The sequence below is a fragment of the Rhododendron vialii genome, chromosome 10a, assembly GCF_030253575.1.
Source record: "Rhododendron vialii isolate Sample 1 chromosome 10a, ASM3025357v1".
NCBI lineage: Eukaryota > Viridiplantae > Streptophyta > Magnoliopsida > Ericales > Ericaceae > Rhododendron > Rhododendron vialii.
In genome coordinates this window covers 4473909-4615275 of record NC_080566.1, presented here as the reverse complement: position 1 = coordinate 4615275, position 141367 = coordinate 4473909, and the positions used below count along the sequence as shown (strand labels likewise).

The 141367-nt window shown below is 37.9% G+C and overlaps 13 protein-coding genes, 3 long non-coding RNA genes and 1 other non-coding gene across 26 annotated transcripts; 8 read left to right on the top strand and 9 right to left on the bottom strand.

Moving 5' to 3' along the window:
• Positions 1-5969: 5969 nt before the first annotated feature.
• LOC131302312 (early nodulin-like protein 20) lies at positions 5970-8852 on the top strand. The gene is made up of 2 exons (XM_058328874.1): positions 5970-6254; positions 8337-8852. Exons 1-2 carry the CDS (start codon positions 6071-6073, stop codon positions 8666-8668), a joined length of 516 nt encoding a protein of 171 aa, XP_058184857.1. The 5' UTR covers positions 5970-6070; the 3' UTR covers positions 8669-8852.
• Positions 8853-9670: 818 nt separating this feature from the next.
• On the bottom strand, positions 9671-11633 carry LOC131302300 (uncharacterized). The gene is made up of 2 exons (XM_058328858.1): positions 10939-11633; positions 9671-10204 (listed from the first exon to the last, which is right to left on the bottom strand). Exons 1-2 carry the CDS (start codon positions 11531-11533, stop codon positions 9783-9785), a joined length of 1017 nt encoding a protein of 338 aa, XP_058184841.1. The 5' UTR covers positions 11534-11633; the 3' UTR covers positions 9671-9782.
• Positions 11634-13061: 1428 nt separating this feature from the next.
• Positions 13062-19557, top strand: LOC131302292 (uncharacterized). Its single transcript, XM_058328846.1, has 8 exons — positions 13062-13111; positions 13510-13874; positions 14479-14573; positions 15699-15819; positions 15939-16057; positions 17501-17687; positions 18213-18356; positions 19080-19557. The coding sequence occupies exons 2-8, from the start codon at positions 13578-13580 to the stop codon at positions 19371-19373; spliced, it is 1257 nt and encodes a 418-aa protein (XP_058184829.1). The 5' UTR covers positions 13062-13111; positions 13510-13577; the 3' UTR covers positions 19374-19557.
• A 2503-nt stretch (positions 19558-22060) lies between these two features.
• LOC131302265 (protein IMPAIRED IN BABA-INDUCED STERILITY 1-like) lies at positions 22061-28150 on the top strand. 5 transcript variants are annotated; one of them, XM_058328811.1, is made up of 9 exons: positions 22061-22853; positions 23572-23856; positions 24020-24337; positions 25201-25428; positions 25657-25751; positions 25877-25970; positions 26416-26841; positions 27493-27697; positions 27919-28150. In XM_058328811.1, exons 1-9 carry the CDS (start codon positions 22434-22436, stop codon positions 27921-27923), a joined length of 2076 nt encoding a protein of 691 aa, XP_058184794.1. In that variant the 5' UTR covers positions 22061-22433; the 3' UTR covers positions 27924-28150. The 5 variants fall into 5 exon arrangements, with proteins under 5 accessions (XP_058184794.1, XP_058184793.1, XP_058184791.1 ...); XM_058328810.1 differs by having other exon boundaries at positions 26413-26841; XM_058328808.1 differs by having other exon boundaries at positions 25874-25970.
• Positions 28151-32760: 4610 nt separating this feature from the next.
• On the bottom strand, positions 32761-33750 carry LOC131302763 (uncharacterized). The gene has a single exon (XM_058329566.1). The coding sequence runs from the start codon at positions 33748-33750 to the stop codon at positions 32761-32763; it is 990 nt and encodes a 329-aa protein (XP_058185549.1).
• A 5391-nt stretch (positions 33751-39141) lies between these two features.
• On the top strand, positions 39142-47042 carry LOC131302315 (uncharacterized). Of its 4 annotated transcripts, none has more exons than XM_058328882.1 (3): positions 39142-39654; positions 41546-41891; positions 46789-47042. In XM_058328882.1, the coding sequence occupies exons 2-3, from the start codon at positions 41618-41620 to the stop codon at positions 46866-46868; spliced, it is 354 nt and encodes a 117-aa protein (XP_058184865.1). In that variant the 5' UTR covers positions 39142-39654; positions 41546-41617; the 3' UTR covers positions 46869-47042. The 4 variants fall into 4 exon arrangements, with proteins under 4 accessions (XP_058184865.1, XP_058184863.1, XP_058184864.1 ...); XM_058328880.1 differs by having other exon boundaries at positions 39277-39654; positions 41566-41891; XM_058328881.1 differs by having other exon boundaries at positions 39277-39654; positions 41543-41891.
• A 2850-nt stretch (positions 47043-49892) lies between these two features.
• On the top strand, positions 49893-49965 carry TRNAA-UGC (transfer RNA alanine (anticodon UGC)). The gene has a single exon. It is a non-coding gene; the product is annotated as a tRNA-Ala (tRNA).
• A 763-nt stretch (positions 49966-50728) lies between these two features.
• Positions 50729-58046, top strand: LOC131304133 (uncharacterized). The gene is made up of 2 exons (XR_009192314.1): positions 50729-50854; positions 57979-58046. It is a non-coding gene; the product is annotated as an uncharacterized LOC131304133 (long non-coding RNA).
• On the bottom strand, positions 50779-53017 carry LOC131304132 (uncharacterized). Its single transcript, XM_058331256.1, has 5 exons — positions 52685-53017; positions 51902-51988; positions 51630-51779; positions 51326-51523; positions 50779-51086 (listed from the first exon to the last, which is right to left on the bottom strand). Exons 1-5 carry the CDS (start codon positions 52946-52948, stop codon positions 50985-50987), a joined length of 801 nt encoding a protein of 266 aa, XP_058187239.1. The 5' UTR covers positions 52949-53017; the 3' UTR covers positions 50779-50984.
• On the bottom strand, positions 58032-61317 carry LOC131304131 (uncharacterized). Its single transcript, XM_058331255.1, has 5 exons — positions 61004-61317; positions 60215-60301; positions 58747-58896; positions 58446-58643; positions 58032-58208 (listed from the first exon to the last, which is right to left on the bottom strand). Exons 1-5 carry the CDS (start codon positions 61253-61255, stop codon positions 58062-58064), a joined length of 834 nt encoding a protein of 277 aa, XP_058187238.1. The 5' UTR covers positions 61256-61317; the 3' UTR covers positions 58032-58061.
• An 11029-nt stretch (positions 61318-72346) lies between these two features.
• On the bottom strand, positions 72347-75353 carry LOC131304013 (uncharacterized). The gene is made up of 4 exons (XR_009192283.1): positions 74874-75353; positions 74058-74350; positions 72706-72838; positions 72347-72455 (listed from the first exon to the last, which is right to left on the bottom strand). It is a non-coding gene; the product is annotated as an uncharacterized LOC131304013 (long non-coding RNA).
• Positions 75354-86027: 10674 nt separating this feature from the next.
• On the bottom strand, positions 86028-88549 carry LOC131304266 (transcription factor MYB16-like). The gene is made up of 3 exons (XM_058331445.1): positions 88215-88549; positions 87992-88121; positions 86028-87225 (listed from the first exon to the last, which is right to left on the bottom strand). The coding sequence occupies exons 1-3, from the start codon at positions 88345-88347 to the stop codon at positions 86277-86279; spliced, it is 1212 nt and encodes a 403-aa protein (XP_058187428.1). The 5' UTR covers positions 88348-88549; the 3' UTR covers positions 86028-86276.
• Positions 88550-108046: 19497 nt separating this feature from the next.
• On the bottom strand, positions 108047-111173 carry LOC131304320 (NAC domain-containing protein 92-like). Its single transcript, XM_058331525.1, has 3 exons — positions 110573-111173; positions 109525-109802; positions 108047-108826 (listed from the first exon to the last, which is right to left on the bottom strand). Exons 1-3 carry the CDS (start codon positions 110736-110738, stop codon positions 108290-108292), a joined length of 981 nt encoding a protein of 326 aa, XP_058187508.1. The 5' UTR covers positions 110739-111173; the 3' UTR covers positions 108047-108289.
• An 11554-nt stretch (positions 111174-122727) lies between these two features.
• LOC131304433 (pentatricopeptide repeat-containing protein At5g15300) lies at positions 122728-124957 on the top strand. The gene is given in 2 exon segments (XM_058331666.1): positions 122728-122923; positions 122926-124957. Coding segments are annotated over 2 exon segments (1569 nt in total). The 5' UTR covers positions 122728-122883; the 3' UTR covers positions 124455-124957.
• Positions 124958-125890: 933 nt separating this feature from the next.
• LOC131303856 (pentatricopeptide repeat-containing protein At5g15280, mitochondrial) lies at positions 125891-131741 on the bottom strand. Of its 3 annotated transcripts, none has more exons than XM_058330913.1 (3): positions 127801-131741; positions 126896-127000; positions 125891-126307 (listed from the first exon to the last, which is right to left on the bottom strand). In XM_058330913.1, the coding sequence occupies exon 1, from the start codon at positions 131684-131686 to the stop codon at positions 127865-127867; it is 3822 nt and encodes a 1273-aa protein (XP_058186896.1). In that variant the 5' UTR covers positions 131687-131741; the 3' UTR covers positions 125891-126307; positions 126896-127000; positions 127801-127864. The 3 variants fall into 3 exon arrangements, with proteins under 3 accessions (XP_058186896.1, XP_058186897.1, XP_058186894.1); XM_058330914.1 differs by having other exon boundaries at positions 125891-126291; positions 126884-127000; positions 127811-131731; XM_058330911.1 differs by having other exon boundaries at positions 127811-131731.
• Positions 131742-135586: 3845 nt separating this feature from the next.
• Positions 135587-136273, top strand: LOC131303867 (uncharacterized). Its single transcript, XM_058330928.1, has one exon. It carries the CDS (start codon positions 135722-135724, stop codon positions 135884-135886), a length of 165 nt encoding a protein of 54 aa, XP_058186911.1. The 5' UTR covers positions 135587-135721; the 3' UTR covers positions 135887-136273.
• A 2444-nt stretch (positions 136274-138717) lies between these two features.
• LOC131304035 (uncharacterized) lies at positions 138718-141322 on the bottom strand. The gene is made up of 2 exons (XR_009192290.1): positions 140785-141322; positions 138718-140682 (listed from the first exon to the last, which is right to left on the bottom strand). It is a non-coding gene; the product is annotated as an uncharacterized LOC131304035 (long non-coding RNA).
• Positions 141323-141367: the final 45 nt, after the last annotated feature.

Genomic DNA, 141367 nt, shown 5'->3' with positions numbered 1-141367 from the left:
TTCTCTATCTACTCTCTAGTTAGTCTTGTTATGATTTTCTTTCACCAATCACTTGGTCAGTTGGCCTTTAAATCCAATAGATTGCTTGTTCAAATTTAATCTATTATCGGATATACCCCAGGATTTTTTGCTGAAAATACTTGGTTCTGTATCGGGATTCAGGATAACGAGATGGCGGTAATTAGTGTCTCTCCATCGTGTGTTCCTCATAACTCCGCTATCAACTCCCACCACCTTTGGCCAGTGCTTTCAATTCGACGATTAGATCTGGAGCTCTATTGTCCATCGCTTTGTCATGATCCGGACTTGGACCGTATTACTTCCAAGATCCTAAGCTCTATGATCCCAGATTTGAACCGTTGTGCTTCCATGATCCAGATTAGGACTATAGAACGTAGTTATTCGTTTCTTCATTGGTGTCACCCAGTTTATCTCCCCCCTGCAACTTCTTACCGCTCCCTCTCTATGATATGAATAATTTCTTATATTCCAGTTTTCCTCTGTTGCATCCAGACTAAATATCTTTGTTCAACACCAAGGATTTCTTAGTTTTACAAAATTGAGAATTTCTCTACTTTTCTTCAGTTCCCCAAACTAGCGACAAGCGACGACATCCAATGACTGATTGACAACCAGAAACCAGCCAAAGATATGCGACCGGTAGAGGCTGCCAATGATAGCCTAAGGGCTGTTAATTGGTAAGCGGCATGCGTGTACATGTATATGTGCATATGATTATGCAATCTTTGGTGATATATATGACTAGGGCTATAACAAGGCTGTGTATAGGTGGAGGCAGAGTAGTTAAAAGTTCATACTACACTATAAGCTCAAAAGAAGACGTGCATTTGATCACATAGTGGTGGCCAGGGGCGGACCCATGATTTATAATCACCGGGGTCAAGTTATCTATAGCATGTACTCCATAATTTTGTATTAACGCATGATAAAGGATAAACAAATTCAGTATTAATACTACACAAAAAAATACCTATTTATATACTCCCTCCGTCCCTATTTAAATTTTCAGTATTTCATTTTGGGCTGTCCCAAAATAAGTGTTCACTTTGAAAAATTAATGGGTAAAGTGGAGGATAATTTTGGAAAGTGAAGGTAAAAAGTTGATGTGAAAAGTATAAAGTGGAGGATAAGTGAAGGTAAAAAATTGATGTGAAAAGTATAAAGTGGAGGATAATTTTGGAAAGTGAAGATAAAAGTTGATGTAGAAAGCGTAAAGGGGAGAGAAAATTTGATGAGAAAAGTGTAAAGTGCATGTGAAAGTTGACTCCTACAACTGCTTGTTTTTCAAGCATGGACATTTAAAAAGGGACGGAGAGAGTAATACATGAACAAAAAGCGATTTGTCAATCCATTACACATCATTTCACTTCCAATTGACCCCAAAGATTTTTCATATTTGGTGAGCAAAACAATGAACATAGCACATAGAATAACTTGACCTAAATTTATTCTAATTTTTAATTAACAAAACAAGGTCACAATATAAGTTTGCTGAGGTAGTTAAGTTGGATTAATGATAGGGCTTAACTTAATACACAAAATTCAAAATCCTAAATTAGAATTGACCAACGTAACGTGGATAGCAAACATTAAATAATACTTCCTCCCTCCCATTTTGTTTGTCCATTTTTAACACAGACTAGTATTATTGTTGGCGAAATTACCCAAGAAAAGAGATCTGAATGGTTAAAAAAGACCTGGGGCGAGTATAATACTTTTCGGACAAGAACCAAAGTGTAAAATATATATGGGGCAATTATATTTCCTTTGGGGCAAGAACCAAAGGATCTAAATCTATGGGGCAAAAACAACCGAAATTTCCAAAATTTAATGTATATCCCCGGATAATTTCCACCTTTAGTGGGGTCAATAGACCACCCTTGCCCAAGGGTAGGTCCGCCCATGGTGGTGGCTCGATACGATGGACGTCTAGCTAAGGAGTTCAGGATTTAAAAATTCCAGAGACTGTTAAGATACTGTCCTTGGATTGCAGTTGGCAGGTCTGCCAAGGCGTTGGCAGATCTACACATGCTAGTTATCTATAGCATGTACTCCATAATTTTGTGTAGTATTAATACTGAATTTGTTTATCCTTTATCATGTGTTAATTCAAAATTGTGGAGTACATGCTATAGATAACTTGACCCCAGTGATTATAAATCCTGGGTCCGCCCCTGGAAGCGATTGCTCGTGTAGACTTAGCTGGTTCAAGTGATGCTAACCAATGCGTTTCAGATGTACCTTTGGAGGAATCTAGTTACTTGGCCAAGTAGGAAGTGTGGCTAAATCAAGTACAGAAGCTAAACACAAAACAATCTCATGAACTAGCACAACTGAGATTGTTTAAGGACAATCTAGTTACTTGGCCAAGTAGGAAGTGTGGCTAAGTGATTCCAAGGGTTACTAAAAGGCCAGGGGATTCAAGTCTATGGACAAATGAGATTGTTTTATCATAACAAGGTTCCTATCAAGTATCAACGATTCAACATAGCTCACCTTAAAGTTGCCTTTTCAGATATAGACTTCAGAACTGGCAAAACTGTCGGGAGTTAGGATTCACCTTCACAATCTGAAGTGTTGAAACAGGAAAACACGGAGGCACCACAATTGAAAATGAAACCATATATCAAGATCTTGGAACGTGGATATGTTCAAATAGAAGGGATAATGAAGGGTGAAAATTCCGGTTATAAACTTAACGGTGTGGAGGATAGACTAAAAGTAGAAGTCTTGGAGCAAGTAGTTGAAGAATTGAAGGGACTCACAAGGCCAAATATAGAAGAGTTGGTGAGAGAAAGACGCAAGATTGGGAGAACAGTTCGCAGGTTAACATTGCTTGCGTGGATTTGTAAGTCCACCGAAGAAAGAGCTAGAATTGTTCCTTATCTTCAATCTGAAAAGATAAGAGCTCTACTTAGTGGATTTACTTGTGGCAATGCCGATATGATAATCAATTTCCCAACCTTCATGTCTCGATAAAGAATCTCAAGCGAACAAATGTTTAATAGAGAAACTTAAGAAGTCTAGTCTTTTCATTGATCGTCCCCCAGTTCCTCTTGTGGAATTATTATCAACCTAAGCATGGGTGAGACGAAGCTAAGACTCTCAACCTATGGTTGCAAAAGAACAAAGATAGAATCGTAACATTCATTTACGTACGTGAAGGGCAGCGAGGGCATCATGTATCGCGTATTTTTGGAGAATGGTTTTTGAAACTATTTCGTCAGGGGGATTCTCATAGTGCTGGGTCGTTTGGATGCCGGAGAAGGAAAGGGGATAAGTTATAACCCCTCCCTTAGACCTGGGCCCATCTCTAAGACCTGGTTTGGGAAGCCAAATTGAGAGGTCTTCGTTTATCCCCTTTCTTGTGGAAGACCGGAGAAGAGGGCAACGAGGGGTATTATTTTCGGATAGGGTTTGAGGCGTCCATAAATTATCCCCCAATCCCCCTCCTTCTTGGACAATTTTGCCCCTCCTAATCCCCTCCCCCAACCCCCAACCCTCTTGGGTTTTCGTCTGCTCAATAGACAGCGAAATAGGAAGAAAAAGAGGAAGAACAAGAGGAACACCAGCAGATTGGAGATCGAACCTGTGACGTTCAGCCGGGATTGGAGAAAGGGAGTGTTGTAGTTCTTATTCTGCCTCTTCGTCTTCTCCTCCTGTTCTTTAACCAGAAGATAAGAATGAGGGTTAAAAGAAAAGAAAAGAAAAATTATCATGTGCATGTGTGCCATGTGCTCTCACTAAAAAAAGGGTATTAAAATTTCCCCACTAAAAAAACGAAATTAAAAAAATGCTTTAAAAATGCTTTTTAATTTTTATATGTATTAAATTAATTAGTTAATTAGTGAACTGAATTATTATTGTTTAATTATGAAAAAGTAATTAAATTTATTAAATTTTGCAATTTTATATTTAATTTAATGACTAATCTAATTTAATACCATACAAGGGCAAAAGGGTCATTTGACAGCTTTTTATATCATCCACCCTTCCTTATACCCCTTATTAATCCTCCATCCAAACCAAATATTATTTAATCCCCCTTCTCTAATACCTCATCCAAACAACCTACTATTTAATTCCCCCTTCATAAACATCACATCAATGTGGGTCATCCATTATTAACTAATACTCCCTACTATCTTATCCCCCTTATTAACTAATACCCCCAATTCTTTCCCCGCATCCAAACGGGCCGAAGTCTTGCATGAGCTTGTTCATGGGAACTTAAACATTGAATGGTTTCTGGTGAACAAAAAGCTAGAATTCCGACTAGACAATGTTGCATACAAAAAGGGAATCCTCGAGATGACTTTTAAGCATTGAAAAATTAGGGTTCAATTGTTGGCTGTGGAGGGATCTATTGTTGTTAACTGTACAATTACGGAGTAATATTTAGGAAATTTTTTTCAAAAATACCTTCCAATTTTTGACATCAGTGTCTAATAGACTTATACCCCGTTCTGCTTTCTCTAAAAACCTTCTTTTTTAAAAAGAAGGTAATTTCAAACTGAAATATAACGAAAATGAAAAATAATTTTTTAATTTTTTTTGCACCGTTTAAAAGATCTCAATAAGATCTATCAAACAAGATCCATATTAGTAGAAAAATTATTTGCGTAAATACATAATTTTTAACCTTAAAATTTACCTTCCTTTTCAAAAAGCAACTTTTTAAAAAAGTGGAACAACCTCTTAGAAACTTCATAAAACTTTAACTTTACACCTAAAATTTTCTTCCATTATTCAAATAGACACCTACTGTTTAAATCCGTCCAATTGATAACATAAATACTAACAATAGACACCTACTGTTTAATTCTACGATAATGTTAATTAATGGTACCTCCACCGAAATAAAATCCTGCTTACACCACTGCACCACCCCAATTCAATCCTTTTTGTTCAACCAAGAAATTTAACCACTGCTATGCTAATGCTCACCCATTTGGAAGCCCACCTGGCACCTGCATAATCGGATCGGCAAATCTCATAATTAAACAGAGGTCTTATTGAAAACAACATATAGCACCACTAACAAAATAGTACCAGTAAATGGGTCAAGTCATATCTAATCAAAGTACATTTTTATATCAACATTATTAACAAGGTAAACAGTATTAATTTCTCTGTTTTCAACCGCGTTTCATGGGGATCCAAGACCCTTTTTGCGTCCGTCATCCTCTGGACGACCCAAAGAAACTGAGACAAACAATAGCGAAAGTAAACATTGTTCTAGCTTTATGCTTGTCTTCAATTTGAAGACAAGCATAAAGCTAGAATAACGAATACAAGTGATAGTCAAGGGAATGGCACATTTATTTATCTTCTAAGAATCACATTTTACTTTGAAAACATCCTCAATTAATTATGAAAGATTAGAAGCGGAAAAATCTAAAGCAAGATTTCTACATTGAACTAATCTAAGTCCAAAGTTTATGTTAATAGAAAGAGATACCCATTACTCAAAGTCTCAAATCATTAGATAGAGCCGAGCTAGCTAGGTTCATTTATTTAATGAGCCTGTTTGAATGAGCCGAGTTTTTTTCGAATTGAGCCAAACTTTTGAGTATTGAGCTCAACTTGTTCACTAAACGAGTCTAAAATTCGAGTTCAAGCTCGGCTTCATTATTAAACGAATCGAGTCACCCATCTTTAATGAGCCGAGCCAAGAATTGTTCGCGAGTAGTTCGGTGTGTTTGCAGTTCCATGAGCATGGATAATTGATGCTAGTACAAATGGGGCCACAGAGGATACAGATGGAATATTTTGCCACGTGTGCTATGGTAAGGTTAAGCGAGATCCCCGTACAGTAAACGTGAATTCGGCGCCAGAGAGGCCGTTACTGCTAAAATGCACCGGTTTGTTAAACGGCGCCATTTCTAGCTTACCAATTATGGCCATTTTGACATGGACACGGTTATGGCTGCGCTGGGTGGGGCCTATCTGGCGCCCTTACAACGAAGTTGATATTCCACTATAAATGCATGTGAATTCCACGGAGAGAGAGAGAGAGACAGAGAGAGAGAGAGAGTAGTTGAGAGTGATGGAGTATGGTTTGAGGAACGGCGGCGTTCTATGGTGGACGATGGTGGTGGTGGTGCTAACGTGCGCAGTGTGCCAACAGCCGCCGCAGCTATTCCAGGTGGGAGGAAAGAAGGGTTGGACGACAGGCGTGAACTACACCGAGTGGGCGGCGCAGCAGCGTCTTTTCGTCGGCGATTGGCTCCGTAAATCTCTCTCTCTCTCTCTCTCTCTCTCTCTCTCTCCCCGGCTAATCAATCCTCTTGTCGTAATTTGGCCTTGCTATTGGTTTAATGATTTGTATTCTCTCGGAAATTTTGTAGTACCTTTTTTTTTTCGGCGATTGGCAATTATGGTGCAGAGATACTGAAATTCATCTCTTCGATATAGAATTTATATGTTTTTGTGATGAGACTTCTTTACGAGCAAATCCGTAAATAAAACCAATTGCGTGCATTCAAAAGTATTTTGAATGGTTTAGATTAAAATCAATTTTGACCAGTATATTAAAATTAATTGTTATCGGTCAAAATTGAAAATAGATCTTAATTATTGATTGTCAAAATGAACAGTCGAGATTGTGCGGAGTCGTGAATAAGTTTTTTTCTTTTGTGATACGTGAAGAGAGTGATTGTACTAGCCTAGTTTTTTTTTTTTTTTAAATTTTGCGTTCCCTCTTTTTTTGGAGATTGCCCAAACGGGGAACACTCTTAACGTTTTTCCTTTTCAAAAAGTATAGGAACACATCGTTAGAATGTAGACCATTGCCAACATAATTATATTTGGAGTTATTCGATACCTGTGTGCCTGCATACATCCAACGACTACGAACGTAATTGTATCCGAAATTGTACTTTAGAATTACATTCCTTCTTTCCCTTTTTTCCCAAACACTTTTGGAGGCTAGGAAACAAAAACCACCCCTGCCCCTTCCCCTTTCTAAACCTAACACAACCTTTCGATAGGAGTTTCAACTTAATTTCTATCATAGGTTTCTAAGAGTTGAACTCATAGTCAGTCTGTACATTGATATAACTACGCAATTGTTGAGCTCATTATCGCGGTTCTCTCTTGTGCCCTACTACTTTTCTCTCTTTTCATCGACTCCGTTGGTGCTCGTAGTGAATGCTGTGAGTCTGTGACAAACTACGTGCAATTTCAGGATCAGTCGAACTCTGGTTATAGTTTTGATAGTTCACTTACATTGTTTATTAGTACATTGTAAAAAGTTAATTTATGAAATTGTTACAGCTCGAAGCTCAAAATTACATGAATTCGCAATGTCAAAGTTGAAATGGTGAATACTTATCCTAATTGATGGGATTTTCTTCTTCTTCCTGCATCAATGAATTTTCCCTTTTCTTGGACGAATTTTATTGCTCATTGTTCTTCAATAAATTTCTTACTTTTCTCAATCTGATTTTATTCTTCTAGCTCTTCCCTTACCCCCTTGATTTCTTAAGGTAAGTATTAATTGCTATAATTAAACCCTTATAGTAGTAGTTTACCATCTTTGCAAAACCTGCTTCAGCCAATGTGGTCTCGAGGCCTTACTCATAGGAAAATTAGGTCAGTGTTTTCTCTTCGGGTAGGAAAAGCCCCTTCAAACCACAGCTTTGTAAATATATTTGCGTAGCGGAAAACGTGATTATAGAGCAATTCTCTGTTTTGGGAAATCCTGTTTCTCAAGAACTTTCTTCACAAAATATTCTGCATAAAGAACAAACACACCATGGTAAATGCATTTCCTGATTGTGTAGCACAACGCAAAATTGTTGAAGTAGGTTTGTCATACTAGGGAAATATTGTATTCCATCCTAAGAAGTATAGACAAGGATACGAACACATGGAATTCATAAATTGGGACATAGACACCACATGGGCCTCTCAAAAATGTGCCTTCAATTTCGGATGGATGGAATGTTCATACCCAATGAACATTCCATCCCTCCAAAAAAAATTCAATAATGGTCTCAATGTTATAAATTGATCCCTTTGTGTTTTCATCCATCTCCAAGTTGAGACACGGGCCGGTATCCCCGGTGTATCACATGTTCCTAGAGTGTACAATACAACAAGCAATTAGGAGTGTTGGTGGTTTCTAGTGTCCAACTTATGTTTGAAGAAGTCAAAGTTAAGATGGTAGTGTGATATAATTATCTCCTTCCCTAATCTCAATTTAGTGTTCATTGTCAAAATATATACTCTTCCGCCTTCGATTTATTGTCATCCCTTTTGGAATGTTACATATTGTTCTGACCTGCAATGTTCTGTCCTTCATTTTCAAGTGTTCAGGTTTGACAAACACTACTACAACGTGTTGGAGGTGAACGAGACAAGCTACCAGCTATGCAATGACCAAAACTTCATCACCAACATCACAAGGGGCGGGAGGGACGTGTTCAATCTCACACAGGCAAGGCCTTATTACTTTCTCAGCGGTGGCGGTTACTGTTTCCAGGGGATGAAACTGGCCGTCAATGTCGAAGTATACGTGCCTGCTCCGGTTGCCCCTCCTCCGTCCAAAAATGGGGTTTACATAAGTGCTGGCATCCAAGATACCATAACAGTTGTGGTTGGGATTGCTCTGGCGTTGGACTTTCTTTTGAAGTTGTATTAGCTGGAAAAAGAGTTGTCGTTGTTGTTGTTTCTGTTCTTGTAGTTGATGGGTTATTCACAGGCCGTGTGACGAATTCAAATGGAGTCATGGTTGGTGTGAAAATTAATGGATGCATTGCTGTGTTAGGAGTACTATATATATATGTTGAAAGGGGATGTTAGTTAATACATTCTCTACTGATAGATCAAGGGATCAAATTTTACCGAATGCATGACTTGAGTGATTCTCCCGTATAGAAGTATTCGGCTTTGTTTGGAAGTTGTGAAAAGGAAGAGAAAATAAATTTAGCTTTGTGAATAGTAACATTTTCCTCGTAAATTTTTTATCTCATTTTCCTTAATTTCTCTTCTTTTCCCCCACTTTCCTCATCCAAAGAAAGTCTTCATGTGAGGATCTGAAAATTAATTTAGTAACATCTTTATTTTAGAAATTTCATTTTGCCTAACTGTACATTTTGTGTAAATGTCATTTTCGTAAAACTAGTATTTTTGTACTAAAGTGTATGTACATGTGTGGGGGTGGTGTACATTATATACTAATTATTTATATGTGTATGTGTATACATATACGCGTAATGCATGTGTAGTTGTTATTACTAGTAGGGCTGAAACGAATCGAGCAGCTAGCGAGCTTGGCTCGGCTTGGTTCATTTAGTAAACGAGCCGAGCTCGAACTCGAGTTTTCGACTCGTTTAGCAAATGAGACGAGTGGAGCTCAGCTCGACAAAAGCTCGGCTCGTTAAGGGAGGTTCGGCTCGATCAAAGAGGCTCGTTTAGTAAATGACTAAGCTCGGCTGGCTCAGCTCGTTAAGGCTCAAGCTCAAATTTTTGTCTCGTTTAGCAAACGAGCCGAGCTTGAGCTTGACAATGCTCGGCTCATCTCGGCTTGTTTACAGCCCCAGTTATTCCGAGTAGTTTAAATCCTAAAGGAGCATAATTAACCTAAAGAAACATAACCAAAGCCGTAACTTATCCTAACATAAACCAAAATTCCAAACCATAACCATCCTAACATAATCACTTACCCAAGCCAAAATTCAAACAACACTATTCGTGTTAAGTTAACCCATTGCCCATATAAAAATATCACTTACCTAAAAAATTAATCCACCCTTCTATTTTTTTTCCGAAACCTTATTGTAAACAGTTGCCACTTGAGCGACTAAGCCAGCAGCATCACCAGCAGAGTTGTTAGGAACCAACATTGTATCACTGCTCTTGAAAATCTTTTCGAATGCCCCAATGTACTGCTCGGCAATGCTCAAGCTGGTGGCCTCGGCCCCTCCACTTTCCTCGATGGCCCGGGACACTTCCCGGATCCCTTTCGCCGTGGCCTGGGCCTTGGTTAAGATGGCCTCCGCCTCCCCTATTCCCCTGTTCGCTTGCGCGACCTTGGATGCCTCCGACTGTAGGATCACCGCCCTTTTGTTCCCGTCGGCCGTGTTGTACTTGGCGTCTCGGATCCCTTCTGACTTGAGGATCTGCACTCTCTTCTTCCTTTCCGCCTCTGCCTCCAACTCCATTGCCATTTTCATACCTGTTGGAGAAAATAATCCAAAATCATCCAAAATCAAGATGGTTATTTATTTTTCTACGTATCGGCCGTTTTTTGCGAAATTCAACAATGACATACAAAAGGAGAGAAGTCATTCAAAATTGTTATACAGAATGATAAGCTGAATATGAGCCTCTCGAAATTATGAAACTGACACTCGTGAAGAGATTGCAGTTTTCATCCTTTAAAAAAAAAAAAAAGGGTGAAATTTTCAAGAAAATGCCATTGCCAAGTGCCGAAAACTCCTATATTATTTTCCTCATTAATTTTCTAATAGGGTAAAAGTGTGAGTGAAAATTTAACTTCTTTAACATTATTCCTCCTTTAATTTGAGTGATTTTTAGCACAAATCATCAAATAGCACAACGTATACCAATTATTTTCGGGCTCTGATCAATAGTGTTATACTAGACACCCATTCTTGACATGTATGATTTATACTCCTACATGATACATTACCCAAATTACCATTGCCACGACCTATTCAAATCCTCTAAAGTTTAACTCTTTCCCGAACACATAGTTAGATTGTCAATAAATTGTAAGTTCTACAACTACTTAACGACCTCTCATCTAATTCTGTTACACTAATCATCACGATTGCATGTTCTAATCCCGCAGCTATGTAAAAATCAGACAATCAGGATGAAATCCAACAAAAAAATAGGACAAATCTACTTTGTAATTGTGATATATGAGCAAAAAGAACATGTCACCTTTTGGTGGAGAAACATCCTTGATTTCATAACGGAGACACTCCAACCCCCATTCCGTGCGGAGTGGCCAATCATTAATAGCATCAAGTATGCTCTTGTTCACCGACTCTCTCTCTCTAAACGTCTTGTCGAGCGTAATCTTTCCCAAGACACTGCGCATGGTGGTCTGGGCCAGTTGTACGACGGCATTTATCGGGTTGTGGATGCCATACGAGGCCAATAAAGGATCTACTATCTTTATATAAAGCACGCCGTCGATTTTTATAGGGACATTGTCCTTTGTTGTGGCGGCTTGGTCTGTTAAGGGAATGGCCTCTTCCTTTAGAGAGTGCACATAGGGGATCCGGTACACGATCGGGAGCAGGAAGTGGATCTTGCCCGGTTCGAGGATTTTGAAGAACTTGCCGAAGCGTTCGACCACGTAGGCTTTTTTCTCTGGGGCAATTCGGATCCCCCAGTTTATGGCCGAGTTTGTTCTGTATCCGTCATAGTGGAAGTTACGGGCAAAGTGGTGATGACGGTGGTGGCGGCCGGAGGCTTTTAGAGATTGGGTCAGGAGTAGGGAGGATGATTGTCTGAATAACAAGGAACTCATATTGGTTGCGTTGTGAAGGAAATTTGGACGGAGAAGGGATGAGGGAGTAGTAGCACCGGGGGAGGAATTAGGGAAGGTTTTAAGGTTTTAGAGACGTGGTTAAACGCTAATGCAAGTTTCTAGCTTGTTGGACAAGTAGTCATGTAGCAACCCTGAGAGCTTGGTCAAGTGGTCTTAGCCTAGTGAAATCATACAATATTCCGGAATTACCGTCACGTGGTACTCCATACCACTTTACAACCACACATTCCTATGGAGTCTATCACTAAATGTGTGGACACAATGTGTGATTGTAAAGTGGCTCAGAGTACCACGTGGCAGTACTATCGAACTATTGAATAATTACACCTTAACCAGGGACTTATAGGTGTTTGCTCCATCTTAAAGTCTCAGATTTGACTTATAGGTGTTTGCTCCATCATAAAGTCTCTTATTTGATTTTCTTTGTCAATAATTCTCAGTGCCATCTCACCTCACGTAAGGGCAATAGGGATTAGGTGCGCGTGCACGTAAGCTGGCCCGGGACACTGTATTACCCAAAAAAGAGAGAAGTCATGTTACTTCTACGCCTATGAGCAAATCACTCTTCAATACTAATAAGGAGTTAGGGGTGTTTTGGATAAATAATCCATTTGGATTTTTTTTTTTGTCTTTATTGAATTTTTTCGCATTTTCTAGTTTTACGTCAATTTTTTTTTTTTTAAGATTATTACTTCGTTATAATAAGAGAAATCTAAAAAGTAAAAAAGTAAGATCAAAATTTATAAACAATTATCTAAAGACAAAAATAATCTAAAATAGGTAGACTTTTTGGATTACTTTTGTTTTTATACAAAAAGTTTAAAGTTTGATTCACAATTCTTTATTTTTTAGATTCCTCTTGTCAATACGAATAATAATTCACGCAAAATCCCCAACGACAATCCGAGCATTTTCAAACCCAAAAATATATATTTCTACGTATTATTTTTTTTATTTTCTTAAAGTACTCAATGATCACTTTAATTTGTTGTAAGAAATTTTGAAAAAATAATATATAGAAATACATATTTTTGGATGAAATTGTACGAATTTTCGTATGAAACATTTAAAATGATAGGGAGCGAGTAAATACAAAAATAAATAAATAAATACAGTAATGGCTAGGGGTGTGCACTGTTCGGACGGGTCGGGTTCGGCCCCGACCCCCACCCCGACCCGATTGGTCGATTATCGAATTTTTGGGACCCAAACCCGAACCGAAGGAGGGGGGATAACCGTCCACGTAACCGATTTTTTTGGTGGGTCGGGTCCGACCAAAACCGAAGTAAACTATATGAATTAGTTGCCTTTTGGTCGGGTTTGGTCGGGTCGGGTAAGAAAAAACAACATCCCGAGCCCAGAACCGAAAACTGATTTTTTTGAAAAAATGTACCCGTACCCAACCGAACCACATGTTCGGCCCCCGCCCGAAACCCTTCGGGTAGGATCGGTCGGGCTCGGGTTTTTTGCACGCCCAATGGCTTATTTAGCCAAAGAATCCCAACTCCTCGCCCATGAGCTAGCCTTTGGGTTTAGTTGAGTTGGGTTGGATAGGATGAGTCTGGTTTTCCACCACAACTCGTTACGGCCCCATCAAGCATTTTTTGTTATAATTTAAACCGTTCATTTTGTAGAGCCCGCAACATAATTTATGCACGCAAAAAATGAGCTTGGTCAGATATCAATAAGTATAATAAAAATTGAATTTCGAAAATGGACAGTCATAAACAGTTTAACTTCAAAAATATGTGATCCTCCATTCTGTAAAACAAAATTCAAATTTTGATATATTTATTGATATTCAATCAAGCATATTTTTATATGGTTATACTACTCTATAGGCTCTACAAAATGAACGATTCGGATTGTAAAAAAAAAAATCTTGTAGGGTCCACATGTAGTGGTAGAACCCATGGGGTTTCCACGCGGATAGAATTTACTCTCGGATATGGGATAAGATTCTAGCCCGTCTGTTTCCCTCACTGCAACACGCGCTCGCGCCACCGTCACTTTCCCTCCATCCATGGCGGCCCTCTGTTCAATCTCAATCTCTCCTCCTCCTCTCATCCCCAAACCCCTCCTCCCAATCCCATCATCATCATCATCTCCACATTCCCCTCCATTTCTCACCAACTTAAAAAAAAACCTTTTCTCCCGACCCCTCAAAACTGGACCCATCAATTCAGCATCGCCGTCGTCCTCCACCGCCACCGCCACCGCTGCTTCTGCCGCCGAAGACGACGACGATGAGTCGATGAGCATCGACGCCCTCCACCGCTTCATCCACCTCAACCTCGGCAAATGGACCGGTTCTTTCCACGTCAGTATCATACGCTCTTATCTACTGGAAACTGATTTTTGCACTCCACGTTTATAATTGCACTCAAAAATTTGTTTTTAGGGATTGCGTTACGCGTAGTTTAAGCACTAAATGGTGAAATTTGGAGTGAGTTTACAAGATGGTGGAGTGCAAAAATTATTACTTTATCTATTACTCCCCGTTCCAAAATTAGGAGAATGATTTTTGCACTCCTCGTAATTATATATGCACTCAAAAAGTTGTCTTTACTTGCGAGCATAATTATTTGAATTTCGTCACATCAATTTAAAGATCTATATTATGAATTGGAGTACTTTGTTTTTTATCAAAAGAATTGAGTGATTGATTTTGGCACTCCACCTTTCGATAACCGCACCCCAATATTTGTCATTGAGTGTTCGAAATAAAAATGGCAAGAACACAAAAAAACAAATATAGGAGTATGGTTGTCAAAAAGTGGAGTGTCAAAATCATTGCCCAAAGAATTGCTCTTTTCTGTAATGGACGATTTGTTTGGGACAAAGGGAGTACTCAATTAATAGGTAGTATATAGCTTAGCATTTGAAGTGTTTGAATGTTTTTTGCTTTCTGAATTGATTCTCAGCAATTCGATCCAGCAGGGACTTTGATGCATAGCGTGAGCACGAAGCTCGCTGTAAGCTCCTACGGTGAAGATGAGCTCATCAGTTTAATTCAAACGTATGCTTCACTTATAGACAAACATGTTCACATCTGGGTTTTGTGCCTATTTATCGTGTATGTTTATGTGGATGCGAAGGGAGATTCATGCGCTCGTTCATAGGACGAATAGTGGGTGATTTATTGTGTTTATTTAGCAATTTGATTATGATTCTCAGGACTGTTGACTATAGATTTTGTTGAGAAATTGGCAAAACCAACAATCATTCAACGTGTGAAGAACAATCAAGAAAAGAAAATAAGAATGCAAGACAGAGAGATTTTATGTGGTTCCGCAACTGCGTAGTTGAGGACGTTCACTACTCACACCAACTTTCACTATGTATTGAATGAAGAGGGTACAAGAGTCAGGTCAGAAAAGCGCGAATCAAATCAAATTAGGCTCATCTTAATTTGTGATAACTAATGGAATACATAGCTTAATTAAATCGGGGATTGGAAATTCTGTATTGCCCACTTGGTAAGTCTATTGAAGCTGTACATATGTGCCCCCAGTTGAATTAAAAGGACTGTATAAATAACTTATGCAAATAATTGTACTCCATTAAGGCTGTTAAAGGAAATGAGATCTTCTTAATCACCAAGGTTCTTTATATACTTAGATGGAATGTTTGTGGCATTTGGGGTGATATTGCACAGCTTGTGACAATGGATTCTTTTAGGTCATTAAGTATGTGGGCAAGCTGCATGTTGTAGGTAGAGGATGAATGCACTCCAAGAAAGCCTCGGGGACTCCACCCATTTGAGAGGGAGGGCCGAGCGTGAGGGGCTTATTTTGAGGCTCCATTGCCATCTTCCTACTAAACTCAGACTAGAAAGATTTATGTTTTGTTTGACCTGTATTCTATTCTATCTGCATGTGATATCTTTTTTCTTTTCTTTTTTTCCAACTTAACTGTATGTAATTTCTGAATAACTTGGTTTTTTCATATCTAGCAATTTTTTTCCCTTTTCTTTAGTGGTTGGCTGACTTTTTCATATTGACCAAGTAATGGAAGGATGGTGGGGTGGGTTAGTAGATATACCTTTTTCCAAAGTGTCAAGAGCATTGCATAGATCTCTTTGTAAGAACTTGTGCTAGTGACCTTTTCAAGTAGCTTAATGCTTGATGGCTCTACTCTCTAGGTTATACATCAAACAACCCCCATTGTCAACCACTTCAATAGCCGGAGATGCATATGAGCCGGAATGGTATGAGTACAAAATTAAGGAAACCAACATGTTTACTGTAGACAAATATCAACAGGTGAGTTCCTTCAATTCTTTGAAGTCCTGTCGTTTGCCCTTTTGCAACTCTTCCTGGAAAACGCTTTTGCATGGGTTCTTTGTTTATTTTCTAAATATACGAATATGATTAGCTTGCAGATTGGATTCTTTCCCAAAGAAAAGGCATTTTCACTGCGGTACCAGACAGCAGGCATGTTGGAAACTTTGTTGAGACAAGGCGTGCTAGGTGAAGATGACAATGAAGAAGAATCACCCAAGTGAGTGCTCTCTCTAATAGTTTGTTGATGCATGACTCGTAGTTTGTTAAAGTAAAATAGTTTCTCTCCACTGACAAATCCAGATTGAAGCTGCATTGATGTTTTCTGAAGTGTTTCTTCTTTTATATTTTGCTGCTACAATACATGGAAAAATATGAATCAAATGTCATTAATGAGGGGCCTTGAGGCATCTTCAGCTCCGAGATCTCTTAGATCATTGGATTGTTTATCTTGTCCATCTGTAATATTTGACTATTCAGAAGCTTCTCCGTGTTAGGAACCTTTCTGAGATTGAGGTTCCTTGTAGTACCTAGTACTATAGTCGCAAGCTATGGGGGAAATGGGTAACCGTCACATCAAATACATTTCAGCTGGCAATGAGTTTGATGTATGGGCAGTGGCTGAGTAATGCAACTGTTGTTTTTGCTTTCCCTTCTCTCTCTCTCTCTCTCTCTCTCTCTCTCTCTCTCTCTCTCTCTCTTCAGCTTGGAAATAATGATTATCGGTACATCACAAAAATGACACTGTTGCATCTTTTATTCTATGGCCTGAAGCAGTACTCCATTCGTAGGAATATTTGTCTTTGAATTAAGTGGAAAGCATGATGGTCCTTCTTCTTATGTGGAATTCGATATGGATCCTGAATTTATTTCCTTGTTAGAACTTGTGGTACTCCATTCGTAGGAATATTTTTGTCTTTGAATTAAGTGGAAAGCATGATGGTCCTTATGTGGAATTCGATATGGATCCTGAGTTTATTTCCTTGTTAGAACTTGTGGGGATGAAATAGTACAACTGGTTGATGCAGCATTTGTATAAAAGGTATATGATATGATTACCAGTTTGCCACTTCATCTAGACTCCTTCAATGATTTTATTCCATCTAGCAGTGGGTATAGGTTGGCTCCTGGATTTATGTTAAAAAAAATTTACGTCATATTTCTCCCATTTTGTAAATTCTAACAGAAGAAAAAGAAGATGAAAAGGCTTGAACATGCAGTGAATACCATTATGATGTTAATGACTGTGATCATCAAATCTTTTTCCTTCCTAATCCGTAAGTGCTAGTTGTCTGTTTGGAGTCTGGATCCAGCATCGATTATATTCCAACCAGCTTAAAAAACGTGCACTTTTTCAGCTGGACATGGATGGTTTCGAGTTTTTTAATGAACTTCAAATCCTTAAATTTGCACAGGTATGCATATGGTTGTAGAGTTCGAGTTATTAGGAATTTTGATTGGAAGGATATGGGATGAGTTGATTTTTTGATTGTTTCACACTAAAATGGTGGGTGAAATACCAATCAAAGATTGATGCACTGACCATTGCAGCTTTTATAATGAACTTAATTGAAGTACCTTTAAGCCTCTTAGGCCTAAGCTGCCATTTTTCTAACCCTATTTTCTTTGGTTTAACTTTTTTTGTTTCGCCTTGACCTTGAAGAAACCTGAAGATTCCCTCTCGTCGTCCTTCTATAGTATGTGAGAATTGCCTTTATTCCTTGGAGAAAGATATGCGGGCAAGAGCATTCCATATATTGGATCCGAAAGGAATTGTAGAAATGTTTCTTATTTTCGTTGAAGAAAGAGGCGGTGCGGAACTTATTCCTCCTTCTTTTGACAATTCTGAGGTAAATATTTCTCGACTGATAGTTTGGGACACTTTTCCTCTGCAATCGTCATTCTGTTTAGACAATCCCTATTGGTGCAGGCAATATTTTAATTATGCTAGAAATATAAGAATTTTAGTTTATTATTTTGCAATTAGTATTTTATTAGGAATCTTTTTGTTTTAGCATAAATTTCCTTGAATATTAGGTTTTCTTAATTAGGTTGATTCTGTTTTCCTTTTTTTCTTGTTCTCCAAGACATAGATTTAATTTTTCATTATTTTAGTTTCCTTTTTAGTATTTCTAGGTTATTAGAAATTGAGTTGTAAGCCTTAAGGCAAGGTGTGGTGGTTATTGAATTAAAGAAATACGAGATTTATCTCATATTGTGAGTGCGAAGAGGGAGTATCTCTAGTTCATACTTGTTCGTGTTCTTTCATTGCAAATAATTTCGTTTGTTATACGCTTCCCTGCATCACCTATCCTATGGTACATTAACCTCATAAGTGTGATTTGTGAAGTACCATATTTCATGGTTGGTTGTAGGACAACATGAGCAGGTTAATGCCATATCTTGGTAAATGGGAAGGCCATTCTGTAACAAAGCGAAGTGGTGTTTATGGAGCAACAATTGCTGAAGCTGATACAATTTCTGTGCTAGAAATTGACGATGAGGGTCAGCTAATTCAGGTTTGTAGCAGCTTTTGCTATTAATCATTTATAAGATCAAAAGACGATAAGCTTGGTTGATTGACTTTTCTTGAATTGGAGACTACAAGAGAACTCCAAGGTTATGAGGCATGTGCCAGTACCATTAGCTCATTGGGACAATCCTTTGGCTGATTGGCCATTTTGGTCTTTTCTTTGTGACTTTCTGCCCTTTCTTTTTACGTCTTATTGAGTGTCTGATTGTAGTTCATCCAAAACCTTGGACCGTTTTGGTTTCTATTTCCTTGATTGATATACGGCTCTTCTAGTTTATATGAGTTAGACCCATGATTGAGGAAAATTGTCTGTGAAGCATTAAGGAAAATGGTCCCTATCCAGTTGTTTTTCTTAACTATCTGTTAGTTATGATTTCTCCTTCTCAACAAATAGATGGGACATGGCCTAGTTTAAGTTGGTTGCGTATCATCGTGCAATTAAATACAGATATACATAAGATTCTGTGTCATGTTATTCAAGTGTTCAATGACAAGTGACAACACTTTTAAGTGTCTTTGCAAACATTTACCTCCGTCTCTTCCCTTTAGTTTGGGATAAATTGATATATTTGCCCTAATCAAATTGATTAAATGGGATTGAGATTGACTTAATCGGCTTATCGCTATGCCTGAGTTCATAAACTATGGTAAATTTGACTCGTTCCATGTGTTCTAATTTCCTCTTCTTCCATTCTATTTTCTGGAACAGAATAATATTTCCACATCCATTGGAGGAGATGTCACAAATAATATACTGTGGAAGGGTACCATGTCCAACAACTTGATCAAATTCGATGATGGCGATTTCCAGGTGGCCTTATTGCCTGGGGGAATGTACATGGGATGCCCTTCTGATGTGGCAAAGAGCATAGCCGAATACTATTCATTCCATTTGGAGTTCTGTTGGCTCCAGTCTCCTGGAAAGAGACAGAGACTAGTTCGCACATACGACAAGGAGGGCATGGTAGTCTCTTCGACTTATTTTTCTGAAACCAAATTGTGAGTTACCTTCACCTAACTGTAAATTTCTTTTTGCCAATGTATGGAGGATTCTTTTTAAAATGTATCATGAATTAGCTCTACTGATGTACTGTTCTTGTTGAACTGTATCATTGTAATTGAATGATCAGACTGAAACATTGATTTATTGTCTATGAAATCAACAAAAAGGGTATCTATAATTTTTGGATGATTTGGTATATCAAGATAGCTCTGGATACCATTTAATTAAAATCTTCGCTTAATGCTCTGGGTGATGCAGTTGTTGGTGTTAATGATGTTTAGCTGCCATTGAATCGACTTGCCGAAATTACCCTGTTGTCCTCCTCCATATTTTCTCAATGGTGTACACACATCTAGTGTGAGAGAAGAGAGATTGAGGAAGAAGGAAACATAATGAGGTGTGATGACTGATGGTGATGGTGGACCTGGGGGTAAAAAGGACGAAGTTTAAGGCACAGCTAAAATTTGGAAAAGACTCTTTCCAAAAACCATTGAGGGAGTTGGACTTTACACTATAGTTCAAACCTCATGAGAGTTGGTGTTGCCTTTAGTCCAGAACTCATGAATGAGAGAGAGAGAGAGAGAGAGAGAGTCTTTCCAAAAACCATTGAGGGAGTTGAACTTTGCACTATAGTCCAAACCTCATGAGAGTTGGTGTTGCATTTAGTCCAGAACGCATGGAGAGAGAGAGAGAGAGAGAGAGAGAGAGAGAGAGAGTGTGTGTGTGTGTGTGTGTGTGTGAAGGACTCTGTTTATATTGGTTTTCTCTCTGGTGGATGAAAGATACTTGGTGTTCCAGTTCCTCTCCTTTCAATTGCATTAAGAAACAAGTATCTTGAGGTTACTTGGTGATGGTGGACCTGGGGGTAAAAAGGACGAAGTTTAAGGCACAGCTAAAATTTGGAAAAGACTCTTTCCAAAAACCATTGAGGGAGTTGGACTGTACACTATAGTTCAAACCTCATGAGAGTTGGTGTTGCCTTTAGTCCAGAACTCATGAGAGAGAGAGAGAGAGAGAGAGAGAGAGAGAGAGAGAGAGAGAGAGAGAGTCTTTCCAAAAACCATTGAGGGAGTTGAACTTTGCACTATAGTCCAAACCTCGTGAGAGTTGGTGTTGCATTTAGTCCAGAACGCATGGAGAGAGAGAGAGAGAGAGAGAGAGAGAGAGAGAGAGTGTGTGTGTGTGTGTGAGAGAAGGACTGTGTTTATATTGGTTTTCTCTCTGGTGGATGAAAGATACTTGGTGTTCCAGTTCCTCTCCTCTCAATTGCATTAAGAAACAAGTATCTTGAGGTTAATTGTTTGTTGCTCTAGAGGTGGCAACTCCAATCCGACTCGTTTATCTGTTCATGTTCGTCCACTTACTCACGTACAACCAATCTGAACTTGTCCAAATTTGTCTCGTAAAACGGAAAATAAGTACTTAAAAATTAAAAACTTTCACGGAACGGGACCTAAGAAATCTTTCTTTGTCTTCACCACAATGGAACCATCTTGGTTTGTCTTTTTTATTTTTGTTAATTGTTGCGAAATACTAATTTGAAGAACAATGTGCTTGAAAAATCATAATGGAATAATCAAGGAGGCAACCTCAGTCCGTTATGATGCGCACATTTATTATGCCAAATATTTGGCTACTAGACTTTTTCCTCACATAATTTATTCTATTGTTTCTTTGTTTTACGAGTAGCAGTTTTCATGATTTTTTTTTTTTTCATGATGTAAAGATAATTATCCAACTTACCAAGAAAATGATTATCTGCTAAATAACTAAACAAAAAAAATAAACTGTCCCAAACTATAAAAAAAAAAAAACTAATTGTCCCAAACTAAACAAAAAATGATTATCTGCTAATTTTTGGTGGATTACGACATATCTTAACCCTTAATCTAAGCTGAAGTTTTCTTTTAAGTGTTGAACACTCAGACTGCATCTACCGCAAGGGGTTGGCTGGTGCTCAGGATCTGAGATTTAGGGATTTGTTCCCTCTTAAAGTTTCAAATTCAAAACTTCTCATGGTGCTATCCGCTATTTTAGGGTCAATCCATATAAAGTTTGCTCCGAATTTAGTTAGATTTTTTGCAAATGGACAATGAGATTGTGCCCTTAGAATTAATTAAGATGCGCGGAAGTTACCCGAACACCTGACTTAAAATGAGCAGACCCCCTCTCTCTCTCCCTCTAAATCCACCCACCAAAGCAACTGACGGAAGTTAGAACTCCTCCCGGATGACCCATTGCACCAATTTGAACTCGTCCCGCTGCAAACTGGAGGAAGAAGCCGCAGCAGATGCCGTCTTCGTCGCCAGTACACTAATTCCAAGAAAATCAGGTCTGGAACCCTAGACCTACTATGTGTTCATACCCGGCCTCTCAACTTCGGCCTCTCCAATCCCTCTTTACGAGTGTGTTCAACGGGTCTGACTCCGGCGTTGTGGTTCCATGCGGGTTTTTTTTTGCTTGTTGTATTTTCTTTTCTTTTGTTAGTTTCTGTATTTTTTAGATCGGTAGTGTCCCTCTTACTGTATTTTGTTTATATATAAATTGAGTTGGTAAAAAAAAAAAACACTTCCAAACGGTTATTCCACCCTTTTCCTTCCCAAATCTCTCTCTCTCTCTCTCTCTCTCTCTCTCTCTCTCTCTCTCTCTGTGTGTTACTGTATATCCTACCTTCTTTTGCGAACAAAAGCACAAAACATGATGATACAATTCAGACACGCGAATATCTCCTCCTTTGCTTTCGACCAATTGTCACAAACAGCAACCAAAAAAAACAACCAACCTTTCCTCAAAATCCTACATCCTCCGCAGATCTCGCAACTCCCAGATGACAACACAGAGAGAGAGAGAGAGAGAGAGAGAGAGAGAGAGAGAGAGAGAGAGAGAGAATTAATGACACCCCAACAACATTTTAGCCTCCCGAATTAATCTCCCATTTTTGATGGGTTTCTGCCATTTTTGTCAAAAACTGCTAATATGCCAACCCTTTGGAGCTAAATGTAGGGGGAGTCAATCCCCTATCAGCTAACCCATTTGCCCCCCAACCGGGGTTTGGGTTTAATGGGTTGCGTTAGCTCCAAACGGGCAAGGCAGTCACCGTCCTCGCCTGTTTCCGATCCCACCACCAGCAGATCCAGCACCAATGGCTCTGTGAATACCCATTTTGATCCTTCGTTGCTTAAGCGGGGCGGGTGTGGTGGGGAATTGTTGGAGAAGATAAAGGAGGAGCCTGAGAAGGAGAATGAGGAGGAATCCGTGGGTAAGAGTACACGCGAATTGAAGAAGTCCAAATCCAACAAGTCTAATAATAATAAGAAGGGAAACTCTGAGAAAAAGGCTGTTTTTAGCTTGAGATTTGGAAGGTATACGGAAGCAGAACAAATCGCCGCCGGCTGGCCACCTTGGCTCACCGCTGTTGCCGGGGAGGCCGTTGATGGGTGGATGCCTATGAGGGCAGACTTGTTTGAAAAATTGGATAAGGTGGTGAATACCCTTTAACAATTTCGTACCTTGAATATGTTAGCATAATATTAGAAAATATTTTAGAGTCCTAATATTATGCTACCATAGTTTGTAGGTTCTTGACAATTTACTTTTCTAACAAGGCATCAGAGTTTCTAACGAAATAGTTTGCAGTTGTTTATGATTTGTGATGAATAGATTTTTCGTATTTCTGAGACAACCTGTGGTTCTTCATATATTGTGGCCCTGATGAAGACGTAACATACTAACATGGTATTGGTAGAATGCAAATGATGAATTTTGCCGCCGAGGAACCTGTGAAATCGTTTTTGGTAGAATGTGCAATGATATGAAAAAACAAAGGAATTGAGTTGATTTCAAGACTCTCGAATGAATTGCCTGTTGATTACCTAATATTTGAGAACTTTTTCATCGGTTTGATCAAAGGACGGTAACCCATTTATTTCCTTGGCAGAACAACATCTAAATTAAGGACTTAAAATCTGAAAAATGGAGTACAGAAATGAGTTTTACATGGTCGGTTTCAAGAAAATATTAACGCAATCTTACAGATGATATCGTTTCGGATGTCTACTTATTGGTACAATGTGATTCTTGCATTTGGAAGTGCCTTGAGACATCAAAAATTTCCAATAGTCTTGAGCTAGATGCTTCCACTAAGTTATTAGTATTTCTGATCCGAGTTGTTTGAAATTCTATTATATTGTATGTGTAGGTTGGACAAGGAACATACAGCAGTGTGTACCGTGCACGTGATGTTGAAACTGGTAGGATTGTTGCTCTGAAGAAGGTCAGATTTGACACTTTTCAACCAGAGAGTGTCAGGTTTATGGCACGAGAAATTACAATCCTCCGCAGGCTTGACCATCCCAACGTCATGAAATTAGAGGGGCTAATCACTAATCGGTTATCATGCAGCATATACCTTGTATTTGAATACATGGAACATGATCTTTCTGGACTATTGTCGTGTTATGATATCAAATTTAGTGATGCACAGGTTTGTTCATCAGGTTTCTGAGAAATAAGCAACTTTAGTTCTCATTACAACATTTCTTCTGCATTTCCAGAAAATAAGAATACTAGAAAATGGTTCTGCGACATTGTTTGGTCTTCTGCCTTGAAAGAATGATTAACTATTAATTTTTTTCCTTTCCTGATAGATAAAGTGCTATATGCGGCAGCTATTATCTGGACTTGAGCACTGTCACGCACGAGGAGTAATGCATCGAGACATCAAAGCAGCCAATATTTTGGTAAATAATGAAGGAATTTTGAAGATTGCAGATTTTGGATTGGCAAATTATATTAGTCCAAGGCACCGGCAGACATTAACCAGTCGTGTAGTGACTTTATGGTATCGTCCTCCTGAACTTCTGTTGGGATCAACAAATTATGGGGCTTCTGTGGATCTTTGGAGTGTGGGCTGTGTATTTGCTGAACTTTTTATCGGCAAGCCTATCCTAAAGGGGAGAACTGAGGTGAACTTTAAACTCGTGTTCTAATATTGGAGTTTAGTGTGTATGCAGCCTTCTAGAGGTTAAGCAAAGGAAACACAGTTACTCCTCCTCTTGAGAGAGCAACGAATGGTTCTTGTAAAATGTTAAGGAAAGGCAAATGAGGAAGGAATTAATTTCCTACCATACATACCCATATGCCTTATTGTAAACAACAGGAAACAGTGGGAAAAGAAAATAAAAACAAAGGAAGAAGAATAGGAATCAAACATCGTAAATGTAAACCATCGCTGTCCATCTTTTGTTGCCTTCCTATTTCTTCTCCAAGGGATGAGTTGGGGGAAGAAGGACAGAGTGCCCGCATTGGTTGGGGCCTGGGGGATGTTTTGTTTCCAATATTTTCTGCAGTCTTTGCATTTCCTAAGCATTGCACTTTAAAAATGTGTCTAGTCATGGAAGAAGCTGTAAGTTTTATTAACTAGATTTTTAAGAAACATCTCGTTTCTGAAGTTATTTCTTGAGTAAACATAATTTTCCTTGCAGAAACTTTGACATCCTTGTAATTTTGTAATAGATTGTATTTTGGAGTAAACTTATGTCTGTGGCATTTATTTCCTTTCCTTTTCTCGGTGTGGGTCATGGAAGGGTTTTTTTTTTCCATCTAATCAAGATTTTCAAAATGTGAAGAAAGCTCACTTTGTTTGGAGATAAGAAATTCTGGTGTATAACTATTTATGATCACTCTATAGAGACTAAGAAGCAGGAGCCCAGGCAAATTCCGGCACATCAGGGCCTTCGTTGACGTGTATATTGATACCTTTACTTTATTGCATTAGTGTAACTGTAGCCTTAAAGTTTCCAAGTGTTTGGTTTCCTTCCACATCCAGGTAGAACAACTGCACAAAATATTCAAGCTTTGTGGTTCTCCATCCGACGATTACTGGAAAAAATCGAAACTTCCTCTTGCAACTATGTTCAAACCCCAGCATCCCTATGTAAGTTCTCTGAGGGAAAGGTGCAAGGAATTCCCAAAAAGTGCTGTGAGCCTTCTGGAAACCTTTCTTTCCATGGATCCTCACAAGCGTGGGACTGCTTCATCTGCCCTTGATTCTGAGGTAACATTCGACGACAAAGTTGGTCATGTGTAAATATTAGATATTAAAGCTATCTTGGATCCATCAGAAGCATGCAATTTTGTTTGGTGGAAGTTTTCTTCAATCAGTAAACGTCTTTTTTATTTCTTTTGGGAAGGCAGTTTTAGTCCCCATGGCTCACAGTTGCAAACTTGCAAATACAGTGAGCGTTACTCTTTACCAAGCTTTCCATTCTCTACTTGTTTGCAGTATTTCACCATAAAGCCTTATGCATGTGACCCGTCATGCTTGCCAAAGTATCCACCTAGCAAAGAGATCGATGCAAAAGTTCGTGACGAGAAAAGGTGAATTACTTTATTCTATTTACTCCAATGACTATCTAAGTGAATATTCCTTTCTTATCTGTACGTCAACCCCATTTGTGTAATTTGGTAGTCAACTAATCTGAAGTACCATTTGTTTTCAGAAGAAAGGCGAGTGGGAAAACACGACCATCTGGAACTTCAAGATATCCAAGAAGAACCCGTAAAGCTTCGCAGGAAACAAGCTCTATCTCAGAAGTGGTACCAACCTATGTTCCTCTTAATTTCCTCTTTTATCTCCCTTTTTTCCCGTTTTCTTTTCTCTTCCTCTACAGTTACACAATAAAAGCATCTCCAACGTACTCTTCAAGAGTCCAATGTCAAAAAATTGAAGGTTCTCTCTTCAAATTTGACTTATGGGTAGCATAATTCAAGTACAAATTCATACTACAAATAGTGGTTTGGTTTTTTGAAGAGTGTGTCCAAGAACACTATTAACGTTAGCACGTGATGGAGACCATTGTTAAGGTTAGCAAAAGACAGAAAAACAGTAATAGAACACCCAAGTTTGAAGAGTGCGCATAAAATCTAACTCTTCAAACTGCAAAAGATGGTTGCAAAACTACACTTTTTATGATGCTCCAAGTTGGTTGGAGATGCTCTAAGTTGGTTGCAGCTAACGTGTTCATTGTTTTATGCCAAGGAGGGGGAAAGCGCTGCTAGATTTGCTCGTAGAAACAACGGTGGAAGTGCATATGGTCTCAAGGCGAAAGGAGCCACTCAGTCTCGCGAGTCTCTGAAGTCATCATATGATACAATGTCTGAGGCTTCCCAAGCAACAGAGATATCTCAAGCAGACAGTATTCGCTCGGTTCCGGTAGTCGCTGCATCAAGTAATTTTTCTTGGGCGAAGAAACGAAGAGGGAATGTAGGCTCCTCAAGATTACACAGTCAGGCCATTTCAAGATGTCAAAATTCGAGTGCTTTGGACTCTGAGGAGCAAGAGAATGAAGAGTTTTCAAGCAAGGAATCGTATGACGCTTCCAAGCATGTGACGTGGAGGCAACAAAGCCCACATTATAGGGAAGATTCTTCTCATACATCTGATCACCAATCTCAGAAATTTTCGGCGGTAAGTCTATCTGAATTGAACTGATTGTTTCAACAATAAACTGGTAGGAATCCGACTCGAACCATTTTTACTAGTGGGGAAAATGACAAAATGTGGTCAACAGGTGCCAAACGTTTGATGTAAAGTAAAATGTTCCGAACGACTGGTGCATGATTTCGTATACTTAGTTGGGAACTCGGACTATGTAGGAGAAAATATGGAGGAAAAGAAGTGAAAAGGAAACCCTTTCCCCCGTGTCGAGTTGGGGAAACATAGTGGCCGGAAACCAAATTTCTGAAACTTTGAATGATGAAAACAGAAAACTAGTATTTAGAACTGAATTTTCCTAAGATTATGGCAATAGTTCTTTTTGCCCATCATTTTCCCCGGACCATGGTAACCAAACAGGGACATTTGGTCGCATTATGTTTCCTTTTTTTCCTCACCAATCCAAACATGCCATTGAAGTCAGTGATCTGGTCGTGTTTTTTTTCTTGTACTTGAGAATAGCAAGGACTTGAGTAAAACTATGGAGGTTAGGCTCCATATTGATAAAAGCACGAGGCTGATATTGGGGTTTATTTTCGATTTGTCATCCATATTGTTTTTGTTGTGCCTTTTGTTTTCTATCATTGACTGCAATAATCCACCTGTAGAAGTTCCACCTTTCAGGGTCAAAACCATCATAAGGGCGTTCAGTTCTCAGGACCGTTGTTATCTCAGTCAAACAGCCTTCTTGAAGGGCAAGAAAATCGTAACGCGTTTGATAAGAAAGAAAGAGTTCAATTGTCGGGACCCTTGTCGTCTCAACCTCGACTTGATGAAGGTCATGAAAACGATATCCGGCAAGCTGTTCGTAGATCACGGTTTTACAGAGGTAGGAGAAATTCATCTCTGAATATACTGTTGTTATTATGTACTCAACTGTCAAGCTGAGTTCCATAGACTGTTTTCTGCTGTTGAATTCATATGATGGTAAAAAGACAAGAATGCCAATCTAGATAAGTGCGGAAATGATGAATATGCATAACGGAAGATGTTGTGATCATCTGGGGATAAATGATTGTGTTTTTTTTCTTTTTCTTTTTCTTTTTGCAGGCTAGTAATTCAAAGGACTGGAAGTGCAGAACAGACTGGACATTATTGAGCAGATTGAGCTACTGCTTGCTGAGATCAGAGATTGTACCCAGAAAGAAAACACAGAAAAATGCAAGAAGAAAAGAAAACAAAAGGCAGTTCTATTTCCTGTCCATAATTGAATGCAAAGAAAGGTGTAATTGTAAATGAGTTGAGCCCTAAGTTTAATAATGAAATTGTTCTTACGGCCAAACAGGGTGGTTTCAGCTGCTTCAAAAGCATGAGAACTCCTTTGGAGAAAGATGGAAGAGTTTCAGGTTTTGGTGTGTGTGTTTTTTTGGTTCAGACGGTCGAGTCAGTTTACGCGCACCTCGACTAATCTCTTCTCCAATCTAGTCAAAGGCAAGTCATCAATGCCGGAATTAGGAAATTCACAAGAAATTTCGTTCTTGCGGCCTAACCCAAAAAATCTCAATTGTGCAAGAGAAAAAATCCACCAAACAACCGGACTAATTTTCAATTGTGCGAAAAACAAACCCACCAACCAACCGGACTAACCCCGGTGGTATCCACCTGGAATCCTGACTTCTTCTTTTTTCCTCCTCTTTTTGTAACCTTATTTTCTTGACGGTTTTTTCATTTTGACGTAGGTTTCTATTCTGTTTCAGCCTTTTCCCCCCATTTTATTTGAGTCTTCAACTTATCCTAGAAACAAGTAGTCAGTCAATTATTAGTATGCTTATTAATTTTTCTTGTATACTCTCTAAACCATTTTTCTAAAACAACATTATATGGTTCCATCGACTTCCAGCCAACAGCAGCGTTAGCCCACGAATGCAGTCGCGGGGATACAATCTTAGTCACATATAATCTTTGGATAGAACCTTCGCTTGGGCTCTCAATTTTTGGTCCAAGCTCGTGCTATCAATTCTCATTCTCATTCAATTAAGTGATTTGGAATGTTTTCAAAATGCTCTTCTAGTGCTCGCGTGCCACCCCGCAAATGCTAGAATAGGAGCTAATTTGTTTTGTGTTTTCATTATTCTGAGTTACTCTTAGGAATTTCATACTCTTAGGAATTTCCGAACTTCAAATTTGATATCGTAAGAAGTAGAGAAACAAAATACTCCCTCCGTCCCTTATTTATAGTCCGGTATTCCATTTTGGACTGTCCCTTAATAAGTGTCCATTTTGTAAAGTTAGTGGGTAAAAATTGGTGAATTGTCTATTTTGTCTCTAAAAGTAGATTCCATTTTAAAAAGTAAGTGAGTAAAAGTGTAATGATGATGGGTAAGTAGAGAAAGTGGAGGAAAAAATTGATGTGAAAGGTATAATGATGATGTCTTTTTAATAAGTTGAAATTACGAAGCAGGACACTTAAAAGGAGACGAAGGGAGTACTTAACAAAGACCATACCTATATGCAACCAAATTAAAATGACTTTGGCCGAATTAATGGGATTCCTTTTATTACACGTGCAGACTAATCTCAGCAGATTTGGCATTCCTAATCTCTTGACTTTGGCATGTTCCTTTATACGTAAATTCATGTACAATTTTGACTTTAGATTGTTAGTACAGGTATGAGATGGCCAGTGGATACTCACAAGGCAAGTTTCCATTTCAACACAAGCCTAACTTCAAGGGGTAACTATGGTACAGATACTACCTCAGGGTCAAAGAGAAGCTTGCCACCATCTTGAAGAAAGTATGGAAGAGGAAAAATCCTACGAGTGGTTAGAATGCAGTGCAAGTAGGCAGCAAGGTTGACAATTTTTCCAGTAGCCCTTAAAACTTAAAAATGAGAGCCAATCAAGCAGGGCTTAACATAACCTCAATATTTAGTGCTATGTCTGTATTCATGCTACATAAGTATTGATTTAATAGTTTATCGCTAGTGAGGAATTTGAAAAAATTTCACTACATGATAATCTTCCTCCTGTGTTAGGAGGATTCTAAATGCACCTATGTTTTCAAAAATTCAATTTTGATGTTTTCTTAAGACCCTATAGAAACAATGTGACAATCGCACTTGAATTGTTTGGCCTTTACCCATCTAAATTACACTAATGCTATTCCATTGGTTCATTTCTTTTCAAATAAAAAGATAAACTAATATATGAACAATGATAATAATAGAAGCCTTTCATGAGAGAAAGAGATTGCAATAACTCATCAATCTCTCTCAAGAACTCATGATCGAAAAAATAAAAATCTTTCCTAAGAAACTTAGCCCTAACAGGCAAAAACCATACCTTCCATATACACATACGCAAATATACATATGCATACACAGGATTTACAAGGGAAATAAGAAAGAAAGAAAGAAAGAAAAAAGCGTAAAAGTGGTAAGTGTAGGGGGAAAAACCCATCACTTTGGCTGCAGAAAGCTGAAGCAGCAAAGCGGCCATGGAAATCCCCTTGATTTTTGCTGTTAAGAGACGCCCATCGCACACAGTATTGCGTACGCCACGAATTAAAACCTCTCCCGTGGAATACCACGCCACCCCTGCCACTCACGGGGGAAGCGCTCGGCCTCGGGCGCCTTGACTTCTTTCCGGCCTCTCCTCCGTTTTTATACTGCACCAAGTTTGCGGGCATTGTAGCCCTAGTTTTTACACCGGTGTTTTTCCTCTCTTGTCCCTCCTCTTTCCAAAAATTGACTCATACATCCCCTTTCTTCTGCTTAGTTGGGTGCCAAGTCAAGCTTTTGAGTGTTCCAGCTCGACTTGTTTTTAAACAAGCCAAGCTCTTAACTATCCGAGCTCAGTTTATTTACACAACGGAGTCTATATAACCGAGCCAAGCTTAATATTGTTTGATCTCAGCTCAAGCTAACTCGGTTCGTTTACTAAACCAGTTGAGTCGAGTCGAGACTCGAATTGCTCGATTCGTTCGCAGCCCTCGAACCAATTTTAAATGGTTTGGGACTAATGGTGCTGTAAATATAGTTAAAATAATTTGTGGATGTTTATTTATAAGTTGCCTTTTAACTATCCGAGCTCAATTTATTTACTAAGAATTTTTCTAAATTATCTTATTCATGGCCAAGTTAGGTATTCAGTAATTTTTCCCTAACCGTAATTTTCTCCATGTAAATTACATTTGTTAGGATCCATCATTTCGATTCGGGTCACGTTGTTAGGTGAACTCTAATATATAGTGTTAAGGGCGGACGAAGGTGTAGGGATGACAATGGGGAGGGTCAGGGGTGGATACCACTATCCCCGTCTCCGATCCCCAAACCCAAATCCCTCCCCATCCCCGCCCCAATCCCCACCGGGGATTTATTTTTGCCCTCCATCCCCGCCCCAAAGGGGGAGCGGGGATCCCCACGGGGAATCGGAGATCCAAAGATTCAAAACTTTAAAAAAAAAAAGTCATCTGCCATAAAATACGAACCATGAAACTAAATTAAAAAAAAAAAAAAACAATCTACGTTGCCATTACAAACCAAATACCAAGGAAAACAGCCACAGTTGCTATCATAGTGCTATTACAAACCAAATCAAAATTAAAACAGTCACATTTGCTGCCGTAGTGCCATTACAAACCAAATTTAAATTAAAACAGTCACATAGTTGCTGTCATAGTGCATTACAAACCAAATTAAAATAAAAATAGTTTCAAACAAACAAGACCAATAGGCTAGTGGGGCTTGGGATCGGAAACGCAAGTCTCTAGAGTGACGACTGGGAAATGGAAAAATCCTAACTTATCTATATATATAGTAGGCTAGTGGGGCGGGGATCGGGCAGGTACTACCTCATATCCACCCCCTATCCGTTCCCCACTTTTTTTTGAAAATTATCCTCATACCCTACTCGATTCCCAAATAATCCCCGAATCCCCTACCCATTTGGGACGGGGGACGGGGGACGGGGAACGGGGCGGGGCGGGTCGGCCGGAATTGCCATCCCTACGAAGGGGTCACCTCCAAATTCTACCATAAGGTTAATTCTTTTCATATATGGTTGATATTGAAATACAAAATTTCACAACCATGGAGATAGGAGAGAGGATCTCTCTCTCTCTCTCTCTCTCTCTCTCTCTCTCTCTCTCTCTCTCTCTATATATATATATATAGATATATATATATATATATATATATATATATATATATATATATATATATATATATATATCAGTCCGTCCCCCGTAAGGACCACCTCATTTTAATAAAATGCGGACCTCCCTTTTCCGATTGAATTTCGATGATCCGAGCCGCTCAATGTGTTCAGAACGTGATTTTAAGGGTATTCGCGAGAAATCAACAAAAAAAATGACCGGAATGGGTGGTGATTTTGGAGAAATTTGTTCTTAGAGCCGAAAACTAATCGAACGAGCCCAACAATTGATTGCTTGAGTTCAATTTGAAACGAGCTTTAAAAATGTTTTCAAGTTTGACTTTTTTTTAGAAGGAGAGCCCATATTACATGAGTTTTAATCGAGCCGATCAAAAAATGATTTCGAGTAGCTTGAATCTTTTAAACATCATAGGTCGAACAAGCCGCAGTAGCTTTTTCAAGCAAGCTTGGTTCGAAAAGCTTAACGAATTTCACAAATATGTTCAAACAACAAATCTCGAACGAGCTTTTCACGAGCCAATTGTCAATTGACATATCGCCGAAGACACAGATGAACAAAACATGGCCTATTCTCTATTTACACATTCCTCGCAACAGGGAGGAGTAATAGTTCTCTTTACCGACATGAGCAGCACAACAAGCCAGAAGCGTCCAGTTGGGATTAATTTCGAACAGAAATGACTGATAAAATCAAATAATGCATTTTCATTAGGTTTACCATTTGCACAACTTCTGTTTGTCATAATGCCTAAATGGAATGATGCACAAAACCTTCATCAACTTGGAACATTATCTGCTTGGTCTTCTTTCTTGACAATCTTGATCTGGAAATAATACCTCCCTTCAGCATAATCTATCTGTGTATCTTCTTTGGTGCTCTTGAAAAAGAGGCAGCTTGCAATTGTGTCGAGAACAATTAGGAGGGAATACAAGTAAGCGATAAACACCCCTTCCATAGCCAGCGAAAAGCCAGACTGTTCGATTATATGATCAGCTCTTACGACCCGGTGCCGGAACAACCCCTCCACAGCAAGCATACCCAGATTGATAGGAAGAATCATGGAAAATATTATTGAGCTCCTTTTCCAACTCAACAAACAACAAGCCTTGTTTATAGCCGCGAAACCGGAACAATTTCCCCACCCTGCCACCACCAAAGCAAGGTTACATATGACACTCAGATTGGCAAGAATTGTGTACAAAATCGCTTTGGAAACGATAAGGGGAAGAGGGTTGTTTGTTGTGTAGCCGAATGAATCGAGGGTATTGAAGGCCGCGAAGAGGAGAGAAAAGGCGTTTATGTTGATAAAAATGATGAGGCCTGAATTGCAGAGTTGAGTTAGGAATAGGGGCTTATAGAGTGATGTGAATGAGGAAAAGGGTATTTGAAAAAAAGGTTTCTGGTGGATAAGAGCTTGAATTATGAGCAATTTTCCTAGGAGAAGTGATGTGAGGGCAAAAAATAGAGTAAAAACAGAGGTGAAAAGGGTTTGAGAAAGATTGATGATGTTGAGGAGGGAGAGAAACTGGGAAGAGGGAGAAAATCCAATGGTATTGAAGAGTGATCTGAGCAAAGCATGGGTGTTAAGAAGTGGTGCGAAAAATGAAGCAGAAAGAGATTGTGAGAGGAGAATTGAGGCTGAGAAGGGCAGGATAAGGAGAACTGGAGTGGTGGTGAAGTACTCATAGTATTGAAGAAAGGTGAAGACTGATCTCCTCATGATTTTCCCTGCACTCCCCACATGAACATACGTGAATTCTTCCATTTAGATGTCAATATAGAATTTGGCTTTGATATAAGTTGCATATGATGAATGCATATATGAGAGAGAGAGAGAGAGAGAGAGAGAGAGAGAGAGAGAGAGATTTAATTAGGAGTATGATGTTTTCTATAATAAAGTTAGGTTTCTAAGAGAGAGAGAGAGAGAGAGAGAGAGAGAGAGAGATTTAATTAGGAGTATGAAGTTTTTTCTATAATAAAGTTAGGTTTCTAATTTCCTTCCTATCTTCAACTACTGCCAGAAAGTAGAAACTAACGCATAACTCCCATGGTGGATTTGGTTAGATTTCTTAGATTTAATCATAGTTTAAGAGACTTTTGTTTTCTCCCCAAAGAAGCATTATTGTGTTTTGTGAAAGTTTAGTGAACTTAGCTGATGCGAAAACAAAACTGCTTTTGGTAGGCATGACCTTCGGATATGTCGACAAGTTTTTTTCTTTTCTTTTTTTTTTTTGGTTACAAGAAGTCCTACGGTGTGCCAATGCTTGACGGAGTGTAGTACACATCGGTTAGCTCTACAGAGATCTCATCATCATCGCTTTGTTATGAACCATTAAACTTATAGGGTTCGTGGAGTATATGATCCAAATAAATAATTAAATTGGTTTCGTATCATTAGTCGCCGCTTCATCGAATCATGTTTAGTATAAAAATAAAGAAAAGATGATCACTATATATAGTATATAAATTGTAGGACAAATTTATCTCATTCGTACAATTATTAATTCTTAGTTAACTTAATTTAAGATATAGTCGTAGTGTTCAACGGGCTCTAACCATTCAGATCACAATGAGGAGATCTCGATGGAATTCATTGAAATGCAATACACAAATGTAGTGCGTTGACGCACTCTAGAACCATGTTTTTTCTTTCTTTCTTCTACACCAATTAGAGTCTTGTGTAGTGGTTCATAAGTAGCTTGCACGATGATTAAGAACAATTATTATGCGGTGATTATCATTTTCCCCTTGAAGCAAAACTATGGTTCTAAATTATTCACTCAACATTTAAAAAAGGCAAAACTGGTAATAAATTTCACGTCTTGTTTTGGTCAATTTGGTGGTGAAAATGCATTTAAGAAATCAGATATTTTGAATTATTAAAGAAGGAATACCCTCTTGACCAAAATCCAATTAGATTGCACGAAAATAATGAACAGTTAAGGGTAGTTGCCAAATAATACTTAAAATTAAAGTCTTATTTATAATATTCTCCATAATCAAATCAACCAAATTTACGAGATATTTGTGTAAGCCTCTCAAGATTTTTCTCTTCTGCTACATATATTCATAGCTACCCAAGCAAATTTTCTAAGCCAATCAACTGATTTACTAATGTCACGTAATTATTTGTTTTGTTTTGTTACTAAACAACTGTGTAAATAACCGGATTCAAACCAGTTTGGAACATTGCTTTAGATAAGTTTTTTCTAATTTGTTTTGTTACTAAAATTCAATTTATCTTTTTCCCGTGACAGTATTCGTGTAGTTGATTGATTCTGACAAGATAATGCTCAATTTCATTAATATCCCTTCAAACTTAATTTTCATCTTCAGTTTTAGGAATGAATTTTGAGATGACATAAGTTGTTGCATTTATACTGTGGTGTTCCTTCTCTGAATTAATTTTGCTCTGGGGATTGGACGGTGACGAAATTAAACTCTAATGGGCTTAACAAATCATCCACAAGTTAAATGTTAGCCCAGAAGTTGACCCAATTGAGCCAGGACCAAAAGTATAAGTTAGCCCATTGTTCCAGCCTAAGAAATTTAGCAGAACAAACCAAACGAAACGTGAAGTCCATTTCGGCGTCTAGCCATCTCCGTCGACTAGTTTTGGGGAGGTTTTTATTAGAGAAAATGTCGGCTTCGGACGTGTTTTCATAATTAACTAGTAGATGTCCGTGTTTGAAGACACGGCTTGAACGATTCAAACAAATACTGGACATTCAATCAAATACATCAACCCCTACCCAATGAATTCAACTTTGCGGAAAATAATAACCCAAATAAATTTATTGACTTGTTTAACTTAAATTAGCAAGTGAAGAGCAAATAATTTTTCAATTTCTAACTTCTATATGCACAAACTCAAATGCATAAAATTTTGATAAAATAAAAAACACCATCCAAACATCAATGCAAACAAAAAATCTATATTGATTTTGGGTAGGTAAAATAATCAATAATAATAAAATGACAAAAATATATGGTTGTATACCATTTTTCTTGCCTACGATGTGTCTCCAGAAAGCGATTATGATTAGGGCAATCCAAACATTGATATCTGTCAATAGATAATAGAGAAAGCCCGTTCCTAGTAAACAAAAGCTTGTACCAAATTAAGATTAGGCAAAAATCAAATTAAGATTGGGGAAAAATCACACATCGCATGAGCAAACATTACAATAGATTAAATTCATGCCATTACCTTGGTTGATGTTTGGTGTGCTCAGAAGAACCTCAGCAAATCTGTAAACGACGTCTAAAATCACATAAATCCATGAATTTTTTTTGGATACGTAAGAAAGTAAAATCATAGAAAAGTTATGTAAATCACACTCACTTTGGTTGCACATGATCTCCCCGTTGAATGCCTCTAAGAACAAACTAACCATCTCTTTATTAGAAATTTCATAAATTAAGAATGAAATGATTAACTGTAAATCTTCTTTTTTTAAAAGCTTCTTATAAGTGAGCCTATCTGTTAAACAATTTTTTGATCAGTGGATATATATATATATATATATATATATATATATATATATATATATAGAGTCTGGTTCCCTTAAGGGATCCCGCACGGGCTTACTGTGCGGGACTCTCATTTTCCGATCGAATTGGGACGATCCGAGCCGCTCAAAGTGATCAGAATGTGATTTAAAGGATACCCCCGAGAAATCAGCAAAAAAAATGATCGGGAAGGGCTTGATCCGAGCAATTTTTTATTGAACGGTTCAGTAAAAAACTGCTCGGATCATACCCTTCCCGATCATTTTTTTTTGCTGATTTCTCACATGTACTCTTAAAATCACGTTTTGAACACATTGAGCGGCTCGGATCGTTGCAATTCGATCGGAAAAGGGGAGGTCCGCACGGTAGACTGGTAAGCGATCCCTCACTGGACCCGTGGTGTGTGTGTGTATATATGTGTGTGTGTGTGTGTGTGTGTGTGGAGATTATGAGATCAATCACAAAATTACCTTGCTTGAAAGAAACCAACTAAGACGCATAGAACAAACTCGAACGCATAAATCTTGATCAAATCAAAAAACACTGATGTACCAATAGTTTGAGTAATGTATGAATAGACATTTTTGTTCAATTGTGTTACTAATTATCCCATTTGAGAATCTCATAAGACCCGTGCTATGCACGATTTTGATGATAGCAAATAACTTGAAAGTCGTAGAATTTCATAACCAAATAGATAGAAAAAAAGTAAAATCATTATGTGAGGGCAATCATGATTAAACTTTTACCAAATCTTGATTTATTATGAGGGTAAAAAAAAAAAAACTTCTTCATTCAATCCTATAGAATGAACTTTTTCATTACCATTGCACTTTTGAATTGTTCGAATTGAAACTCTCTCTCTCTTTGTATGTTCTCAAAAAAAAAAGATTCAAATATTATACTCAGTACAGCCGTCACTCTAATTTGAACCGAGCGTAATCGAATTTTTTTGGAGTTGAACTTAACAAATTGAACTGGGAAAAAAAAATGAAGAACTGGAAAAAAAATGAACTAAAGAGCCATACTTGTGGTGAGAGAATTGGAGATAATGCGATAGTCAGGGAGATGGAAAAGAGAACTGGAAAGAAAACGTTTAAGGAGAGAGAGAGAAAGAGAAACGATTAGGGAGAGAGAGGGAGATAAATTTGTTTCACCCAATTTGTATTGTTCAATCAATGGCAAATTTGCTTACCCGATTTGTATTTCCAATATAGCACTTACCCAATCAACAGCAAATTCATAAATCACCCATTTATACTCACCCAATTAACGGCAAGTCTTTACAATCAAGTCTTTAATTACACCCAAATCAACTACAATCGGCAATTTCGGAAATCATTACAATCGGCAATATGTAAATTGGATAGAAAAAAAGTAAGTCATTACAACAGGCAATCGGATCTTTAAGTCAATCAACGACAATCAGATCTTTAAGTCAATCAACGGCAAGTCTTAATTTAACCGAGGGATAAATTAAGTTTTTTTTTTTTGACCCTCACAATAAATCAGGATATCAGGATTTGGTAGAAAACTTTCTTGTCATATTATATAAATTTCATTATTTTTATTTCAAATTTTGGCTGATTATAGCATTAGGATTAGTCACTAATTTTCGAAGTATTATTAGTCAATAAAAAAGAGAGTTGAGATTAGGATTAGGATTAGTCAATAAAAGAAAGGCATGATTGAATTAATTTCCGGAATATAGCATTAGGATTAGGATTATACAATATTGGCTGATTAAACAATCATGCCTCTCCTGAAAATTGGCTGATTATACAATTAGCATTAGGATTATGCAATCATGCCTTTCCGGAATATATAATTTTGGCGGATTATAGCAGTGTGCATAATTTGGAAGTTTGGAAAACATTTACATTATTGTAGATTTATACATTAGGAAACATTCATTCGATCTAACGGCTACAAAGTTAATAGGAAGTATGATCGAACGGTTGTAGAGGGTGCTCTGTTTGTATGAATAGACACTGTAGATTTATACATTAGGAAATATTCATTCGATCCGACGGCTACAAAGTTAATAGGAAGTAAGATCGAACGGTTGTAGAGGGTGCTCTATTTGTATGAATAGACATTTTAATAGAAAACCGTCATGTTTTATAATATAGATACTTGTAAAAATAAGTTAAGAATATTTGTTAATACTGAACCTGTCATTGTCGAGCATTAATTATCAAATCACGTTCTTGGCCGTCATTTCCCCTTTTATTAGTTGGTCCTTCTCCTCCCGCTTTGCCCGCTAGTCCTCAGTGGGGCGGTAGTTGATATGGTTTTTTGGTCTCTCTTGGGATTCGTTGACGGTCTGGAGTCCTTGTGGTCACGCCCAGAAGAGAGTTGCTATACCCGATCGCCCTCCCCTCCACCTTTTTAGCTTAGCAAAAAAACAAACGCGTGGGGAGGGATAGATAAAAGAGTATTTTCTCTATTCCATAAAATTTGTTCGACCTGTAAAATGAGGACAGGGGAAGTAGTAAATTAGAGGGTGCATTTCCATTACATTGTTTGTTAAATGACATTTTAGTTGATGTATGCGAGGAGTATGACATTCTTACAATTCGGAAAAAATAATGATTTGAATCCATTTAGTAGGGCTGTTACGAACCCAACAGAATCGAAAAAGATTGAAAAAATCGAGTGATCGGTTCGGTCGGTCCAGGGGCGGTTTTTCGGGATGGATTGAACTGAACCAACCTAGGTTTTGTTCGGTCTCGATTTTTTGAAAATCTATACGGACCAAACTGAACCGAATCGAACCGAATGCTGGCCCAACCTATCTCTAACTCTCCAGTCTTCGCTCCAGACCGCAGACACCCTCGTCCCTCCCCTTCTCTTCCCCCAGTTCTCTCCCTTCTCTCTCACCTCCACGATCTCCGCCGCCTTCCTCCACCAGCGCCGCCCTCGCCTCCGCCGCCCCCACCACGCACGCCGCCTTGTCCGCCATCCCCCATTTCTCTCACTTCTCTCTCACCCGATTCCTCAACCACAAACACCAAAGGAACCTTTGGAGTTCTTGTCCAGATCGTGGAGCCTCTCTGCTTCCGAGATTTCGAAAGCTCTGGCTCAAAAACAAAAACACTTTCCGGTTGATAAGGAACCGAACGGAATACCAGAGACAACACTTCCACCTATACATGTAAGTTATTGTTTCATCAATTCCTGATTGTCATACTTCTTTGTCTGGATCATGGTCATGGATTTGCATAGGAATCTATGCAGAAAAGAGAAAGATATTAGGATCAGGGTGGACCAAATTCCCCGAACTCACCCCGAACCGAACTGAAACTAATACCGGTCGGGATTGGTCCTGGAAATATATACCCTGAACCCGATCGGTTTCTGGCAAATCCACCCCGGACCGAACCGACCGAAAACTCACAACTCAATGAACATTGCGAGTCAATCAATAATAATTTGCACCTTTTCAAGTTAACTTTAACAAATTCAGCTTTTTTGCTTGAACCTAAATTTAGTTAACTCGTGAAAATAGAAATAGCAGATGAATTAGTAAAGCATGATCCACGAACTTGAGGACCGTACCCTGGGTAGAAAGCCTAGAAAGCAACTATTTTAGAAGGTGCCCCGATACACATCTGGTTCACGAAGATTACGAAGAAAGCCCTGAATTTGATAACTGTTACGAATTACTCCGTTAATTGGAAGTTTAAAATTTTAAATTTCACAGTCACAGGATTCAGGACAGATTATTAGGATTGGATGAATGAACTCACTGGTGTGAGCGGGCGGCGATAGAGTGAGGGAAGTGGGATGACGACGTAGAAGATGGGAGAATGGAATGGAGTGAGAAGGGTTTGTTTGGCAACTTGGGATTGGGACGGATACTTTTCGGGTCGCGTGTTTTGAACGGGGTTCTCTTCGGGTCTCTAGACTCAACATTTTCTCTGTGAACAATACGACTCGTATTGTTCACCTAGAGAAGGTTGAGTCTAGAGACCCGAAAAGTATCCGTCCCAATTCCAAGTTGCCAAACAACCCCTTCTCACACCATTTTCCCATCTTCTACGTCGTCGTCCCACTTCCCTCCATCGCCGCCGCTGACGCCGGTGAGTTCATCCGATCCTAATAATCTCTCCTGAATATGAAGTCCTGTGACTGTGACTTGTAAACTTCCAATTAACGGGAGTAATTCGTAACTGTTATCAAATTCAGAGCTTTCTTTGTAATCTTCGTGAACCAGATGTGTATCGGGCACTGTCTGAAATAGTTGCTTTCTAGGCTTCTGTACGGTCCTCGAGTTCGTGGATCATGCTTTCCTAATTCATCTGCTTTTTTCACAAGTTAACCAAATTTAGGTTCAGGCAAAGAAGCTGAATTTGTTAAAGTTAGCTTCAAAAGGTGCAAATTATTATTGATTGACTTGCAATGTTCATTGAGTTGTGAGTTTTATTTATCATTAGTAAATGGGTGAGTAACAAAGTTAGAGAGATGGAAACAAGATCACAGATATAGTCTCAACTTTAGCATTCTAGTTTTGCTTCTTACATTCTTAATCATTGCAATAAGATCCTACTAGTCGTGAGATTCTACTTTGATTTTTATGGTAAGTTAAATCGATATTGGATTGTATCATGTTTGTCTGATGTGATCTTTATCACTATGTTAAGAACTACATCGAGAATGTAACGACAAATAGGATGAATTATGAGGACTAGACAATTCCAAAAATGCACCGAATTTTTCTTAGGTCGTCACTTTTGTTGGATATTGTGGAGGTGTTATTGAAATGGGAAGAAGACATTGAAGGCTGAGTTGGTGTTTTACATATTAAAAAGTCATGCACTTCTTCTCAAGGACAGAATCAATTTCCCCTGTGGTCTCTGTCTACTGAGTTGCCTTGCCTTCCAGCTTTTTTTTTTATTTTACTTGTCCGGTTATCTGTGTTTATCTCCTCGGTTCTCTTTAACCCGTGCAAGGGCCGGGAAAAAATCTAACTTTTTGGCTCACATTTTGTTGCTCTCATGGCATTTTGTTTATCTGTTCTTTTTATTCCTTTGTTTCTGAAGCAGCTTAGGTCATTGCTCTGTAGAGCTCAAGGTATTCACAGGCACGTCTTTATCAACAACTAGAAAAGTTGCAATATGACTAGTATGGCAACTAAGCGTAACGTTCGTTATACTCGTCTTGCTGCTGATGAAGATGACTATATTGTTGGTGGATATGATCCTCGATATGACTATGCACCGAAGTCCTTTGACAAAGTACCTTGGAAATCCATTGCCCTTGCACTTTTCTTGCTCTCTCTTGGATGCATGCTTCTCTTTCTCTCCTACTTCATCTTCACAGGCCACATGGGAGGAGATCGGTCTCAAGGTTATGGCCTTTTAGGACTTGGAATTCTCACCTTCCTCCCAGGTATGTTAAAAAAATAGTATGTATGTCTCAAATTGGATCACTTTTTATTTGCTCCTTGATGAACCATGTGTTGAATCAAAACTATTTATCTTGACAAATTGAATCGAGCCTTTGTTTCTCCTTAAATGATATTGGCATGCAAAGCCTTAGGAAACCTGTGTTCCTGGGTCCTTCTGTTGTGCAAACTTTGTGTTTTGAAATACCATAAACATAATATACGAGCCAATTATTACATGACATTAAAACATTTCCTTAGTTGCTCAAGTAAAACTAATGGGCTGTTGTATTCATTTGCTCGGGGCTAGTGTGTGCTGAAGTAATCAGAACGTGGAGAGAGAACAGGCTCAGGAACAGTGGATGCACATTCACTTCAGGGGGGTCGTGCCCCCAAAATTGCCAATTCTTGTGCTTGTACCCTTCAAGTTTGCAATATGTTCCATATTTTCCCTCAAAGATTATTATTAGTTCCCCCAAGTATTTAGTAGTTATCATATTAATCACTCTTTTGAGTAGAGATGGCAATATATACTGAACCGATGGGTACCAGAACCGAAACGAACCGAAATAACCGAACCATAACCGAATTTTTCCCTGTGGGTATGGGTATGGTTGAGGCATTGGATAACCGAACGGGTATCTGTTCGGTTATGGTTTAATTGTTACCTGAACCGATACCCGAACCAAACCAAAATTACAAAATTACAAAAGTACCCTTCATATATAAGTATAGCAGTAGGTGTGAGGGGTGTATAGGGTTCACAGATCTGCCTAAGTCAGCTGCACATCCATCCTATTTCTCTCTCTCTCTCTCTCTCTCTCTCTCTCTCTCTCTCCCCTGGTTTTGATCTCACACCCCTCCCTCTCTCACTCTTCTCCAGTCTCCACTGCACAAACCCACTTCTTCCTCTCCAGCAAACCCACTTCCTCCACTCAACTGTGAAGAGAAGAAAGTGGCGCCTCCACTTCACTGTGACTAAAGTTGTCGCTGTCGAATTGTTGATCCAATATGCCAACTGCCGTCGTTCACACCCAGAGAACGACGATCTTCCTCCATCTTCTCCATGAGTCTCTCTCTGTGTTTCGAAATGGGTTCGTTTTGAAATGTTGTTTCAGACTTCTCATCAACAGATCTGAGAGTGGTCTATGAAGTTTGCTTCCTAAATCTCATCATTCAAATGACCAACCTGATACATTTCTATATATATGTGTGGTAATCATTCATTTAATTTTACAGAGTGTAGATTATTATTATTTTTTTATCGGAACAGAGTGTAGATGAAATGTTTTTGCTGCTTGGTTCTCTCTTCTGGTTTTGCTGCTTCTGTTTTCTGCTTTCGGTTACCCATTCAGTTAGGAGAATACCCAAACCCCGTTTGGTTCGGTTATGGGTAAAATCTTCTCTCCCCGTTTGGGTATCAGGTACGGAAATCCCGATATCTGCCCCGATTGCCATCCTTGCTTTTGAGTCTTAAATTTACAAAAGTAACCTATTAAGTGTAATTGAAATCTTCTTATGATCTTGAAATCTAGGACTTCTGATTCTTTTTTAATACTGTTAATTGCACGTGAAAATAAGTGCTTTTTAGTTTGGTTAGGAAATCCATTCTACAACCTATGAAACTTGGGACTGGAAAATAATGTTGTGCTTGATTGTGAAAAAATATTTCCAAGGTTTCAATAATGAGTTCCCCTCCTGTGTTGATTTTATGGATCTGCCACTGCTCAGGAAGTACCCATAATTCGAAAGTAGCAGTGGCGGACGCAGGATTTGTACTCAATGGGGGCCGAATAACATGTATATTTACATTAATAACAAAAAAAATCATCAATAATACAAGTATTGCTACTTACTAGTTCAATCCGAGGGAAAAGGCTGTCAACAAAGTGAAGCAAAGAGTGGTTTTCCTTCTCTTATTGACATTTTGCATAATGTACCCTGGTTCCCATTTCTATCTTCTCGGCAGGAGAGTTGTTTGGCTGTTTACCGGCTCTGTGGTTGCTGTGGCTTTCTGAAAAGAAGACGAGATTGTGTACGTATATAACCATGTCTGAAAAATGGCTGATAACTTGAAACTTTAGGGGGGTTTACCACATATATAGGAAATTTATGATTTTTTTTTTTCTTCACTCAAGAGACTTGCAGGGGCCAATCCTATAGAATTTTTCCAAATTGACTTGAAAATATAGTATAATTGGTGGGATAATTGGGAGGTGTGCGGGGTCCAGGCCTCCACTTGCACCTCCCTACGTCCGCCCCTGCAAAGTAGTAATGTGAATTGACTTAAAACATGAGTAGGTTAAGCATGTTGCACATCTTGAGAACAAACCCAAAATGCCATTTCAAAACTGGTACTCCATAAGTTTTACAGCAAGTCCATCAGATATCATTGAGAAATCGGGTTGCCTGTACATTCGATCAAGGTTGTCACTGTGACAGAATCTGTTCTTATGATGAATGGATAACGTACGAGGACCTCACTTATGAAGTTTCATTTATACTAGCTAGTTACCTCTATTCTACTTATCTTGATGACGACTCACACCTACCTTAGAGGAATTATCCCGACATTTCGTAGGGATTTGAGTCTGAAAGGCCCAACCAAAAAAGTGTTGAATGTTCGAGAGAGTAAAAAAGCCGTTAATTTAGAAAGTGTTTTTGGCTGAATATTCTTGTCATTATTTTTCACTGGAAGGTGAAGGAACCAAAGCCAGGGGAGCCTTCATCTTACTGCGGCCCTTGAAAAACAATCGAAATTGTTTTGTTTATCCAGTCAAATAAAAGGGGGAAAAACTGGTGCTTGTTGAGCTCATTTTTTTGTTCAGCTCTTCTGTACCAATCTAAAAACTTCGCACAAACACACAATTTTTGCATCCTGAAGAGAATAGGAGAATTGACTCCGGCCTCTCAGGTATTGCATGCATAGTGATTTAAAAGAAAATCTGGAAGGGTGTAGTAAGCGACGAAATGCTTCGGGGAGTTGAAAATAAGCACAGTGATTTGCTTTTTAACAATGGCATAATACGTAGACTCTGATGATCGCTAGTCTTTTCTTATCTTATTACTTGAGCGACTTTCCATACCGCTGGCAAAATTCCACCATTTCCCCGGAATTTGGTTGATTGATACGTTGTTAACTCTTTTATCCTTATGTTCCCACTGATACCTAATCGATAACAAATCTGAATGGTTTTTTTAGGTCCAATTCCATAAATATTGCCTGTTAAGTGGCGATGCAAATTTTACTTCCAACTGTCTACTAGATTTTCTCTGTTCAGCTGATGTCAGAAAGTTTTCCTTGAAACTTTTGCTTGCTGATGTAATATTCCTTGAAACTTTTGCTTGCTGATGTAATATTCTGATGAAGACTGGTTGCTCTAAGTGCTAGGAATTAGATTTCGAACTTTTTCAAATCTCGATACTCCCTAGCAATGCTCCTAGCCCCCATGCCACTTCCTCCTCAAGCAGTGTTCTAAAAGAAGGATTTAATCGCCGACTAATCGGCGATTAATCGGAAATTTGGCCTAACCGATTAGATTAATGCCCAGAAGGTTGAATTAGTAGGTCAGGAGGTTAATCAGAGTTAGTTGGCGATTAACCAGTGATTAGTCAGTCGGCGTCTAGCGGCGATAAGTCGATTAATCGGTTAATGGGCGATTAGTCGGCTATCGGCGATTAATAGGGGTAAAATCTATAATTTTGGAAAATCAAGGGGTGTAACTGTTATATACTCATACCAGTTTAAGGGCTTTGAATCATAATTTTTAGGGCTTGTTCAACACCCAGTCATCGATTGATCGATCTCGGAGTCACCTGTCATACCTCTGTGTAAAACACGAGATCTCCAAGCCGCCTATCACCTCTCTCTCTCTCAAATTCGAGATCTCCTCTCACTCCACGTCTCCACCGACCTCGAACATTAGTGTTTTTTTTTTAAAAGCCCATACCCATATTGACACGTTAGTGATTCTGGAAACAAAGTGTAGTAATATTTTTTATTAAATCTTAACATGAAGTGTAGTATTGTTTGGTGTACATAAATAAAGTTATTATAATTGGTAAGTGACTAATAAATGAACGGCCCATACCCAGTACCAGTTGGTGTTATAATCATGTTAACAGTTTTCTGTAAAGGAGAGATTTCTATGTCATATTTGAAAAACAATTGATGTTGTTGGATTGATAGATGAATGTTCAATATTTGATGAGAGTTGTCATTGGGGAGTATTTATATATAAATAAATAAAAACCCGACTAATTGCTACAAGCCGATTAATCGGCGATTAATAGGTCTCGAAGCTCGAAGGTGGTCGACCAAGCGACGAAAGCTGAGCGACTCTTTTAGAACATTGCCCTCAAGTTAAACAGATTATACTCTGTTCTTTAAGGGATTGTATGATGTCTGAAAAGCGGTCTCTATCCCCACCAGTGGTGAACTGCAAGTGGTTTCTAAATTGAAGATGAAAATTTTCTGGAGGGCACAAAATGAATTGCCGAATTAAGGCAACAGAGCTTAAGGGGCACCTATTTGATTGTATACAGTCTTGTGTTATTGGAATGATATTGAAATAGCCTTGGTAATTATTCAATGTACTTGTGCACGCTGTATCCTCTTGTTTCCCATCAGTCACTGGCGAGTGGAGAACCTGTTGATATTGATTGAAATTGGGAATGTCAAAGTAAGCTGTGGTAATAGACAGATTCAATATGTTTCTTTTTTCTGCTAATGAGTCTAACCAAAATAAATTTTGGGGGTATAAACCAAATTTTTATCCTCAAATGATATGCGAAGGATTTGCTGTCATTGTGGAAATTTCATTTTATCTACGATTACTATCTTTCCTAGAATTGAAGAAAGAGTAAAAGCTCATATTTTATGATCAATTCGTTCGACTGCAGGATTTTACGAGACTCGAATTGCATATTACTCATGGAGGGGTGCTGCAGGGTATCGCTTTGCTTCCATTCCTGACTATTGATTACTCGAACTAATAGATGTATATTGCTGGTGTACACAGCCACTTTTTGTCAGAATTTGTATAATCAGTGAGACCAATGTACATCTGTTTGCTTTATACTTTCAAACTCATTCCTAGTGAAGTTTCTGTATTTGAAAAATACTGGAAATGCTTATGTCACCTTTATTTAGCTTTTGCTTGATTTGTTTGGTCTTACATGTCTTTCTGATGCCAATGTGAAGCACTGAATTCAGCTATAAACTGATCCACATCCCCGATGATTTGGGCTTATTTTGGGAAATGGTTTAACATCAATCTGATGAACTGCATGTTTGGAATATTTGATATGATCATCTGTTAATGATCCTTGGTGAGGATACAAGAATTGCAGGTTCAAACCTTTAGGATAGCTGAAACTCTTTCCCGCTAATAACTACTTTTTCGAGGTAAGTCCATATACCCTTCTCTGGTTACTGATAATCTTCAGCGGATAATAGAAGGATACTGTTTGCTTATTGAAAAAATGATAGAGGATATTGTTTTGGGGATCGATTGTAGACTTACCTTTAGTTTAAGGGACAGTTGAATCCATGTGGTTTATTAGTTTTGCCCGTGTCTCCTCTCATAACCTGGGATCTATTTGTTTGTGGTATAGCTCTGACTATGTAGTTGATCTTCAGTGGTTATCTACTCGCGTCTCATGACTCTCACTATAGATATATGATAGAACTCTTATGGAGGGGAGTAACCAGTATAAGTCTTTATTTACCTATACGATGGAAATAATAAACTAAATGAGAGCTACTTTGATACTAAACAGTAATGTTGAAAACGACTGATGGAGAAGAATAACAATCAGTTCGGCTACGCCATGAGTGAGTGTTCCTTGCCCAACGTTGCCCAACATTCTCAGGCTCCATCTGTGACGGAATCCTAATCTCTTTGGTCATTTTTGCATTACATATTATCATCCTCTGATGAGCTTCTAACATTTTGGCTTTACATATTATCCTGTGAAGTGTTCATTTTTGGCTCTTTTCCCCCTTGGAAAGTGACACAGAGAATATTTCAGCCCTTGTTTCTGACATTCTAAAATGCTCATGAAACTTAAACTGAAGTCCTTTACGTTGTTTCTGTTTTCTGTTTTTCTGTTTTCCTTCTTTTCACGGCGAAAGTTAGCATTGTTAGTTGTACTTACTACTTAGTGAGGTTTGAACCCCTGACACTTGACTACCACTCCATTGTTTTCTGTTTTTCATCATATGTATTCATGATGAATTGGGAAACTTGCGAGAATTACAGAAATAGTGATTTGCAAAGAATTGATACGGAATTTTGAAGCCCTAGAAGCCTAGTTTTTTTCCCCCCCCCTTCCATCTCTATCAGATTAGCATGAATTGCATCCACATCCAAAATCCTTCAGTCATCCTTCCTTGGCAGTCTGTGTTTTGAATAGCAAAAGTTGTATGCTTGATCAGACCTTTCGCTTCCTTCACCGTTTCTTGCCATGCCAAATTTCCTTCGTCAGACCTTCTTCAGCTGCCCCTTCGCCAGATTTTCTCTTCCTAGCCATTTTTTAGTGATCCCCTACTGTTTCCTTTGTTGGTTGGCCTGGGTGTAGTAATGGAAGAAGACATTGTTGGTTTATTTGCCTTGGTTCTGTCGTGCCAAAAGGCTCTGTTGTTTGGCTTGGAGTAGTGGTGCCAAAAGGCTTTGTTGTTGCTTTGGTTCTGTCATTGCCAAAAGGCTTTGTTGCTTGGCTTGAAACCTTAATGCACCGAATGTCTGAATCCCATCAGAAGTACTGTCCTAAAAAGTCTTCGTGTTGCACCCTTTTCTGAATTCCATAATCGATCATGGATCTAAAATTACTCCAACAGAATGGGAAGAATGGAACGACTCCAAGAAAACCCCAAACCTCCCGCTAGTCATTCGCATTCAGGGGTATTTTGATGCGGCAATACATTGCATTTCTTTTTGGAGTTTTTTTTTTTTCCAAATGGGGAAATAGATTTCGTTTCAAACGTTGCAACTCTTCTACTGGAAAATTGCTTTGATGCACTCATATAACTGCAGGAGAGTACTAATTCTTCACTCGATAGTCTCCTTTTTTAAGTGTTTCCTAGTTCGGAAAGGGCTACGAACGAAGCCCTCTCCTTTACTCCAATGGGGTTACGGACTACGGTGCTATTACACCTACAAAAAGTCAAGAAAGGGCTACGAACGAAGCCCTCTCCTTTACTCCAATGGGGTTACGGACTACGGTGCTATTACACCTACAAAAAGTCAGGCAATTTTTTGATACAAAACTATATTTTCGATATGGACCTCAACCATTGTTTTGGTCTTTGAATGTTGTGAAGAAATCTCTCCACTTATTGATTTTTCTCTCTCTACCTAAACACCTTACCCAGAAATATAGTACTCTCAATATCGAATATCTTTCGATTTCAGAATTTTCTAGAAAAACGAATATGATCGATCTCGGCATCGATCTCCTGTCATAGTAAACGACATGGACTTGACATATTATAAATGGAATTGATTTTGCCACTCCATTTTTTGTTAATGTCACTCATCTTCTCTCACAAAACAAATCATCTAATCAAGACACAAAAGAGAGTGGCAAAATCACCCTTCATTATAAATTTATAATGTTTTTTTCCCCCAAAGATCATACAATAATGCAAGTATAGTCACAAACGGGGTTCACAACGACCACAAGGAGTAGAATTTTTTCTGTTTTTTGTCAGGAGTCCGGGCAAGCTTATGTGCACTGCAACTAATCTCATTTTTGGTCCGGTCAAAGACAGGTCATTCACGCCGGAACTACGGAATTAATTCACAATAAATTACGACTTTTTTTGCAGTTTGACTATAAGATTCAAACGCCAATCAATTGTGTAGAGAGCAAATCTATCAATCAACTTAGACTAACCAACCATGTGCAATTCTCTATTTGATGTGTACGAGCTCTCAACACAAAACAAACCATTAACTGTAAATAGATATAAATAGCGGTTCGGAAGATAAACATTTGTAAAAGGGGATGTAGCTCAAATGGTAGAGCGCTCGCTTTGCATGCGAGAGGCACGGGGTTCGATCCCCCGCATCTCCAACGCCCCCATATGTAGCTTTTGCAAGTCAAAATGTTGACAACATTTAGCTTTCGGCTTATTTTGTCGACATTCGACTTGCACATGTATGTATCGATTAATGTGACACGCGGTGTTGAGAGATACGGTAAGTATGAGAGTCGGCATAGGTGGCTTCAATAACCCTTTTCCTTTTACGTTTTGTCAGAGTGGATTTTTACGTGGCCTTCCGAAATACCGGGATGCTTAGAGGGAGGGAGCAATACTCTAGAACTTGGGCACGACAAGTTTGATTTTTGAAAGAGACAGTTTTTTTTTGTGTAAGAGGATTTGTGGGGACCGTGGGGCTCTGGCAGTTGGTTTGGCGTGATTTTACTAGTTTACCCAAACAATTATTATTATTATTTTTGCGGTGTGCTTTGAAAAAGTAAAAAAAACAGTTTTTTATGAGGACAAAAGAGAGAATCATTTTTGTGACGGAGCTCCAAATAAAGAGATACCAAATGGTTCTCTCCCCTCGAATATTAAAATAGATAGATAATCCAAGAAAGCAGGAAAAAAAATACTACATTTTCCATCTACCTCACATCTGTAATAGCAATACCACAAGAACACTCCCGCGTTTCACAACTGTTTTCGTAATTTTTTTTTAGTGGAAGAGTAAGAAATTCATTGATGAATACGATGATTACAATTTACCGTATACAATTAATACAAAGACCTATTACATGCAGAGAGACAGATAACACGTCTAAACTAAATGAAGAATTCGAGTCCGGCGGTAAATTGAAGCGTAGAAACTGCCGTCACTGTGCAAACTTCTTCTTCCTTTTTCAGGCTGGGAATAAAATAGGCGACCATCTAACAATTTACACACATTGCGAACGCAATAAACTGAAGCTTCTTTACAAGGTCGCTACTTGCAAGGTTTATCGTAGGCGTCTTTCTGTTGTCCCGTTCTTCTAATTCGTTCTTTCGTATCCATCGAGTCTGGAACTATTCCACCTCTCCGAATCAATCACTGGAGCTAGCGGTAAGAAGCTCAAACCTTGGCCTTGAGTTTCTCCTTCTTGAACTCACCATAATCAGCTAACAAGCTACCGTTAACTTTGCGCTTCATGTCCTCCACCAATGTCTTGAGCACCTAATTTCGAATGTAAACGAACAAATCATTGCGGGTATTACCGTATAACGCGTACTACAGAAAAGTTGAGTCTACACCGTGTAGATTTCCGTTCAAAACTCACACGGACATTTTTTTCGGGTTACAAAAGACTTTTTCGGAACTTTTGGATAATCTTGCTTTTTATTTGCAGTTGATTATAACGTGACCGTTTAAAATCGTGTAGAGTGACACTGCATGCATGAGTTAGATGGTCTAACCGATTCCACAACCCCGAAACGAACATCTTCAGGAACCAACGAAAGGACAGGAGGAAGAGCTGAGCTTATGTTCATCTGCAATTGAAATTTCAACTGGCTTCGTGCTCCGCGTCTCTCAGGGTACAAAGACCCTTTAACACAAAGGGAAAATTCTGAAAGCTTGAGAATGTTATCTAGCCCTTGGAGCTCCCACCTTGTCTGCATAACAGAAAAAACTTGCATTGCAAATTAGAAGCCCCTGAGGACAAGAAATAACCGAGGCAAATAGCTCTATGGAAAATGATTGTTTCGGTTTCAGACTTACGATGTCAAGCTCAACAACCTTCGTGATATCTCGGGGAATGCCAGGGGGATAACCGATCCCTCGCGATCTATATCTCAACCTAATGTAGATTACCGGCCAGGCCGTAAGGAACAAGAATTGCAACGGCAACATCTGGATTCTCCACTCTTCCTGTCCATTCGATCATTCGATACGGAAGATCACGAAGGCGGTTGTGATTAATTTACCCACACGGCACACACGCAAGAAGGAAAAGGAAAGTCAGTAGAGGGTTTCGTGGAGAAGGCAAAAACCTCGTTAAGTCGTTGGCTACTTCGTTTGTCAGGAAAAATTGCTTTGACCACTCTGGTTTTATCCTCCAAGTATTCGTCGAAAGAAGCCTGCAAAATTAAGACGCCCACAAATTTTCCAATTCCCGAGCAATTGTGTGCACTGCACATATACCTCAAATTTGACATATTGTTTTTTTGCCAAAATCTAGTCACCCGACAGAAAATTACAAAGCCATCGTCAAATGTGGGACCACAGATGGCATTTTCATTCTCCCGGTTCATCCGAGTCATTTAAATTGCATTGAAAGCAGAGACGAATTTAATTCATTGGTCTGTTACTTGAGATGTGCCGAAATAGCACCCGACGTGTTAGGGGTGAAAACAAAGCCGACCCGGGGCAAGCTTTGCAGTGTTTGAGCTCAGCGCCGAGCCCTTAACGAACCGAGTTGGGTTCATTTGCTAAACAGGCCGATCTTTTTGGAGCCAAGCTTTAGATTCTTGAGCTCGGCTTGTTTGCTATACGAACCTAAAACTTGAGCTAAAGCTCGGCTCAATTACTAAACTTGCCGAATCTCGAGCTTGAGACAGCTCGGTTTGCATCCTACATAGTGTAACAACATTGCTAATAGTTTTTTTTGACACTATATCAAGTCAAATGGCTTCTGCAATGCTATTTTTGTGACGGGCTTGCTCTCGTACATATAAACATCTACATATACATACGTGGAGAGAGAGAGAGAGAGAGAGAGAGAGAGAGAGAGAGAGAGAGAGAGAGAGAGAGAGAGAGAGAGAGAGAGAGAGAACCTCAGGGGACTCGAAGAGAGGGGCGTCGGTGGAAATTCTGGAGGAATAAGTGGCGGGTTTGTTGGTCATCTGGTTCTTTATGACCAATGGCGATCGTAATTTCGATTGAGTAATTTTTCGCTGATCATGGCATTGACGCTTTGAAGGGTAATTTACAGGCAAATGCTTCCCCTTCAACTCCAGTACTCCACCGCATTTCACCCCAATGCCCTTAAACAAGAAGCTCTTATGGCATGTTAGAACCGTCAAACCCACCTCCCCCATCTCTCTCTCTCTCTCTCTCTCTCTCTCTCTCTCTCTCTCTCTCCCGGTGTTGCAGAGGCATTGCTCTGTTTATATAGAGTGATATAAGTGTAAGGAGCAAATTCCGAAGTCTTAATGCTTCGTTTGGTTCGCTTCTTGAAAAAAATATTCTAACTCAAAAAACATTTATTACTTATACTTTTAATTATTACCGTTATTTCTCTTCCCAATTATTATTTTTATGTTCAATTATTATTCTCATTTCTTTCTCTATCTCTCTGCACTCATTACTATATCTCTAATTATTACCTTAGTTTCTCTATCCACTTATTATCCCAAAAACCAAGCTAAAAAAATCTCAAAAATCTATCCGAACACAACATTAATTGTATTAGCAATTTTGTACGACAAAACACATTTTATATCGAGTTGTAATTTGATTATTTTTTATATGCTAATGAATCTGTATAAGATTAAAGTAGAATAAATCATTATTATTTGTACTTAAAAATGAGCATATTTGATAAATAAAAAAAAAAGAGGTTTACAACGAGACTAATTTTGGCGAAGACGGATAGGTCCCTCCATCAATCTGGTTATCATCGGCATCTTCTGTTTTCTTTAATCGATGAAAAGTAACGTGAAAAACCAAGGTCTATTTATAAACACGTGCTTTTCTTCCTACTTCCTAGGTTTCGATGATAGTCTTATAATAAAAAGGAAATAAAAAATAATATTCACACAACAATCTAAATACAACATTAAATACAACCTCTCACGTACACGTGAGCTTTACATATACTATTATGTATGGACCCTACATGTATGTAAAAGGTTGTGTAAATTGTTGTGTGAATTATTGTGTGAATAGCATTGTTCAAAGAAAATGACGGCAATAGAAAGAAGTAGCCACTCCCTACACGGTCATTACAAAAAGAAGAACCTGTGGCGGCAGTTAGAAATAAAGGGAGATTTTGGTTAGTTTTCGAAGGGTTTATGGACTCAAAGTCGTTGGCGATCAAGATTACTGGGTGTGGTGTACGTGTGACTCGGCAGATGGTACTTAGAACTGTACAATGATTATATTGACTTGATTCTTTCCCGTGGATTTTACCCATTTTGGAATTTTCCACATATATCTCTGAGTTATGTAATTGATTGGTTGCATAGTTTTTTAGCTGATAGTGTTACTTAGTGATTTGTTTCTATACTGTTAGGGTTTTTTTTACGAATTGTTAGAAAACCCTGATTTTTCACGATTATTTTCCCCAACCTTTTGGACAATAATCTAAATGGTATTGGTACAAATTAGGAAAATAGAGATCACAATTATGGACATTTCACGATCATCCCTCGTTCTGTGGGATAATATGGTGCTTAGAGGTTGGGGGCCACGGTCATAAAGGCATAATACATGTATACGTATGTGTATGCATGTGTGCGCAGGGCCGACCCAGGGCTCGGGCAACCCCCAAGCTAGGCCCATCAAAAAACATTTCATGTCCATTTTTTTTTGTGTAAATGAGATTGATTTATTCACGGAGTCGCGCGATCACATGCGTTTGTTTCAGCAATCAATGGTTGAGATCTGTTTTTAAATTTGACCAGTAATAAATATCTATTACCACTAATAGATTATTTTTAATTCAGATAGTCCAAAACACTTTTGAATGGCCGAGATTGAATTCCGTAAATAAGATTTACGGGGCTTGGTGAATAAGATTTTCTCATCTATATCTTGACAAAGATGTAGCACAAAGGTTGGAGTTTATAACTTCATAGTAAGAGGGCAACCACACTCGGGGTCAGATTTGAACAACCCAAACATCCGAACCGACCCTGTGTGTGCAAATTAATAACGGAGCTTCTGGACAATTCCGGTAAGATCCTGATATAAAAAATATGATACTCCATCGTTGTCTACGAAGTGAAAAATGACTCCCTTTTCGTAAATATATTTTGAGTAAGCAATACCATCTTGACCAAAATCCAATTAGATTGCATGAAAATAATGAACGGTTATGAGAGAGAGAGAGAGAGAGAGAGAGAGAGAGAGAGAGAGAGAGAGAGAGAGAGAGAGAGAGAGAGAGAGAGAGAGCGAGAGAGAGAGAGACGTGTCTTAACGGGAAAGGTTTAATTGGGTGGCCAGCTCCTACCCTAAAGAAAAATGCCGTCCGTATTTTCACAATTGCGAGAAAATTACTCGTTCATCCAATTGATAAACAAGACAAATGAGGTGAGTCGATTTCGTATGAGTTTTAATCAATGTGATCTCCAGTAGTTTCACTTTGTTAAAACATAATAAACTAGTGAAGTAGTAGTTTTGTTCGAGTTTAACTTGTACACTTAAAATAAATTTCAAAAGCATATTCTTGGTTGGTTAATTTAGATAGCAAACCAGTCGTAAACGAGCGAATACGAGCTCAAACTCTCGAATAGGTTCATTCCCCCTAGTTGAGCTTATACAATTTATTCATATGAATTTTGTTTTTCTAGTGAACTGTGCCTAAATGAGTCATGCAATTTCAACCAATTTGAAGAACTATTAAAGTTACCAATCAAACAAAATTATGCTAATTTTGAAATTTCCTTTATTCATGGTAAAGCCGAATATACAAGCTTAAAGAGTAAGTTTACAAGCTTAAAAAATTAGTCGGGGTGCGAGTGAGCTGGTCTGCATAACTGAGTTATCAAAAAAAAGAAAAAAAGAAAAAGTTCGTATTCATGGGGGTATGAGGATATTGCATCAAAAACTGTTGTAAAAAGGAAAGGCAAAAGACATCCTCAAAGCCATATTTAATTGGCTGTGTTTTTGTTTTTGTCATACAGTATACATTAGTAGAGGTTAGCAAGATATTAATATGTTAGTCAACGGAGAGTTCAGAGGTTATCCATAATCCTGAACTCCAAATTTGCTTCCTGCGAAAGTCGAATTCAGGTCATCACTGGAGAAAAAAATGAAACAACCAACTTGACAAGCTTGGTTTCTCGAGTGTATCTTGTTGGTTTCTCTAAGTTTGTAACGAACTTGTTTTTTTGTTATTTAAGCCTTGGTCCCACTTTCCAAGCGTTGCCATGTTAAGTTGGGCTGGTTATGATGTTGGGCCATATGTTCAGGCCTCACCTGAAGTATTTCCAATAACCACCTGAAGGGCTGCAAACGAGCCAAGTCGAGCCGAGTTTTGTCTTGCTCGAGCTCGGCTCGCCTTAGTTTTCCTTAGCTTGAGCTCGGCTCGAGCTCGAATCGAGCTGAAATATGTGGGCTCGAACTCGGCTCGAACATATATTCAAAAGCTCGAGCTCGGCTCGGCTCAAATGGCTCGTTCGGTACATGTATGGGTATTGGTATACGTATGTGTGTGTGTGTGTGTGTGTCTATATATATATATATATATATATATATATATATATGTGTATGTAAGCTCGAGCTCGGCTCGAATGGCTCGTTTGGTATATGTATGTACTGTATATGGCAGCTTGCGAGCTCAACGAGCCGAGCATCAAGTGGCTCGAGCTCGGCTCGTTTATGAAACGAGCTGAAAATGTTGGCTCGAGCTCGTTCATTTGCTTGATGAACCGAGCTCGAACGAGCCGTTAGCGAGCCGAATCACCAGCCGCTTGCGAGAGGCTCGGTTCGTTTGCAGCCCTAGGTCCACCTGTGTACTTGGAGGCTGGAGCAACTCCTATTCGGGACAACTGAGGAGTTGGTTCAATGGTGAAAACTTAGGACTTGATTGGAGTTTAGTTAGAATACAGTAAAACCTGACACTAACTACAGTAAAATCTGACACTGGTTGGAGAGGGAGTAATTCGCACATGTCGAAATGCCACGTAAGTTTTCAAAGAGAGTTTGTACAGTACATGAAACTGTTCAGGAAATGAAATAAATTGTTCAGATTCGCAGCACTGGAATCTAGACCATTTATTTCCTTTCCTGGACAATTTCATAGACCCAGTTTCTTGTACTGTGAATCTGAACCATTTATTTCATTTCCTGGACAGTTTCATTGACCCAGTTTCATGTACCCTAACACTTTCGGTATTCAAAATGACATTTATGAAGTCAAGGCTGGAAAAGCTCTTTCATGTTTTTCTAGTTCCAAGGAAAGGAAAAGAGCCCATTATGTGGGCTGGCCACAGGATCGACTACAGAATAATACGCTTAATTGACTGGCTGATTCAACTACTGCTGCATCACTTACTAATGCTGGTGCATTGTATAGATATGGCAAATGCTCATCTGTCTCTATAGTACGCCAGTGAACGATCTACTTTTCTATCTTGATAGATGGCTAGAAAGCCACACCTGCTTGCAGTATCTTGCTAATTTTTGGCATTTTTTTGTTACCTCCATCGGTTTTAGGATAAATTTTTTTAGTTCTATCCCTGGCTACCGAACAAGCAAAATCGAAATAAAGAAAGAGGAAATGATCAAAATGGGCCCGGGAAGACATCTGTAGTTATCTTTTTTGATAGATCTCTGGATCAATGAAGGAAATTGTATCAGGAGCAGCTCTGCTTCTTCATCAACTAGTTGGTCCAGTTCCCTTGCCCAAGTCACGTTTTTGGTAGGTAACAGGCCAGGCCCAAACAACCACAATGACATCAAACAAGAAGGGTGACTCAAGGGCCCGTTTGTATGATAGGATTTGATCATAGGCTTGAATTATATATCTAAGGTGCCCTATGTGGTTTTAAAATACTTACGACTCAGGATTAAACATGTCTCGGATAGATAATCCCTCAAAGTGCGAGATATGTACTACCACGGGGGTGTAGTAATTTTATCTGATGGTTATTAATCTGGTGATTATCTATTCCTTCATTATTAGTCCCGTCAAACAAATGGAGTTGCAGCTCCAATATAGTCCCCTACAACTTCACAGTCTAAAGGCAAAACAAGCAGTGTAATATGAATGTGTATTGTAAATGGGATTGGATCATGCAAATCAATGTATTTCCATCTACCTCACATCCCAAATATCAACACCGCAAGAATACTCTCACCAGTCTCACGTTTCACAACTGTTCCAATTTCGTATCTTTACAAGGTCGCTATTTGCTAGGTTTATCGTAGGCGTCTTCTGATGTCTCATTCTTCTAATTTGTACTTTGGTATCCATCAATTCTGGAGCTAATTCCAGCTCTCTGAACCAATCACTGGAGATGCCGAAAGAAGCTCAAACTTGGCCTCGAGTTTCTCCTTCTTGAACTCACTATAATCAGCTAACAAGCTATCATTAACTTTGTGCTTCATGTTCTCCACCAATCTCTTGAGCCCCTAATTTCGAATGTAAAGGAACAAGTCATTGTGGGTATAACCGTACAACGCACACTACAGAAGAGTTGAATCTACACCATGAAGATTTCCGTTCCAAACTCACATGGACATTTTTTCAGGGTATAAAGGACTTTTTCGGAACTTTTGGATCATCTTGCTTTTTATTTACAGTTGTTATAACGTGACCATTTAAAATGAAGTAGAGTGAAACTGCATGCATGAGTTAGATGGTCTAACCGATTCTACAACCCGGAAACGAACATCTTCGGGAATCCAAGAAACGACAGGAGGAAGATCAAAGTTTATGTCCATCTGTAATTGACCTTTCAATTGACTTTCTGCTCCGCGTCTCTCAGGGTAAAAAGACCCTTTAACACAAAGGGAGAATTCTGAAGGATTGAGAATGTCATCTAGCCCTTGGAGCTCCCACCTTATCTGCATACAGAAAAACATGCATTCCAAATTAGAAGGCCTGAGGACAAGAAATAATTAAGGCAAATAGCTCTATGCAAAGTGATTGTTTCTGTTTCGGACTTACAATGTCAAGCTCAACAACCTTTGAGATATCTTGGGGAATGCCAGCGGGATAACCAATCCCTTGCGATTTACATCTCACCCTCATGTCGATTACTGGCCAGGCGGTCAGGAACAAGATTTGCAATGGTAACATCTGGATTCTCCACTCTTCCTGTCCATTCATTCGATACAAAAGATCACAAAGTTTTTAGTTATGCGTTGCCGAACTTATCCCATACATCATTAGAAACTAATAAAAGCCCCATAACAACATGTTGCACACGTCATCGACAAAATGAAAGGATACAGTGGCCGAGCATAAAAAAAAACATGCAAGGATACAGTGAGACTTAGACCTTGTCCTAACACCAGATGTGCTTGTTGTCTAATGAAATAATGAGAGTGATATCAGAGCTCTCGCACACATCTCCTGGCATTGCTCCTAGACAAGGAGGAAACCCTAATCTAATCATGAAACTAAACTAGTCAAGTTCGGGAAATCAACAATGATCGAAGATCTGTGATATTACTGGTTGGTACTGCAGTAGTAATAACAGCTTACGCGGTTCCAGGAACCAATAAAAATAGCAAATGGAATTTGTTGAGACACCCCTTGTTGATGCTAACATCTACCCCAACCAAATAGTCACACCACCACAATGCGAAATCATTGGGTTGGTGCGATTTCCTTTTAAGGCAGGGCCTGAAGTATGAATTAAACCAACAAATGATGGGGTTGAACTTCACAATTTCAGACAGTTGCCTAAACTATATGTTTTCTGTCATCAATTTTAATTGACGAGGCAAGTTACCGTTTGGGAGTACCGTACCAGTATTTCTGAAGCTACGAAACCTCAACTTAAGGTGAGTCAACACGAGTGACAGAAAAACCTCCGAGAGGAAGACAACCAGCAGTTTTTGCCCAGAGAAAGGACCAGTTTTTGTCCTCACAACAAATCGTTTGGAAATCTGTACTCTGAAATTAACATCCCAAATAGGAGTAGAAAGCTTTCACCCAAATTTGCAAATTCGACCGGACCTGATTTTCTGAGCCCTTTTCTATTAAGCCACTCTCCTATTCCTTTGAGTTGATCAAGAAGACATATTCTTTGTTCGAACTACAGTTTTGCCATCTCCACTGTGAGGATTAAAACAGTACAACGAGCTTTGTTTGACACCATGACTGGTATGGACCCAGCTTCTCCATAGTTCAGGTACTGACCGGAGAGGGCAATCGCATCTTGGTCGTCCATCTCGGCAACCGTGAAAATCTTTCAGCAAATCTAGACCAGGACAGACAAAATGGACTGCCAGAGAAGCCAGATTCGTCTGCTATCAAGGAAACCGATGATGAAATCGCACGGCTAGCTAACCTCAAAGCCTCATTGTTTCAATATCACCGGGCTTAATTAGATTAGTTTACCCACACGGCACACACACAAGAAGAAAACGGAAAGTCAATTAGAGGGTTTCGTGGTGAAGGCAAAAACCTCATTAAGTCGTTGGCTGCTTCTTTTGTCAGGAAAAATAGCTTCGACCACTCTGGTTTTATCCTCCAAATAATCATCGAAAGAAGCCTGCAAAATTAAAGACACCCACAAACCCACTTCAAATTTTCCAATTCCTGAGCAATTTTGTGCACAAGTACCTCAGAGTCAGTGCACCCATAGCCATTTGTGTTGTTATACCCAAATTTGACATTTTTTTTTGGCCAAAATTTGGGACCAAAGATGGCATTTTCACTCTCCCAATTTGCATTGGAAAATAAGACGAATTTAACACAATGGTCTCATTTGAGATGTGCCAAATAGCACCCAACCAGTTAAGGCTGCAAATGAGCCAAGCCGAGTTTTGTAATGCTTGAGCTCAGTGCTGAGCCCTTAACGAGTCGAGCCGAATTCATTTACTAAACAAGTCGATCTTTTTGGAGCCGAGCTTTAGAGTCTTTGAGCTCGGCTCGTTTGTTGCACAAGCCTAAAACCTGAGCTCGAGCTCAGCTCAACATTGCTTCGCAATGCCATTTTTTTTGGTAACAGAGGAACAAGCCTAAAGTCAGGCCACTAAATGGACTTAATTGCGCAACCCAAACCTCCAGGGGAATAAGCGCGGCCACAGACCTTGAAGAGTAGTCTCAAAGCCTGGGCATCCGCCCGAACAACTGGGACAACCCTGGGTGTGTGGCAATGCCATTTCTGTAACGAGTAGACTTGCTCTCGTACATATTACATCTACGTATACATACATACAGAGAGAGAGAGAGAGAGAGAGAGAGAGAGAACCTCAGGGGACTCGGAGAGAGGGATGTCGGTGGAAATTCTGGAGGAATAGGTGGCGGGTTTCGTCATCTGGTTCTTTATGATCAATTGCGATTCTGATTTTGATCGAGTAAGTTTTCCCTCGCGGCATTGAAGCTTTGGAGGGTATAGAGGTAAATGCTTCCCCTTCAACTCCAGCCCACCGCGTTTCGCCCCATTGCCCTTTAACAAGAAGCTCTTATAGCATGTTAGAACCGTCGAACCCACCTCTCCCATTCCTCTCTCTCTCTCTCTCTCTCTCTCTCTCTCTCTCTCTCTCTCATCTGGTGTTGCAGAGGCATTACTCTGTTTATAAAGGGACATGTCTTTGAAACAATGAAGGGGAAATTAAGGTTGGGTGGTCAGCTCCTATCCTATCCTTGACAATTATTGGAGTGTTATTATCAAAAAGTGAAGTACCAAAATCAATAACAAAAATTAGTATAGGTTATTTGACTGATAACCAAGTCAAAGGAATTCAACAATTAGTTGTTTAAACTTGATTTGGATATTTAATGAGCTTTGAAAATATGTCCAAGTTAACTTGATCTTGTTTATGAGGTGAGTCAATTGCGTATGAGTTTTAATCGATCTGATTTGTAGTAGCTTGACTTTGATATACATAATAACTCAAACAAGTGAAGTAGTAGTTTTGTTCGAGTTTGATTTGAAAACTTAACGAGTTTCAAAAATATGTACAAATTGGTTAGTTTAAATAACAAACCACGTGTAAATAAGCGAATACGAACTCAAACTCGAATAATTTAGTTCATTTTCCATAGTTCAGCTTATATAACTTATTCATATTACTTCTCTTTTCTAGTGAAGTGTGTCTAAGACAAATGATTCACAACTTCAACTAATTTTAAGTATTGAAGCTACAAGCCTACAAATCAAACAAAATTCTAGTGATTTTAAAATCTCTTTTATGCACCGTAAAGTCGAATGTACAAGCTTAAAGAATTATTTGAGTTATACGTAAGTTGGTTCAGATACCTGAACTATATAAAAAAGAATGATAAATTTGTATTCGTAGGAGTTGAAGGATGTTGCGTCAAAATCTATTGTAGGGCAAAAGATATCTTCAAAGCCATATCTAATTGGCTGTATTTATCTGATGTGGCTGTATCTTATTGGTTATCATAAGTTCGTAACGAACTTGTTTTTTTTTTTTTTTAATACTATTTAAATACCTTTTGATATTTTTAACGAACTCGTGAGTGGCAATGGGGGTGGTCCTGATATAAGCCTTGGTCCCACTTAATTTCCAAGCATGCCATGTAAAGTTGGGCTGGTTTAACTTATTGGGCCATATGTTTAGGCCTCACCTAAAGTGGTTCCCATACCCAACTGTGTACTTGGAGGCTGGAGCAATTTCAATTTGGAACAAATGAGAGTTGGTTGAATGGTGAAAACTCAGGACCTAATTGGACAATACCCAGGTTCGAGTTTCTATAACCTCTTATTGGAAGTAAACATCCTCTTAGCGCCACCCACACGTGGTGGAATTTTGATTTCGGCCTTGACATAGGTGCGGTGGAGTCTCTTATAAATAATGTCATAATGGTGTAGTGTGACGGGCGATAATCCAACTTAGGAGTTATGCTCAACTCGACAGCCAAATTTGGCACGAAGGCTCTTTTCAATCTTGCTATCAAATGTAAAGCCAAATCATACCTGAATTTGGCAGAGCAACGGACGTCAAATTCGGCAGCATCTGCTAAACGCCTGTCAATACCGAAAAAAATAGAGAATATCTCTAAACTAGTTGTCTGGGATACGAAAAATGTACTTGCTGCTTGTGGATGCCAAATTTGGAGTTTAATATCTATATAATAAGATAGGGCTGGGTTTGAATTCAAAAGACAACCAACGCTCAGATTTGCCCCCTCTATAAATCTAGATCGTTAGTTGTTCAAGGGTTATCATCATCGCATTTTGGTAATCGGCTAATCAAAAAAAAAAAAAAAAAGAATCCTTGAGATTGATTCCCTGTGATTCAGGTATTTAATTTTTTACCACGTTTGCCAAATATTGACATTTAAACTTCTATTGATTATCACATAAATTCGGAAATATATAGCAAGTATGTTTGGAAAGAATGAACCCCCAATCACGTAATGAATTGCAAGGAGGAAAAAATCACGGTTGCTAAGCGGCAATCACAATTAAAATCACGGCTGCCAGTTACTAAAATTTTTTAATTTCCTTTTCAGTTTAGGAATCACAATCACGGCTGTGATTTTGTGGGGTTTATTATAAAATTTTACAATCACAATCACGGCGGTAAATACTTGATCGATTTAATGGTTATCATAAATGGAATTTTGGTAAAATTTTACTTAAATTGATTTCCAAAATTTGATACGTAAACGTTTTTTTTTGGAAACCTAGCTGTACCATTATTCCCATACCTCACGGCTCACGCTCCCCGTCTCCCTCGGACCTCCTCTCCCTCCCTGATGCAGCCGTGAATTCATGAAGAATATAGTAATTATTTAATTAGCTCTTGATTAGGAAATTTTGTGATTTCATATTCTTAGTCTAGAATTATTTATTTCCGTACTTAGGTAGGTTGATGTGATTTTCCTTTTATTTAGTATCTTAGTTAACAAGGAAGTAGTTTCTTAATTTCAATTTACCTTTTTAGTATTACTAGGATTGATTATAAGTAGAGTTGTAAGTCTTAGGATTAGGAAGTTTTTGATGATTAATGAAATTAAAAAGAGTGTTCTCTTTTATGCCAAATTCTTTGGTATTCTACAGAATCAACAAAGTGTTTGATGCCTTTGTTCCTGGGTATTCTTTGACTAAACAGGTTTAGAGAAGGATTTCGATCTCCGGGTATTCGTTACGAATCAACGGATTCGGACTCAATTTAGTAGTTCCGTTTTTCATTAGCTTCCGCTCCATCAGTTGGTATCAGAGCCTGCGCTCGATTTCGGATCATGGCGCGACAAGCAGTTCGTGATGATCGTTATGTTGTTGCCGAAGATATGAACGAAGGTGATGAGGCTGCACGGGGTGCACAACTAGGGGAACGATTTCAACAAATCAAGGATACGCATAAAGCGTTGGTTAAGAGGGCCACCTTGATCATTGACAATCAACCTCACTACTACCCACTGAATTTGTGCACCTTTATGGAGGAGAGTACAATTCGGTGGCCATTCACGTCCAATATTGTTCCGGATCCAATCGTGGATTGGAATAAACCACCGGTTTTTGATACAGACCCTTTCATTGTTGAAGGCTTTAAGAAGACAAATGACTCCGACACATTGCTCTCGGATTCTTTTTTAATTCTTGGTGTTCCTAATGAAGTTCCAGCCGTTGGTACTGTTGATGTTCCAGAGTTTGTTCAAGTGAGTGATTTGCTCAATGAACTTACAATTGTAGATTTCATGGTTAAAATTGGCTTGGGAAAAGAGGTCACTGTCAGATTATTCAAAGAAGAAAAAGAATCACCAAAAACCTCTTTTTATGGAAAGTTTGAATCTGTTTATGTCCTGGTAGTTTTTCATGGCACTTATTTACAATGTCAATTCGAGAAAACCAATTTGAAGTTCAAGACAGGAAATTTTGTGATTTCATATTCTTAGTCTAGAATTATTTATTTCCGTACTTAGGTAGGTTGATGTGATTTTCCTAATCAAGAGCTAATTAAATAATTACTATATTCTTCATGAATTCACGGCTGCATCACTCCCTCTCTCTCTCTCTCTCTCTCTCTCTCTCTCTCTGTGTACCTTCCATCTCATGCTCCCCCTGCCTCATCTACCACCATGTATTCATGTAAGCCAAAATCTCACCAAACCGGAAAGAGCAAATCCACAGACGTATTATTGTCGAGTTCAATTGATCAAAGGTAAATTACTAAACCGCTATTTTTTTTTCTTGGATTTGGATTTTGTTTTGGATTTGGCTTTTACCCTGTTTGAAAGAATAGTGGCTGCGGAGTAATGGGTTTTCAAAGGAAACGAAGGGCAACCTTAGGACTTGCTATTTGACATGTAGTTTTGGAACGGAAGCAGGGTTAGATGCTTAGGGGCAAGTAAATGACATATAATAAGAGGAAGAGACTGCAAGATATCAAAGAGTTTTCAAACCCTAACCCAAAAACCATATTTTATTAAAGAGGAATAGAGTGAAATAATTCATTTGACTTTGGCTTGGGTTGGTATCGAGAAAGAAAAGAAAGGGAGCGAACAATAACAGATTAGTCTATACTGTACTTAATCAAAAGGCTTTTGCTCAATTGTTAAGGTTGAGACATATCCTCTTTCGTGCTCCCTTCCCCCGTGTTGTTCAATTGTTGGTATTGTGAGTTGGGATTTTGGGTGTTAGGGACATCATAATTGGTACGGTTTAGGACCAAATTGGGAACGAGTGGTATGGCAGTGGGTGTAGCTCTAATTGGTACGGTTTAGTTTGGTTTTAGTTGGTTGAGTTTTCTATCACTGTTGAAATTTTATTTAGTTTGGTTTTAGTTGGTTGAGTGATTTGAGGGAGAAAATAATATTACAAAAATAGGCCAGTGGCAGCCAACCTATAACTTTTGTTGATGTCTATTCTGAGTCATGGTTCTCATTCGTGGGCTTCATGGGGGTGAATCACTAATATGATTGGGTTCCTTTTCAACCTAACATCGAGTGTGTTTAATGTGGCTTCACTCTTTGGGTTTTTTAAATCCTACCGGCTTTGTTTTTTCATACCAAAGTATTGGATATTATGATGCAAATCCAATCATCCAAAAAATGGTCAATTTTCTTTCAAGTGGTGTTATGAAGAAGACATAATTTTCCAATTATTCTTCAAAATCCAGAAAAAAGAAATGGTCTTGAGAAGCTATTTATTAATTATTGCTCTGTTGTTGGATATTGAATTAGGAGCATATCACATACTGCAAATATTTATTAGCCACATTGTAACTTTTGTTTTTTTGTTAAAGGATATATTGTTCTTATAAATGTTGCAAATATTCGCTTGACCCTGCTCCTCGCTCAAGCATTGAGTCAACATTGCCGTTAAGGACTCCAAATGGCGATATCCAGCACCACCACGGACAACAGCAATTTGCAACTTTCAATTCCTTGAAGCATCTGTTTCTTTTTCAGAAGGTAAAAGCCCAACCCACACATATAGACACAGGAGTTCCCTTTATTTAGACAAATGACTGGTTCATTTGGCTTGCTTAGTAGTTAGTATCACGGTTTTTACTAATTGGTTTATTATAGAACCTTTGGTTAGATAAGATTATGAATGCACTATAGAGAAGTAGCCCGTTGCATAATTGGAATTTGGAGCTGCGTTGGTGGTCGATGGCATTTTTTTTTTTTTTGTAATGTTAAATATAAAAAAAGAGTTAATTTTGTGATATATCTCTTTCATGGACTCATCTAAGTTTGTAGTGGATATTCCCTTTTGTTCTTGCTTTCCTTTTTTTTCTTTTGGCTTTTGACTGTTAATTTCTTTTACAGAATTTACCTTTATTGAGTTTTCGGCGACATCTGGTAGGATTCGGTCTCGACCACAGATTAAGGTTGACCGTTGAGATTCCAACAAAATTAGATTAAGCTTCCATCCTTCTTTTGTCTTGCGATGTCTCATCCCTCACAAGAAAGGTATGGATCTTAAAACCCTAGCTCCCCTTTTACACAACTTGGTTGTCGTTGATCATGATATTCGTCTTTAATTTTGCTTAGTGAGTGGTTAATATCTAGCTAGAATGGAAATAACAACACGAGATTCACCTTTTTTTGTGCTAATGATGTTTTATCATCTGGAAACTCATCTGAGTGATCTTCAGGTGGGTTCCATCAGCTTTCTTGAAGTGCACTTTCTTACCAATGGTCCATGTTGGCGCCAATTGTAGAGTTAATCTAGATCTCTTCGTGGAATCCTTTGGTGTTAAGCAATTTCTGCTCCAATATTTCCTGTTCTTAATGGTTAGGTTTTGATGTTTGTTTGATTGGTATATTTGCTTGCTTGCTAAAATTACAAGGAAATAGAAGGAATTTATCGATTTCGTGCTTTCTGTTCTCGAGGGTTATTGGTGGTTGTTTGTCGGATTACTATGATTTACTTGCTGAGATCATAAGGAAATTAGAGTGAATTAACTTTTCAATATCGCGTTTTCTTTTGGCCTATTTTCTTTTATGTAGTTAAGATAAGATATTTGAAGGGAGAGGTGCGTGCAAAATTGAAAGGGGATTTTCATACCACATGTATATAAAAGGTCAATGAGAAGTTATAAGGTCAAGATTGATACCGGGACAGGGTTAATGGGAATTAGTACGAGACTAATACCGGGATGGGGTAGTAAGAGAAAGAAGGTGTTATAGGGCCAAGATAGACGTGGTGAGACTAATACCGGGATGGGTTAGTAACAAAGACATTTGATCATTTTGTATGATAGCTTTAAAGTGTTGTTAATATCACATCCTTATGATTTGTATGTCATGCAATCCCATTACATTTGATTGGGAAGACCATAGGAGACTCAATGGAAATATTTTAAAGGTCCATAGGAGACTCAATGGAAATATTTTAAAGCTACAGTGTTTCAATTTTTAATCCAAATAAAGAGTTTTAGGGTGTTCGTTGAAAGGCCTTAGAGCAAAAAAATTTACTTAGCACAGTTAAGATCCAATCCAAGCACGAACTCAAATTGTTTTGGCATTATCAATTTCCTATTTTAAAAGTAGAGAAAATATGTTAAGACTGGTTAATGTTGTACTTATACATATTCATTTTTTTATATGGATTTTTGAAAGCATAAAAGATATGTTAGCTTGGACGCGGAGTGTCAGTCTTAAATATGGTATTCTGGTGGTTAATTGAAAATAGAATTTGAGTTAACTAAAAAAATAAAAAAAGAAGGGGGGAAAACGGGAAAGGAAGCAAATAAAGAAAATTAGAAAAAAAAAGAAAGAAAAAGAAGAAGGATTAAAAGTGGAAAAACCGGGAGGGAGGAACAGAGGAAAAAGAAGAAGAAGAAGAAGACGGGGGGTGGGTGGGTGGGTGGGTTTTGGGGGGAGCAGCTCACTACTCTCACGCTCCAGTTCCAGAAACCTTTTTAAAAAAATAAACAGTCTATTTCACATTTTCAAACTCAAAAATAAAGTAAATGAAAAATAATTTCTCAATTTTTTTTTGCATCGTATATAAGATCTCATCGAGATCTTCCAAACAAGATCCATATTGCATATTTTTAGATTTCAACAAACCCATAATTTTTGAACTTAAAATTACCTTCTTAAAAAATAAGAATTTTTTTTATTTTTATTTTTTTTCCGGAACGTAACCTTACATGTTTTTCTTGTTCGAAGGAAAGGAAAAGAGCCCATTATGTGGGCTGGCCATGTCTTTTGTGGATCTCTGGATCAATGAAGAAAATGTGGTCCAGTTCCCTTGCCCAAGTCAGGTTTTTGGTGGGTAAGCGCAAGGCCAAAACAATCACAATGACAAAATTCGGCTTATTTATCTTTTTGGTCCCCAATCTAAATATTTGTCCAATTTTGTCTCCAATGTTTAAAATGTGTGTCAATTTGGTCCCCACCCCTAACACCATCCCTCTTGTCCGTTAAAATGGAGGGCATCACTGGTATTTCACCCCCAAACACTACAACAATCTGGAAAAAAAAAAAAAGAACTTAAAATATCAAACAAAAAAACACATCAGTCCGGCAAGCTCCATTCTGGACAAAAACAAACACCGTCCTCCTCGTTGATTCCGCTCCGTCCTTGGCTCCATCTCTATTGATTCCGCTCCATTCTGGCAAGCTCCCATCAGATACACTGCTGGGTGTATCCGGTCTCGGGCCTAACGGCAAAGTGGTCCTTGTCAAGTGGTGGTGATTTTATTGGTGATGTGTCTCATGACGTGACTGTGCCGGTCTTCTGATCTGCTAGTGGCTACAGTTGGACTAGTGGCTCCGGCGCGGTGGGATGGTTGTCGGGCTGAGGAGATTTTGTGTTGCTACTGTTAAAACCCTTAAATTTCTTGTGTTTGCCGTTCATTCTCGGTTCCACTGCGACGGGTGTTCTGCTGTTTGCTGTTTGGTTTGGGTGGGGGTTCCCGGTGAGGTCGTTTTTTTTTACGAAGGTGACCATTTTGGTCACCGACATGGAGGGTTGACTTGAGGGTTTTAAAGAGTTGATGCGAGGGGTTGATTTGGATGCTCCTTGGGGTTGATTTTGGACTGTTTTGGGAGCTGGTCGGTGTGGAGTGCTTCTCAATTGATGAATTTGTTAGTTTTGCGCCAAACTTTTGTTGGCTATTGATTCGTCTCGATGAGAGGAATCGGAAATGTCCATTCTTTTTTACTTTTATCCAAGTATTTTGAGAAATAATCATTTTTTAGCACAAAAATGTTACTTTTTTGCTAAAAAGTGGTTATTTCTCAAAATACTTGAGTAAAAATAAAAAAAATAAAAAAAAACTTTTCCAATTCCTCTCATTGAAATGAAATAATAACGCACAAAAGTTTGGTGCAAAATTAATAAGAGAATAAATTCTCCCCGCCTGACGAGGAAAACTCCACTTTTACTCCAAATCCAATGCAAACATGCCACGTCGTCATCAGCCAAACCTTTACCGAAAGTGAGTAGTGCCCCAGCAGAGATCCGGCACCGTTTAAGTGCCAAAAATTCTACGGCTCTCTTAGAGTTTTTATTGAAAGTTTTAGAGTCAAAAATTAATTATAATCATTTAGGATAAAATAATCGAAAAAATATTATCTTCACACCGATTCAAACGAATTGAAAATTTGAGCACTTAAGTATCTGTTTTTCGTTTGGTTCTGCAGTTCTCTTAGGGCTCTCATTGAAAGCCTTAGAGGTAAAAATTAATTTTGACCTTTTAGGATAAAATGATTAGAAAAATAGTATCTTCGCACCGATTCAAACAAATTGAAAATTGAAGCACTTAAGTATCTGCTATTCATTTGGTTCTACAGTTCTCTTAGGGCTCTCATTGAAAGCCCTTGAGCAAAAAAATAATTATGATCCTTTAGGATAAAATGATCAGAAAAATATAGTCTTTGCACCGGTTCAAATTTATTGAAAATTGGAGTACTTAATTTTTTAAAACTGTTTATATATTAAAAAATATGGTTAAAAAATTAAGTGCTCTAATTTTTAATCCGTTTGAACATGTGCGAAGATCTCGCTTTTTTTTACCATTTTATTCTAAAGGGTCATAATTAATTTTTGGCTTTAGGGCTTTCAAGTTTCAATGAGAGCCGTAAGAGAGCCATAGAACCAAATGAAGAACAAATACTTAATTACTTTTCTGATCATTTTACCCTAAAGAGTCATAATTAATTAAAGTCTCAAAGGCTTTCAATAAAAACCCTAAGAGAACTGTAGAACCAAACGAAGAACAGATATTTAAGTGCTCAAATTTTCAATCCGTTTGAATCGGTGTGAAGATAATATTTTTGTAATCATTTTATCCTAAAGGGTCATAATTAATTTTTGCCTCTAAGGCTTTCAATGGAAGCCCTAAGAGAACCGTAGAACCAAACAAAGAATGCTCAAATTTTCAATCCATTTGAATCGGTGCGAAGATAATATTTTTCTGATCATTTTATCCTAAATGGTTATAATTAATTTTTAATTCTAGGACTTTCAATGAGAGCTCTAAGAGCGCCCTAGAATTTTTGGCACTTAAACGGTGCCGTATCTTCGCTGGGGCACTACCCACTTTCGGTAAGGGTTTGGCTGATGACGACGTGGCATGTTTGCATTGGATTTGAAGGAAAAGTGGAGTTTTCCTCCTCAGGCAGAGAGAATTTATTCTCAATTAATAAATGTGAAAAAAATTTAAATAAGAATAAAACTCTCATATATAAATTAATTTTAAGTTAAGTTCAAGAGAACGGGGAGTGCAGCGCTGCTCAACTTCTATCCAGCCTGGCTTTCATAACTCATCCATTTAATGTGTAGTTATTTCATTGTATTAACTTCAACTTTTTGCATAGTCAGTTTTACACATGTAGCTTTATTTTAATTAAAACAACTAGTTGGGAGAAATGATGGAGCCATGAAAATACAACAATTTTTTCGATAATCAGGTGTCCGAGTTAACATGCGCGTTGTGTTGGTTCATGGGGATTTGATGACAAATATCTATCGACCAAATTCCCAATGAAACAATGTTGTATTAACATGATGTGCAAAATGTTAATTTTTTTGTACACATTTTTTGAGAGTAATTATTTAGTGTTCCCGACTTACGTGGTACTCTCAACTATTTGCGTATCGACAAATTATCTGGTAGAAGTCATTCACTTTTAAGGGGTTGTCGGGAGTAATTGGCCATTTTTAATGATGGGTGATCATCAGTTGTACACGCATATACAATTGACTATTAGGTTTACATGACCATTTGTTGTCTCTCCAATCACTTTTTTTGTTAGCATTTTTGGAAGAGCCCTCTCCAAGGCCCAAACATGAACGCGTGCGCCCTTTAGATTGGTTAATGATATTGACACTCCAAAAATTGATACAAACACTTCAAAATCAGTATAATTTCAAAGCCATTTTCCTTTGTCTTTTTTGTTGATTTTATGAGATAAATATTTTGTGTATTAAAGATTGCATGCATATCTTCACATCGTAGTCCGCTGAAGAAGTTATTAGTTTTTGTTCTAATAGTAGTAGTCAAATTTCAAAGAGCAATATTGCCAGGAACACCACTTTAGAAAACAACTCCGGGCACAGTTGGATTTAGAGCTGTATGATGTGAGTAGGTCAATATATATCAGACGGCTCCAAAAACAGTTGTGTCTGGAAGTTGTATTCCTAAACTTCTCCATTAGTTGTGGTGAACGTTTTGAAATATTTGATTCAGGAAAAATCTCCTACACGCACTACTTCCTTAAATATTTAATCTTTGGGGTTACTTTGGTTGAGATGAATCAAATTATAAAAAAAATCTTGACACAATCTTGAAACTAATTCAATAAACGGGAAAAAATTAAGAAGGAAATAAAATCAAAAGCCAATAGCTAGGCCAAATGAACCTGAGAGAGAGAGAGAGAGAGAGAGAGAGAGAGAGAGAGAGAGAGAGAGAGAGAGAGAGAGAGTGTTTAAAATGCAATGGTTTTGGCAACCATAGAAAGTCTCGGTAGTCTCTAATTTCGTGTCCGTTACTTGGTTTTGAGTTTAAGTCTTTTACCAGGACAAATTTCACAATATTTAAAGTGGTTGTAGTGACTTAGAGAGTGAAAAAAACATTCAAACACAAATCAATACATATCTACAAGCGATCAAAGTTCAAAACGCTTGTGATTTTTATGCACCTTCTTTTTTGATAAGTAAGACTAGGTGCATGCCGACGTGCAAAGCACGTCATTCATGCCCGTTGTGGAGATTGGTTTTGCGCAAAATCAGTAATTCTTGCTATGGCTTGCACATTCAGGTACTGTGTCTGCATAGAAGGAGTAATGAAAGCAAGGTTAGGGATAGCTGGATTTATGATTACAAAAGGCTTAATAAAATTAGACTGTAGTATAATGGATAGGTTTGTCTTGGATTTCTTCTTAAACTAATCTAAATTTATTGTATAGATTGATTCAAAGAAAAGGAATGAAGCAAGAAAGCTATTATCAGAACCGTTAAAGATAAACCAAAGCACATAAACATTTGCTATCTGTTTTGAATTTTAGTGTTTGTAGTACCTTCTCCACTGATATGGGAAGGTTGGCAATTTTGATGATATCATCTTCTGGATTTTCGTCTGCTTTTGGTATCAGAAGTTGTGTCAGTGCTATTGCTACCAGTTCTTTGAGTTTTCTTGCGTTCGTTACAGCCCTGCAATAGTTGGAAGTAAGAAAGAGTATACAGTTGGTATTCTTTGAACTGAAACAGTAATGCAGTGATAAATGTGATATGAAATGTTGTGGTCTTTTTCTTCTTGTGGTAACTGACAATATGGGATTCTCATACGCTTGTTCTGAGACATTTTTGTTTAATCGCTGTGAAAGTATTAAGAGTTATGCTAGGTTAAAGTTTTGCTCCACTTGAATGATAGCTTATTGTTCTTATATCTATATAGATATGCTACAGAAATAATTATGAACATGGATGCTTGATCTAAACAGATGCAATAAGCATGAACTTTATTCTTCACTAAATATCAAGAGCAAAATTTAAAATTAGATCAAAGCAGAAAACATAATTCAGCCAAATGCTTCAGGAACAATAGAGCCACTTCCGAGATTTTTCACAGCATGCAGGACACAGTACTAAAAAGAAAACTGGTGGTTCAAATAATATTATTACTCTACTTTTCTAAAGCTTAAAAAAAACATAGTGTAAGGCTTCTTGCTATAGACAAAGCAAAGTAACTTTTTGCTGTACATTTGATTTGTCTTCTTGTTATTGTAGTAAACGAATATGAGTTTTGAGAATTTAGTTATATTAGTATATTATCTTTATTCACTACAGTCTGTTTTATCTTACACACACACAGAGAGATACATGCATGGTAATCTGAAAAAACAGTTGACACAAGAGAAAGAGAGCAAGAGAAGAATATGTGTACCAGGAACTGAAAGTACAAAGGATTAGTCAAAACAAACTGGTTTACTGAAGGGCTGGATTAGTAGTAGATCAAAGTGAAAGCCCTGTTCTATCAGTTGCATTAGAAACTGAATGTTTTGGGAGCAAATTGTTTTGTGGAAATGGAGAACAATTGTAAAGCTAAAGAGGTAGAGTTTGAAAGAGGAGGTCTAAGTGGTAGGAAAAGTACGTGGCAAAGGTTGAGGGTATAAGCACAAAGTGCATGTTTGAGGTAGAGTGAAGAAGTAGTATCGCAGATCCAATTTAGAGGTGTGTTCTTTTTGTCTCACTTAAAAAGATGAAGCGGTGGAGTTGAAAAGTGGAGCATTAAGTAATAAAAACGTGGCAAACATTTAGGGGTATAAATAAGAAATGCACGCTTAAGGTAGAGTAAGAAAGTGCTATTACTCAAGAGGCAAAGTTAGAGAGTATAGGCCTAAGGGATAAGTGGTAGAGTACAAAAGTATACCTGGAGTACTATGGCGTATAAATGAATTATGCACAGGGACATCTAACCATTTAACTAAATCATCACGAACAGCCCATATCAAATTGTCACTCAAACCCAATACGTTCCTATACTCGCGCACAAAAATACTATATGTTTTATACTCCAACGACCCAGGATGTCGATACCTTGCAACAACAACAATCACCATTTGGCCTCGAATAGGCATAAGACAATAAAACTCTCCATGTGGACTTTCTGGATTCCGATGCTTTACATGTATCTAGTGTCGAAATGGAACCGGAACAACCATCCTAGTGAATCACAAAACTTAAGATCAAAAATTGATTCAATTTGAAAAGATATATAATTTATGTTTCACAAGATTTTAGTTAATACTAATATGTTACAATACTACGTAGATCAATACATACCACTCACAAGTCAACATATATATGTAAAATTAATTCCATATGGCCAAGTATATTAACAATTCTCAACAACAAAACTAAAAACACATTACTCTTTACTCGTCATTTCCTAATACTACTCTTCCGAAACCAACCAACCAAATTCAACGATACACCTCCCCCTCTGACCCAAAAAAACAAACAAAAACAGGACAGGAGAGAAGAAACTACACATGCAAGACAAATAAAATAGAGACAAAAAATACAGAATCAAAAATACCTAGACTAAAAAAGAACACACAGAAAAGAACACATGCAACAACAATACAATACAGGGAAAAAGAGAGAATGCAAATAATGTACTAAAAATAAAAATCAAAAATCAGAAAATGAGCATTCAGAGGCAAAATCAGAAAACAAGTATTACCTGTTACCAAAACCGAACAGACCAAAGCAAACGGCAAACGGCGAAAATCCAACAAGCAAACGGCGGAATCCGAGAAGCAGACACAAACTGCAAAATCAAAAATCAGAAAATGAACATTCAGAGGCAAAATCAAAAATCAGAAAACGAGCATTACGTGTTACCAAAACCGAACAGATCAAAGCAAACAGCGAAAATCTGAGAAGCAAACGGCGGAATCCGTGAAGCAGCAATTGCCAAAACCTCTCTCTCTAACAAAGCGTCTCTGTCTCTCTTCTCTCGAATGATATAAACAGCTCCACCCAAAGACAAATGTCCACCCCCTTTTGCCACATAACCCACTAAGTGGAGGAAGTAAAATACCCATTTCACCCAACAAACAAACAAGAAGAAGCCAACAATAGAAGGGCAAAATTGTCCAAAATGAGCCAAAAGTGGCAAGCGAAACCTCCCCTAAACTGGTTCTTATTATAGAGGGGAAGGATACATATTTTTTTTTTTGCATCTTACGTACCAATATGGCAATATATAGAGCTAAAATCATGCCTTTTAGCATCAAAATAAATCTTCCCTTTTCTTATCTTACCCGCCTAATGTGATTGAGATAAGAAACAAGGAGAGAGAGAGGTGGTGTTCCAGTTTCTAAAATAAGTAATTATTTTTTTAAAAAGCAATTTGAAGTTCAAAAATTATGTATTTACGCAAATAATTTTTCTAGCAATATGGATCTTGTTTGATAGATCTCATTGAGATCTTTTAAATAGTGCAAAAAAAAAATTTTCATTTTCATTATATTTGAGTTTGAAAATGTAAAATAAATACTTATTTTTAAGACGGAAATGTGGAACACCCCAAGAGTATGTTGGACAATTCACATGCCCATTACGTAGAAGTTTTGGACTCTCCTTCTTTTTTTAATCGAGGAAAGCCAGGACTCTTGCATTTCAGTAGAAGGTAAGGAGTTCGAGTCTTCTCACTTGCGTGTGAGTGCTCTTCCGTTGATATTATTTCTCCTCCTAAAGAGGGCTTCGAGTCTTCCTAGCTACTTGTGTGTTGTGTTTATAGTGATTACGTTTTTGGGCTTAGTAATTGTCTCGTAAACTTTCACCCATGCAATTGATCAATGGAGTGTCCCGTGGTTTGTTTGTACTTTGTACTTCGATACATGATGTAATGATCTCTCCAATCATTGACAAAGAACAATTAAATTAGGATTTTGGCAGAGAAATTGAACTCTGGCTTGATCTCCTATCTAGGGCCAGCCATCCAAAAAAATTCTAATTTTAGGGACACTCCAATATTATTTGTAAATTAGTGTGTGTGTGTGTGTGTGTGTGTGTGTATATATTATTTGTTCATTTTATAACACAAATGTCTTTGCTAGCTCAATAGTTGATTTTAATTCATGTGAAGTGTTTGAGTTTAAGTCTTCTGGGTAGTTTTTTCTCCAAAAATAATTCTATTATTACTGCCAAGTTTTGAAACCAAATCAAGTAGAATTCAAGCCAACCACTTTGGCCGTTAGTAACAAAGCAATTAACATGCACTATAAAGTCTAAAGTAGTAATATACAGAAACATTTCTATCATTTGTTTAATTCTAAAAATACGTAGAATACTGCCCCACAATTTAGCCTTAGGCATCCAAATCTCTTGGACCGGCCCTACTCCTATCTCCCGGCATGGAGCCGTTGGACCAAAGGCCTCTTGGCATGTGCCGGCTTCTATCCTCGATCTAGCTTTTACTCTGTCCACGCTCTGTTTGATGACCCATCTAGCTCGTTGTATCAAATCACGAACAGAAACAGGAGACAGGAAAAGGTGGCGATATAGAAAAGAGCCGTGCGCATTTACGTAGTCATATATAAATCACATGCAATGGATCCAAAAATTAAATTGTTGTCTTTTGCAGCTTCCTTGTTCCTCTTTCAACTACCGAAAGAACCAAGCTCTGCTGTATATATGAGAATGGAAAGTGCATTGAATTTTGCTGTTGTTTTGATCATTTCAGTGTTCAAGACCCGGTTCGTTTCGGGATTTTAAATTTGTAGGTAATGAGTTTAGAAAGAAATAGAGTAATGATTGAAAATAGAGGTAATGATTGAAGAGAGATAGAGAAAAAAATGAGAGTAATAATTAAAGATAAATAGAGTAATGATTAGAATCCAAAATCCATAACCCAAGACGAATGGGGCCCAAGTGATGGATGGCTAGAGAGTAGTCATGTACTACCCCTAGCCTGCTCTATCCGGATCGAGTTACATGCCGCAAGGTTGAAAAAGGTACTACTATGTTTTTGATAACGCCTGCGTTTGGGGGCGGTGAAAAACCTCCAAAAAAAAGTATATTGAAATTTGCAAAACTAAAGTGATACATTTAAAGTTTTTATTGCAAGTCAAAGGTCATTTTTTGATTATTGGAACAATTTTTTTTTTGAACCCATAATTGGAACATTAGTATCCATTGCCAATTGATGGATGATTATTAAGACCTCAATCTTCTGTCATCGCCCTATAGATAAATGTGAGTTGTTTAGATGGCTATCGATAATTTCTTGAAGCAATTTGTTACGAAGTGATTATATCTTGGGACCTACTAAATGTATGGTTCGGGTTGTTAGTATATATGATACGCACTCGTCTTTTTTACACTCACACACCATTTTTGTCTTCTATGTGAATTCATAATATTTTTCTTTTTAAGTGTGAAAGAGTATACAAAGGAAAAAGATCTAACCCTTGTTTTTGAATTTTCTAACCATAGGAAATCGTAAAGAGTGATGCATGATCAGGGCCGACCCTAACATTTTAGAGGCCTGAAGCGAATTTTAAAACGAGGCCTAGTTCTTTTTAACAAAAAAATTCAACATAGGTGGTTAATATAAGGTATAATGTGTGTTTTTTCTGTTTAGGGTAAAAAAAAATTAAAAATGATATTTTAGCTTCGTAATCTAAGTAAGAAAAACTTTTAAAAAATTTATACCTTTAGAAAAATATGAATCAAACATAACAAATTACCGGTCATATATAGTGTTTATTGACTGAAAATAAATTATCTTGTTTTTTTTAGTCAATAGTGTTTTATTTGTGAATCTAATAATCAAAGTTAAAAGCAAAATAAAAATAAAAATAAAAAAACTTATCAAAACATTAATTTATGGTGCGCAAAATCTTTGGTAACATCTATAATCACTAAACATAAGTAGTTAATAATATAAGAGGTGTAAGAGCTGTACGTGTACTATCTACACCAAGATTCAATCCAACGAATCCCTTGATTTAACTGGCTTCCACAAGCCACTCGGCCAGAACAACACTTGTGTTGAGAGATGGAACAACTTTTATATATAATATATTTTTATTATATGGACGTTGAGGCCCTAGTTTTTGCATAAAATCTCGAGGGCCTAAAGCGATCGCACCACCGGTTTTAACTCAGGGCCGGCCTTGGTCATGCATGGATGGTTGGTTAAGCTAGAAATTAGCATCCATGCAATTTTATTTATTTTTTCAGAAAATGCTTGACCACACGTGTACCAATCCATTGGAACCATCCACGTCACCTCCAATCATCTCTTCTCTTCCTAAAAAATGAAATTCTAGGCCGTGGATCAATTTTCTATTCAGAAGAATCCATTCATGTCATCCCTGCCGTTGGTTGCTGGGTAATTAGCTCCCTACACACAATTGATCATCAGGAGTCGACAATCGGATTCAAGCAGCAAGAAAGTAATTTTTTGCGAATTTCTTAGCCACATCGTGGCCGCGTGAATGACTCTCTTTTTGATCGGACCGGAGATCAAGAAGATCAGTTGAGGTCCGCCGTCCGTGCATACAAGTTGGCCCAAACGCCCTATTCATATCCATATGAAAAAAAACAAAAAAAAACAAAAGAAAAAAGAATTCATTCATTTCAATGGATATATCAACATAATCGAAATGGGGGACCATAATGGCAGAAATTTCGTGTCAGGAATTATTAGAGCTTCTCCTCCTGTTGGAGGCAAAAGTAAAAGCCATCGATCTTTCTCCTTGCTCCTTAAATCTGATCAATCCAGTTCATCAATGCAAGTAAATGATATATACAGACATACGGTCTCCCTACTAGGGCTGTAAACGAACCGAGCAGCTCGCGAGTTCGGCTTGGTTTGGCTCGTTTAATAAACGAGTCGAGCTCGAGTTCGAGTTTTCGGCTTGTTTACTAAACGAGCTGAGTGGAGCTCGGCTCGTTAAGGGAGGCTCGACTCGATTAAAGAGACTCGTTTAGTAAATGACTATACTTAGCTCATCAAAGGCTCGGTTCATTAAGGCTCAAGCCGAGCTCGAACTCGCCGAAGCTCGGTTTGGCTCGACTAGTTTACACCCCTACTCCCAACTTGGTTACTGATCTGTATCGGCAGCAGTACTGCATGTCTCTGATACAGTATGTGTAAACAGAATCATATCTAGATTCATCAAAGTGGGCATTATTTCTCCAACTCATCCACTAGTCAATGGATCAAATTATTTCACTATTCGATCATACTGTCCCAGCTTAGTAGTCTGGTTCTGCATGAAGCTATATGATCATCAGTGTTTAACGGATCTGTCTTTTGGACCGAAATTGCCTGTAAATCATATTGGTCTACTAGCAGACGGTGGATTTATGGTCTTGCAGGATTTGTCTAGGTGCGCGTAAATTGACTTGAATACTTGATCATCATAAAATGATCAATCACGCTGGTCTATTGGAGTGATCGTGTATGTATATAGTTTGGCATGATGCTCATGTACCGTCAAACAAATTAACTGGCCCGTATACCTCGACAAAATGAACAGGTTGGGTAAATAAATGGGACCCGTGTACTATAAACTCGAAGGGTTAGTCTTTTCAAGTTTCATTTCAAAGAAGTTAGGCCAAGGGAGAATGAGCTAGAAAATTAAAAGCGTTTGTTCAGTTGTCGTGTCGTATGTTCGAATTTTATGGAGGCTTAATTTGCTTACTAAATCTTGCAGCCATGGAGGGTAGTCAAATTTAGAACCCCAAAATTAGTTGAGTGTGCGTAAGTTGACTCGGACATCCAATTATCAAAAGAGAAGAAGTCCTTAAAATATAAGGGGACAAAGAAAGGGCACGAAAGGGAACTAGAGAAACTGGCTCCGTTCCGGAACCAAAAATATAAGTCCTTATTTTTAAAAAAGGCAATTTCAAGCTCAAAAATTATGGACTTATTGAAATCTAAAAATATGCAATATGGATCTTGTTTAGAAGATCTCGATGAGATCTTTTATACGATGCAAAAAAAATTAAAAAAATATTTTTCGTTTACTTTATTTTTGAGTTTGAAAATGTGAAATAAGCTGCTTATTTTTTAAGAAGGTTTCTGGAACGGGGCCGAGTCTTTAGTCTTCCAGCATAATTCACTTTTAAGGCTAAACACACATTGTTACAGTTCAAATGAGCCCGATTGATTGCACACAAATTACATAGCAATTGCAACATACGTCAAAAAACCATGTTATAACTCTACGTAAGTAGTTATATTCTTCTAAGTCTCAAGTTTGAAAAAGAAGACAATGAGTGTAACCTTCTACAAAGAAACAATCGTTTCTCAGTACTTGGTTAAAATGAGGTTCATTTTTTTGGAACATTAGAGGTTTGGGCAGCTCACTGAAAGAAGAGGTTTCTTTGCTAGACTGATTAGAGAAAGATGCCCAGGCTTAAGTTTATTTGAGCTGTTTGTGTTTGATTTGGGCATTTTAAGGCTCTTAGGAGTTCGGGCTCTTAGCTCTCAGGTGTTCGGGCTTGGCCCTCAAGTGTTGTGGGCTTCAGCACTCTAAGTGTTTTTTTTTCAACTTTTGGTTGGATCTCCCTCCTCTCTCTCCCAACTTGATGTACCTATTGTCAAGTTTTTCCTAATAAATTTTTGCCATTTCAAAAAAGAAGAAGTTTGAAACCTTAGTGCTATCTACTTTTTGGGGGTTATTCATACAGGGCTTCACTCTGCCTTAATTGGGATCCTCGCAAGTGGGAGATGGCATGGTCTCTTAAGATTAGTCCAGGTGTGCGAAATCTAGTCAGCACACGCAAGTTATAATTAAATTAAAAACTCTAAGAGACTATCAAACAAAAAGGCTAGGTTTGTTTATTCCGGACTTCACTCTTTCCTTAAGCGGGAGATGGCATGGTCTCTTAAGATTTAGTTCAGGTGCGTAATCTGGTCCACATACGTGAGTTATAAAAAAAAAAAAAAACTCTTGAGAGACTATTATTTTAAACAAAAAGGCTATGAAAACAAAATTATTACTCAATTAAGAATAAACAATACCATTAACTATAAGTAGTAGGATCTTTAGATATATATATGTGGCTCATTAAAGTGTTATCTTTTTAAAATGACTCATTATGGTATTAGAAAGATCGATAGTCGTTAACGGACCCCATGAAGTTGATAATAGGTACTTTTTGTCCGGCCGATTTAATTGCCTCTCATAAACATAACCGTCCAAATTAAGGAAATAAAAATGGATGGAAAAATTGCTACTGCCGACAAGATGTTGATATCATTAAACTAACGAAAATGCTATATATAATTAATTACAATATTATTGATAACTTTATGCCCAATGGGGACTTGAATGATTGAGAATTTGAGATTGGTTTTTTCAGAAAGTTAATGTAAATTAGGATAAAAATAAAAAATAAACGTGATATACAACACTCCTCTTATATTAGTTAACCGAGTGCAATTTTGTTCACCCTTCTTAAGAGGGTGAACATTACCCTCTTTTCTTATTCGTTGAAATGATATAAGTCCCACCACTGCAATACATTTTTTGGTAATTATGACATCATTTTGTGGTGGGATCCACATTATTTCAACTAATAGAAATGAGGGTAATATTCACCCTCTTAAGTGGAGGGTGAACAAAACTCAACTCTAGTTAACCTGTATTTTTTTGTTAGTAGAATTGAATTTGTCACTATATTTCCTTTCAGTAATTGTTATCTTACCATCTATTTGGACCAAATTGGAGACCCTGTAGTGAGCAACTCTGTAGTGTGCAATCTAAGCCATTCATTTCGGTATTCAATGGTTCAGATATGTTTGTTAACTCTTACTGATAAAAGTGTGGGGGCTCCGTTCCGGATGGTTCGTACTTTCTCAATGTTGGTTCGAAGTTAGCTCCTGGCTCCTTGCTCAGTCCTGCAAAACGAAGAACGACTAAGAAACCACGCCGGAGGTTCTCCGGGATGGCCCTCCGGTGCAAAAGTCAGTTTGCTTGCAAGGAAGAGTTAGGGATTGGGAGCTAGGGTTTTGTTTGAGCGTACCTCTTCCAAGTAGGCATAATGAGATATTTATAGGGAACCCTTAGCTTGATCTCCAAGATTGCACCAACGCTCAACACGCGTCGGCTGATGTCACTGTTGCATCATGTTTAGGGTTTTGCAACCGTTTTCATGATGAGCTGGCACCCTCACGTGCCCCCATCATTATCCTCTTAACCGTTTAGATGACGTCACGACCATCATCATTGCCACGGCCGCTGTTCTAATCGCCGACACGCTGGATCGTCGGCCACGCTCCACTCAGAACCGAGCATGTTATGTGACCTTCGGCAGCTATCCAAACGAACGTATCTTCCACCCGAGCAGGTGCAGGGAATGGAGCGTTAAAGGAAGTAGTAATTATCGAGACCCTCGGCTACAGGGACCCTCGGCTACGGTTGCTGATCCGAACGTCCAAAGAAAGATGTCTTGGAGTTGAAAGGAATACTGGATCACGTTCGGAAGCCGCTCGAGCCATTTGCTCGGCCTGCTACAAAAAGTATATTTTTTTTATTTTGCCAATATTATATGCATCAACGGGGAGTTAATTAATAGGTTAGTCCATAGTGAATTTCAAAGATTATCCATAGGCATGAATTCCAAACGCCCACAACAGGGCTCGAACCCTGGCCTCCCACATGAGGAGGAGCAGGAGATGTCAACTGGGCTAAAGCCCATTGACGGTAAAAATATACTTTGACCAGTAAAAGTTAACAACGAATCTAAATCATCGATTCGGGAAATGGATGGTCCGGATGATCACTTCACCTCTGCAGTGACTTTCTCTCTGCAGGGTCCCTGAGTACTCCTGCACTCTTGATTGCTTTAATTTTCGTAAGGATATAAATCATTAATAAAGTAAACGTCGTACCAAACTCGTAGATTCAACTCTTACCGCGGACACCGGAACAGGGTGCGTGTTGTGCATCAATGCACATCACACGTGTTTTGCACACGTTATGGGGCCCACCCTGGGTTTCATTATTTGATTTGAATCGTTTGTTTTGTTCATCTCATCGAGTACGTAGTCCATGCTAAAGTTCAGGTCGATTAAGCATCGGTAACTATGTTTTCAAAACACCGAATATTTAACTACTTTTTGAATACATATAACTCCCTCTGACGCTCATATCAGATCAAACAAACCGATTATCTGCAAGATCAAACAAACCGATTATCTGCAAAGGAAAAAGACATCTTACCATATGGTTTAAATTCTTGTCGAGTATAAGTACCAAACTTACTGTTGGGTTTATTTAATTTTCTATTGGGCCAATTGCTACGATTGCTATTGCTATTCATTTCCCGTACTGATATGGTTTGCTTGACAACCAAGCATGAGTCCCCCACAAACTTTATATTCATTCATTCATCCTTCCAACCAAGAATGCGACGTCAAACCAACAGCATTTAAGTCTTCCATGAATGCAATATTGCAATAAGCAATGCTACACACACAGCAAAAGTGCACAGATTTTGTGCACAGATTTTTTTTGGGGTCCATTACGGGTCCCACACAAATAATCCGAGCCGTTTATTAAATGTAAAACATTTTTTCAAGGGCCCCCTCGAAAAATCAGCTCAATCCGATACTCATAGGTGCTCGATTCAATCATTTAACTTTCCATTCGAATTTCAGAATAATGAAAAGTTAGATGATTGAATCGAGCACTTATAGGTGTTGGATTAAGCTGATTTTTAGCGGAGGCCCTTGAAAAAATATTTTACATTTAATAAATGGCTTGGATTATTTGTGTAGGATCCGTAGTGGGCCCCACAAAAAATCTGTGCACTTTTGCTATGTGTGTAACATTTCTTTATTGCAATAGTCAATCCTGATCAAGTCCACACCTCTTACGGTCAGGACTGTTCGCACCTCTCCTTTGACTATTCGCACCTCTCCTTTCCCGATCAAATTTCGATGATCCGAGCCGTTCGATGTGTTTAGAACGTGATTTTAAGAATACCCGCAAGAAATCGGCAAAAAAAAAAAAAAACATCGGGAAGGACTTAATTTGAGCCGTTTTTTATTGAAACGTTTAATAAAAAAACTCTTCGAATAAAGCCCTTCCCGATCATTTTTTTTTGCCGTTTTGTCTTGAGTACTCTTAAAATCAGGTTCTGATCACATTGAGCGGTTTGAATCATCGAAATTCGATCGAAAAAAGGGAGGTGCGGACCAAAATCAGACCAGGGATCCTTGATACGGACTGTTGCAATAGTATATACTACATATATATAGTACTCCATCTCAGTAAGACAAAACAGGGCCCTAATTATACAATGGTTTTTAATACTGCAAATAATTAGTTATTAGAACTTTATTCCCTTTCCCACATCTCTTTTAGGCCCGTTTCTGTTAAGATTCTTATTTTGTAAGTATTTATTTTCCGTTTTTACGAGACAAGGTCATTCGATTACAACATATCACATTTAACTCAAAAAATAAGTACTTATTTGACTGTGCTTAATTCTCTCCACTTCAGTATAAAAAATAGGACCAAGTCCACTTAAACCATTGTGATTTAGGTTATGTGTGAATACACCCTATAGGTTTGATTTTATGCATTCGCACCCTCTGTACTTTGTGAAAATGTGCAGAAGGACCCAATTCTGTCCATGTTAACGAAGGTTCATCTCACATGCACGTCTCTTGAATCAATTTAAAATTTAATCAAGCCCTTCACAATTTACAATCAAAGAATAAAGCATCTCTGTGAAAAATCATGTTAATCAGACATCAACATATAACTCAGTGATCTTATTCTTGTTAAAATGAAACGTAATTTTATATTTGCTCAAACCACCGGCGGTATAGTGGAATTTTGAATTCCTTATGGTACAGTCTTGTTTTAACCCAAATTCAATACTCTAGAAATATGAATTCGTTTCGGTTCAAATATCGGTTCGTATAGGCCGACACCGGCCAAATTATAGTAGTATCGCTCTTTGAAGAAAATAAAGCCTCAACTCTTCAGTAGTTTAGAAATAGTGCTTGCCCCCGAATAGTTCTTCATAGGATATGACAGCGAAACGAAGATCGGATCAGAGTTTCGGACAAAAAACTTATCGAGAACTACTTTTCAGTGATCGCTAGATTCTTGGTAGATTTCACTTTTTGTGCAATGAATGCAATTTACATGTGAACCAAGGGTTCGACCAAGTGGACTTTCAACATATCGCAAATTCGAATTTTACGAAAGCTAAATATTTCAAATTTTGTGGTTATTGGAGATTTGTTCAGAATCTCGAAATTGGTCAAGGTGTATGCAAGCTGGCGAGAAGTTTGCTAGAAGTTCGGTTAAAAAACACGTAATTGACTTATGGTGAATATGGTCCGACCAATCTGATTTTCTGCACTGAGAGTTTAGAGTTTCATACAAAGGTTCTCGAAGGTTATTTTTCATCCGCCAATTGGACATTGGAAGAAGTTTTTAGGTGCCGAGCGGATATTACGTGGCGGCACTTGTCAGCGATTAGGACCGTCTAAATGTATTTTGGATAATCTAGATTTATTCTCTCTCTCTCCCCTCACCCAACCACTCTCTCTCTTTCTCTCTCATCTTTTTCTCTCTCTAAAATCCAGACTGTCCAAAACATGTTTAGACGGTGCGGATCGCCGACGGGATAACATGTGTGGTACCTTACCGGCACCCAAAAATTTCTTGGACATTGGACTGTCCAACGTAAGTTGCTCAAAACATCTTATTTTCTAGAAGGGGGAAAAATATGAAGATAAATTGTGTGCGTATGCTCGTCCCAACACCTGATCGAGTCATAAAAAAAGAAATGGGAAAATGTAAGTCCATTCCGGACTTTTAACTTTTCCACACCCACAAGCAGCAAGTAAAAACATCGCTCATAGAGTTGATACATCAAGAACAATTGTGGAGAGATAAATATAGGAGTACTTATACATGAACAAAAAAAAAAAAAAAAAAGAGTTGACTCCAACGATTTCGGATTTGCTTGGCTACACAGAACAAAGAAAATACTTCAGCAGTATAATGAGAGAGAGAGAGAGAGAGAGAGAGAGAGAGAGAGAGAGAGAGAGAGAGCACTCACTATCACACAATATGACACGACGACATGTTGAATTTTAGAACATGGGTGAATCAGACGGGGAAGAATTAACCAAATCAAGAATACTGTTCCAGTAATTCTTGTTGTCTTCACAATATTCACCACCACTCCCACCACCACAATCGCCGCTGCCGCTGTCGGAGTCCCCTCCGCCGCTGCCGCCGCCGTCGGAAACACTCCGGTCGCCGCCGGAACTGTTCACCAGAAGCTCCGTAAACCTCTTCATGAAACTGCCACCGTAAAGATTATTCCCGTTAGTGTTACCACCCCCGAGCGACTCCGGATTCCACGAGTCTTCCACTGACGTCATGGCCATGTGGCTCATCATGTCGTGTGACGTATCGAAGGAAACGGAGTTCTCCATTCCGTCTTTGAATTGATCCAGCAATTGAGCAGAAGAATTTTGAATTCCTTTCCAGTTTTCCTCCCCTTCTTCTTTTCCAATTCCGCCGACGAACTCAATAAACGACGTCGTACCCTCTCCGATTCCCGTCGCGGAGTAGCTAAGCGTGGAAGTGGGCGACGACTCCAGATCACAGCCGAGCGAAGCCGGTGGTCCACTGGCGCTGGCTTCGCTCGGCTTATTAGCCCAAACGCCACTCCAGGCTTTCAGTATGTCCAGACACCTTGGTGGCGTGCTTGGAGTGGGTGGGCCCACCGGCTTGTTTGAAGCCGGTGCGAACTCATGCAGCGCAGCTGACGAGCCAAGTGAGTTGGAACGAAGTTTTGATTGGCGGACGAGTCTGGCTTCGGCTTCGAGCCGGGCGCTCTCCCACTGGGCCATGTGGCTGAGATTCGCGGCGTTCTTCGACTGGCCGTCGTTGGACAATAGGGCTTCGTTTTTGGGCTTGTGGGTTATCGGGTCGATACCCATTTTGGTTAGGCGTTTCTTGAGGTGGGTGTTCCAGTAGTTTTTGATCTCGTTGTCTGTTCTTTTGGGCAAGTGAGTTGCTATGGCTGACCACCTGAGTACAAGACAAGACAAGCAATTGGGCATGTCATGGCATTGCCTCCATTCAGCCAAAACCAAGACAAAAGATGTACAACCCTAGAAACCTATTTAGCTGAAATCACTCAAAGAACCAACTAAGGGTTCTCACACTACGTTGGAAAAGACTTGTTGACCGGTTTTCGTACTTTGTCATCAAGTCTTAAGAAAAGACTTGGTGACGGGATTAAAATTGTGTCGAACATGTCGATTTTTTATTTTATTTTATGTAAAATTGAATAAAAATAGTGGCTCTAGATTTTAGGAAAGGAAATCCAGGGAATAAATGGGCTTTCCTGAATCCGGGGAATAATTTTATGTCATTGGGGATAATTGAATGTGAGGTTATGGAAAATGGCAGGTACCCCATTTCAGAAAACTTAGGTCAGAAAGTGTGAAATTAATTAGGGTTGTCATAGCAAAGCAAACAGTCAACAGTTGAGAGTGATAGATCAGAGATCATGCATGTTGAAACTCTCATGCTCACCAAATTCTGCCATTAAAAGGATAATCAAGGTTTTTAAACAATAAAGTTCATTTTTAGGGTGCTAAGAGGCCTAATTCCATCTTCAGCTCTCCTCTTCACCAAATTATCATATTCTTGTTTGACAACTTGGTAATCAGCCCAATGAAGTCGCAGACCGGTTAAATCCGAAAGACCAATTCCACTATCCATTAACGGATGCATAGAATAGACCGTTAAAAGCCTACTATATGCATAGCTGTGTTTTCGTATATTGCACCTGTTACCCAGGAGAGCATGGAGTTGAATGATGGTTTGTTCTTCCTGTAAACTGAACTTCCCTCTCTTGATATCAGGCCGGAGATAATTCGTCCATCTGAGTCTGCAGCTCTTTCCACATCTCTGCAGCCCTACAATTACAAAAGTAATACATAGAAAATTACAATTTGAGAGAGAGAGAGAGAGAGAGAGAGAGAGAGAGAGAGGTGGTTATGTGGACAGACCAGCTTTGGAAGGCAAGGCGCGCCAGCTGCCGTGGCCGTGTTCGTCAATGTAGGCCAAGAGCTTCTGGTCTTCTTCGGGAGTCCAAGGGCCTTTCTTCAAACCGACCTTATCACAGCAAGGAGTTCGACCCATGTTTTTTCCCCAACTGAGAGAGATCAGCCGGACAGCTCTCTGATCGAGACTGTGTCTTTTTTGCTACCTACTTATACTCCAATACACCAAAAGGAAGTAGGCCAAGACTGTGTGGAAGAGAGAGAGAGAGAGAGAGAGAGTAGAGAGAGAGATGGGCGTAGAAGAAAGGTCAGCGACATAAATGGGATAAATGTATTAAATTCCCCCCTCAGTGGTTGAAATTATATACAGCAGAGAAAAACCTCCATTGCAGGAGTAATTATTCAATGGTGTTTGCGATACTGCTACGTGGCACCGAGATATCCTCGATAGTTTCGTTTTTGCTGGATTTATACATTTAGTTGTGGAATATCTCAAAAAACGTATGATATCGAGAAGTGTTAGAGTAGCATGTGGCGATGTAGGAGAAACAAGTAGTAGTAATAAATTTTTGCTTTATGCGTACACATTGGGCACAACATGCTCTTAGAATTTGCCTAAACATTAGTAGTAAAAAAAAAAAAAAACTCATAAAATATACCAAAATATTTATAAGTATTCTGAATTTCTACGCAAGTATTACAAACTTTTATATAGCTCAAGAGGTGCATATAGTAAATGCCCCAATACGACTTATGAGATGTTTATTATAACATTTTTCCTTTTAGTACATCATTTTGCCGACTTTACAGTGCATTTATGGCCCAATTGTACATTTCAATAAGGGAGTTTATTGTCTTGGAAATTGAATTCTACACTCCTTTTTTTGACATCTACACTCTTTTTTTTGGATTTTAGTGTTGAAAGTGTATGTAATTTTTTTCCTAGAAGACAAAAAAAGGAGTGTAGATGTCAAAAAATGGAGTGTAGAATTCAATTTCCTATTGTCTTCTCTGTTGATCAAAATTTGGTTGTATATATGCAAAAAAGCTCCAAATTGAATTTTGTTTTTTTTAGTGCACTAGCAAGCGAAGCATTTCGCCATTTGTGATCATTTTTGCCACTCTATTTACCAAATGTACTCTCTCTCTCTCTCTCTCTCTCACATTAGAGGAATTCACAAAATGGGGTTTTGGTTGATTTAAATAAAGGGTATTTTTTAGTATCATCAATTTTTTCTGGGTGAAAATAAAAAAAGGGAGCAAATTTGGACAAAAGTGAACTGCCAATCCCTACCTGTTTCATTTATTATCACCATTTTTTTATCCTATTTATTAATCAATGTTCCTACCAGAAAATGAAAAAAAGGTCACATAAACTGATAAAAGCAAACAAATAGAGGGTAATTTGGTACTTTGAAATTAAAGTTAGTTCTGAACGCATCGATATACTTAGATCGCTTAATAATGATGGGAATATCCGAGGAAAATATCAAAATGAAATCCAAACAGTCTTCAATAGTAACAAATTAGCATGTTACTAATATTTAAGAATAGTAAGAAATTAGTATGTTTATTCAAGTTTCCTTAATAAACTTTTTTCCTATAAAAAAAAATAGTAACAAATTAGCATGTTAATATTTAAGAATTTAGGTAAGAAAATGAATATAAATAACTTAAACCGAAGAATTTAAGCATTGTTAGCCGTTCGGGTTATTCTAATTTCTTTTGCTTTTTTGTTTCGTTTGTAATTTGTATAACATGCACCTTCCGATACATTAATTAAAATTCTATTTCTGTTTCAGTTTTTTTACTCATATTTAAAAAATAACAATGCAAACCCCGTTCTGCTTAAGAAAATAATTACTTATTTTTTGAATTAAATGTGACATATTATGAGAGAATGACCTGTCTCGTAAAACAAAAAATAAATACTTAAAAAATAAGAACTTTAACGAAACGAAACCTAAAAACACACATAAAATATTGCACCCGAAGAAATAGGTTTGCGGTTCTCCTTTGAGCCCATGCAAATTATGGTCAAGGCTCAGCCCTTGGCCCCAAGCTCCCACATCCAATAATTAGATGTACAGTTAAAAAAAGTACTGCCAGAAAAAAATTTATTGTAGTGAGGATAATTAAATGGCTGTGCAGTAGATATATAATTCATCTGACTTCACAGAGGTCTAGGCCGGCGAACAAGGTAGATTAATTAGATTCACTGAAGCATGGGATATAGTATATAGTATATAGTTCACTATGGCATCGAATTGAATGTAATTTAATGAAAAAATGGGGACCATTATTCAATTAAGTGACATCTCTGGTTTAGTTTTGCTATCACCGGGTCCATGGACCCGTGGTCCGTGGAGAGTTATTTTTGGTTCCACCCTTTCAACTTTTTTTTTTTTTTCCACTCGATAGATTTCTAGTCTACTTTTAAGGGGATAGAAAATGAGAACTGCTAAGCGGCAAACGGGTGGGGCAAATCCAAAGGGTAGTAGCCACCACACCAAGCACTCGTACTCCTGGTGAGAATCGAACCCTCACTTTACGTGCGAAAGAGGTGAGAAAAAGCTGTTGGGTTACAAGTCCGTTGAAATTCTAACCCTTTAACTTTAGTAAGTTATTCATTATTTTTTTTCTAACCTCAATTTCTTCTATCTACTTCTCTAGTCTCTACTACGATTGGGTCCAGTAAAATATCGAGTAGTGACAACATCGTGGCATCGCCACCATTAGAGAATCTCACATTGCTTAGATGTGAAATGAGTAGTTATGACTTTATTTAAGGTTGGCTTTCTCTCTGCCCTAGTAATTTGAAACTTTTTGCAGGATAAGAAGGCCTCATTCGGCTAAATAAACAATTTAGCTTATTTTTTTGTCCTTATTCAAAAAAAATTCGCATTTTTTAGTTTTTCGTCGATTTTTTGAGAATGATTACTTTGTCATAACAAGAGGAATCTAAAAAGTAAAAAATTTAGATCAAAATCTATTTTTTTTGAATAAAGACGAAAATAAGCCAATAAGCCAATAAATTAACAAATGTAAAAAAATTAAATAAGAATAAAAAAATAAGCCAAATAACTTATTTAGCCGAATGAGCCCTTTGGTATTCTCACGACAACGGAACGAGATTGCTGCTCGAGTGGTGCAATAGTTGCCAAAATGACGGAATAGTCTTAAGCTCTTTTACCCTCTGTATTTACAAATGAAAAATTTTAAAATCAGTCCAATGGGCTGACAATGGCAAGTGTGAATGTGTATTAAAAAGTATAAAAATTATATAAAAATTTAATTTTTTTTTGTCTTCTAGTATGCTTATTGTCAGTTTATTTCAATAGCAAGACCGTTTACAAATCTCTTATTTTCAATCATTTCAATGCATGCATGTGCCTCTGTGATATGTTAATTAATGTGCTTTACATGTCTAGTGGGGTCCCCAAATAAGATTATCTAAATGGTCGAGCAATGATTAGATAGATGGGGACGAAAGTGTCATTGACAAAATTATGTGTACATCTAGGGTAATAACGAAATGAGCCATCTTAGGGTTTTTTTTTTTTTTACACTATTGCTCTGTTTGTTTCGATGTAAAATGTTTTCCATGTAAAATATTTTTTCAGAAAATAAATTTCAAACTTTTATTTTTCGGTGTTTAGTTGGCACTTTAAAATATTTTTAGACATTAACAAAATAGTGTAGGGGGCGTAAACGGTAGAGAGATCTGAGAATATTGGAATTGAACGTGGGGCAGGACTGACGATTGAGGAAATTGAGCAGTGAGAATTGTAGTAGAAGGCAGCGGATTCATTTCGAAAAATAACTTACGGAAGATTTAAGGATAATTAAGTCATTTTCATCCAATTGATGGAAAATATTTTACATGTAAAATATTTTTCTAATTTTTTACACAACCAAACACCATAAAATAGGTAAAATATTTTACGCTCAAACAAACGGAGCCTACATCAATTGTGAGAGTCTATGAGACAATCAAGCCGAACAATTCAACTAATACAAGAAATAAAATCATTATAGGCTAAGTTGGTTGAGCCATCTTAGGTTTGTTAACCTTTAGCTTGTAAAATTAACGAATTTGAAGAAGGTGTTTGAGCACCAAAAGCTTTGATCTAGCTGATTATTAAATGACCAAATTAAATTTACCTCTCTTTTTTTTTTCCACGGAAAGAGATAATAATTTTATTTAGAGGAAAGAGATAAGGATTTTATTAAGAGGATACACAAATTACCTCTAAGAGCAAGATCACTGTTGGTGCAAAATGACATTGCATAGCAAAGTCACTTTTAGCCTGTTATAGTGTCGAGAATCTAAAAAGTACCACCGTTACTGCACCGGTTTGGTGTCATTTTAGCACAATCGCAACTTCAAATTATCATACTATACCCTTCTTATTTTTCGATGCAAATCAAATAGCTTGGATGATGTAGAAAATTTGGCAATTTAACACCAAGAATAACAAGATTGCTAAAATTTGGACCAAAATCAGAAGGGTTTTGCCAAAAATTTTTTTTTTTTTCATGCCGAATTTTGACTCTGATATGGGATTCGGTACAAAAGTGGACTTAACTCTACATTAAGCCTCTAAACTTTGTTGACTCTTAGCACCCAAAATCACAATTCAAATTACTTCAGTGGCCCAGTATTACTAAATTTCCCACCTAAGAGTGGATCATGATCGTGACACAGGCAACCTCACTTAAAAAGGAGTTGGAGATAGCATTCCGTGTAAAGCGGTGTAAAGCTTATCTCGGCAATCGACGGCTCGAATCTTAACAGATCAATGAATGGTTTAGATTTGTATGCGCTCCAATTTAATCCGAGATGCCTCTGCCGAGATTAACAGGCGGATCAACCGGTCTACACCCACTCGGCAAGAAGCTGCTCGGCAGTACTTAAAAATGTGGTTGAAAATAGAATCAATTAAACAGAAGGGGTACTTGTAAAATTTCATACCAGAACCAAGTAATTTACTCCTGTGGGCCTATGAGCTCGTGGGCAGGTATCTTCACTTTGATCTTTACAAAGGACAAAACAAAATGGGACCCAAAGAACCAAAAGGCTTGAATGGGAACCTATGGGGTAAATTTCACTGATCTCCCCTGAGGTTTTTGAGAAATGCAGGCTGGTCCCTCCACTGAGGTTCTGATAATTACAGTGACCTCCCTTACTTGTATTGGCTAGATTCTCTCATTCCGTTAATTAGACACTAACACCGTTAGATTTTACTACTAAATAATAAAAACAATCGCTATACCAAAAATGTAATCATTAAAATATAGAATGTGCAAGTACTTATACAAACTATCATCATATATAATAAGTCTACTTTTATTTAAAAAATTAAACTCCAATTAAAAAAGAAAAAGACTTGGTTTTTTAGTTCACCGAATCTCCAAAGGGCATTTCATTAATTTAGTTATAAAATCTAACAGCGTTAGTGTCTAGCTAACGAAATGGGAGAATTTAGATGATATATAGTTCATAAAGCAAGGGAGGTCAAAGCAATAGTCAGAACCTTAGCGAAAGTTTCTGCATTTGTTGGAAACCCCAGGGGAGGTTGGTGAAATTTATCCAAAAATAAGACGCGTCCTTCAAGCTAAGGGCGCCCCCCAAAAAAAGCTGGAAAATTTTCTCAATGGTGCATGGGTAAAGGACAGTGGGGTTACCCAAACTTAAATTCCCCTTGATCATTGACAGCTCCACCCCTTTCCTCTATGGTCCAACATTACTTTAATCACCTCTATTAAATAATCTCACTATTCTTGTCGTTATTTTACTCGTCCAAGTGTTGATGTTTTTGGCCAATAAAAAGATGTAAAGATACCTACATACCTATAGATAATTAGAAGAAGAAAAATAGGCATTGAATATATATTTTTTTTCAACAGCAAATTTTTTTTTAAATAATTAAACGGGACAAGAGGAAGACGTCACGATAAGAGGACGACATCCCAACCCAACTATGTTGGCATCCCATCCCATGTACGATCATCTGCCACTCGAGGCCCAAGAGCGATTTCAAGTTGGTGACATACCAACTGAAATAGGCATTGAATCTCAATAGTTTGAGCACACTCTTTATTAAAATATGATAATTCGAGAACAAACTAATGGACAAACGAGTTTAGACGACCGTCCAATCCACGTTTCAAAATTTTATTAGCATTATGGAGTAGTTTTTCTCTTAAAATGTTCATAATAGTGTAGGTTCGCTTGCCCGACACTAACATTGTATACTATATTATCTTTCTTCTCCCTTACTTTACAAACTGTATATTATCTCAAGAAAGCATAACAGGCTATATCGTGAATTCATTATCTCTTTTTTTTTAATGGCAAAGAAAATTTAAAATCAAGGGGTTTTTGAGGTAGTAAAATAAGATATTCGCTCTACATGGTCATTTCTAAATCTAAAATAATTTTTTTTTAATGACATTGGTTTAAGCTGAAAATATTGGCTTCTAACAAGGGTGCAAAAATAAAGAGCCCAAACCAAGGTCACTATAAACGTTGACTATGAGTCAATTATTAAGCATTAGATGCATCATATTTAGGCTGCATGTGACTTCATTAAATAACCGAAAATAGTTTTCACATCTTTAATTATGCTTTTTATGTAGGTTAGTACAATATAGGTAGCCACACTCTTGACTTAAAAAAGTAAATGGCTATACTGTGAGCTATGTACAGTTGATGCGATCCAGTTTTACATGTACCACAATCACAACTCATAACGCAAAGTGTCCGGACCGGTTTGGTTTGCGCGCCCCTCGGACTTATCCTTGTCCGTTGGGGCGTGATGGCTCCAAGAATTGTTAACAAAGATCGATAATCGAACGTATATAGCTTAAGACATTTGAGGGAGCAAATTCTTAAGCCCCATGTCAAGACCATAGCCGGTTCACAACTCATGAAGTTTGTCGCATAATATGTCACATGATTTATGCACCTAGATTCATTTAACCAGGAACCTCAAGCCGCTAAAACATGCGTTCATCGATCATATAAGTTTACATTCGTATAGTCCTCTCGAGTACAAATGGTGATTGCGAACATTTCAGTTATGATCATATATATGAGAGCGTTATATGTTATAAACATGATTCGTATAATGCACGCTCAACTTAAACTCTCAAGGGTTGACACAGTCGTAGTGACCATGTGAAGCTTTTGGTCGGTGTTTTACTCTCGTATATGTGGTCCAAACGTAACGACGTCCTCTAGATTAGTCGGTCCGTTTGGCCGGATACGAAATTATCAAACAAAATACACCAACATGCACCCGACTTTCAGCCTCGCATATTTCCTACTTAAGATGATATATACTTATGGAAAAGACTACAATACACACCTCTTATTTGGATGTGTATCATATGTATCTCCTAAAATGTTATGAATACATAGAGAAAATGTTACGAATCGTATTGCGAAAAAATTACGAATCGTATAAAGGTTACGAGATACACCAAAATGTTATGAATCATAATGAAAATGTTACGAATCGTACTGCTGAAAAGTTATGAATTTTAGAACAAAAGTTACGAAACACGCTAAAATATTATGAATGAATCATAAAATAGGTACATATGATACACATTTTTAAGATATGTGTATTGTAGATTTCTCCTATACTTAAAAGACAAAATGATGTGGTGTCAGACATTGGTAGGTTAGAGAAGTCTGATGAATACTATATAATGGAGCACTCGTTATTTACACGCAAAATTTAGAGTCGATCAAGCATTATGTTGTTAGACTCCAATAAATTACTCGGACCATCGGACAGTAAAAAACAATAGCATTACGTACTCCACAGTCCACAAATTAGGCTTTCTAGATCTATAGCGCGTACCATCGCTCGAATGTCGAGTATTCGACACGGAGCAGGTTACGATATACCGTCGTATGGCTTGAACAACTCTAGGTACACCCGTCTCTGTCACTTCGCACCAGGCCACCACCCCTTGGCCATTGGAGCTCTTGACCCTTTAAAGGAGGTGGGAGTTAATTCTTAATGCACCCCCTTTGATTTCAATAAATGACGCTAGCCCACCTCCCCTGGCCCTTGTGAATATAGATCCTATAGTTAATGAATTCAATTTATGAGGATCAAGTCCCGCAACGAGCCTTACCCTCATGTTTAATCTGAGAGGATGTGGATCCTCTCCGGTCTAAGTTTTGAGCCGGAGCGAACAGTCAAAATCTAGACCGTCCAATGTTGCAATTAATGGTTCGAATATGCTTAGAAACTCTTCGCGTGAAAAATTGATTTCTTCTTGCGAAGAGTCTGTGAGCAGATCTGAATCATTGATTTTTTCAATGTGCGGTCCAGATTAGGGTTGTTTCCTTCAGTACAAAACTTGGACCGAAGAAGATCTGATCCTAATCTAAAAAAAGGTTAACTCGTTATGTTGCACGCATCCATTATCTAATTAAGGGTTAAGTTGTAACATCCACACTTTAGACATCTCATTAAAAAGGCTTCAATAACCTATTTAATGTGTGAAAATGGTCATATCATCATGGGAAATGATAATCAGGTCATCATCATGAGAGTTAGTTATAGGACATAATACTAAGCTCCTCTTTGCAAAATGTTTGTCTCATTATTATTCCTTTTCAAGTGTTATTTGCACACCCATGTGACAATGAAAGCTAGGCTTTATTTTCGACATTGTCATGCAAGCTGTTGTTGCATAACTGGGAGGGCAGAAGAAATTCCACTGGCCTGTGGCCTCCCCATCACACAATTGATTATGCATGAAGAAAATTGCATATACACCCTATTCATGAAAGCAACTTCATATTACTATGTAGGCCTTTCTTTTTTGGGTTGGTCCTCTCCATTTCCTTCAAGGCCTTGTTCAATTACACGGAAATGATGAATAGTCAATTTTCCTGTAGCTTTTTACTGTGTTCATGTTATCAATAAAGTTGTGGGATTCATAATTTTAACTTTCTTACTACGAAACACTTTCTTACGAAATACATCATGCTAAAGGGTAGGAATTTCAGTTTTCCTACAAGATTCCTTGGTAAGAGAACACGCACAGTAAACAAATATCATATTCTTTTTACTTCATTTTTTCTAAGAATCTATTTTTCATGCAACATTGCAGATAATTGAACGGAGCCCAAGGGTCTGGGTGGTCAAGTCTACCCATTTATGGGCTCTTCTTGGGTCTATTTTGATAATCTAGCTAGACCGTTCAATTTTAGACCTCGTTGAAAATATCAATCTCGTCAAAAATAGCGTATGTTAATCGGATATCGTTTGATATGTTTTCGGAATATATTTGTATATATTGACAATAATTATTACCACATCCGATCGAAACTCGTTATTTTAAGATAAATGTGTTTTAAAATTATATCAAACAATTCCATCCTCATAATTTTGGTACGTATTGATGTCCTGATGATGCCTAAATGGTAAACGTTTTCGATGTTCGAATTAATTAGGTCGTGTAGTAGAAGGAATGGAGAGAATGGAGAAAGACACTTTTGACCCTCTTGATAGTAGGGGAAGAGCAAAGACGCTAGCGGTCATGATGGGAGCTTTACTGAGTTGTTGGGCGCTAATTCAAGAAGTACTGCAAAGCGCATGAATCAGTTAGAAAGTAAGGGTCACTTCAGTGTGCCCTTCAGTGCCGTAGGTTAATGAAATGCGAAAAGGAAAGGGAATCCAAGGCGCCCAGTCTTCTCCGTAGGAAGTCGCATTCTCGCAGAAGCTAAGAAGTCTAAAAAAGTAGGTAGTTTACCCGTTCAAGTAACTAGTATAAAAAGAGGTAGGCTGAAGGGAGAGCCGGCTATATAACATGAAAAGAGCCATGTATTATTTGATTGAATGCAATGGAAGGTAAGGAATGAATTCGAGGTCCAGTCAGTGGACCGAAGCCATCAATGGATGATTTAGATGCAAATATATATGGAAATGTAAATGAACGATGCAATGGAATGGAACGTGCATAATGGCACCGCCTAAGAGATGTTCAAAATTGCCGCGGCGCCATACCAGATATAAATTAAAAACCAAAATGAAAGAAATTACGATTCCAGATACAAATTAAAAACCAAAATGAAAGAAATTACGATTAGTCCGCGACTCCAGTCCCTAAACACTAAACCCTGGCAATACTACCTACTTTTCAGCCGATTCCATGTTGACGCATCTTTTGGCGGAAGGGTCCACTGTATTATTTTACTAGTTTGTGAGATTGGCCTTGTGGGTTTCGAATTGTAATTAGAGACATGGTAGGATACATGAAAAAAGAAATACTCCATGAAATAAAATGGACGACTAGAATTCACTTAAGTGTTAATCCCAGTCGTCCATTATCTTTCATGGACACTTTCATGTTTCCTGTGTCATATATCATAACATTTCTCTTGTAATCATTAGTGCAAAAATTAACTTAATTAGATACTGATAAATGCTTGATCGAATCAACACACAATACTGGAAACTCTGACAGCCTACTAATTTCTCTTACATCAAATATGATCAATTAGATGGTTATATATGTTTGACTAATCAACTTTTGCATGGATATATGATTTGCATGTCAAGATTCATAAAATGAATAGCTCGTATCATCAAAATGAGACTGCAAGAGCAACTCCAATCCACTCTTCAAACTTATATTTTCTAAAACTAATTTGAAGAGCCATATGAGATTTTTTACCTAACTCACTCTTCAGTACAGTCAACTCTATCAAACTTAAAGACATCATCTCACTCTTTAAAACTGAAGATCGAAAAAGAGTCTTCGAATGCCTTAAAATATAGGATCCACCTCGTTTTACCCTTGTATTTTAGGGAGAAAAACAACCACATAAAAGTAAAATTTGGAGAGTGGGTTGGATTTCTATAAACGAAAACTAGAAAATTGAATTTTTAAACTTTGCACATTTGATGCAAAGTTTTGAATAGTGAGTTAGAGATGCTAATAGGATTTATTTTTGTTTTGCATGAAAATTAGGTAAGGATCTCCCACGTCATTGTATCAGAACTGTTGGGCCGGGCTCTCAAACAAATAAAGTCAAGCCCGAAAGCTTCCCATCAGCTGAGGACACCTGAAAGGCCCATAAAATTAATACTACTCCTAACTGGCAACCAAATACTGGCAATTTAAGGTGTCCTTTGGTTCTGCCAAATCCGTGAGAGATCCATCAAAGCAGGGCTGTTTTCATTTGTAGTCAACATCACCCGTTGGTATCGAAATAACTTTTTCGAAGTAATTTTTCTTTTTTTTGGCTTGCCAAGTCCGCCTAGTGTGACTCCGATTTAGTGTCATTTTGGCACAATTTCGATTCCAAAAGGACTGAATTCATGTTTCTCTTTTCGATGTAGATCAATTAGGTTGGGTGATGCGGTAGATGTTATGAAGCCAAAGTTGCCACCAAATCGAGCACCAAAGGAATGATTTTGCAATTTTAACTTCAAAAATAGCAACCATTAAACTCCTCTCCATTTGGATTCCAGTGCTATTTTAAGGTTATGATTTCCATTACTGGTTCACTATGCACTCTTGAAGTCTTTGGATGTCCAAAAAGTAAGAGGTTTTATCGTTCTGGCTTTTTCACTACAAAGGTAAATTGTTGTCTTCTTCTCCTTCAACTTTTTTTGTAGCTAAAATAGCTAGCTACAACAAGCATGCAGGTGCATTTATTTGTAATATTTTAGCAAAAAGAAAAGCAACTTAAAACACAGCCAATGCATCTCATCCTCGATCATTTTCCTGATGGCTTTTCAAGGATTTGTAGAGGGATTTGTGAAGGGGAAAGAAAATTACAACAAAAAAAACAACTCTGAACCGTTGGATCCATCAAGTTTTTTTCCTTTGTGTTAGCCCAAAGATTTCTAATAGAATACCTCATTGATTTTGATGATAACAAAACATATTTTATTGGAATTAAAATATAATTAATATTGTGATATTTGGTACTCACTTGAATTAATATTTCTTTCGTAGGATTTGGTTGAAGTACACATGGAATATTTCTACACCAAATCACTATCTTCAATAGTCGAGAGAAATTGAAAGGAGGAAGATTAAGGACAAATCTTCTCCTAACTTAATTGGCTATAAGGACTCATTTGGAAAGCAAACATTAATTAAGGAGGAAGATATTTCTAACGGCTAGTTGATGGATTCACTGAGGAAAGTGGAATTTTGGTTTCAAAGTTGAAGAGAGAAAATAATAAGATGGAAGATTTATTGGTTGCATTATTTGCTCCAACGGCTAGTGGAGCCTCCTTCAATCATATCATTCACTCCAAGCATAAATAGAAGAAACAGAGAAGATGAAACTTAGACAGAAAAGCTTGAAGGACGAAATCTGCATTTACCATTCTTTATCTGTCAATTCCGCGCTTACATCTTGAATATTAGTTTGAGTGTTGTTCTTGAGCCAAAAATTGTAGAAGGGATTGTTCACCCTTCTTCATACTCTTGTGAGAGTAAATCTTTTTGTGAGTGGTTTTGGAGAAAAAATCACTTGAGGGTTAGGTGTTACTAGCACCGTAGTCAAAACTAGTTGGGTTAGATGTGACTAGAATCGGAGTCAAAATTAGTCGGAGCAATTGGGGATAGATTGCTCGTTATAAAGATTGTCTAGCACTTGCGAAGCTAGAAGGATTGTAACTATTGGAGATAGTACAACAAATCCCGAGTTGGACACTTGGGGAGTGGACTAGGCCATGAAGTTGCGGACCAAACCACTATAAATCCTTGCGTTTGATTCTCTCTTCCCTACTCCCTTTATTTTCAGTTTTGCATATCAATATTGCATGAGTAGAATAGTATATCATTGAAATTGGAATTGTGATTGAATAGATTGCAATTAGTAATTAAAATTCCATGTTATATTTGAGATACCCAATTCACCCCCTCTTGGGTTGCTATTTGGACCAACACTTTGTTCCGCTTTTTCCTCCTCCAAATCTTTGATCCAAACACGGCTTAACGTTTCATACTTTCATTTCATTTGTTTCCAGCTTCCATTTCCTATTATGGTAACTGAGCAAACATTTCTCAGGAGCTAGCATTCCCATTTGATTTTTCCAACTTTATTATGAACATATGAGCAATGAAGTTGGCCTTGGCAGTTGGTCTCTCACTCTCTCTTGCCCCTGCTTCATCCCCTTCCCCTTGCCACTTGGACAACAGGCTAGGGTAAGCTTTCTAGAAAAAGTGAGCAAAGCAAACAACACCATGTTACGAGAAGAGAGAGAGAGAGAGAGAGAGAGAGAGAGAGAGAGAGAGAGAGAGAGAGAGAGAGAGAAACACCACCATATTAGTTCCAGCACTGAAAGTAAGGCAATGATAAGATATTTTAATTTCAGAGCCACTATATACACGAGGCAGAAATCATCAAATTATATGAGACCATGGGCACCTATACTAATCAAAACCCACGAGCAAATGCATATGGCTCTTCATATTTGTCAATACTCCGAGTTAAAAGCAAGTGCTTCTCAGTAGATAAGCTCCCTCGTCTATTTCGTTGTCAGGGCATGTTGTTCAAAATCGAAGTTGAAAGGAGGTACAGATAGAGGCTTACCCCTGACGACTAAATCCTCAGGCTTCATGACCTGTCTTAAATAGAAAATCATTAATCCTCGGAGATCAGGTATCTTATGCTTGGCTGCTTGTCTTCTTGCCTCTGCTTTCACCAGCCGGCGGTCGATAGTGCCCAAGCAACTCTTTCTTTATGCGGTGCCAAAAGACCGACTTCGGTATTGAACAGAATTCATCGCAATGTATAGTTTCCATTCCATGATTCTGGATCATATCCAGGCCTCTAAAAATCCCCCAAAGTTCAGCCTCAAGACTCAAAACAATCTTCCAGACGTCCTAGGAATCCTAGCACCCAATGCCCTTGCCTCTCGAAAGACTCCTCCAAACCCAGCTGGCCCCGGATTGCCTCGACTGCTCCCATCTGTGTTTAATTTCAGCTTTCCCATACCTGGAAAATCCCACGAGATCAGTCTAACCTGTCTAGGTTTAGCACAAGTAACAGATGTAAAACTCTGCGCAATTTCATAAGCAAATTTAGCACTAGTAAAACATATATCAATTGAACTAACAGTAACATCATCAAAGACTTTTCTGTTTCTATCTAGCCAAATTTTCCAAAGTGTAACTAGAACTAGGACACTTGACAAATAACTGGAGTGGCTGATGTTGGCTTTGATAAGTTAGTTACAGCTGATGCTGCTCCTTTATTTCACAACAACATAATTATGATCATGTTGGTTTCGTTACCCTCTTAAGGTGTCAGATATGTCTTTTTGTTTTCGGTCATATGCAAATATGCATATCTGGTTCATCACATTTCAAACGAATGATTTGCATGTGGAGATTTATAAAACGAATAGGTTGGATAATCGATCAAATTGATCCCGTAATAGGGTTCATTTTTGCATCACATGTATAACACAGACAGAAGGATCTCCCACGTGTCGGATCCTGCAATTGTTATTTCAGTACTATGTCCGTCGGACTTATCCTCCGAGGAATCAATCCCATCATTAATTAGCTGGGCCAATCAAGTGAATCCCCATATGAATGAACCCATAGGAGTTGATATGGTACATAGGTGATTTCAAACCTGAAACTTCATAAAACGGTCCAGAACTTGATCACCTGGCCAGCCCTATAGCTTCCATGACCTTGTCAGTTGGTATTCATGTACGGAATAGTTTCCTTAAATTTGCTTTGTTGGGTCGGACTTTGAAATTACTGATGCACACCAGAGGCGACTCCATTCACATGAAACCATGGTCAACTGACCATCCAAAATTTATTTATTTTTGCTTAGAATACATATAAAAATTTTAGACCAGTCTTACTTTGAACACCCAATCTAATTGTCAATGAACATTCAACCCAATTGTTTGAACACCCAACCCAAATGTTATTGAACATCCACCTCAAAAATAGCCCACAAATTAATCCACTAAAAGTGAAAAGCCCAAATTTCAGCCTCTAACCCAATTTCAGCAATAACAAAATGAAAAAAGAAAATAAGAAAATTAATGAACAAATAGAAAAAAAAAAAAAAAACACACTGACAAGAAAGACCACCCTCTGGCTCTCGTTCCGACCTCGTTCCTCTCTCTGGCTCTCTGTTTGAACTTTGGTACACACAGGTTCGTGATTCATATCTCTCTCTCTCTCTCTCTGCCTCTCTCGCTCAATTATTCATAGGTTTTGGATTTGGTTTTTGGTAAACCCTAAGTTGTATATTTCTGATTTCTAGTTGGGTTTAATTGATTTTTTTTTCAATTGTTCAGGGTTTTGAGCTCCAACCTTCAAGAATATGGATAAAAATTGAATACAGAGTTGCTACTTTGTATGAGTTGCTTGAATCCTAGAAATTTATTTTCTACTTTTGAAAGGAAAAAGTTGATTCGTCTTGCAGAACTCTACCAGTGTGACTTTTCTAAGGTGGACCTAATGGCATTGGACATTTAACTTCAAAATTACATTGTTGATGTTAAATTCGATGAAAATTTTTCAAAGCTTAAAGGGATTGGTGATCTTGCTGCAAAGTTAGTGGAGACAGATAAACATGTCATATATTGATTGGTCTATTTGCTTGTGAGATTGGTGTTAGACTCTTTCTGTCGCCACTGCAATAGTTGAAAGAAGTTTTTCAGCAATGAAGTACATAAAGAGCAATCTGCGCAATCGAATGGAAGATCAATGGATGAATGATTGCTTAATTACTTATATAGAGAGTGATCTATTTGATACCGTTGATAACGAAGATATCATGCAACGGTTTCAAAATATGAAAACTCGTCGAGGACAATTGTTATAGCTTATATACTTTGCTATTTTTGGGTCGCATTTTAGATGTTATGTATGAATTTTTGTTTATATATATAGTTATGGTTTCTCGAGATAGTATAGTTTCCTTAAATTTGCTTTGTTGGGTCGGACTTTGAAATTACTGATGCACACCATGGTTTTGAAAGTGTTAAAGTCAAAGCTTACCGGCCGTCAGCTCACGACACCAAAACCCTCAAAATACCGGCAAAGTTGTCCTCTGGTTCTGCAAATTAAATCAACAAGGCCCATCTAAACTGGACTAACTTTTTAGGCTTAATCTTCCTCGAGCTCAAACTGTTACTTAGAGAATGTTGTCACTCAAGAATGTCCAAATGCGGGCCGGAGAGGTCCATGAAATCTTAAGCAAGGCTTTTTCCATTCGTATTCTTCGATCAAAGTCAGTTTTGTCTTGTCAAGTCCACCTTTTGCCACACCGGTTTGGTGGGTACAATCTCAATTTTTTTTTTATCAGCAAAAAAAAGATTTCATTAACTCGTAACACAAAGTACAGAGATAATAGGGGCTTGAATACAATCTCAAATTTTGATCATTAGACTTTGTTTTTTTTTTCGGATGCCGATTAATTGGCTTGGGGGATATGTTAAATTCATCTAAACCAAAGTTGTTATGGCACTAGCGACGGTTTTGCCATTCTCTGACAGGAAAAAAAAAAAAATAGCAACGGTACTTGAAGACAGTATGACAACGAGAGAACTTGCTCTTAGGTGCTCTCAATTTCATGGTACAACTAGTTGTAACTCGTGGAGTCCACAACTCACATGGGGGGTTTTGGGAATAACAAGGGAGACCGGCACAAACGAAATGGTTCCTCCCTTGTCTAATTTACACTAATGTGAGATGAGTCCAATGATCATTAGCATGGGGTTGGCAGAAATTAGATAAAGCTTGGTTGTATATCACATACATCAGGGCCGGCCCAGGCACAAGGCCCAAGAGGCCTAGGCCTTGGGCATCACAAAAATTCTAAATTTTAGGGACACTCTAATATTTGTACTACTTTGGATTTTTTTTGCCAAAGGTTAGGATAGTATTATTGATAGGAAAAAGTAACCAATACATCAAAGGGGCCGTCGTCCTCATGAAGAGGATAAAAGCCAAGGGGGGGATAAAATTCCCACGTACGAATTCCACTTCCTCTCACTGCATTCTTGGCCACAATGTGCGTCACAGAATTGCCACTTGTCCTCACAAATCTCACCTTCGTATGTAATGATAAGTAGTTTTGAACTTTATGACTATTTTTAAGCCTAATAGAATGAAAAAAAAATGCTTAATTGGAGGTAATGAGTTAGCCCAACCCACCATCCCATAAGCTCAAGTGCCCAACCCACCATCCCATTCGTGTGTAATGATAAGTAGTTCTGAACTTTATATTGGTTTGACTTTCTCGTATTGTGATTGTTACTGTAAAAATTGTTAAATATTAACTCTTTAAGGACACTTTTTTTTTTATTAGGCCTTGGGCTGGCCCTGACATACATATAAGGTACTTAACTAACTTTTGTTTTGACAAAATCGATTCTAATCACCAATCAAAGAATTCTTGAGACCACTGGAGTTTTTACTTGATCATTAACTTGGAGGCCTTTGAATTAGTCGAGATACGCATAATCCATCCCGGACACTCAGTTACCAAAATGAGAGAGAGGAAAGAAGGGGGTCTTTTTCTAGAAAGCAATATCTCACTTACTTGATACTCCCTCCGTCCCTAATTAACTGTCCACTTTCACTTTTTCCAAATTTTTTAAAATGAGTTATATCTTTTAATTTATACTATTTTTCATAATTTTCAAAATTTTGTCTAATAGAATCAATCGAGATCTATCAAACAAGATCCATATTGCATATAAAAAATATTATACTTTGGAAGATATAAATGATTTTTTAAAATGTCCGGAATAGTAACGTGGACAGTTAATTAGGGACGGAGGGAGTAGTACTTAACAAAGCAAACTATCACACTCATTCGTCAACCACATCTCAAGATATTAAAGCATTTCATTGTTGGAAAACGTTACACCAACTAGTGCAACCAGCCCCACCCAGTGATAGAGATTTTGTTAGGAAGGAAATATAAAGAAACAACAAAACAAATTAGAGGAAAGAATATGACAGCTCCTAATCAAAAAATAAAATGGCCATCATAAACTCTTATAGGTAGTTTATGCAAACCCAATTACGTGAATTATAATCCTAAAAGTTGTGTCCGGAGAGTGTCTTGGTTTCAAAGTGAGGATTCCCGACAGTTTTGCATCTGGACTGCTCTGTGTGACTCATATTCATTCCGAGCCCAACTTGAATGATTCAAGTTGTTTAATTTGTAATTCTCACGGAGTAGAATATTTATTAAAAGGAAATACATTGATTAGACATGGAGAACTGTATGAGGCAGTCGAATTTGCCTGAAATTATGAGCCTCCATTTTTCGCAATTGTCTGTGTCGTTCAAGACATCTATATATGATTAATTAATCAACATGTTATTAATTTCCGATCAAATCATATATTATACTCAGGCTCCATTTCGGAACCACAAATAAGTCCTTATTTTTTAAGAAGGCAATTTCAAGCTCAAAAATTATAGATTTATAGAAATCTGAAAATATGCAATATGGATCTTGTTTGGAAGATCTCGATGAGATATTTTATATGATGCAAAAAAAAATTAAAAATTTATTTTTCATTTACTTTATTTTTTAGTTTGAAAATGTAAAATAAGCTGCTTATTTTTTAAGAAGGTTTCTGGAACGGAGCCTCAATGGGACTTTACAGTTCTGCTGCAGAAACTGTAAGTAACTATCAAGAAGCCTCCTCAAACACGAAAACAAGAGGGGACTAATGAGTTCTTCTTTTCTTTTTTTTTTAAATGATTGCCAAATAGAAAACCATTATCATAAAACTAGAATTGGCAAAACCATACAAATTCCGAGGACCTAAAACTTGCCTCCAACTTATTTTCCTGCATACATATAGATATTAGGCTTTCTGAATGTTATGAGGCGCCAAATTCATTTTATTAAATACTAAAAAATATGGAGAACTTTTTCCGGTTCAATATTGTCGATTTTTATCTATTGTACAAAATATATATATATATATATATATATATATATATATATATATATATATATATATATTGTTGATTTTGATTGGTTAGACAGTGAAGTGTGGACTTTGGAAATACTAGTAATAAAAATGATACAGAAAGGATTTTCCCTTTTGTCAAAAAGCCTATTCCAATTGGATGTTACTCCCTATTAGTAATACTTTGTACAAGACGTGCTGTATTTGCTAATTGTACCATCTACTCTGAATCTACATTAATCATCCACATTAATCACTCGGTTGGTGGCCTAACTTCTAATCTTAAAATTGACTGATATGAGAGAGAGAGAGAGAGAGAGAGAGAGAGAGAGAGAGAGAGAGAGAGAGAGCATAAATTAATTAAGAGAGAGAGAGAGAGAGAGAGAGAGAAAGCATAAATTAATTATATTTTGACTAACTAATCTGCATTAAGATATGTACTTTCACTAACTAATTAAGTTGTGGCAGTATCCACATAGAGAAAAAGTGAAAGAGAAAAATTCTTTAACGAAGCTCTCATTAAATAAAGTTTGCGGAGGCCAATTTCGGCCGTATTTAGATTAACAGATTAAAGAGAAACTATTAACGGTAATAAAAATATTTATTACCGGTAATAGTTATAAAACGTATCTCAATCATTGATTGTCGAAACGGACGGCTGAAAATGCACAGAGCCGTGAATAACTTTACTTTCTCTCAAAAGTCAAATGAGTAGTTTTTCAAAACAAGAAAAACAAATACTACGTACAGTATCCCCAACAATATGTACTGGAGCAAATTTGAGAGAGAAACAGTGTGACACACTCCAATGCTTTTAAGGTTTCATATACAAATACCAATCATAATCATGCCCTTCACCAATCTCCAAAGTTTTGAACAAAAACAGCAATTTGATTACACTATTAAAAGGGTCGTATCATTTTTACGTGTCCTTTTTAACACATCGAAGAGTAATGTAGTAAATTTACATGAATATAAATCCAAAAAGAAAAAGTACGAAAAATGAAAAATGGAGGTGCGAAAACCAATTCCCGACTAACACTTGAAGCCCACAGTTTTCCTTTCCTCACTCAATTTTTCTTCACTTGCAACTTTTTAATTTATACCTTCGATTCAGTAATTCCATAGGCAACCAAGATCTACTGGCCCATCTTCAGAAGTGATTGGATCATCTTGATTTGAGACAGCGGAAGAGAAATCAGTTTCCGGCGAAAACGCAGCTTTCGAACACCTCTTCAAATCAATCCCATTGTTCTCAAGGAAAAACCTCAACATAGAGTTATCCTGCATCAAAGCAGAACCCGGGTACTGCGAATTCCCAATGTTTGGTTCAAATTGTGTGGAAAATAGAGTTTCTTGGACAGAGACCTTGGCGAAAGGAAATGAAACAGGAGAGAAATTTGAGTCCTTTGATGAAAAGGAAGAGGGTAGGAGAGGGGATTTGAAGCTTTCGATTACGTTGGTTTTGGGTTTCTTGTCTTCCGATTGATCGGAGAAGCAGGTCACGTGAGCTGAGTAGTCCATTAGAGGAGGCAGATTTGGAGAGGAATTCAATTCCTCACCATAATTTTCCATTTTTACCAGCCCAGAAATGTGTGTTTTCTTCCCTCCCGAACACTTTTGGAAGACCCTGCTTATCACCCATTCATTCTGGAAAACAATGCAAAAAGTATCAATAATGTTTTGCAACAACTAAATTACTTCAACTTACATGGAAAAATTAAACAAATATGTGTAATTACAAAACACGAGAACACTAGATAGATATACGTGGTTCAGCAGCATACACATGTCTAAAAAATAAAGGAAGATCAATTCTTATACGTAGCGTCTTCAATGTACAAGCCTTTGGCCCAGTGGCATGGAGGGGAGCCTAAGCGCTCAGGGATGAAGTCTCAAGTTCGAGTAGATTGATTTATTGTCAGCCTATGTTGTAATTTAACTACTAACCACTAATGCCACCTACGGCAGAAAAAAAAGTGCATGGCATCGCTCAACTCTTCCAATACTCTTTCTAAGGACAGACTCAAAATTTCAACTTGGCTCCCTAGAAACCATAACAAATAGTAGTCGTAGATATACTTTAAAGAATTTTTTTTCGTTTATCCTTTCCATAAAATCGTAAAGGTACCGACCATCACAATTTGTCTCTGAGTAAGAAGAAGAAGACGCTTTTTAAGGACAAACACAAAATTTCAACTAGGCTCCCTAGAAACCATAACAAGAAGTAGTAGTAGTTATACTTTATAGAATTTTTTTTCTTTTATCCATTTCACAAAATCGTAAAGGTACCGACCATCACAATTTGTCTTTGAGTAAGAAGAAAACAAGATTAGTCCTTTAGTTACCTTAGCTGATTGAGGCATGTTGTAAACAGAATACTTCCCCTCCAATCTATATTCATGCATGACCCAGTTGGTTTTTTCACCTTTGGGAGCCCTCCCTTTGTAGAAAACCAGAGTTTTCTTCATCCCAACAAGGGGTTTTCCCCTGTAGATCTCCTTGTCTTTCCCTGTTGCCTTCCAATACCCAGCTTCAGTTGCCCTGTTTGTCCTTAAACCAGTTGGGTACTTCCTATCTTTCACACAGAAGAAATACCATTCTCTTTCACCCATTTTCGCTTTCCCTAAACAACCACAGAACAACAACTGATCAGAATTGAGTCTTTTCTTTCCCTACGCAAAAAGGTAGGAAGGGACAATCAACATAGGGACCACATGGACATGCCTATCGGGGTTCCTTACCTGTTGTTTAATGTTCTGCTGGCTACTAAAGCAAGGGCCGATCCTGATATTTCGGGAGCTTAAGGCAAAATTCTAAGGGTCCTAGTTTTTACTTATATTCTGGTTTTTTTTTTTTTTTTTTTGAGTATATACGTTGGGTACTTGGGTGTCAAAAATAGATGGACCCTAATTTCTACACTTTTTGGGATGCTTAAGGCGGCCTGTCTCTTGGGCCACAGCCCAGGGCTGGCTTTGGCAACAAGGTGGTCTTGCGAGGTAGCCACTGAACCTTGGCTGGAGGGAACGACCTGTCCGCACAAACAACCCCACTAGGCTCGAGCTGCACAAGAGTGCCTCTCACACAATATCTTGTTCATACAGATTATTACCGCAAGCAGGATCATCAAACTCATGACCACATGAGGGGGGACGGAATTTCGCCTGCACTTCTTTTTGGATAAGGTGCAGGCAAAAACTTTAAAACAAAAGAAAAGAGGGTGCCGGCAAAATTTCGTTTCTCTACATGTGGTCATGAGTTTGATGATCCTGCTTGCAGTAATAGTCTCTATGAACCAACTCGGCTACCACCCTTGGCTGTCCATATTTTGATTTAATTACTAAAATCTAATATAAAAAAAATCAGAACATGGGAGTTGAATTTTGGGATACTTACAGGGTAAATCCCAGGGCTCAACCTTATTCAAATCCACTTCTCCGATTGCTCTGGCATAGAAACAGCTGTCAAGAACTTTCTTGGATAGGTAGTGAGTGATAAGCTCCTCGTCCGTTGGGTGGAAACGAAATCCCGGAGGCAATTCCATTTTCTCATCGTTTTCCATTCCTAATACTCCCTCTTGAATAAAATTTTTGGAATTTTAAGAGAGTTGCAGACAAAAAAGCTCTGAAATTGAGAACCAAATAACTTAAACCCAGATCTTAAAAACCTCTAATTTGAATGGGTTGCTACGAAAAAGAAGTACAGAAATCCGTTTAGATGTGGAAAAAATAGAGGAAACAGAACAGCCAGGAATCAATTCACAGCTATGTAGTTGGAGAATTTGAGAAAGATTGTGTGTGAATTATGAATGTGTATTCACATCTAGAGAGAGAGAGAGAACTATGTTGTTATTGAGGAAATAAAAGAAGAGTTCGGAGTACATAACTCCCTAAATAGTGGTTTTTGAGGGATAAAGAAACGTGGTTTGTTAGGCAACTTGGTGAGCAGTTTCTGGCTTTAATCTCTCTCTCTCTCTCTCTCTCTCTCTCTCTCTCTCTCTCTCTCTCTCTCTCTATTTTTTATGTAACTATCAATTGCAATCTTCTTCGTCAAATGACATTGAAATAAAAAAAATACCTTTAAGGTATCTGATGATAACTCATTTTTATATTATTTCCATAAATGAACTATGCTATTAGAGCAAGTCCACTACGAAGATGGCTTTGTTGAGTTTATTTTCTAGCTTGTTACTGTGTAAAAAATTCGAAAACAAATTGCACTGATCTGGTGCCATTTTGGAATAATCTTAAATTGTAACTACTAAATTTAATTCATCTAATTTCTCAATGTAAATCGGTTGACTTGGATGATGTAGTTGATGTGGAATTCGGGTTGGTGTTGTGCAGTGGTGTGCGCAGCACCGTGTTGCGTGCCTCCGAGCCGTCGGATCGTGCATCCGACGGCTCGGATCTCATCTCGGCAACCAACGATCGAGAGCTGTTCATTGCTGAGATGAGATCTGAGCAGTCGGATGCACAATCCAACGGCTCGGAGGTGCGCAGCACGATGCTGCGCACACCACTGCGCAGCATCATCCCCCAATTCAGTTGATCTGGCAAAATGAAAGTTGGTGCCAAAAACGACTTTGTCACTTTTTTTGCAGCAACAATTAACACTGGGAGGACTTCATTTTCTCCACACAACAAAAAAAATTCAAATCATTGTTTGGGCCGTATAAATAGTTTATAGGAGGACTTGCTCTTAAGTTACATGCCTAAAGCCAAAATGCAAAAGCTATTGCACCTTTAATCACAGTTTATTTACCATCTAATCACACCGTTAGACCCCGTGACCCAACGAACGGTTATCTCCACTCGTCAGGGGTTTGCTTCCACCTTGAAGGTGCGAGTTCGATTCTCAAGGAGTAGTAGCCAACGGCGAACCTGTTGGGAGGTGAAAGTCCATGTGAGTAGCCTCATGCATGCATGAGCGCGTCCATAATCCATTGATCACCTTCTAGTTGTTTCTAACCGCCCTCCTCGGGTGTTGATTCTTTAAGTGAATTAGTCTCGTCTCGTTTGCGGGTAGACCGTATATTTATTTATCGTTATAGCGTAACTAATGCGTGGAGAATGAATATATTTATCTGGACAGGTTTGAAGGCCATAACTGAAGTTGGTTGCCATATTTGTTTAACCAATTCGATCTGCTGCGCGAGAGGAACTGATTTTTGAAAAAGGGAAATCCGTCACATTGTTTTGATGACAAAAAAGAGACAACTCCCCAACAAATCTCTCGTCATATGATTTGTCTGATTGCCCGCAAGATTACAAAAAGCATATTACCCGTTTTTTGGTTGCAACAATCAGCAAGTACGTATTTTTTGCTCTCTCTCTCTCTCTCTCTCTCTCTCTCTCTCTCTCTCTCTCCATATAAATATATATGTATCGACACAATTGTTTTTCACACTCGCAGTGCTCTCTTGTTGTCCGCACTTTTTTTTTCTAAAATTATCAATGCGGTTTACTTTTTTTTAAGTAAGTTTGCAAATTTAAATGAATAATGATTGAAACATAAGGAAGAGGAATGCGAATATCACCATTTTATAGAAACAGATCAATGTATGTGTGTTGAGGTTTCATTCTGGATGGCTATGGTTAGTCGATAGGAATTGAGCTTTTACATCAAGTTATATAGGGGATTCGTAGAAATATATTTCGTAGCCATGTGTCTAGTATGTTGCAATTAGAGTGGCTCAGTGATAGGCACCATGTACTATTCTCCATGTAGCTGCTAAGGTTTAAATCGATCCTCACTAACTACAACTAACACCATTGACTTTTGCCAAGGAAAATGGTTTCGACCCTCAAGGCTTTAAGGCCGGGCACTTATCGAAAAACTGGTAAATTGACCTGTTTTCTCGCTAACCCGATACGTACGGTATCAAAGTTTTCCGTTAGTGAACCAATTGCTTCATTCTCATGAAATATATTCGTCACGTGATTATATATGTTTTGCCCAACTGTGGAATTTTGTCCTTTATAGATTAGGCAATTAATTAGTGATGACTAATTTCATACGTGCATTTAGCTTGTGGAATTAGATTAAACCACGTGATATTGCTTCTAGTAAGCACGTAATTCCTTTTGATTAGTGTGGTACACGCTGTGGAATTATTATTAATCATACTATAAATGTTGACAACAAATGCATTGATCAGACGGAAAAAAAGAATTAAGGTCGACTTAATTGATGTCCAAGTTAATTTCTTTTCACATGACAAAATTAAAAACGATAATTAACCTCTCTCTCCTCTCCAACCCAATCCAGTGTAAACATTTCGAACGATTGAGTGCAACTGAAATGCATCACCAAAGCTCGGGGGGTTCGAAATCATTTGTCGAACCTGGAGGGAGAATCTGTACTTAAGGGAAAAAAAAAAAAAAAACCTTGGGGGGTGTCAGTGGTTTTTACCCTTAACAAAATCCATTACGTAGATCTGTTTGGCCGTATTCCAACTTTTCTGCTTGGGAAAAAATCAGAACCCCAGTCATCTAGCTCTCTACCCCTTTCCCTCTATCTATTGTGCCCATAGTTTTTATTCTTCATACTTACCCAAAAAAAAGGTTTTTATTCTTCGTGTACTCATGAGGATTTGTACAAACTTGAAAAATATACGTAGAATTAGCAATTGTGAATCTTCGCCACACGTATGTAAAGCTAGCCGCGTGATGACATCGACAAAACGCTTCAGCGTACATGACTGGCGGCTAGTTAGTAGTGACTGTAGCGTTAAGGAAATTATGTTTTCGTTGTTGAATTTATACGTGGCGTTTTAGGTTATATATTTCTTGTTAAGTTTTTCAGATGGTTGCTGATAAAAAGTTAGGCTAAGTTTCAAATAGGATCATACATAATATAGCATCAAGTTAAGGTTTTAAAAAAAAACATCAATTTAATCTTTGTATTTTCTATATAAAACATTGAAACCAATCTTATCTTTTGGCTGTTTTTTGAGTTAATTAGTCTTTAATTTCGGAGAAGATGGGAAAAATAATCAATTGGCTTACTGTCAAAAGAGATTTGAAACAATTTCATACATACAGCAAATGTAATTTTGGAGTTCACTGGATAAAATTTTGGAGTCACAACCGCATAGTAACCACTTATATCTGTTACAATTGGCTAGAAATTAAACGTGTATATTTTTTTTTTCTCCCCTTTTTTTGACCCGAAAAAACATGTATGTGTGAATACACTTCAAAGCTTGATTTTAGTTCCCAAATGAAAATTACCCGTAGCGAAAAATAAAAAAGAAAAAGAAAAAAATGTCATTAATTTGTTCCTATTGTAAAGTGGATTATAGTTCTATCGTGAGCAAATAATTAGCACTACTATAATACTAACGAGTAAATTACAATTAATTAGTTGAGGATTCAAATCTTTGAAATCAACGGGTGAGATTTGAATCACTCTCAGCCAAACTGGCTATATCTTGCCACGTAAGACCAGATCAAATGGAATAGACAGTGACAGTGCCGCCACCGACGGCGTAGGAGTTAACCAAACCAAAACTGTCCACATCCAGAGTTCTCATTGGTCAGCTGGAAAACTGTGCACCTAACTTTTGCTACACTAAAACAAAAAAAGGGTAAATTCCAGCTGACATCCCTGAGGTTTATCCCAAGGACGGATACCCACTTCGCGATGAGAAATGAGAATGAAGAAACACTCGTGGTTTTCTATGTTCGTTTCACCTGCGTTCCGAATCTGCAATTGTCCGTCTGATTAAATGAGTCAAAAGTGAAAAGTAATATCTAAAAATTTACTCTTTATGATAATGAAAAAAATTATCGACTCTCATTTATCTTTGAATCAAAACGACTTCTTTGCTTTATTTCACTGGATGAGGTGTATTAATGAAAAATGGTAAAATTTATAAATAGCTAGCCCTTTAGTTTTTGATTGTTGAAAGACCGTTTGGCCAGAAATGACACAACAGGGAAGGGAAGAAAACAGGTTTTCCCAACGCTTTTATTAGCAGCGTTTTGGAAAAATGTAGTCATAATAGATTTTTTTTACAGCACTTTAAGAAAAATATCCCCAAAGAGGTGATTTTTACTCACGAAACAAGCTTGACGTTTCCTGAAAAACACTGCTATAGATCATTTGCGACATTTTTAAAAAGCCAGAGAGTTAAGCCAACTTCCTTATCCCCGACGTTTTCAAAACTCCACTAAAACCTTTTAACAGCGTTTGTTTATCAGGAGATTTTATCAAAAAGGGTGAATGTATCAATATAAGGCCTTTTTGAGTAATTCCACCACGTGTTTGCACGAACAGTTATTGGTTAGGTGCTAGTGAAACAAACAGTAAGAATTTTCGTTTGACCGAAGAAAAAAAAGAAACAAACATTAAAACCACGTCATTGAATGGGGAATTTGTCATTGAGAACGTTTTTCAGGGGTGTCGGTAGAATTTGTCGTTGAAAAAAAAAAGTCTCCTGCAAAGTGTGTGCCACGTCTAGTTTGTTTCAGCATTGGAAGGCCACGTGGCAGAGTGTGGTTCGTTGAAAAGCCCTCCTGAAAGCTCGTGTTCACATTTTTTTTTTTTTTTTGATCAACTCGTGTTCACATTGAATAACGAAGTTAGGCCATCTATTCAGATACACTGAATTTAAAAATCATATTTATTTATTTTTCAATACCTATCATCATATGTCATCATTAGAGTAACAATCATAATTTCTAGAACGTATATCATTACGCTAATTAACTACAAAACACGTGATAATCATCGACAATGTATTAGTATTAGTTTGATTTTCACCGTCACCAAAAGAGAGAAAAGAGAAATAGACTTTCTGTAGCTGTCATCATATATCATAAGAGTAACAATCATAATTTCTAAAACGTATATTATGTGTACAATTACGCTAATTAACTACAAAACACGTGATAATCATCGACAATGTATTAGTATTTGTTTGATTTTCACGATCACTAAGAGAGAGAGAGAGAGAGAGAGGAGAAATAAACTTTTTGTAGCTACATCAGACATCACCTCTATTTGCCACTAACATCGTTGAAAGTAAAAGAAGAAAAATAAGTTTATTTCAGAAATTAGAGAAATTAAGTAAAAGGAGAAAAAAATAGCAGAAACTTTGTACTATATTATTGGAAACGATGGATTTGCGAAATTAACCGAGGTAGTCGAGTTCTGCTCTTGTTCAACGTGAAAAGCACATTCTAAATCGTTTTAACAAACAAATGAAAACTTTGATCATTTTTCTAAAATGGTGTGCGCGTTGAAGCTACGCTTGAACAAATTAACTAATATTAAGCTTCACGTGATAAACCAGTCAAATCTTAATTAACGTAATTTTAAAAGTCGTCGCAGTTTTCCAAATCGATGAGTTTTCCTGTCTGGTCAAAATTCAGGCTAGCTCCTTCCCTCCGTTTTCAATCACTCTTTGCAAGTCGATCGTCTAAGTGTCTGTGTTACAATCGATAACAAATTCATCTGCGAAAGACTAAAAAGTTTAGATATATGTAGTACAATACGCTTAAATTCCTACTCAAATATTCTTTCTACGTCGTAACGTCGGTTGGTTTTGATAATCAGGAACATGAAAAATTAGGTAACGAGGGTACCAGCTAGAAAGTTATAATTTTCCATAGACTAGTGCATTAAGGGGAACAATTCAATGAATTTTATCAATTGGTCATTAGGCTATCAACAATTGATAGCAAGCATTTAGGCAGTCCCAAAAATGTGATGGCATGTCTAACCAAAAAAGGAAGGTGGTACATTTCATTTGGTTTTTCAGTATTAAAGTATATATGGAAAGAAATAATCGCGTTCGAAATAATTCTGCTTCGTTTGCTAGCTACCCGTTATAGGTTAGATATTTTTCTTATAATTTTTTGATTATTGTAAATGTGTTTTGGTGTTTGAATTAGTTTTTTATAAGCTTGGATATAATTTTTAAACTTGGTTAATAAGTGCTTTTTTCTATATTTGTTATTTTATTGCTTTGAATTACTAAAAAGGTTACGAATTGGCGCTATCATATTTACACATTTTTAGGATTAAATAAACACAGAAAGCTAATAAATATCATTTATTACTTTCAAGTAAATAAGCTGAATAAGTACACTTGCACGTGCTAACGAACGTGGCCGTTTTCGGACAAAATATGTTTTTCAGAAGTAAAGAAAGAACAAAAAACTGAATCACTGAAGGAATATATACCGTATAATATACTCCTATACGTATTCAAATACTAATTGGCTTCTTCAGCTGCAGTCAAGTCTAATTATATTTTCTTACTTCTTCTAAGATAGATGTCATTACATGCATAAGCCAGAATAAGTAAGTGGTCAACTTAATAAAAAAAGAAAAAGAAAAATAATTAATAAGGGAGGGGACCTTAATTTGTGGGAGGGGGTAGATCCCGGTTGGTTTGTTTTATAACTACCAAAGATCCTAATCTAGACTAGTAATCTTCAATTTTCCCCCTTAATTTTCAATTAATTACTAATTAAAACTCATAATTAGTTAAGGAACTGTTCTTGTTTTCAGAGATTATTGAAGTTTCAAGTTGCAATGGTACTAGTGGATTAGAGCTTAATTGTATCATTTGGTGGTAAATAGTATAGAAAAGAGGCCTGGTACGGTTCAGGACACTCGATCTGTGAAAGTATCCGGTAATCTAGACCGTCCATTTTCTTTCCTGGACATTTTCATGGACCGAGTGGCTTGGATCCTAACACTTTTGATAGAAAAATAATTTCATAATATATTTTTTTAGAGTGAACAAGGGCATGCATATGAATTTTTTTATGCATATCGATATATCCCTAACTTTAATACTGCCATTTATTGCTAAATTTTTGTTTAGAATTTCGAATTATATACTAGAACGATCAATCATTTGCCGAAAAGCTATCCAATTTTGCTTTCATATATTACGATTTTCAGACATTGATCTGTTTAACAAAGTCAATGATGAACTAACCCCAAGGGTTGATCCGGTATTCTAGACGTAAGATTTTGGGGTCTCTTTCTTATGTCTAAGAAGATCTTAAGTTCGAAACATCTCAAATACTGCAATCAAATTTTTTGGTTCAGTCTGTACAGAGCTTTACTCCAACATTAATTGGGCTTCCAGCGAGTGGACGGTAGGATTGGGCTCCCAGAATTAGTGAGGCACACATTAGCTGGCGAGAATTATAAAAAAAAAAAAAGAGTCAACGACTAATGAACTACTGTTACAAATCTCCCATATACAGTGAAGTGGAAAATTTTCACACGTAGCTTTGAGAAATATTTGTCCATATTTGGTCACCGGCTCTGCCAATTCACCCACATGTATTCTACAGTAACTTTTTCTTGGTTTGATTTTTTGAAATTTCAAATAATGTTAGCCTAAACTTGGTAATCTAATGACTTTGTTATCCTATAAACATGTTGCTGGCATCTAAGAGACAATTTAATTGTGTTGAATAATCTGTGTTCAAACTGACTTTATCGCATTTGACAATTATGGGGACAAATATAAAATTCCATTGGAGAAAGTGGAATTGGGGGATGGTGTTGTGTAGTGGTTTCAAGCCGACGGCTTGGCTCACATGTCGGCAATGAACAGCTTTCGATCGTTTGTTGCCGAGATGAGATTCGAGCCGTCAGATGCACGATCCGACGGCTCGGAGACGCGCAGCACAGCGCTGTGCACCTCACTGCACAACACTAACCCGAAGTCCGAGAAAGAGAAGGGAAAAGCAAGCCCGAGCTAAAGGGTTTTTCTCGCAAGAGGTCGCAAGTTCAAATCCCCTTAATGCCAAACATTTCAAACTTGAGGACCACTAGAGATTTGTCGGTCGTTAACTTCATTGCCAAAGAACTGAGTGAAGTGTGCGTAAATTGACCAAGATCGAGGCCCCGGACATCTGGACAGGGAAAAAGTAAATTTGTACACGTTTAAACAATCAATGCACATGCAATTAAGGACTATAGACAATTGTGTTGTGTTGTGGCTCTCTATAACTTGTTTCAAGATAATTTTGAAACTCGTGTCATTTTTCGGGATTGGGAGATGCTGCCAAGCAGAGGTGCTTGGCAGCGGTGCCGAGCGCATCTCGGCCGTCCAAAAGTGTTTTGGATGGCCCGGATGTAAAGGTACCGAACAGATTTAAAAAAAAAGAAAAAGAAAAGGAAAAAGATGTTTCGATTCGGGCCGTTGATTCCGAGATGAACGGCCGGATTGGCCGCTCGGCACCCGCTCGGCAGGGGTGCCGCTCGGCAGGGTCCCCGGGTCCCATTTTTCGTCGCTTATATTTTTTAATCTATAATGTTTTTCACGACTTTGAAAATTTTGTATAATAGAACTAATCGAGAACTATCAAACAAGATCAAGATTGCATATTTTTTGAGATCCATATTGAAAGATATAAGGAATTGAAATTGGCACGAATATCAAAAATTGACATCCAATTTGAAACGGAGGGAATAGATAAATGCAGACTTTCTCTCTCTAAGACTTTTTTCTCTCCAAGACACCTCCAGCGTACAAAGCAAGCTAAGGCCTCCAACGGTGGGGGAGGCTGCCGCCTCCTCCCCGTCACACCAACCCCCACCGTCTGACTTACCACCCCTTTCTTCACAAATAAGCATCCCTTGCATCCCCTCTTTCTTCACAAATGGGCACTAGATCGAAGTTGTTGATAACCTAATGAGTCCAATGAAGTTTTTTTTTTTTTTAATCGGCAAAATAACATTATTATCAATGGAAAGAGGAGAAAGGGATTCCAACAAAAAGTTGAAAATACCTCCAATGAAGTTATTGGTACAACTATCCACTATGAAACGATCCTTAGTTTACACAATATTACACACATTTGTCTGGACATAAATCCGGATAGAGATGCGTCTAGAGCCATGCGTTGTGTATAGATCTCACGTGTATCGTGTGGGGTTCAAGTGCATCTGTGCCAAATGAAAAAAAATACATCTGTGTTTGAAATTGTATCGGGAGTAATGAACGTCAAACATAGATGTATTTTTTTAATCGCGAGGTACTTCCTGTGTACGGTGCATTAATGAACAACTCAAAATACATCTATGTTTGACGTTGTATCGGGAGTAAGTACAAATGGTGTCACTTGACCCTACTTGCTTTGATTTCTCACTAGGATATTTGAATTTTTACTATACAGACCCCACAAAAAGTTTGAAAATTGCCCCATTTTCCTTCAAATTTGTATACATTTTATCAAGCAGTCTCTTCTTTTCTAGAGTTAACAGTATTACAGAGGAGGTTATCACGGATTGTTTCCAACATTTATCATGTCTTTCAAACCAATTATAACGAAAACTTATAAACTTATTAGTGTCCATCTATCTTATAATTAACCTCTCAATTTACTTACTTTTTTGGATTAACATATGCATTTAATTTTGATCCCGCTAACCAAATATTTTGGCTCTGTCCCTCTCCATTACATTGTTCGCTTAAGTAGAACAACTTGAGAGGTTTGTCGATGAAATCTTTTTGGTGCTCCTCTAATATCAAGTCCGGATTTCCATTTATTTTCATTTGACCAAAAAAAAAGTCTGGGTTTCCCTCACGGTTACCCAATGATTGACCCCATTCGTTTAAGGGTTTTAAATTTTGAATTTTAATCATTATCCTATTTCTCTCTAATTAGGCTCCGTTCCAGAAACCTTCTTAAAAAATAAGTACTTATTTTGCCACTTCTCATTCAAAAATAAGAAAGGTCATTCCACAAAACCCAAATAAAAAGTTTCTTTCACATTTTCAAACTAAAAAATAAATGAAAAAAAAAATTCATTTTTTTTGCACCGTATTAAAGATCTTAATGAGATCTATCAAACAAGATCCATAATGGAAGGAAAATTATTTGCGTAAACACATGATTTTTGAGCTTGAAATTGCCTTGTATAAAAAATAAGACGGTTGCTATGATAATGGGCGCCGGCGGAGGGAAATCATACCGGCGGCCTCGGCGGGCCATCTCCGGCCACCGGACGGCCGATCTGAGCTGTCCAAAAATTCCTAAAAAAAAAAACAAAGGGGCTTACGCGGGAATCAACGGCATCCAAGGTGTGTAGGGTGCTCGATCCGAGCACCCCTTTTCTGTGTATATATGATCAAGCACCCTACACGGAAAAGGGGTGCTCGGATCAAGCACCCTAAACACCTCGGATGTCGTTGATTCTTACGTAGGCCCCCTCGGTTTTTTATTTTAGAATTTTTGGACGGCTCGGATCGGCCGTCCAGTAGCCGAAGACGGCCCGGCGCGGCCGTCGGTATGATTTCCCTCCCCAGCGCCCATTGGTACCTATGTAAATTCTAAAAAAATAAGTATCACCTTCTTAATTTTTTTGGAACAACCCTAATTATTGGACAAAAAATAAGTTCTTATTTGTTTTCTGGAACGGGCTCTTAGTACTCTCATTTTTCTCTCTATCTCTCTCCAGTCATTACCCCGATTTCCAATAATTACTCTATTTTTTTCTACACTTATTACCTACAAATTCAAATTCAAAATCTCAAACCGAACAAGGTCCAGTCTGCAGTTTAATGGGTCGACCTTGAAATCTTCCAAAACTAACGTGAAATCTTCAAACCACATAAGGTTATGCCTTTTTCCTAACAAATATTATGCCATTTTTTTTTATGCCCAGAAATTTGAAGCAACTTAAACATTCTTGAAGTACCTCCAGGCTGCTAAAATTAACGACCGGACAAACCCTCCAATAACCTCAAAGTTTGAATTTTTTTTTTGTCAACATTGTATACATTAGCGGAGGTTGATGGGGATGTTAGAGTTAGCATGGGGTCCAGAGGCTATTCATAATCCTGGCCTCCAAAATCCCACCCCGTGGGACTCGAATCTTGGTCACCACTGGGGGAGGGAGGTGAGCAACCAACTTCACTAGAAGTGATTCTCAAAGTTCAAAATATTTGGCCTATGTGGTTTCAAACATGCGGTCTCATAGAGGGTAAACACTTATTCATTTTCTCATATATACTTAGCCAGACCCCTTGGGGTTTAAGCAAAGTGATAGAAAATTTTATGTCTTCTTTCGATAAACGTTATTATGCGCACACGATACAGTTGGAAATATTGTACCTTCTTTTGGTAAAAGTTATTCCTTCCGTCCCAATTTGTTTGTCTACTTTTTAACTTTTAAATGTCTCAAAAATCAAAATGTTTCTATTTGACTTCTAAGTGAATCAATTTTTCCTTTTTGCCCTCTCTTTAGTGGAATAGAGTAACTTTTTTAAAGAAGTTGAGGGTAAATGTAAAAAGTTGTAGTATCTTTTTAGGTGTAATCATTGTGCTCCCTAAAAAAGTTAAATTTTCGAGATTGGACAAACAAATTGGAACGGAATGAGTATCATTTATGGTATGATTTTGTTACAGCTTTTTTTTAGTTTTCGTTATGCCTTTTCACCGTCCAATTGGTGGGCCGAGCAAAAATCTCTAGGCCCAAGCCCGGCCCATGAAGAATTCGGGCTAGCGCACCAGTTGGACGGGCTCTGGCCGAGCAATAACCCGACGGGTCAACCGGGATACGGTGATACCTTACCGTTCCCCAGCTCAAGCAAGTGTCCTGAGAATCTGCTTTCCCTTGTAATTTGCTAGCAATAGCGAAAATAAAATCTTTTTGCTGGCAATCGTAATTTGCTAGAATCTGCCTAATCAATCTAAATTGCCACACTGAGGAGAAGTAATGTAATGATCAGAAAGAAAATAACGGACAAGAGCTCCAACAATCACCCCTATGGCGAAACTGCACAAACATCAAAACCCTCAAGCAAATCCACGCTTCAATGATCGTAAATGGCTTCAATTCCAACCCCTCTGCTCTCAAAGAACTCATTTACGCTTCAGCCATTTCCATCCCATCCGCCATCAACTATGCCCACCAACTGTTCGCTCAAATTACCCAACCCGACCTCTTCACTTGGAACACCATGATCAGAGGCTCAGCCCAGAGCCCCAACCCAATAACAGCCGTTTCGATCTATACCCAGATGGAAAAACGCAACGTCCAGCCCGATAAATGTACTTTTCCGTTTGTACTCAAGGCGTGTACTAAGCTTTTTTGGGTTAAGGCTGGCTGTGCTGTTCATGGGAAGGTTGTGAAATTTGGGTTTGAATGGAACAGTTTTGGAAGAAATGCCTTGATTTACTTCCATGCTAATTGTGGGGATATAAGGGTTGCAAGTGAGCTTTTTGATGGTTCAGAAAAGGATGATGTTGTCGCTGGGTCGGCTTTGACAGCGGGTTATGCAAGGAGGGGGGAGTTGGGGGCCGCGAGGAAACTGTTTAACGAGATGCCTGTGAAGGATTTGGTTTCTTGGAATGTGATGATTACCGGGTATGCAAAACGAGGAGAGATGGAGAGTGCCAGGGAACTTTTCAATGAGGTGCCGAAGCGGGATGTGGTGACTTGGAATGTGATGATTGCTGGTTATGTGTTTAGTGGGGAGCATGAAAGGGCGCTGGAGATGTTTGAGGAGATGAGACGTGTAGGAGAACGACCGGATGAAGTGACAATGCTGAGCCTTCTTTGTGCTTGTGCTGATTCAGGAGCTTTAGATATTGGGGAGAAAATACATTGCTCCCTTTTGGAAATGCATTCAAGGGGGTTGAGCATTTTGCTTGGTAATGCGCTTATAGACATGTATGCAAAGTGTGGGAGCATTCAAAAAGCGCTTGAAGTGTTCCAAGGGATGAGAGAGAAGGATGTGTCGACTTGGAACTCAATTATAGGAGGGTTAGCTTTCCATGGCCACTCAGAGGAATCCATTTGTCTTTTCGAGGAAATGAGGAGACTTAAAATCAGGCCGAATGAGATTACTTTTGTTGAAGTTCTTGTTGCTTGTAGTCATGCTGGGGAGGTGAAACAGGGCCATCGATATTTCAACCTCATGAAAGATGAGTATAATATCGCGCCAAACATAAAGCATTGTGGATGTATGGTGGACATGTAGGGGCGCGCTGGGAAACTGGAAGAAGCTTTCGAGTTCATAGACACCATGGAGATCCAACCTAATGCGATTGTGTGGAGAACTCTACTCGGGGCATGTAGGGTACACGGAAATGTTGAGTTGGGAAGGCGTGCAAATGAGAGGTTACTTGGAATGAGAAATGATCAAAGTAGTGACTATGTACTACTGTCAAACATATATGCCTCCCAAGGTGTGTGGGATGGTGTTGAAACAGTGAGAAAATTGATGGATGATAGTGGAGTGAGAAAAGAGGTTGGTGGTAGTCTGATTGAAGTAGACAAACAACGATGAAGAATGGATAATAGTACACGCTCCATCACAGCACGAGCACGAGTATAGCAGTGCATCCCTAGTCGCCATATCAACAGAAGGTGAGACTGTGAAGTCCAATAACGTAGACATTGGTGTGGGCTATGAGTAGACAAACTACGTCGGAAGCACACCATTGTTCAGAGACAGAGACGAGTATGTCGTGGGCTGTAAGTAGGCAAACTGTGGCGAAGGATAGACAATACCGTAGATCGGCATAGAGTACACAACCGGCACACTGGAACACACAATCGGCATACTGGAACAGTAAATTGTGTCGGTTGCAATCGGCCCAAACGGCATGCTAGACATAGAGTTTAGGGTTTTAGAGTTTAGGGAAAACTCAAATGGTCGTATACTAAATCAGGGGCCACATCATTTCTTAAATCAAAAAAATGTCTTTGACATGTACCTGACCATTTCTTTCTTATTTTCCTGACCAGGAAAAAACTTGTTCTAGTGTATTTCACTTCATTTTTTTGTCATTTCTTTTTACTTTCATCACTATTTCCCTCCATAAGCAAAGATCCAATTTTCCAAACACATCCCGTAAGTAACACTTTCGCCAACCCTGCATGTTCAAATGGTGCAGCTGATATCTTGGTCATACAGCCAGATCATAAGAACAACTCTGAAATTGAGTTGGTAAATAAGTGCTGAGATCTCATCAACCAATCCATTTGCTCATTCCTCCTTTTGACCCCCTAGATCTGACTTTTGAGACCGAATATGGCATGTCTGCAGACTGCAGAGATACAATCTAAGTGATCGCAACCGTCGGATGGTGTTTTTTAACGGTAGAGATTAAAAATAAAACTTTTTCCATTTTCCCAGAAAAGTTTTTTAAAATTTGGACCGTTAAATATAAAGATGAACTGCTGCGATGCAACTGCACGGACTCTCTCCAGTTGGACTGCAGAGAAGCCGCGTCCTTTGAGACCGTCTATCGATTTCTAGTTATCTTCACCATCATTTTGGGACAAGTACAATAGAGTAGGCAGTTTGACATATGACACTAAAATGCTGCCAAAATTGCATGTTCTGATTTTGGTTAAGGTCGCATCAGTGGAAAATCTATTATCAGGATACATAATGGGAATAATAATTCCAATTTGCTAGTTTCCCACATACATTGGAAATACTCATTTAATTTCTTTGGACACTTTCACTTTCTGATTTTACTAACCTTATACACTAGTTTACATATTTCAATAAAATTCGCATTTTCCATATTTCTCAAATTAAGGATTAGTAATAAACTTTACTCTTTCTTGGCAATACTAGTTTACATGTAACTTGCATTCTCTCCGGTCAAAATCCAACCTCCACACAGATCAGTACTAGAATTCTAAAATGAATGTCACTAACAGCAAGAGTGTGACAATTAGTGAAGATAAAGAACCAGCACTAAGCTTGCATACCTCTGACAATTTAGTTTCAAGCTTCATAAATTCCTTCAATACGACAGACCATAGTCTAGATTCGTCCATATCTTGCATTACAAATTTACAAGCAATCATTGTTCTATGGAAAAATGCACTTACGCGTCTTCAAAACCAAGAAGATCAAGAATATATTTGATGTGGGCTGAGGGAGATAGAGAACTTTCTTATACAGCTAGACGGGTGACGTTCATTCATGATCCATGGAAGTGGCTTACAAGGACATTCGAGGAGCAGTTTTTAGAGCAGAATGCCAATTCTTTCAAACCAAAGCTTTTAGCACTCAAAATATTCAGCTGCTCCATAGTTAACCATAGAAAGAGAGTCAAAAAGTTGAGACCAAGATGATTGTTCCTTCATGTAGTTGCTGCCGGCCACTTAAATAGTATCAGACTGCAATTTCCACAAGAATAGCGAATGGAGATTTAGAGCTATTGATAACTTAAAGACAATCATGCAACTATAAGCAAATGCATCAAGTAAAAATAGGCCGTCCTAACCTAAACCATTTAGTATCGATGGCTTCAACTTCAAGAGCCATGATTGTCTGCTTCAATGCAAGCAGTGAATGGATCTGGAGGCCCTTGAGCTCTCCTAGGAGTATAGTTCCGGCCATGTTAGTTAAACTTTATGGAATTCAAGCCTAAGTTTGTATTTCATAGATTGGTTCGCTCTTTCTAAATGGTGTTCACAGATGGTAAGTTGCAACTTCAATTTTCTGTTGGGGGGAGGGTGTTTAGAGAGAAAGAGAACTTGACATCATCAATACAAGCTCTTTGCAAATCATTCGGGTTAAGCTAAGGTCATACTCCAGATTTTTAAGACTGTAATGAGAAGAAAATACGAGGATTGGCAGGTAAGAAATAGCAAGAGATGTTAGCAGATTTTTCGGAAAATCTACAATAGCAGGGGAATCTGCAATCAACCATGAAATAAAGCAAGTATTTGTGACCTCAAAAAGAACAGGACTTGATAACTTACTGCATTCCACATTAAGTAGCACGTGTGCAATCACATATGATGTGGTCAACTATAAGTCTATCACCTGCTTCCCACAGAGACAATGCCTCGGTGGACTTTGGAGCTCTGCAAAATAGAAAGCAAGTTAAGCAACTTCGTTTAGATAACTGATTCTAGTATCTTATCATTTCAAATCAAGACAAGACCCCAAATGAGCTTCCACTTTCAAGCCCATTTTCCCACGAGCATGAAACCGATCAATTATTTATATTCCCACATAAAAGCAATTTACCTGGTCTTGGTTCCCCGTGATCAAGAATACTTGATGAGTGAATAGAATTATATATTGTGTATCAGAAGATGAACAATAGTTCTTACATCCTAAGCAACAAGCAAGGACGTAAACATTAAAAGAAGCAGCGAGTTAATTTTAACAGTTAGATATCTATAGGAGCGCAGGGAAACATGACTCTTATGTAGGGCAAATCTAAAGAAGAGAGAGGAGCAACACTCGCTCCGTCCCAAATTATTTCTATGAAACAATGTTTTCAAAAACATGAAAAACAATATACATGGAGAGAAATAGACAATTGAAATCTATCAAACAAAATCCATATTGCATATTTTAAACAATATACATTGAGAGATATAGGCCATTAAAAATTGCACATAAAACCGTAGAGGACCAAGAATTTGGGACAGAGGGGGTATTATTTTTTTCCGAAGGGTGCTGTCGTTCTAAATTTGGATGCACACAGAATACAATGCACATAATCTATTGGATTCCGCGCACTTGAATAATGTAAATTCCACATCACGGGCTCAATGGGCAACTATTGTTCACCAAATGGAACTGGCAAAGCTCTAATGAAACAAGAGCATAAAATTAGAAAAAGCTACACGGATTCAGTGAATGGAAAACATACATGTAATAACCTGAAAATAATGTAGCATGCTTATAATCCAGATTCAAGACATTGTGCTTTGCCCCTACAGTTTGGCTTTCTGATCCTTTTTCTGAGCAAATCCACTTTCAGAAAGAAGCTTTGAAAGGAAAGGATGCCCCTCGTTACCACTATTCTTTTCACTGGAATTACCACTTAAATTGCTTATGAGAGACCAGTGAGTTGCAAAGTCCGGCTCATAACCATTTTGCTGCATTGTTTGCATGATCTCCGATGCCTTGTTGAGATTTTTCTCATAACGGTATCTATTAATCACAGAGCAATAAATCTCCCTCGTTGGCGTTTCCCCCATCTGAATCATTACATTCAATAGTCGTTCCACTTCTGTAATTTGTCCAAATTGACAGATATTGTGGATAAGCACATTCCATGTTTTGATGCTGGGATTCAGGTTTCTATCCAACATCTCAGTTAGAAAATCAAGGGCTCCGTCCAATTTATGACACGTACAGGAATCATGAATTAAACAATCATAAGTAGAAGAACTGGGGATATTCCCTTTCTTCAACATTATGTTTAGAAGATCAACTGCCTTATCTACTCTTCCACACAAACAAAACCGCTTAATTATTTTGTCGAATATAACATTGTGAGGAATGAGACCTTTTTCTACCATCCGATCCAAAAATCTTATTGCCTCCTGAATTTTCCCTTCATCAAGAAGGCCTTCAACAATGGCATTTTGAATGGTAGAATCAACAATCCAACCTCTTGATTCCATTTCTCCGCTTAACTCCAAGGCTTTTCCAAATTCCCCATCACCACAGAGGGAGCTTATGATGGTTCTCATAGCACGATTACTTGGCCTATGTCCTGTTGACATCATAGTAGTCAGATAATGCAATGAAAGCAGCAATTGTTTGCAATGAGAATACCCATAGACAAGAAAATTATATGTGAATCCATCAAGTTGCAACCCCTTCTCCTGGAGTTCATCTAGAAGTGCATCCACAAACTCACTCTTTCTCGTTTGGAAGAGATAGAAAATCAGAATGTTGTAAATGACACGATACGAAGCGTTGCTTTCTCTCAGCAAAAGCTCTTTCAGACTTAGTGCAGAATGGACTCTGCCCCTCGTACACAAAAGGCAAACCAACTTGCTGTAACTAGAAATTGAAATGGTTATATTCCTCCTAATCATGACACTAAGCAGCTCCCCAACTTTTCTCAGGTTATCAATTTTACAATAACCTTGAACCAGCGTATTCAAAGTTTCACAATCTGGAACTAGCCTCCTCATTACCATATCCCGAAGGATATTTTCTGCTTCCATAACCATCCCTGACTTACAAAACCCACTCATCAAAGAACAGGAGACAGAATTTGAAATCGACAAGGGAGGTTGTTCTCCCAGGGCAATCTCTTTCAACGCAACAGCTTTCTCAAATTTACCAGCCCAACACAGCTGAGTAATTGAAAGACCGGTGACATCCAAAAATGGAACCAAGTTCTTTGCTAGCATAACATCAAGCACAATGAAGGCTTTTGAAAACATTTTCTCCTTGAAGAAACCTTTTACAAGATGGCTATGAGCAATACGGTCCAAGGAAAGGCCCTGTTTCTGAACTTCCTCCGCCAAAGCATGTGCAACACTTGTAAACCCTGTACTGCACAGTTTTTCAAGGAAGTCATGACAAATATGCGATCTCGTATGAGGGTAGGCCACCCACATTTTATCAAAAAGCTCCAGTGCTTCCTCCGGCAATCCTTGCTGGCATAGATAACCTGCAAGAGCTTTAAAATCCTTCAGCTCAGGTAACCATTTATCCTGCTTTGAAACTTCCAAGCAAGTCAGGAGACCCGTTAAGTTTCTTTTCCTGCATAAAGCAGTTATAAAAGCAGTAAATGTTTCAGGCTTGATTGTCAAATGCATTTGGCGCATGGCCCCAAAAACTTTCATTGCATTGTTGGTGAATCCCTTTTTGCTGAGTGCTTGGACAAGTAGATTGAGAGTGTCTTCATCAAGCTGAGTGGTCAACTTCGGCATTTTATCTGCAAGACTGGCAATTGTCTTGATACTGTAATTGGACACACAAAGGTCTTTAACTAGCACTGAGAAGGAAGTCGGTGACAACTCTAGCCCCCACCGAACCATTTCTTCAACCATCAAGACTGCAGTTCTAAAATTTCCTTCACCACAATCCTTCAATATAAGGGAGTTAAAGTCCGGAACAAATGAGTCTTCAAGAACTGCTGTGATAGTTTTCTCATACTCGGTTAGATCTGTTTCCAAATAAAGTCCGTTGCCAAGATTATCATAAAATTCGGTTTTGGAAAACCCCAGGTCATTGTCCCTTCTCACTTTAACTGTCATCGGATCAAGCCCCAGCAACATAAATGCTGTCAATAGGGAATCTGATACAGAAGAGGGTTGAATCAAACCACTTTGGACCATCTCACCCAATACTGCTTTCACTTCATCAAACTGTCTAGCTCCGGAATATCCTGCTAAAAGAGCTTTAAAAGTTTCCAAATTGGGTTTTACTCCTATATCATGCATTTCATGAAGAATTTCCCTTGCATGTTCCCACATACCCTCTTTAAAAACACCAGCAATAAGAGCATTATAGGAACGCACATCTGGCTTGAGGGATCTCGACAACACTTCTGATAGATAAACAAAGGCATTTCGCAGTTTACCTTCGCGGCAACTCCAACCGATTAAAATTCCAAAGGTAACTTCATCAGGACCAAAACCTACATTCCCCAATTCTTGCACAAACCAATTTGCTCTTTCTACACCAAAGTTTCTACACAAAGAAAAAATCACCTTGTTTCCAACAACAACATCAAGGGCACAGTCAGTTTCCAACAAGAACTTCAGCAGATCATCATAATCCTTCTTCTCACAGTATCTGCTAGCAATTTCATCAATCACCAAATTACTAGGTTTGATTCCAACCGTGAAAATCTTCCTAACAAGATTTCTGGCTTCCTGAACTTTTCCATCCCTGCATAGTAGTTTGATAACATTTTCACAAATACCATTTCCTTCTCCACTCAATCCCAACCCCATCTCCACCATATCAGTATAAACTCGAAAAGCCAAATGGGTTTCATTCTTCCCAACCAGAAAATCAAGAATCGCATGATAACACGACCTTGATGGGACTAAACCTTGCCGCCTCAATCGATCATACACCGAAATAGCCCTATTTACTTCACCTGCTCCTACATACCCTTCAATTAGATTACTGAAAATTTCATTACTATCCAACTGAATTCCTTCACTATCCATTGTATAGAGCAAGAATTCAATCTCTCTAAACAAACCCACTCGAACGAGCATCTTGGCAATAAGCTCGAACGATTTAGGAAGATGCTTAAAACCCTTACCCTGGGCACTACCCCACTTGAAAATTCCCCACAAAGACTTAACCTTTTCAACTTCAACTTCAAACATCTTGCACTCAAATTGAGAACCCAGTAATATTTCGAGTACATCTTCTGGTTTCAACTCTGAAACCCGTAAGAATCTACGAGTGGTTCCTGGGTTTATGTTAGAAAGCTTAAAAAGAAGGTCTTTGAGAGAGTGATTATCTAAAGTCTCAATCTTTTTTCCCCAAAGATGCGAACAATTTAAAAGAACCGATTTTGCAATACCACAAGGGTTGATTGAAGATGAATCTAAGTTTGTGTCGTTTGGTTTTTGTGGTGATGGGGAGAAAGTGGGGATTTGAAGAGAAGTGGATGAGAATTGGTGGTTATTGAGGAAAAGAGATAGAAGGGGGGGAACCTGTTTGATGTGGAGGTTCTTGAGGGGGCGGAGAGTGGAGAGAGAGTGGAGCATTCGGTTGCAGAGGAACGCGGTGGTGGCAGTGGTGGTGGTGGTGGCTCTTGCTCTCATCTGTTGTTTGCATCTTGCACTCTTTTTGAAGATGGAAATTTTTGGAATGGCGAACAACCTGAGAAATAAAAAAGGGAGTTATAATTTATAAATGCAACTGCAAATTTGCTGCATGTAACGTAAATGAAACACCCAAATTTTATAACAATTTACTATATACAACCTCAAAAATACTCATGATCTTCCCAAATTACCCTTTCTTACCCCAAACCTAATTTTTTCCTAAAAAATTGAACTTCAACCGTTCTCCCCTTCGACCCTTCTCTCTCTCCCATTATCAATTTCTTCATCTTCTTTCTCCCTTATTCTTCTCTTCCTCAGATCACCACCACCACGCCACCAGCACGAGTACCGTCCACCATCACACCATCAGCACAAGCAGCGTCCACCACCACGCCACACCACCACCAGCCTATTCAAAAATACCCATGATCTTCCCAAATTACCCTTCCCTACCCCAAACCTAATTTTTTCCCAAAAAATTGAACTTCAACCGTTCCCCCCTTCGATCATTCTCTCTCTCCCATTATCAATTTCTTCATCTTCATTTCCCTTATTCTTCTCTTCCTCAGATCACTACCACCACGCCACCAGCACGAGTACCGTCCACCATCACACCATCAGCACAAGCAGCGTCCACCACCACGCCACACCACCACTAGCCTATTGAATATGTTCCTTCTCGTGTGTTAGTGCTAGAAGAGTTTGGAAATTAGTGAAGCAATTTAGGCTGTGCAATGGAAATGAAAGTTTGGAAGAGGTAGCCATGGATGTTGTAGTTTCGGAGCTGAAATCACAGCAAGAGTTAACTCATCACTCCTCCATTTTTAACATGGTTCTGTTCCGACATTGTCAAATTCTAAACTTGAAATTATGCCAAAATTTCAAACTCTAGAGTTTGAAAATTGACGACAATATCATATTCTAAAACTCGGAATTTTGCCAAAATTTCAAACTCTAGAGTTCGAAAATTGTAGACAATAATCACTCCTCCATTTTAATCGGGTTTTGGCCCGACATTGCCAGATTCTAAAACTTGAAATTATGCCAAAATTTCAAACTCTAGAGTTTGAAAATTGACGACAATATCATAAATTTTTAGAAAATATCATATTCTGAACATGTCCCGATGATATATTTTTCGGATTCTTCAATTTGATATTCACTATAAATTTCGGATTCTAGAATATGATATTTTCTAAAAATTTCGGATTTTAGAGTTTGAAATTTTTGAATATAATCAACCTTTAGAATCTAATAATGTCGGGACAAAGAAACATAAATTGGAGGAGCTTTACTTTTGCTGCAGTTTTGGCTCCAAAGCTACAACATCTGTGGCTATTTTTTCTTTCTCAACTACCATGTTAGTCGCAAATGAATCTAATCCCCAAAGACCAAGTTTGAAATGCATATTGCTTTCATTTGTTGGGTCAAATACTTATTCTCTAGCAAGGAGGGAGAGGAAGAAATTGAGATTTTCATTGAGAGTTGGGAGGTGAGATTTAGAAGGTAGAAGGTGGGCTGGGTCAATGGTGGGAGCTCTTGGTTTTCCAAAGTTTCAGCTATGGTGGAAGGGAGGAAGGTAGAAAGATAATGGATGGAATAAGAGGGAGGAGTGGGTTGTGTTGTAATGGTGTGGTTGTATGGATGTGGTTATATGTATTAAATTTAAGGGCATTTTCGTCAATTCTATTAAGGGTATTTTTGTCCAAATATTTCTTACTTAAAAAATGGGTCGTATGCAGTAAATTCGCAGTTGCATTTATAAACTTCCAAAAAAAATAAAGAAACATCCTAAACGACATCACTTTGGTCATAATAAAAAACATGGGCTCAACTTTGAATATTGAACGTTGTGTTGGGATTTTAACACATAAACCTTCAAAATACCTCATGCTCCCACCATCAAAACTAGCACAGTACTCTTGCTACAAATCCTCGCTCTCACGAATTTAAGTAGTTTGAAAAGTATTTCAAAGAAGCTTTCGCGCTCACCTCTCACACATGCAGATTATGTGATTTACGTTTGTACAAATGGTTAGGAATAAAAGAAAAGTTGCATTTTGATCCAATTTATTCTTATATTTCCACCTTCTTTGTTAGGAATAAAAGATTTGCATTAATCTTACAGTCACTTCTATTGAGTCTGATTTATAGTGATCATTTCTCAAACAAATAACCTCGTTCTGTTAAGGTTCTTATTTTTTAAGTACTTATATTTTATTTTACGAGACAAATCATTCTCTTATAATATATCACCTTTAAATTCAAAAAATAGGTACTTATTTTAGTAAATGGAACACATCCTCGATCTTGATTGGCCCCTTTGATATCTCTTTTCTATATGCTAAATCTTATTACCGCATTGCACTCAGAAGGACATCCCTAAACGGGACACTCTCATGTCTCCAGTTGTGGCTCAAAAAATAGCAGAAAAAAATGGTTCGATCCTGAAATCCACCATACATGATCTTCGTTCTCTCTCCCGCTACTGCTACTCTATATACTGTTGGAAATTTACAGAATTTCAGATGAATGAAATCGGGGCAAACCGGAGGGTCTCTTGAGGCAACCGTGCGTGTTTCGGGCTCATTGAATCTTAACGCACCACAATCAATAGACGTATTGATGTGTGGTATTCTGTAACTCCCGTAACCCTCACCATGATGGAGTATTGATTTCTATAATCTCCCCATTCATTAGCAGAATTCATTGGCATGTTAATGGCTACATTACACCTCTTTTGCCTCCTTCGCCCTATAAAAGGAGGCTCACGTTTTTGGAGAAGAGAAGCAAATTCACAACCTTCCAACATATTTTGATATACGTTTTGAGAGAGAGAGACAGGCGGTAGTCAGTTCGCCAAGGCAGTCAACGGTGGTGTTCCGACGGCTTGCGGTTTAGTCGAGCCAACCCTGGGAGGAAGTCGCCGACGCAACCTACAATACCCACGGTAGACGGCAAATCTTTCTTAAGGAGACTGTGGTATTACACAGGACTCGGTTCGATCCTACAAAATCTGTTTGTATCTCGTTTTTATTTTCTGTCCACAGTTATTGTATTTTGTAACTTGATTCAATCTTGTAATTGTGATTGTTATCAATGAAATTATTCTCTGGATTTTTGCCTTTTGCCGAATATTTTCCCAACATATACTCCTACATTATCCTTCTTGATTCTCATTTTGGACTAGACCAAATTGTAAAAATTGCGGCCATTCATCTTAATAATTAATGGTCTTGATTTATTGATTGTATTATAATTAGATGTCAATACTATGATGATAAAAAAAAAAAAAAATTTGTCGAGACTATTTCGTCAGGTCCAAAAATAGGTATTGGAGGGAATCCGAACCCTTTTCGTTTCGGTTACCACCCTTTCTGTAGCTTTAACTTCGAAAGTCCGAAAAGAACCATAGGAATTACAAACTAGATCATACTCGATATCTAGATCTGCATCACAGAGGAAGAATCCGATCGATGAATCAATCGCTCCTACTGCCTCTACCAAAAGTACGGCTCAAGTCTGACATAACTAGAGACCCTGTGGTGTGGGGGTATTACAAGCGTGTAGTACAAAATTTGAGCCATCAAAAAATGCTTTTATGGTTCAGATTTCAGCCCGAAGTCCAATTTGTTGTCACCCCATGCACTTATCACCGTCACAAGTCACAAAATTGGGCTGTAGGTAGTGCATCCGTGAGAACTTAGAGCATGGGGGCCCATCAACAGCCCCAAAGGCCATCGTGTGGTTCAACTTGGCTCTCACAAGTCGTTAAAAATCGATTAGAGTTGACACTAATCCACTTGGTGCATTCATTGAGTATGTAATCAAAGTGGATATTCCAATAAGATTCCATGAAGATTAATAATACCCACAAGATTAATCCTCCTTCCCACTGCAGTTGACTTCCCACTGCAGAGAGAGAGAGAGAGAGAGAGAGAGAGAGAGAGAGATCATTACCACAGGGAAGAGATTAGAAATAGAGGAGTAAGAGAATCAGAAGAAGGGAGAGGGTTGGAGATTGAAAGAGAAATGGTGAATCAGAACATGATTGCTTTGGTGATTGGGGTGATGGGAGCGGCAATAACCTTGTCTGCTTATTCACAAACTCTAATCTCTCCCACTCAGTGTGTTACAGCCGGCTTCCTTGTCCTCGTATTCGGCCTAGTTGTCAGGGAAGGTTTCATCTCTATCTAGCTCTATGATAGTATAACGGGAACTGATCCTGTCCGATGTTCTGAACGATTGCTGGAGCTATCTCACAAGTGAATTCTAACGAAAATTATTAGTAAGAATTTTCTTGAATTGAGAAAGTTGTTGGACTGTCCGTAACCGTCAGTAAAAAGAATTCAGACCGTGAAACGATTGACCTTGTTTTTATCTTGTTTGTTGGCTTTTTAGCTCTGTTTTTTTGGGGTTCCAAGCAAAATAGTATTTGTTTGCTTTCTTCTGAGACTTGACCTTTCTTGGGGATTTATGTTTCACTGATTTTTCTTCATTATGTGTGGTATAAAATGTAAGTGATCGCACATTTGGTAATAATTGTACGTATAAGAGACCAATTATTTGATGATATTTCTCAAATTATGATTGGTGAAATCTGCCGTATACTCTGTTTCAGAATAAGTCATTGAATCCATACGTGAGTAGTGGCCTGTGGCCCGATTCTAGAGAAGCAATTAAAACTCCTTTGATCACCGGGGTGGTGATTTGAGTGGCTGAGATAGTCGGGTTAAAACCCTTTCCTTCCCACTGGTCAACCCTTTCCTTCCCACTGGTCTTGAGTTTGTATCGACGTAGGACCAGATGGTTGACTTGTGCAAGCCTCATGTCCACTTGCATTTCAGTAGGGTTCTTGAGAGGGATCCTAAGACATAGAGATGGACAGATCCTGAGACGTGGAGATGGCCAGATACTTCCTCCCCAGCAAGGTCAATTATGGCTCAAATCCAGAAATTCTAGGGTGGGTGGGTGGGTGGGTTTCCTTTCTTAGGGTTACACCTAAAGGGTATCAACTACTATAGTCGCCTCAGACCACCTTTTAACTAAGCAAAAATAATATTCTCTCCATCCCAAATTTCTTATAAATTATGTATTTATTAATTTGTGTTTTGCTTTAATTTTAAACCTTTGTATAATAGATAGAATCAAGATCTAGTAAATAAGATACATATTACATATTTAAAATATTACTGCATATATAAAATATATCATTCTTTTGAATTCAATCTGCCATCAATCCCAATCTAATAGTCCCATTTCTAGAAAAGCATAACTCACTCCTTCCAATTCAGCCTGCCATCAATCCCAATCTAATTGTCAGAACTAGTCATTACATTTCGAAAAGACAAAAAAAAATTATAAAAGCAATCATTTAGTAAATGAGTCTTTTTCTTTTGACAAAATCAATACATGAATGAAAGAATCAATGTTTTTGAAAATACTTATTTATTTTCTTCTAAAAATAATTACAGATCTCAATTAATTCAACAATTGGATCATTGGAGTTACTGTCTTACCCCTCATCCATTTTTGAAGGATACTCCCTCGTCTATTTTGAGGATAATTTGTCAATTGATCATCATATGGGAGTCATTGACTTTATTAATGGGAATTTTTTATAAATGGTCCCTCTAGTTTGCATGAATTTTCATTTTCGTCCCTCTAGTATCAATTGTGTTACTTTTAGTCCTATAATTTGCATTCTATCTCAATTTCGTCCCTCTCGCTTACGGCGTTAATGAAACAAACGGAATTGAAGGACAAAATTGTCATTTCTCCTCACAGAGGGACTAAATTGAGATTTCATGCAAACTAGAGGGACTATTTCTATAATTTTATTTTTTACTTTTGTTTTTGTAAATAAATTTAAAATACATCATATATAATATATTTCTCATCTCATTTTATACTGAATAATAAAATATATGTTGAAATTTTGTAAGGTTTTTATTATATACATCATAAAAAATATGAGAAAATTCGAAAAACAACCCTTATGTTAATTGTCTTGGTCTTGTATTTTTTTTTTCAATTGAATTTTCACTATCGTTATTTTTTTTGTCACATGATTAAAAAGAAAAAGTTGTTCAGTAGTATTTAGAAATCTTGTAATTGTGTTTAATTAAGCAATGAAACACTATTAAATATTAAGATATCAAATACATTAAAATATGGGTATAAGTGTATTTATTTTGGGACTTACTCATAAGATCACTCATATAACAAATAAACACGGATTTTAAACATTTTTTTTATTGGGTGAAAAAATAAGAAGATTATAAGAACATGATACAAAGACATTAGCTAAGGGGTTGATTTGTACATTTTTTAATATTTTTGTAATGTGTAATGAAATATAAATTTTCCAATATAGTTTGATTACCCAATAAAAAACAATTCAGTTGTCAAATACATTACTTATGGTCTTTTTTATTTTATTTGCAAAAAACGAAAGTAAAATGTAAAATTTTAAAAATAATCCCTCTGGTTTGCATAAAATTTCAATTTGGTCCCTCTGTGAGAGAAAATGACAATTTTGCCCTTCAATTCTGTTTGTTTCATGGATGGCGTTAGGGAGAAGGACGAAATTGAGATGGAATGAAAACTATAGGGTTAAAATTGATACAATTAATAGTAGAGGGACGAAAATGAGAACTCGTGCAAACTAGAGGGTCCCTCTAGTTTGCATGAATTTTCATTTTCGTCCCTCTACTATCAATTGTGTTACTTTTCGTCCTATAATTTGCATTCTGTCTCAATTTCTTCCCTCTCGCTTACGGCGTTAATGAAACAAACGGAATTGAAGGGCAAAATTGTCATTTTCTCTCACAGAGGGACCAAATTGAAATTTTATGCAAACCAGAGGGATTATTTTTAAAATTTTACATTTTACTTTCGTTTTTTGCAAATAAAATAAAAAAAACCATAAGTAATATATTTGACAACTGAATTATTTTTTATTGGGTAATCAAACTATATTGAAAAATTTATATTTCATTACACATTACAAAAATATTAGAAAATGTACAAATCAACCCCTTAGCTAATGTCTTTGTATCATGTTCTTATAATCTTCTTATTTTTTCACCCAATAAAAAAAATGTTTAAAATCCGTGTTTATTTGTTATATGAGTGATCTTATGAGTAAATCCCAAAATAAATACACTTATATCCATATTTTAATGTATTTGATCTCTTAATATTTAATAGTGTTTCATTGCTTAATTAAACACAATTACAAGATTTCTAAATACTACTGAACAACTTTTTCTTTTTAATCATGTGACAAAAAAAAATAATGATAGTGAAAATTCAATTGAAAAAAAAAATACAAGACCAAGACAATTAACATAAAGGTTGTTTTTCGAATTTTCTCATATTTTTTGTGATGTATATAATAAAAACTTTACAAAATTTCAACATATATTTTATTATTCAATATAAAATGAGATGAGAAATATATTATATATGATGTATTTTAAATTTATTTACAAAAACAAAAGTAAAAAACAAAATTATAGAAATAGTCCCTCTAGTTTGCATGAAATCTCAATTTAGTCCCTCTGTGAGGAGAAATGACAATTTTATCCTCCAATTCCGTTTGTTTCATAAACGCCGTAAGCGAGAGGGAAGAAATTGAGACAGAATGCAAATTATAGGACTAAAAGTAACACAATTGATACTAGAGGGACGAAAATGAAAATTCATGCAAACTAGAGGGACCATTTATAAAAATTTCCCTTTAATTGATACGTACATAAAAATAGGCAAATCGAATTGAGTTGTCGGCCGCTCCTATCGAAAATAGAATTGACTACGAATTCGAGTCATAGCACATGGTTTCATAAAACGGCACGATTATCCAGTCAAAATTAAGCAGGTTTTCCATGATGAAACTTCAGGATCAACATGTTTAAGGGGTACAGGTAGGAGAAGCCCGACACGGATCAAGTATCAACCCCCTCGATCTTGTAGCGCCAAAGACAACTTTTTGTTCTTCATTTGGTCTGATATCAATCCAAACCTGAATCAAATTCCAACATACTGTATATACCATGTCACACATATTCGTATGAATGAAGTTATTTTGTCAACAAATTCCCAAGATTTCTAAATTAGGACCACACATAGAACATTAAAGGAGTGCAATATTATCCAAAATACCTCTGAATTTTTCGTGCCCACCAGGCCTCCATATGCCGTGATAAAAAGTGAACTAAGTGCTCACCAAAAAAAAAAGACACGTCAAGGACTTGAGAGCACCCTACCAAAGTCACATGTGGAGAAGAAATGGCAGGCCTTGGCATTGCATAGAAGCAGAGTTTTACACATCGAGATACGTATCGTGTATCATTTTTTCAGCTTATGATATCGTATCGGGATATAAACCATGTATCATAAGATACGTTACAAAAACTAATGTACTATTAAAAATTAGTAATACGTAATTACAATAAAAAAATTGTTATTTATAAAAAATATAAGTGTTTTATATATGGAAATTAATGGTTACAAAGAAAAAATTTCTAGTCTCTTAAGTGGGGTCTATCACATTAAAGTTTTCTGGTGACTTGGTCTAGAAATAGAAGAAGAGCCCTTATGTGATACATGCAACACATGATCGAAATTCGTTCTTTCTTCTATTTGAGCTCTAATGGATTGGGTTTTGATTTTTTTTATTTTAAAAATGGTTTAAACGTTGCCATAATTAGATCAAACGATTTAGAATGTGTTTGGAGTTTTTCTTCTTTACAATAAGTAATCGTAGGATGCGTACTGATTCGGAACATATGAATATATCGTAGGCCACCGTATCGTAGATAATCTATACAAAAAGAATACGGGATGTGAAATGTATAAAATACGTATCCCACATCGTAAGTTGTTAACCCCAATAGATAGAAAGTTGCTCCATTGCAACACGAGCGTTATGGGGCTCAAGACGCGCAAACAGTCATGTCTACAATGCGTAACTTTCTTGACCTAATTACCTGCAAAATATGTAATGAGAGGTTAATAGAGAAAAGAAGCAAATTCGTCTAACAATGGAAGAATTCTAATAAATAGACAAAATTAATCGCATGGCACCTCACCTGACCTCGCAGTTGGCTGCTTAATTTTGCTTCATCAAACTACAAGCGCCATCCATGTTATTATCATCGTAAATCTAGCATGAGAAAACGAGGCAGAAATGTAGCCAAAAATGGCTCGCCGGTCGATTATTACGCAACAAACCCATGCGTATTTGCCTTCAAGTATTTCGCCGGCAAGTCATCCTTGGCTGCATCACGTAACCTCGTTCCCGCATGCAAGACCTTCGATGAAAAAAAAATTAACACAAAAAAGAGAGCCATAGTTCTCTTTCTCTAGGTGGAAAGAAGAAAATAAACTACTAAATTCTAAAAGCATCATCATTGTGTAGGGAATGTTCCTAAAGGAGAAAGGGCAACATTCCTTATTGAATGAAGAAACAAGCACTGCCCCTTTTTCCTAACGAAAACAGGGATGGTCCCAAAGAGGGAATTGCTGTGAAAAAACAGGTAGAGAAGAAGAAGCCGATTGGACTACAAAGACCCAGTTGACAGGGGGGGTTTAGACGAATGGGGGTTTGAAGCGAGAACCGGCCTCCTTCACTCCTGTTTATAAGGAAAAATTGATTGTTAACTCAGTGTCGAT

Coding starts and splice junctions, on each gene's coding strand:
- LOC131302292 (XM_058328846.1), top strand. CDS start 13,578: ATGGCGGCCCTCTGTTCAATCTCAATCTCTCCTCCTCCTCTCATCCCC. Junction 13,875..14,478: donor AATGGACCGGTTCTTTCCAC/GTCAGTATCATA, acceptor ATTGATTCTCAG/CAATTCGATCCAGCAGGGAC. Junction 16,058..17,500: donor AATGAAGAAGAATCACCCAA/GTGAGTGCTCTC, acceptor TTGACCTTGAAG/AAACCTGAAGATTCCCTCTC.
- LOC131302312 (XM_058328874.1), top strand. CDS start 6,071: ATGGAGTATGGTTTGAGGAACGGCGGCGTTCTATGGTGGACGATGGTG. Junction 6,255..8,336: donor TTTCGTCGGCGATTGGCTCC/GTAAATCTCTCT, acceptor TTCATTTTCAAG/TGTTCAGGTTTGACAAACAC.
- LOC131302763 (XM_058329566.1), bottom strand. CDS start 33,750: ATGGAAGAATTCACGTATGTTCATGTGGGGAGTGCAGGGAAAATCATG.
- LOC131304266 (XM_058331445.1), bottom strand. CDS start 88,347: ATGGGTCGAACTCCTTGCTGTGATAAGGTCGGTTTGAAGAAAGGCCCT. Junction 88,122..88,214: donor CGCCTTGCCTTCCAAAGCTG/GTCTGTCCACAT, acceptor TTGTAATTGTAG/GGCTGCAGAGATGTGGAAAG. Junction 87,226..87,991: donor CATGCTCTCCTGGGTAACAG/GTGCAATATACG, acceptor TCTTGTACTCAG/GTGGTCAGCCATAGCAACTC.
- LOC131303856 (XM_058330913.1), bottom strand. CDS start 131,686: ATGAGAGCAAGAGCCACCACCACCACCACTGCCACCACCGCGTTCCTC.
- LOC131304320 (XM_058331525.1), bottom strand. CDS start 110,738: ATGGAAAACGATGAGAAAATGGAATTGCCTCCGGGATTTCGTTTCCAC. Junction 109,803..110,572: donor TGAGCCCTGGGATTTACCCT/GTAAGTATCCCA, acceptor GTGGTTGTTTAG/GGAAAGCGAAAATGGGTGAA. Junction 108,827..109,524: donor ACATGCCTCAATCAGCTAAG/GTAACTAAAGGA, acceptor ATTGTTTTCCAG/AATGAATGGGTGATAAGCAG.
- LOC131302265 (XM_058328807.1), top strand. CDS start 22,434: ATGGGTTGCGTTAGCTCCAAACGGGCAAGGCAGTCACCGTCCTCGCCT. Junction 25,429..25,656: donor CATCTGCCCTTGATTCTGAG/GTAACATTCGAC, acceptor ACTTGTTTGCAG/TATTTCACCATAAAGCCTTA. Junction 25,752..25,873: donor AAAGTTCGTGACGAGAAAAG/GTGAATTACTTT, acceptor ATTTGTTTTCAG/AAGAAAGGCGAGTGGGAAAA.
- LOC131302315 (XM_058328882.1), top strand. CDS start 41,618: ATGACTAGTATGGCAACTAAGCGTAACGTTCGTTATACTCGTCTTGCT. Junction 41,892..46,788: donor AATTCTCACCTTCCTCCCAG/GTATGTTAAAAA, acceptor GTTCGACTGCAG/GATTTTACGAGACTCGAATT.
- LOC131304132 (XM_058331256.1), bottom strand. CDS start 52,948: ATGGGGGAGGTGGGTTTGACGGTTCTAACATGCCATAAGAGCTTCTTG. Junction 51,989..52,684: donor CTCTCTTCGAGTCCCCTGAG/GTTCTCTCTCTC, acceptor TTAATTTTGCAG/GCTTCTTTCGACGAATACTT. Junction 51,087..51,325: donor GTTTCGGGGTTGTGGAATCG/GTTAGACCATCT, acceptor ATTCGAAATTAG/GTGCTCAAGACATTGGTGGA.
- LOC131304131 (XM_058331255.1), bottom strand. CDS start 61,255: ATGGGAGAGGTGGGTTCGACGGTTCTAACATGCTATAAGAGCTTCTTG. Junction 58,897..60,214: donor GCAGCCAACGACTTAATGAG/GTTTTTGCCTTC, acceptor ATGAATGGACAG/GAAGAGTGGAGAATCCAGAT. Junction 58,644..58,746: donor AGGTTGTTGAGCTTGACATT/GTAAGTCCGAAA, acceptor TTCTGTATGCAG/ATAAGGTGGGAGCTCCAAGG.
- LOC131303867 (XM_058330928.1), top strand. CDS start 135,722: ATGGTGAATCAGAACATGATTGCTTTGGTGATTGGGGTGATGGGAGCG.
- LOC131302300 (XM_058328858.1), bottom strand. CDS start 11,533: ATGAGTTCCTTGTTATTCAGACAATCATCCTCCCTACTCCTGACCCAA. Junction 10,205..10,938: donor GGATGTTTCTCCACCAAAAG/GTGACATGTTCT, acceptor TTTCTCCAACAG/GTATGAAAATGGCAATGGAG.